We start from the raw sequence: 144,179 nt of genomic DNA, 5'->3' as shown, positions 1-144,179 counted from the left end.
ACCCTCCATGTCTCACCCCAGTGTTAGTAGCCTCTTCTCTCTGACCATTCCTAGTCTCCCTTCCCTGGTCAGGCCATATTCCCTCCTGGAACCCCCACTGGAATCCATCTCTGCTTGGAGGTTTGGTAGTCTTTGGATCCAGAAGCTGCTGTGTCAGCATTAGTGGCTCAGGGCATTAGATTTTAATAGAACAAAAGCCTCCATAAAAGCAAACAGTGATTGGGTTCAGTTTGCCAATATGCCTACATCAGCAACACCAAAGTGACCCACAGGGAAAATTTGAAAAACAAAACCCCCCAGAAAAACTTCTAGTAAATAAATGTAACATAGCATTCCTTGGTTTGTTTCTTTGTTGGAAGAAGGCCTTCAGCCTCATCATCATTCTCATCGCATTAGTCTGTTTGAACTGCCGTAAAAGAAAAATGGCTTAGACAATATTAATTTCTTTTGTCACAGTTCTGAAGGCTGGAAGTCTCAGATCAAGGTTCCAGCTGGTTTGGTTTCTGATGAGGGCTCTTTTCTTGGCTTACAGATCACCACTGTCCTATCATGTCTTCACATGGCTTCTCTGCAGTTCCCATCTGTGAAGAGAGAGACAAGAGAAAGCTCTCTTTTTTATAAGTTCACTGGTGTCTCTTTATAATTCTGTTGGGTCAGGTCTCTGCCCTTTATCTCCTTTTCTTTGGTGTGTGTGTGTGGGGGGGGATGTTTACCAGGGATTGAACTCAGCGGCACTTGACCACTGAGCCACATCCCCAGCCCTATTTTGTATTTTATTTAGAGACAGGGTCTCACTGAGTTGCTGAGGGCCTTGCTTTTGCTGAAGCTGGCTTTGAGATCCTTCTGCCTCAGCAGAAGGATCAAACATGTGCCACAACACCCAACCCTTTATTGCCTTTTTTTTTTTTTTAACCTTAATTACTTCCTCAGAGTCCCCATCTCTAAATATAGCTGCACTGGGGGTTAGGGCTTCAGCATATGAATGGAGAGGCACCAACATTCAGTCCATAATAATGGTCATTATCATTTATTTGATAACATTTATTCAACATTCAAAATACTAGGAGGTGATAGAAGGGCTGCATGTTAGGTTTTATTAAGATCTATGTTATCCTAGCTGCTGTAGCAAATTTGTTCGAACATTATTTTTAAAAAAATTCTTAACTATATTATCTCATTTGATTCTCAAGCAGCCCCCTAGAGGCAGGCAGTATATGTCACCATTTGATAGGTAGAAAATCAAGGTTTGAATAAATTTAGTAATTAGCTGATTATACAGTTTGCAAGCACGTGTAAGGACTGGAATGAGAACTGTGTTCTGTCGTGCAGCTGTGCTCTAAACCACTGCATCACAGCCTTATTGAGATAATGCTTGCATCATAGCTCTCAACAGCCCAATTTGACTAAGGCGAGTGACACAGCAAACTCCAGAGTCAGCAGGTGCAGAGTCACATGGCTAGGGTGTGAATTCAGGGAGAATGGAAGCCTGTGTCATGATCAAGCACAAGGCTGTGTTTGCTCTTATTATACTTGTGCAAAACTTGATCAGGATTTACCAAACTGTGTGGAAATATATGCTGTGTCAAGAATTTACACTTATCTCAACTCCCACTTGGGAACCTACTGCAAGTAGAGATGTAGCACCATGCTTGGCATAGACTAGATGCGCAGCAAGTGTTAAACTAATGGAATTATTAGTATGTTGGTGACCTGAGTCAGTTTCCTTGATATAACTAAGCCTTCTTGGTGTTACCTTAATCACTTATTAACAGGAGATAATAATATCTATCACTGCCATTTTCCTGAGGATTAAGTATATACTATTTATTTTTAAAAAGTAGTTGCTTCTCCTCTCCTCCCCGATTTTCACTGTGTTTCTATAAATTTGGGAAAATAGGAAATAGTTTAATTTTGGCCTGTTTCAGGCAAAGGGTTGTATTATGGGAATCCCCCTAATAAATATCTCCCACATTTTCTAATTAAAAACTGTATGATATTCAGCTAAAATTTTAGATCACCTTGAAGGCATAAGGTCATTAGCCATTTGCAGTTCATCTTGCATTGTTATAGTGCTGGGGTAGATTTCTTCTTTCTAATTCCTATAGAGAATATGTGCAAAGGGAGTTTAGAGTGAATAAAGTAGTATAACTGTGTTAATGAGGGCTCTTCGAGGAGGAACAAACCTGATTGGTACTACAGTGTGTGGGGCAGGGGAATGTGATGCACAGGAGTGAGATAGGCAGAGGGAAGAATGTGAGGACCTTCAGCAGGAAAGACAAGGACCTGCTGAGGTAGGCAGGGCATCAAAACTTAACTCTGCCCATTCCTCTCTACCTTGGAAGTTGAAGCCTGGGGATCATTTCTGATTCCTGATGCAGATATTGAGATGTATCTCATGCAAATTCCTAAATTAAAAACAATTATGTTGCATTCTACTTTTGATATTTTTCTTCCATAGAAAGAATTGCATCAGTATTAAAATTGTACATGACATATATCTGCATCCGCACTTGTACATCTATGTACACAATCTTGCTGCTGCAAAAAGACACTTTGAAAAGCCTCACTGTTATGATTTCTTTTTCTTAGTCATTCCTGTATTGCTTTTTTTTTTTAAACTGTAAAAGTGTCTGTGATTTTTCCAGTATTTATTCTCAGGAATCCTATGACAGTGTTTTAGCACAAGTGAATTGAATATATTTTTTGCAGTAGCCATTTTTTTCTTCATTGTGTCAGTTTTTGTATAGGAATGAAAAGTGTATATATAGTATGTGACATTAATACCTGGGGTCCTCCCTAAATCTTTAGCCCTCCAATGGCCATAATGTTATCTTTGCTCATTTCTGAGAAATATCATTTCTTCATTATAATAATGCATACACACACACACAAACACATTTATGTGTATAACTAAAATCTTACTTTTTCGCAACACACCAGATGTAAGGCAGACACACATCTGGCTTCTATCAGTTAGGGAGTAGCTTTAAGCACATCCTGTTAAATTGTCTGTTCCCAAAAGCAATCCCAACACATTCAGTGAATGTTATTTTTTCCCCACAGTCATGTTCTTGATTGGACCACAAATTTTTCCATAATACTCTACTTGAAAAAGAGGACATTCTAGCTCCTTATTCATAATCAGCTCTCACCCCCAGCCTTTTTTAGAAAACTCTTATAAAAAAAAAATGAGACATTAAGTGGATTGTGTTCCAGCTTTGGAAAGACACAGTGAGTATTAGTTGTACCATTTTTTAGTTGCGTTGATTAACTGGTTCTCATTCTTTGTGTCTGTGTACTTATTAGAGCTGGTGTAACTAACTCTCTGCTGTCCTTTACGTGTCTGAGATATGCTAGATTTGCTGCTGGTTTTCAATCAATTACTTATAAAGGAAAGCAAATGATTAACTTCAAATAATTTAAAATTAGTTAAAACAATTTGAAAAATTCTAGACTTTGAATGTTGCTAGTTCTATTACTGAAGGTTTGGAATATAAAAGAAAAAAATTCATCTTTTAGAGCAAGAAAATTATAAGAGGGCCCTGAATTTTCTCCAGTACACTTTATTGACAGCATGTTTCATAATTTAACCTTAACTACTAAGGTAGCCATAATCCTTATTCTGTTCTCTAGTTGTTGCATAATTCAAAATTAAGCTAGATTTTTACAGAAAATTTGATTTGCTGAAAATTTGATTTGCAGAAATTTTTTTGGAATTTTTGAAGAAAATAGTGCTGAAAGGGTGCATCTTATCAGTAATCTGGTGGAAGCCATGGTTCACGAGATACAACAGAGATATTAAAGATACAACAGTGGTAGCTTCCCTAACAGGGCAGAGGATAATCTTCCTTTAAGCTTTCAAATTGTAAGTAGAGAAATTACTCAATAACTTAAAAAGTTAAGTTTTTTCTCTTTTTAAATATGGAAGCAAATAGGAAGAGGAGGGTAAGTCATGAATTATTGTATTACCCTGTCTTTTCCCTTTAAGCATTACTCATATAAAATGCTCATAGGACTTCTCCAATATCTGCTGAATCATCTGGTAAATCAGATAATTACTAGCATTCAGTGTTCTCTGCAAAATGGATCTGAAAAGGCCACATGAAATTATTGTTTTCAAATACGTAGCACATATCTTCTAAAAATGACACAACCTGTATCTACCTCTTAGTTGTGAATATCAATGTTAGGAATATTTTTTTTTTTTAAAAAAAGAATGGGCTTTTGAAGGAAACTTTATTTAATTAAATCTTTTTGATTCTGGATGTATTTTGTTAACTAGTCTGCATTGTATTTGGCATTGATTTTGATCCAGTGCTCTATACTTGATGAACCAAAAACTCTTAAATATTCTTAAGTTAGTATCTTTCTCATCAGTTAAAAATTCCAGGACAAGGTTTTATAGGGTCTTGTGCAATAGAACCATGGCACCCACTTCCCACTTGAGAAACACATGCCGTATATTGCATATACGTAAGCAAGTGACAGCATGTGTGTACACCTCGTACCAAACTTAGGAAACACTCAACTTTTGTTTCTGAGTATGCTTCTCCCTTATTTGTATCTTGATAGAACTCTAGCTGAATGTTTTACCTGTGTAATATATCTTGTGCTTATTTCTTTTTTATAAATAATATTTTTTGGGGCTGGGGATGTGGCTCAAGCGGTAGCGCGGTTGCCTGGCATGCGTGCGGCCCGGGTTCGATCCTCAGCACCACATACCAACAAAGATGTTGTGTTCACCAAGAACTAAAATATAAATATTAAAAATTCTCTCTCTCTCTCTCTTTCTCTCTCTCTCCTCTCTCTCTTTAAAAAAATTAATAAATAATATTTATTAAGTTTTAATAAAAACATGTATAAAGAGAACAACATTTTTAATTCTCTCTAGTTATTTTTAAAGTGAGAAATAATCATTTAAAAGAATAAATCACTCATGAATCCTTCAAGAAAAAATTTTTATGTATATTCAGGATATGTGTGTGTGTGTGTCTGTGTATGTATGTGTTTTCATACTTCTTCCTTAAACAATAGCATCACTATCCTACATAGTGTCGTTATTGTTATGCCTTAATCTTTTGTAAGGACCATGAAATACCCTTTATTTTATGACTGTGTCAAAATGTACTTAGCCAATATCAATCATATTGAAGAACATTCAGGGCATTTCTGGTTTTTTACTATTAAGAACATTGTTTCAGTGAACCTTCATGGATATACAACTTATTGGTACTTTGCAAATGTATTTGTGCAATAAATTCTAGCTGGAAATTGTTGGCTCAAAAGAGCATTATTTTTAAGAGCACATGAAGCAGTAAACTAACTTACACACTGTAGGGTAATAGTTTAATAGTGTTTAAGTATATCTGAGTGGCAGAAATTGACCAAGTAGAATTATTAGACTAAAAATAAAATTGTGGTGAGTCACTGGGATGTGCTGTGGACTATGAATATGGTTGTAATAGCCTATAATTAACTGTCATCAACTTTAGGCTTTATGAGTTGGAATTTTTGTCAGAATTTCCCCCTGTCATTTCACAAGCAGTTAGTAAACATTCTGAGGGTTCATTTTAGATCAAAAGCCATTTTTTAAAAAAGGAACTAGCCACAACCTTCCTGTGCTTAACTGTCTTTAAAATCGGACACTCTAAGGAACACTGTGTTAGGAAAAAAACTTGCATTTTCAATTAATGATTGTGTTTTCCTTCCTCAGGTGGAAGAGGAGATCTCAGAAAACAAACACCACTAAGGCCTCTATTGCTCCTGTAACTTGGAACCGGAGAGGAGGCAAGATGCTGGCATAGCTGTTGAGCTGAGAACCTGCTATGCCAACATATTGCCATCTTTCCTGTCTGACAGCAGCCTGGCCTTCTGCACACCATTCTTCCTCGTCTTGCTGCAGATACATGCTCTTCTATGGATGTGGGTTTTCTTGATATCCCACCTTCTGACCGTGCTCTGGGACACTCGCCCTGTTCTGGCCATGTTGACCTTTTTGGTTATTCTTGGATTCCACTGAGGATGTTCCTGCCTCTTAGTTTTCTTTCCCTCATCATTGGAGTCTCAGCAGGGACTCATGTCTCAGAGAAGCCTTCCTTAATTACACTGTCTGTCACAGCTGTCATGTACCCCATCTTCATCCTCCCATTATGCTGTGGTATCTTCAGAATCCTAGGTCACTCACTGAATGTGTCTGTTCTGGTGCTTGCTATCCTGTTTCTTGCACAAGAATATGAATTCCTCAAGGTTAGGGTTTGTCTATTGACCCATTGTATCCCCAGCACCAGACACCTAGTAAGCCTTCAGTTTTTGAAACTCCAAAGGTATTTTATTCTACAAGAGAGGGGTCAAGTAGTTACATTTTTCATGTTACCAATGGCTTTGATGAAACTCTGGCTCACAGGTAATAAAGAAATAAAGAGATGATGTTCAGTTCTTGGCCAGCAAGCTGAGCACCTTAAAGCAGTCAAAATAAATGCTTTGTGGGATCCACAGACCCAAGGCAGTAAGCATATTATGGTGGAAAAGGCATCATTTCAAAAGAAAAATTTCTGTTCCAGTCTTCCCACTGGTGTTTTCCTGCAGGCCCTCAGACAAGTCACTTAGCCTCTGAGCCACTGTTTTATCAGTTATTAAAAGAAAATATTGATACCAACTCCACAGGATTCTTGCAAGAGATATTTTAACCAGAAGGTTTTTACCTTGCATCTAAAAGCATGTCTATAAAATTTCTGATATATCTTCACTAATAAACATCCCACAAATTTTAAGTATTTTACTATCTAGAAATTTTTTTTTCAGTTAGAAACAGATAATTTTAAGTGGAAATACTATGTCAAAACTGTAGTACATGTAGAACTCTGTGTAGACAAAGAAATCTGGAGAAACCAAGGAGTTCAGAAGGATCTCAAATTCTTCTTCTGGTTAGTTCACACTCCTCACCTTCTTTATTTCTAAAGTTACTCATTGTTGGGCTAGGGTTATAGCTCAGTGGTTGAGCGCTTGCCTCGCATGTGTGAGGCACTAGGCTTGATCCTCAGTGCTACAAAAATAAATAAATAAAACAAGATATTTTGTCCATCTATAACTTAAAAAAATATATTTGTTTAAACAGTCACTCATTGTAGACTTCTGACCTTTAAAGATTCACTTTCTTACAGAGTAAGAATACTTGGTAGGGGTTGGATGGTAGAGCACTTGCCTAGCAAGTGTGAGGCAGTGGGTTCAATTCTCAGCACCACATATAAATAAATGAATAAAATAAAGGTTCATCAACATCTAATTTTTTTAAAAAAAAGAGTATAAAACTCTGCTTTTGACAAACTAAATTTATGTTAATTTTGATGCTTTTCTAAGAAAAAAATGATCATATTTCTCAACTGATACTATTTATTGTTACTCTGGGTATTAGAACTGTAACATTCGGAAAGTGCTGGTTATATCTTTATTTCATACTTCTGAGAGTACATCAAGTGAAGTTGTTCATTTAACAAAATTATAAAGCTCAAAACTGTGACAATTTTAGTCTATAGCTTTTGTAAGTGTTCTGTGTTAGGAGTCATCCATGGGCTGTGTGTGTGAGCTATGCACATTTGAGTGTATGAGGGGACTGGTCTGGCTGACTGGGCTGTGCAACGCAAATGTGCCTTTCCTCGCACTCTGCCTGTGATCCCGCACAGCACCTGAGATGGGTGTGATTTGCCAAGGTGTCAATCAATCTGCTGACCACAGGACATCACCAAGAAAGACTCTACCTTTGAAACCCTACCCCTTGCCTGATTTGGGTGGAATCTTCTATTGAATGTCTTTTCCCCAATAAATATGGGGGTTTCGGGTGTGCTCGCTCTCTTGCCTCTTGCTCTTTCCAGCGCTGCCCAGTGTGGAGCTGAGGTCACAGAGCAAACCTTGACCCCCCAAAAAGGTATTTTTGTGTTTGTGTGGTTTTTTTTCATTGCCAGCCCAATTCATGCAGAGTGACCCTGAATCCATTGCTGTGCTGGACGTGGGTGATAGTTCTGTTTATGCAAGCATAATTACTTTAAAGACATCATTTAAAACTCACAGTGGGTGTGGTAGCGCACACCTGTAATCCCAGCGGTTTGGGAGGCTGAGGCAGGAGAATCATGAATTTAAAGATAGCCTCAGCCAATTAGCAAGGCCCTAAGCAACTCAGTGAGACTCTGTCCCTAAACAAAATACAAAATAGGGCTGGGGATGTGGCTTAGTGGTTAAGCACCCCGAGTTCAATCCCTGGAACCAAAAGACAAACAAAAAAACTCAATATGACAAAAATAAGTACCTTAAGCAATATGAAGTACTAAAGTTTTAGATTGTTTCTCTTGGTGGCTTGTGTATTCATCACCTTGTTTCATTCCTTCATTTCTTAAATTTATTCTTCGTTTCTTAAATCTATATATTCAGAAACAAATATATAGAACAACAGCCTCCAGCCCTGGAAGGCCATTGTACAAGACCAATGTTAGCCATAACTTTGAAGAACCCACTGAAAATTGACAGTCATAACAGCTTGATCATTCTTTACCCTGATAGTGAAAGTACTTTGTTGAGGGAATCAAGAGGCCAGATATTATAGCTTCTTGTTTTTTATTTACTTTTTTTAACCTATAACTTAGTTTATAAAATTTGTTTCATGAGTTTGAGTTTCTTTGCCTTCTTCAGAGTTCCATCCACATCAGTTATAGACATATCCATTGCTCCCTTGACCTCCATGCAGTTGATGAGCTGGATTCCAAGAATGGAAATGAACTTTGAACTCACTTAGATCAATCCTACACAGCTGAATATGTTTTACTGTCATCGATGAACACCTGTATCTTCCTATATTCCCCCAAGTAAGCAGTCATGAAAGGGGACAATTTGGACATAACAACATTATAGTGAAAGGATGAAACATTAATATTCTTAAGTATCCAGTATCTTCTTTATATCAGTGGGTTTTACATTTGAGTGTTATTCTGCCAATCACTTGGAGAGCTTGTTTAAAAACAGAGTCTCAAACCGTCCTCTAGGCATTAGGGTTAATAGATCTTGACTGAAATTTAAGAATCTTCATTTCTAATGAGCACCCTATTGATGTTGATTCAGTTTGAGAATGCATTATACTTCCTCTCAAGTCTTAAGTCAGAGGGCAGGTTTTCAAATTTCTTATGCGAGTCTCAATATGGAACTTAGGCCTGGTGGTAAAAGGAGTCTGCTTTCTCACTGTGCCTGGGCTTACGGAAAACTGGACCAATGTTTTGTAGCTGTGCTTTACCTCTGAGGTTTCTTACATAAACAGCCCTCATAACTACGCACAGGAGCATTGCACCAGGGGCTACCCATGTGCTTCTGCAGAGCTGTTTTTAACTGCAATCATCTTTTCTCCACTGGTTTACATTACAGTTTCCAAGATGTTGTATTTTCTTTCCTGATTGACTGGATATTGACCCAAAGTCTTTACCTCTAAATATTCTCCTTTCTGTAGGATTTCTGTCCAAATGGAAAATGATATATGAGCTCCTTGAGGCTACAGACTAGGTCTAATTATGTAGAAGGAAATTTTTCAAAATTTATAGGACTCTTACAGTGGTAAATCTTTATGTAAACAAAGGATCATATCTTAATTGATCTATTTCTGAAGTTTAGATTTTTGTGGATTCTCTTTTAAATTGGGACATCTTTCCTTTGTGAGGCAGTGTGGTATAGTAGAAAGAACTTCAGAATGAAATGCAAAAACGTTCTGGCTTCTTGTCTTGGTCCTGTCCTTTTCCAGCCCTGCATGTGACTTTGCACAGCTCATTTAATCATTTTCCTTAGTTGTAAATTGGGGGTAATAGTAGAAGACCTTATATGCTAGGAAGAAAAGAGAGAAAGGAGAAATAACAGCTGTGAAAAGTAAACCTGTGGTCATATTGGAATATAACCTACAAAAAGAATAGCTGAGGGTTTGAGTAGTAATTAATTTTAATTTTTATTCAACACTTTATTGCTTTGGGTTGTATTTGTCTAATTGAACATAAGAAAAAAATAGAGTTCCAGGTAGAAGGCAGATAACATTTTTTCTCATCCAACCTGAACCATTTATTTTCAATCTGATTCCTGTCCAAGAAAAGAAAACTAGTATTTTAGTTAGCTTCATCTTGAGGGAATGTCCTGCTTCGCTTCTGCTGTTTAAAAGCCTAAAAATATGATAATGATTCTGTGACTCACACACTTGCTTTCTCATTGGCTTAATATGTGATTCAAATCAGATAAGGTATAATAAACTGCTTTGAAAAATGGTAAGCAGCTCTGAAAAAAAGAAAGAATGAAGTTCTAAGATATTGTTTATAAATCTTTTTTCCCTTTACACCTACAAAATTTTATATTTGAAATGATTGAGATTTTAATAAAATCAAAAAATTTTCTTCTAAGCCTGACTATAATGGTTTCATATGTAGCAATCTATTTGTTTATCATTTTGTTTGTAGTAGCTAGTCTACGGGAGATTGGGGGGAAGGAGTAAGCATCTCCTTTCAGCTATGCTTGCATCCACTACAATAGATTTCATATTCCATCAACATGTATCTGTCTCAAAACCACAATAAAAGAAAGCAAAGTACTGCTTTAAGTTTTCACTATAACTTGGGTTTTTTTTTATTCCCACATGAATGTTTTGTATATTTATTTAATATTAGAAAAAACACACATTAGTTTCCTTTTCAAAGTTTTTTTAAATGTTTTGAAAGTTAATTTAAATAAAATATTAAGAAATTTATGATGTAAATACAACAAAAATTTTGTGAAGGTGTGGCTCAAACTTTAGGAGACCTAATTAGAAAGTTTAGATAAGCAAGAATCTGCTATGGAGTAGCAGAGGAAAGCTATATGATGAACATGTTAGATGTTACCTAAAGTTTCTCCAATGCATGGTTCAATTTGAGAAATCTGTATTATTCTTGGATGAAGAAAATTTTAGTTTTAAGTGAGAATTAATTAACTTTGTACATGAATTGCATATATGTTATATGTTTAGTTGTGTCAAGGATTAATAGTATTTCCTAAATATAAGGGCATTATTATACACTGTGTCTTTAAAAGCAAATGATAAGCAAGTTTGTTTATAAATGGATTATAGTCAATCTGAGTAGGCATGTGTCCTTTTTTGGAGACAAGATGATTCTCATTGCCAAACTGTAGCAATTTATGACAGAGAAGAAACATAATCTGCAGATGTGCAACAAAAGCAGAAACCCTTTCTTTAGTTTAGAAAGTTTTTAAAATCTCAGCTTGTATCAGAAAATAACACTGGGGTAATTGCCTTATAGTGCCTACATAATGCCATGAGACATGCAAATTAGAAAAAAATATCATCAAAGATAATTTGCTAACCATGGACTTCAATATCTAGATGTATAAAAAAAATGTAGCAAAGAGACTCATCAAGCATTCATGAGAAAACAAAACTGGGAGAATGATGTAGTTACTGGGAAGCAAGCCACTTTCATGGTTTGCATACTTTGAAAATATGTTCCATCTGATTGCTTAAATCTGGAGAAAAATGAGTGATTTGAATTTCTGACTCCAAATTAATCATTTGGCCATTGAAAGAATTTACAGAAGATATTCATGGAATTTGTATGACCTAGAATGATCTCACCCATCTCTCGTCTCTCCCTTCCCTTCCCTTCCCCTCCCTCCCTCCCTCCTTCTCTCCCTCTCTCCCTTCCTTCCTTCCTTCCTTCCTTCCTTCCTTCCTTCCTTCCTTCCTCCTTTCCTTCCTTCCTTTTTTTCTGGTAATGGGGATCAAGCATAGGGGTGCTTTATTACTGGGCTATATTCCCAGCCCTTTCTCTTATTATTATTATTATTATTATTATTATTATTTTAATTTTGAGGTAGGGCTTTGCTAAGTTTCTGAGGCTTGCTTTGAACTTGTAATTCTCTTGCCTCAGCCTCCTGAATAGCTGGGATTACAAGCATGTACCACCATATCTGGCTCTACTTATGTTCTCTCACCTGCTTTTCCACTTGCAAACCTTTCCTAATTCCTAAAACTTATAAGAGATACCCAGATACTGAACTTCAGTGAATTGTCATAAAAAGTTGAGTTGAATCTATTGCTGGATTGTAGGGAAATGAGAGAGAGAGAGAGAGAGAGAGAGAGAGAGAGAGAGAGAGAGAGAGAGAGAGAGAGAGAGAGAAGCTTATTTGGGGAGGAAGATACAGATCTAATTCACTTGAAAGAATAGCTCCTGAGAATAAAGAAAGAGGTTTTTTAAAAAAGAAGCAAATACATATGGTGATGAGGTCACAAACTGAAAAATAGGAGAAAGACCACATTTCAAAATTAAAATGATTAGTTGTCAGATGAATATTTACCCTCAATTTAACATTTTTAAAATAATTTTGTAATATATATATATATAACTGTTATATATTATCATATATTATGAATTGCAGAATCCTTTGCATAATTGAACTAGAAATAAATCTCTAAGTTTTTTGAGAATAAAAATTTTTATCCAACTTCCTATGTCTTGAGATGGATTTTTTTCAATTATTTATTCATCATTCAATACTAATCTATTAATTAATAACTTCTCACATACCAGGTACAGAGTAGCTTTCCACTGCTTACATTCTAAGAAAACAGATAAACAAGTCATCACAAGTTGGACTGCAATAAGGAACCACTTTTGTCTGTGGAAACATAATAAGGGAACCTGAAAAACTACTCCAAGGAGATTTTTGCTGTTGATTATTAAGGTAAAAAGTAAGGGGAAAAGTATCAGAAAGCACACGAGAAAGTTCTGAAGCTAGGAATTTTGGCACACAAAGACCTGGGATGTCTGGGATGTTGAGTGTAGCGAGGGCGAGAAGGGATTGAGGGATGCAATGAGGAGAGGGGAGCCTGATGAATGTGCAGGTTATACCTTATACAAGGCCACTGAGGAACTAAAAGTCACTGCCTCATGATGAGATTTTTTTTTTCTTGAATATTCACCTCTTCTCCACAGGTTTATTCTCTTCTTCCCTCTCACATTTCCTAAAATTTAAACTTCCCTTAATGCTGTCACTCCTCTTTGTTACTGGCCCATCCTTCTCTTTGTACACTAACTTCCAGCAAAAATAGCAAATGCTTACGGGCTCTGCTTCTTGATGAACTGTTCACTCCTTACCCTTTGCAGTCTGTCTTCTGTTCCCAGGTGGAACTGTATGAAACGGCACTTTCCAAGAGCTCCTTGACTTGATGGTCACAAGCCAGCAGCCACCCATTTTAGTGCACCCATTTCCTCAACATTCCCTTTCTGAGGTCTGTGATACCACCTTGTCTATTCATAGCATCTCTAGCAACTGTCTCTGTCTACTCACCTTCACCCTTCATCCTTCTATTTTTGGCCTATTTCCAATTGTTTCCTCTCCTTTATTTCCTCTTGATTCTCTTTTTTTCCTGGACTATCTGCCTCTACCACTTGGTTTTCAGCTCTTATGAACACTGAAGATGTCTTATCTACCTGTCCAATCTAGACTGCTGTTTTACTGGTCTCTCTCTCTCTCTCTCTCTCTCTCTCTCTCTCTCTCTCTCTCTCTCTCTCTTTCTAGTTGCCTCTTTTGCAGCTACAAATGGCTGTGCCATTGGTACCACAAACTTTTAGAAAGTCAGAAACTCACTTCACCCAGGTGACTTCTTTTCTTATCTTGGTTAAGTTTCATCACCAATCCACCCTGGGAACCTAAATATCATCTTTCATCCCTTTCTTACCTGTCCTCATACCACTTCTCCCTTGTAATCACTTGCTAAATCCTATTACTTCTACTCAGCAATGTCTCTCATGGAGTTACTTCCCATTCCAGCTGCTGCTGCCTTCATTCAGAACCAGTTCCCACTTAGCCATGGTAAAATCTTCTAATTCATCTCCCAGCCTCTGTGTGAAACTTCACCTAATCCAAATCTATTTCCCATTCCTGTTAAAGCAATCCTCCTAAAATGTACATTTGGTGATCTTAGTGTCTTGCTTGTTTACTGAATAAAGTTCTAAATCCTTAGCCTGAAAGTGAATGGGCCCTACAGGTTTGCAATAAACTATTTTTTTCTCTTTCATCTTCTTTATTTCTGTGCCCTGCCCAAAACAGACTGTTTTAAAAATCTGACGTATATTCATTCATACTTTCATTGCTTCATATTTTTCTATGCTTCTTTCTTAACTGCAAAACTGTTCATTCCACGGTGCCAATGAAAATGGTAATTCTTCAATGAAATCATCCCCTGATCCTCCCAATTAAAATTAATTGCTATATTCTACATCTTCCATGAGTATTTTGTATGTGATTCTGTCACAGAGAACATTTATCCCTTAAAATATCATTATGCACTTGTCATGTGTAAAGGACAGAATTTGTTCTTCAGCTTGTTTTACTGGAGAAAGAAAAAGAGGGTACTAAAAGTTTCTTTCTTTCTTTTTTAGGGTAGAATGCATGGTTGTTTTTTTTTTTTTTTTTTTTTTTTTACTGTCTCATGTGAAGGTATCTTCCCAATTCCTAGAAAAAAATTAAATATACAATGCATTTGGTGAATATATGGTGATTATCAGTTGTTCTGTTGATGTACAAAGTACTTCCAAAGAGTCAGCTTTTATTAAAGTATAAACACACACACACACACACACAAAACACACACACACACAAAACACACACACACACAAAACACACACACACACACACACACACACAAATGCTACAGTCCCTGTAGCCTCTTTTGCTAAACGAAAACATCTTTTCCTACCCAGGATCACCAGGAGCTCTTTCCTATAAAGTTGTTTTTATTCTTTCTGTTTAAGGATGAGAGACTTGCTCGGACCATCTTGAGGAGAAGAGGTCCAGTGTAAGAATTCATAAGGTCTGAAATTAGAAGATGTCAAGAACCAAAGCAGCTCTGCGCTATTCTCTTCTCTCCAGCTGTCATCTTCAGTGTGGTGATTGCTCATTCCCCCTCCCTTGAGAGTTGCTGCATTATCTTTTTTGTTCACTTTTCTCCTCTTACTCATCTTTATCTTCTTGTAGCCTTGGTTTGGAAGGAACCTATTGACCTACTCTTTTGGACTCTGTATCTATGTCATGGCCTTTCAGCTTCATCCCCCACCCTTTCCATATTTCCCAATTCCCAGAATCTGATGGGAGCACCTCTCCTTTTGTATCAGGCCACATCAAAGATTTCCTTCAAAACAGATCTCCCGTCCTGTAGCACCTCTGGGCCCATCACCTCTGGCCAGCTGTAGATCTTGATGGCCTAAGCCAGGAACTATGAACTGTGTACTTTCTTTTCACAAGGAGCATGAGCCCTAACTGTCCACACTCACCAAATGCGATCACCAAGTGGCATGTACTTATATTCCCATGTGTACTTAACATTTGGAATTATTTTCCTCCTATCATATATTCTAACATAACACTAAAATAATTTTATTGATTAAAAAGAAATCATAACCTCAATTTTTCTTTCTCTTCTTTTTTATAATGTGCTTTGTCCTTCAAATCACCTACTTATAAGATTTAGGATTGCTGATATTCCAAAAAGTCACAAACCTTAGAGATTCTATTTCTCCTTTTCTTCCTCACCTTTCTTCCTCACATTTCTGATGTTTGCCCTTAATTTTCTTGCTTCTGTGAATTTTTGACAGACTGTTAAGAGAAGACACAAGGCTGAAGTCTTCGTTTCCTGCTGTACTACAGGCTGTTGCTCTTTGACACTTAACCCTCGAAAGAATTTTATGCTCTGTAATTTGCTGAGTGAACAATTAGAGAGACCATGAAAAGAAAAAAAAGGAGGGACTTTTCTAGATTAAAGTTATCAGGTCTAATGTCCTGGGAAATTTCCAAGATTGTTTAACTTAGTAATTCCTAAATTACGTAATTCCTTAGTTCCATATCTTAATAAACCACATTATGCCCATAGCAAAAACAGTCTCAGTTTCTAATTTAATCTCATTTTATATTTTTCTTTATGATCTCTTAAAAATGTCCTTTTATAGCTGCAGCCAGAATCAGAGTTAAATGTTCCTTTATCTTGGCCTTCTTTAATTTTTTTAATTGACTGAGTTTTTAAAAATAGTAATCAAGTGCAAAGTCTTCTATGGCATGTCTTTTGCCTCTAGCTAATATTTGTAATTCCTTGTTACTATGTTTTGGTATGTGAGTTTTATTCCCCAGCTTCATTTAGGTCATGACAAAATTACAAGAGAATCTAAAACTAACAACTTATTCTTCATGTCAGGAAGCCCAAAAGGAGTGATAATTAAAAAAAAAAAAACAATGTAATGTAACATGAAAATCAATCTCTAAGGAATCAAATGTGGACTATCTAGATTTCTCTGTTGTCATTGGCAGGAACTCAGTACATATTCATTAAAATAACTGCCAGAACTTTTATTAAGTGAACAGTGTTTTCTAGGGTCATTTCAAACCTTCACTATCAAGATCTTAGAGGAATATGTATTTAAAAATAAAATTAATTTTGGAGGGACATTCAGAGTGATTAATGACAACACGGCCTTCCAGAAAAGTCTCAAGGTAATTGTGTGTCATGCACTAGAGTGTCATCCTTTGAAAAGGCTGCAAAAGACATTCACGTCGCCCATGTACAAGGTCCTTCTCTTCCATGAGCCACCACATCAGTGTCCTCATTTATGTATGGGGCCCTGGGTAAGAAGCATGCTTGGTTTCCTTCCTATGTATTTCACAGCCTGAAATTGCCTTTCTGCTGGAAGATCAATGGTCTTGGTCTATTGTTTTCTAACTTAACTTTAATCGAAAGAACCCTAGCAGTCATAGTGCTTTTAGCAGAACATCATGAGGATTGCTTTGATAACCTTAATTACATATTACAGACACATCTGTTGCCACCTTGAGAAGCCAAGATATATCATTGTTCATATTAATGGTTTGAGACAAATTTATGTTGGAAAGTGCTTAGAATTTTAAAAGCTATCTCCATTAACTTATTTGTGCACGAATTGGGAAATGCCTGCTATTATTTAATTTTAGCAGTAAATCATCAAACTTGATGAAACCTTGGTTCCATTAAGAACCAATGGTTTTAATGATTTACCTCCTGACAATTAAGCAGAATGATAAGCTGTCTAAAGTCTAAAGTAATATTTTGAGACTGTCAGAAAATTTATCACTGCTTTTGTAACTTAAGAAAATGTTTGTGCCTATATTTGTATCTCAGTAAGTTACAAAATGAATTGTACCTCTTGTCCCTCTTTTAGTGCTCTCAGCTTCATATTACCTATATGCACATTTTTGTTTCATATTAGTGTATGATTTTTAAAATTATTACCAAATATGTCAACTGGGAAACATGAATTAGAAAAGTTCCATTTTACTAAAATCTGAACTTAGCAGTGTGATGTTCTGGTTCATACTATTCTTAAAACAAGTATCACTGTCTGTCTTTTACCGTCTAGGATGGTCATGTGAAAGCCAAACGGATGTGATCAAGAATTATAGTTCAAAATTACACGTTTTTTTTAAAAAAAATTCATGACAACTCTCAAAGTTATGAAATACCATAATACTTTGTATCTCAGCACTCAGTTACAAAAAGCAGCTGACTAGCAACCATTTCTCAGTGTCTGTTTTGCCCCTGCTGTGATACAGATTATTTTCTTTAAAAATGCTATTTTCTGCTTTGTACCTAATATGAATGCTGACGGTTCCCTGGGGGCCTTGGAGGCTGATAGAATGAAACCACCTTGAAAGTTATCGGCACACCTTCATCCAGGAGCTGGTTTGTTTGGGGGCGATCTTAATCTTGTTCTGACCTTCAGGATGGATGAGATGAAGCAGGAAGAACCACAGTTTATGTTCCCAAGGCAAATGAATGGTGTCGTTATAGGACCCGACTGTATCTACTGCACAGCCACAGTGACAAAGAGGACATTTGTTTCTCTGTGTTAAGCTTTTGTTAAGAACTTTTATTCCTGCCCCAAACTGTCACCACACAAGATGCTCATCAAAGACACTGACAATTTTCCAGGCTGCTCTCTTTGCCTGTGCCCCAGTTGCTGCCTGCTTTGGGGTGTCTGTTACCATTTCTAAGCCAACTTCTCTTGCATTTCACGAGCCACTCTGAGCAGCAGTCTCCAGGTTCCACACTTCAGAAAAAAACTTCTCTCATCTGGATTTACACGTGACAGGAGGCAGCACTAGTTGGGTTTCCCTACTTCATATATTAGCCCAAGCGAACTGTGACACTGATATTGGGGTCAGGAGGGCTTCCCCTTAGGAAGCTGATCAAGATAAATTGTCCAATGTTTATAGGGGTAATTAAGCCGAGAAAAATATTGAACTTGAATTTGAGTAAATATGCCTGGTATTCTTTCCTCTTCAAATTCCATGCACATTTTTTTTTCAGATCTAGTATTGCACTTTTAAGTTTTTTTTTTAACTTAACTAGCCATATCTTGTCTTAGTTTCTTGTTTGTTTGTTTAGAAGAATACCTTGTTTACTTGAGACAGCCGTTCTTATCTTGACCCATAAAAGTACTTTTACCTCATATCCAGATGAACTTGTGTTTCTGGCATGGCAGGCTATAGGTCATTTGGACAGTCTCCCAGCTGGTCTTTTGATACTCTTGCACTGGTCTCAGCATTTTCTGTAACCATTTTAGGTCACAGTCTCCATACTAGTCATCCTTCATTCTGGGTCCTGACTGTGTCAAGAGTAATGTGTGACCAGGTAGTCAGACTTTGTTGCTTAGCAAATTCATTAATCTCTGGGCCAGGTCAGGCATCAGTCTTTATATCTGATCTCTAGTGGTTACACGAGGTATGCAATATTGATTTTAGACAACTTTGTCACTTGATAATTGTTTAGTGCCTTGAAAAATGTAGTCTAGATTAAGAAGGCAAAGGGCAAAGGTTCTAGCTCTTTAAAATGTTGTACTTTTCAGGTTTAGTTTTCTCTTTGCTCTATCAAGGAGTAAAAAGAGCCAACCAAGTTCTTCTTGAAGTTCTGGTTAATAAATCCTTAAAAGGACAAAACCCATGAGGTTACAGTGATTTCTCTGGTGTTTGTCTTATTTAATGTGTCTTGGAAGAACTGACAATTCTAAATTGAGGGAGTTAATATCAGAAGGCCATTGAGATGGAATCTTAGATTAGTTCCCACAAAACACAGGATTTCTTAGTATCAAGAAATAAAACAAATATGAGTTAGGGGTTGGGGAAGGTCCAAAGGTCAGGAAACAAATAAATATGAAGTTACTAATACGAAGCAATTTATAGATGTTATTTAATTCTTACAATTACTCTTCAAGGTCATTATCAGTACGCCTCTCTTATAAAAACAGCCTTACGAAAGTTAATTCTCAAGTACCAGTAGGCTAGATTTCAGACCCAGCACTATGTCAATATAAACCACAGAACCTTTTCAAAGCCTTATTTTTGTTCCAAGGAAAAAATAGAACATTCATTCCAATGTAAAGTTATGTTTCCTAAATTATGTTGGCATAACATGTGATTTCTACCTAGAATGCTTGTCAACATTTTTAGGTCAGAAGGTTAATGTTAAGACTTTGCAAACTCTTTTAAGAGAAAACATATCATTTAGATCATCTAACCCATTGACTTTTAAAGTGTCCAGAAGCTTGGTTCAAAAGCCCTTTTGGCAACGAGGAACAAACCCTCTACATACGTGCATATACACACACACACACACCACAACTTTTCCTAAGTTTGGTTGAGGCCTTCCAATCAGTGGTGATTATTCAGTTTCTTGAGCCCAAATGAGAAATTTCAGGGTTCTCCCCTACCAGCACATGCCAAGCAGGGTGACAATACTTTTTACCTGTAATATCACTTATTGTTATTGGAGGTGAGCCTTCCTTCCCAATTTTTCAAAGATTCATGCAAGTTGAGCTAGTTAATAAATTACAGAGTAGAATTGGAGCCTACATCTTGACTCTATACTCTTCTTTGTATCACTTTGTCTATTTACAGACCCTCTGCTGGGGTGAAATGTATATTTTTGTAGGTAGCTGTAGCATTTTATAGACCATCATAAAATGAGAAGCACGGTGGGAAAGTGATAAGACCTTAGAGTCACATGGAACTGGTTTTTAATACTACCCATAATCTTGACTATTTTGGTTCTGTCTTTGATGTGCTTGGCTGTTAATCCCATCAAGTGAAATTTTGAGATATTGTATTCTCAAATCTTGAATTTTTCTCTTTGGTTCTTACTTTTTTAGTTTCCACTTATCATGTGCACGCTTGTTTTCCTCTCTATTCTTGAACATACAGAGTATTTTATAATACCTGTTTTAATACCTTGTTCTGCTAATCTCATCATCTCTTGGTCAGTTTTTATTAACTAATTTTTCTTCTGATTGTAGGTCATCTTTTCTTTTTTCTCATATGCCCAATAATTTTTTACGGAATGCCCAACATTCAGTAAATTGTGATTTTCATGTTTTTGTGCACTCTGTTTTATTGCCCTTCTTTGAAGAATGTTGGGCTTGATCCTGGTAGGCTGCTACATTTGTGTGGGCTAGTTTGATTCATAAAATTCTTTTCCTAAGCTCTTTTAGGAGAGATCTAGAGTAGATATTAACTTTAGGACTAACTTATCCCCATGTTTAAGGTTTGGCCCGTTAGTGGCCTTTACTGAATGTTCTGTGTATTCAGCAAGGTCTCTCCCCTGTGGCTGTTGGGAACTGGAACAATTTCCAGCCTTGCATGTGCTCCCAGATTGTTTGGCTTGAAGTTTCCCAGGAAATTTTCTTTCTTTGGAGGTAATGCTTGAGCCCTTGAGGGGCTTTTCCTCAGCCATGTGAGGAAACTTCTCTAAGTAGCTCCCTCCTTTGGGGTGTCTGCCCTGCACATGCTAGCTGCTCTGGCCCCCTCAAGCTCTCATCAGTCCCTCAGTGCGATTGTCCACGGAGGTTTCTTCTCCCTGCTGCACAGTCTAGAAACTGCCCCCAGAAGAGCCTCACTTGTTTCTATCTCACAGGAATCACTGCAGCCCAATGGCTGAAAGTAGTTGTTTCTTATATTTTGTCCCGTTTTCTGTTTGTAGCAGGAGAGTAATTCTTGACCCTGTCAATTCCTGAAGAACAGAGGTCCCAGCTGACTGTGTTTGGAAATGTTACTTAACTGCTCTGAATCACAATTTGTATTTGTTCATTTTCAAAGAAATCATATCATCATAAGATCTGCTTCTCAATAACATTGTAAATAATAGAAATGATATTATATTTAGTAACACACATGACGATTGGATTTAGTATGTGTCTCAGGTTCCTTAATTGTATTATGGGGGTGATAGCTGTGTGGATTAAATGAGTTAATATTTGTGATTTATTTAGAGCAATGCTTAGCACATAATAAGAGGAATAAGTGTTACTTAAATAAATATTTTTTGACAGGAGTATATTGTCTACTACCAGAAAGAAAAAAAAAACTTATCATTAATCAATAGGGAGCACACCTAGTGTTAAAGAACACTCAAACTACTTTATCATGTCCTAATGAGATACTTTCTGTCCATGGAGAGTCCATATTATGTGGCTGTCTAGGGCCTCATGTTTCCCAACTCCTCCCCTTCATTCTCTCTACTTTAATCCCACTTTCCTTTCCTGTCCAATTTCCTGGTTCACTCCTGGCCACATGATACAATACCCTCAGGATCATGATGGCTGTGCTTGCCTACATCTCTTAAAAGCATTAATGTACATTTTAACATTCAGCTTTTAAAAACTTTTAATGTTTTCATATTGGAGCATCTATAGGACAAATCTTTCCCTTGATAGATAGGCCACTTCAAACATAATCTTGATGTGATATTTGGCTAACAGAGTCTGTGTAGTCTTACTAGACAGACCAAAGAATTCTGCTAAAGATTGGAGGGTAAATGAAAGGATTGGAAGGAAATTGGAAGAAGAGATTGAGACCAAACACTCAAAGGTCTTTGAGAACTGTCATATATATAGTATGTATTCAGGAAATGGTAGCTGTTGTGTTGATATTGTCATTTGAATGGATACACAAGTGATTGCTATCTAAAAAGTATTAAGATGAAATAAAAAAGGAAGTCAACTGTTAAATATTATCAAAGAGTTTTAGGAGGATTGCATTGCCTCTGAACTTAATCATACGTGTGTACAATCTAAATTAATCTGTTATAGACTCTGGGGTCTAATATTCCCACTGCTCTCCTATTAATGTAGAAATTCTTTGTTTCATGGTCATTTAGTTGAATTCCATTGATAAAGCCCCAACTCAGAATAGACCATGGTTCTTCTCCATTTCTGCTCAAATCAAGGCAAATTGATGCCACTATTACCTTAGGATCACCAATCTATATAACCAGATCTTTAAGTTTGCTTTCCTACCCTCTCTTACCCCCATATGGCTGACTATACTTTACATTCTTGCTTTCACAACTCAACATTGTTTCCCTGCACCTTTTCATTCCTTCCTCATTAACTTCCTACACAAATCCAATATTTATTAACTACCTACTCTGATCAGGGTTAGGATTATGGTGTGCTAGACTATGAGGTTGCAATGGGAGCAAAACCTAGACTTGGTTAGTGTCCCCCGAGGGAAGAGAGAGAGAGAGAGAAAAATCATCCAGTGGTCACAAATCTTATGAACACTAACTATGAAGCAAGTAATAATTGGAGCTGTGAGAGGGTGCCTAAGAGAATATCAGTGGGTCAAGTGCAGGAGGATGTGGAAACAAGCAGGGCTTTCAAGAGGAAAGAGATCATGTGCCAAGGCGTGTGTTCATCTCCTAGATGCTTTCTTCAGGTGAGGTAGATGCCCACTTCATCAAGGGAACTCTGGAAACTGTCAGTATGAAACTTGACTTTCTCTTTTACACCTATCCTTTTTCCTTCTTCCTCTTACAGAGAAAGCCAGACCTGAGTGTTCTCATTTCATTTCTCTCTTTCACTCTCTTCTCCTTTTCTTTCTTGCTCTTACTCTTCTAGTCAAGAGTTTCCATCACCTTAAAAAGAAAAGAAAACAAAAATGAAAACCTTCCAAGCTTCCACTGTAGCTCCCATTCCTGCTTCCACTTAATTTCCTCCCTCCATGTAGTGACCCAGTTTTTGCTGGCATGGCCTATGGTTGTTTTTTGTTTGTTTGTTTTTGTTTTGTTTTGTTTACAATTTTTTCTTAAGAGCAATGGAATCCAGCTTCCACTTTTACTCTACTGGAAATTCTATTCATCAGAGTCACTAATGACCATCGGGTGTGGGGGCACACACCTGTAATCCCAGCGACTGGGGAGCCTAAGAAGGCAAGAGGATCGCGAGTTCAAAGTCAGCCTCAGCAAAAGTGAGGTATTAAGCAATTTAGTGAGACCCTATCTCTAAATAAAATACAAAATAGGAGTAGGGATGTGACTCAGTGGCCAAGTGCCCCTGAGTTCAATCCCCGATACCCTCCACCCCCCAAAAAGTCACTGAAAACTTCCATGTCATTGACTCCAACATAATATTTTTTGCACTTTTTTTAGTTGTTGATGGACACATATTTATTTATTTATTTATTTATTTATTTATTTATTTATTTATGTGGTGCTGTGGATAGAACCCAATTGTCTCACGCTTGTGAGGCAAGCACTCTACCACTGAGCTACAACCCCAGCCCTCCAACATCATTTTTTAAGAACTTCCTCTTCTTATCCACTTAGCAGTGTCTGACACTGTTAGACTTTCCTTCCTTTCTGAAAACTGGGTTTTCTTCTACTCATCCAGACATTCTATTTCACTTTATGGTATCCTCTTCTACTCCTTACTTAAATACTGATGTTTCAATGGTTGATTTGGGGTTGTTTGTTCTGCATTTGTACACAGGAGTTTTATAGCCAAGAGGTCAATAACTTTACAAAGAAAAGATGCTTCCAATGGCTCTTATTCTGATATACTTGCTTACATTACATTTCTCCGCTCTTGCCCTTCCTGATATGATTAAATTCCATCAAGGGATCTTAACCTCTAGCCCACTGAATAGGCCTAGAGCAATGCTAGGAATGTAATAAGTAATTAATATAAATCTGTTGCATGTATCAGTATCGGGAGGACCAATACATGCTGAGTAAGAGGTTCTAGAATGTGCACACACTTAGTCCTTCTTTCTTTAAATGAATTTACATTGACTGAAAAAAAAATGTTGATAGAAAACTGCCTCATCTTACTTCCAACTGTAACGGATTAATAAAGTGCTGCCCACAGAGAATGTTGAAACCACTTGTTCAGAGCTCAGAGGGAAGAGTGCTGCAATCTATTGATGATGTCATATGGTTCATGTCGAATATGTTCATGTTGTTTTGTTTTCTTTTGCAGGTGTTAAAAACTCTGTGGTCACAAATGCATCAGTATTTAAGTAATGAGTAGAAGAAGACATCATAAAATGAAATAGAGTGTCTAGATGAGTAGTGGAAAACCCAGTTTTCAAGAAGGAAGGAAAGTCTTAACAGTGGATCAGAAGATAATGAAATAATAATATTTATTAAGCATGGATCATGGGTCATGCCCTGAACTAAGCATATTTGGTTATTTCATTATATTTCACAACTCCGTGAGATACTATTAGTACCTTTGTGTTTATATTAAGTAACTAAGACACAGAGCAGCAATAGCTTGCTCCAGGTCACAAAGAAAACCAGTGATAAATTTGTGATTTACACCTAGTCTGTCACAGAGTACAGTTCATATTTTTGAACATCGTGTTATATAGTCTTTTAATAATTTACTTTTCTTTCTTTCTTTCTTTTTCTTTCTTCTTTCTTTGTGTTATGGTTCAGATATATGGTATTCCCCAGTGGATTAATCCACTGAGGTGGATTAACTCACTGAGTAGTAACTATAGGCAGGTAGGATGTGGCTGAAGGAAGTAGGTCACTGGGGATGTGACTTTGGGTTGATATTTGATTCTTGGTGAGCTGAACTCTGTACTTTCTGGCCACCATGTCCCGAGCTGCTTTCTTCCACCATGCCCCTCCACTCTAAACTTCTGCCTCACCTCCGGCCCAGAGATATGATTGACCATGAACTGAACCTCTGAAACTGTGAGTTAAAATAAGCTTTTCCTCTTCTACTTGTTCTTCGTGGGTCTTTTGGTCATAGAGATGAAAAAAATGACTAAAACACTGTGGTTTTGCTATTCTTGGGCTAATAAATAGGTGAGACAGTGTGTATGTGATAATAGGTACATGTTTTAGTCAGCTCTTTTGCTACTGTGACCAAAAGATCCAGCAAGAAAAAAAAATTAAAGGAGGAAAAATTTATTTGGTGTTAGTGGTTTCTGAGGTCTTAGTTCATAATGTTGGGTTCCCAAGGTGAAGCAGAACATCATGGTGGAAGAGGATAGAGGAGGAAACAGCTCAGGACATGGCCACTAGGAGGCAGAGAGAGACAATTCCACTCTCCAGGAACAAAATATATAACCCAAAGTCATGCCCCAATGACCCATCTTCTCCAGCCACACCCTACCTGCTTACAGTTACCACACAGTTAATCCCTGTCAGGAGATTAGTGCACTGATGAGGTTAAGCTCTCATAACCCAATCACTTCACCTCTGAACTTTCTTGCATTGTCTCACATATGAGCTTTTGGGGGACAACTAATAGCTAAACCTTAGCAGTGCCAAAAGAATGTTCTGCCCCATTAGTTCTCAATTATCACATCTTAAATAAGGACTGTTTAGTTTAAAACACACACACACACACACACACACACACACACACACACACACAGAGGCATGCTTTTTTCCAGTTTGGAATGATTACAAAAGTTGCAAATATGTTAGAGAAAACCTTGTGGTTTTTTTCCCCTTTATTGGTTCTTTTTACTTATACATGACAATAGGATTCATTTTTACATAATTATAAAAGCATGGAATTTAATTTATTATAATTCAGTCCTTAGTATTTCCCCTTCCCCTCCCCTCGCCCCTCCTTTTGTTCTCTTCCCTCTACTCATCTTCCTGCTATTTAATTATAGTGTTTTTTTTTAATTAGTGTCTTGTGTATGTACATAATGGTGAGATTTGCTGTTTTTGAAACAACAGATTAAGTTACCAATCTAATGTTCTAATACTCCTGAGCATTTATAAATAAATGTATATTTCCTACCCATAGGCCCATTTCCCCCCATATAACCACAATACATTCACCACAATTCAGAAATTAATGTTGTTACATTAACACCATTTAATACTCAGTCTTCATAATTAAATTTGTCCAGTTGTTCCAATCTCTACTCGCAAATGAATCATTCCAAGTCAAGGAGTGTAGCCCCTTTTAGTCCGGGATAGTTGTTTGGTCTTTCTTTCTTTCTTTCTTTCTTTCTTTCTTTCTTTCTTTCTTTCTTTCTTTCTTTCTTTCTTTCTTTCTTTCTTTCTTTCTTTCTTTCTCTCTCTCTCTCTCTCTCTCTCTCTCTCTCTCTCTCTCTCTCTCTCTCTCTCTCTCTTTCTTTCTTTCTTTTATGGCCTTGAAAGATTATGGGGCAGTTACTCTGCAGAACATTCTTCCTCATCCCACTCAGGCTATGATTCCCCACAGGCAAACCCTCCTTGACAGGTTCTCACTTGCTGTGCTCATTCTCTGACAGCCCATGCCAGGTTCTCTCTCCACATGGACACTCACTTCACCCTGTCTGAGCTCCAGCACTGTGGGCCCCTTCCTCTTCTAGTACATTGCTTACCATTTTTTTTTTTTTTTGCCCAACTCTTGGTTTGAGGGCAGAATCTTGGAGGAAGGGAAAGGGATACAGAGATTAGATGTCATTTAAGATCACATCCACTTCCAGTGTTCTATGACAGATAAAGTAATATGGTTAAATATTGGCAAGCCCAGGCTCAGAAAATGAGGTCGAGATCATTGGAACAAATGACCATGCCTAAAGGAATCATCGAGGCTAGAGCAAAGTGAGGCTATAGCAAAGTGAGGCCCTGAGTAACTCAGTCTGGGGGTACATATGGCACACTGGGAAGTATGACTGAAAGCACAAGATCTGAGCATGAACAAAGAATTCAGGATATGCTTACCCATGGTGCCCCCCAAAAGGAAGGGGAGACGATGGTGGATGTTGCCCCGAAAGCAATAAATATTCATTAGGGTAGGTCAGGCAAGAAAGGAAAATATTTAACAATATTAATCAGCAAGAATCTTAATACACATCAGAGAGATTAGTGATCTTATGCATTGTGGGAACGATTAATCTAGCCTAAGTAATACTGTACTGATGATCACATAGTATTACTTACTGTTACAAATGCCATGAACCTGATGCCGTGAACTCACCAACTGCGAAGCCAATGCCAGCATTTATGTAATTAATGTTATGCTGCCATCCTTTGGTTGAATTTAAAATGGCTTCTCTACTAATCAAAACTATTTTGATATATTCTCAACACACAGAGGGTATCCTGACTTTAATTATAGTACTACTTTCTTAGATAAATAGTAATGATAAATAAATAATTTATGAAAATAGGAAATAAATAAAAATATACATTTATTGTTATGGTTTGGGTATGAGGTGACCCCAAAAGCTCTTGTGTAAAATCAGGAGTGTTCAGAGGTAAAATGATTGGATTGCATGAGCTCTAAACTAATCAGTCCACCCTAGTTTGAATGGACTGACTGGTAACTGTAGATAGGTATGGCATAGATGGGGGAGGTGGGTCACTGGGGACATGACCTGGAAGGGTGTGTCTTCCTTGTGGCTTCTCTTCACCTCTGCTTCCTGATCCCACCATGAACTGAGCAGCTTTCCTCTGCTAAGCCCTTCCACCATGATGTGCTGCCTCACCTTTGGCCCATAGTAATGGAGTCAGCCATCTATGGACTGAGACCTCTGAATTCCTGAGTCCCAAATACACTTTCCCTCCTTTAAGTTGTTCTTGTTGGGTATTTGAGTCACAGTGACACAAGTTGACTAATACATTTCTACATTAATTTAAAAGTCTTCAAAAACCTCAAATTTCTAGTTAAAAATAGACTGCTACCACTAGGCCTTGACTTGCTTCAAAGACTTTTCTCATGCACAGTGATACTATTTAGATCCTTTTTCGTCACTATGACACTTTTCTATTGTTTTTTTTCCTAGTTTGATATAAGCATGCAGTGAATTTCCTTATAAAATAAGCATGCTTTTATGAAAAAAATTAATATTTTAATATTTATTTTACATTAAATTTTAAAATAAAATATATTAAAATGTGTAATTTTTTAACAAAATTATATTTTATTTTTAGTCTTTTAGGTCAGGGTCCAGCGTACTTTTTTTTTTTTAAAAAAAGACCAATGGTAACTATTTTAGGTTTTGCAGACTATTTAGTTTTGTCAACTCTGCTATTGTAGCCTGAAAGTGTCATAAACAATATATTTAAAATGTGCATGGTTATATTCCAATAAAACCTAATTCACAAAAATCAGATGTGGGCCAGATTTACCCCATAGATTATAGGTTGTCATCTCCTACTTTAATTTTGACAGAACTTCCAGCCATGAGGAACGACCAGATTTATCTTCTCACTTTAAACAACTAAAAACTGAATAAAATATAAGAGAATGTTTTTTTCAGACAATAGACAACAGGAAGCATAGGATAATCATTCTTGAGGAAAAGTAAGGAATACAATGAGTCCTATAATTGTTCCAGCCTACTCTGGGAAGAGAGTTTCTTGGCTGCAGTGCAAGGAAGAGAAAAGCCAAATGGGTGAGGATTTCATGAGATGGTAAGTCAGAGGTTTGAGTTTAGGAAGCAGATAGAGATTTGAAGGACAAGATTTTGAAGAAAATATTGCCCTACAGAGAGAGACTTGGATATAAAGGGACATTCACAAAGATCTCTAGAAGTGCCTGTAGGAGTCTTTAGCTGATAGGTAATCTCTTCATGCATGTGAAAGAATTACCCATAACTGAGGAAAGAACACCCAGAAAGGAGATGTGCTGGAAATAGTCTATGTTTCCCCCTGCCCGAGAGTAAAGACTTTCTAATACAGGAAACATTGAATAGAGTCCTCACAAGAATGTATCCTTGGTGTAGGATATATTGCCCTGGACTATTAAATCTGCCTCTCCTATGCAAAGAAAGCTTAAGGGCAAATCTTAAAGGAATCAAACAGATTTCAAGTCACCACATCCTAAAATAAAGTCTGACAACATTTTAAGGTCTTAACAAGTTCAGTACCCAGTAAAATAAAATTTGTAATGTTCAGAATCCAATGAAAAGTTACCAGGCATGAAAAAAAAACCCACATGAAAATAAGACACATAAACAGTAAGAAAAATATAATTCAAAGAACCAGACCTAGAAATAACACAAATTATCAAACAAGGAAGTTAAAACACACTATAAATTACCTTATTAGTTAGTCCTAGGAAGTAAAGGAAAGCAAGAAATGATATCAAAAAGAAACAAATTCAACACCTAGAGATAAAGAATATATCTTATATGATAAATGTACTTGATCAACTGAAGAGTAGATAACATATTACAGAAGAAAATATCAATGAACTTGAAGACAGACGTAGAAAGTATGAACGATAAGATCATAAGTTCAAAGCAAGCCTGGGCAACTTAGTGAAACCTTGTCTCAAAAAATAAAGTGGAGTTGGGGTGGGAGTTGTCTGGGGATGTAGTTGAGCACCCTGGGTTCAATCCACAGTCACACACACACACACACACACACACACACACACACACACACAATAAATAAATAAATAAATAAATAAATAAATAAATAAATAAAAGATTTACCATTAAGTCTTCTCTCTGGTTGTCTATCTGTGTGTCACTCACTCTTTCTGGGGGTAAGCTGACAATTGATTCTATTTAATGATACCAGACTAAGTGATACCAACACAGAGTTGAGCTAGTATAAATGAGATTACACATGTGTTTGTTTTCAACACTTGGGGATTCACCCAACAGATTCCTGAAAAGAATTAATCAAAAAAAAAGATTTAATATCCTATATTGCTTCGTGGCAGAACATATAAATTCACTCTAAATCAACACTTATTCATGAAACATCTACTATTGTTGTATGGATAGTAAAAAGTATGAGTGTTTATTATATCTTCTTCTGAGGGTTTTAACCTTGGGAGCTTGTAAATAAAAAGGTACAAAGTGTTGTGGGAAGAGTGTAATTATAGCTCCTGGGAGAGATCTGGGCTTCAAAGGGCAAGTAGTGCTTAGTCTTTGCATAGACAAATCCTCAGTGGAGGAGGAAAACAAGGAAACGTTTCAGAGAAAATGTAATCAATGAACACAAACATACCATACACACAGCACAATATATAATATTAGGGCAATAGTGAGTCCTTTTCTCCATCTTAAGTTTGGGTTCCCTCACACTCTATTTAGAGCAATAGTGGGAAGATGGGAAAAATAGCTTGGGGGCTTATGCAGGTGGAACATAGAAGACGGAACTTGGTGTTTGTCATGCAAGAGGAATTATTGAAGCAGAGGTGTTCCCATTAGTTTACCATACCTATTGCTATCCTGGGGAATATAGATGAACTAACTATCACTAAATTTCTTCTGAGGCATATTTTATCACTTAGAATGTTTCATAACATTTCATTATATGGGGGAACAAAACTATATGTAACCATTCTCCTGTTGTGGAACCTGAAGTTTGTTTCTATGATTCTGCTACTACTGTAGTATCCTAACAGCCTTCTTTTACTATATTTTACTCTTTCACATATGCCATACACTTAGATTTTAGATATTACACTGATTGGACAAGATATAAAGCAATCTAAAATTGCTGATACATATTTTAAGATTATTTGCTCAAGCATTTATGAAAAATCAGTTATATTTAACACTTTCAATTTAGTAATCTGCATGGATTTTAATTTTTGTCTTTGAGTGCCATGTAGGTGCTTCTGAGTCTCTGATAAATATTTCCTCATGAAAGACTACAGTTTTCAAAAAAAGTTTTACTCTCAATTAAAAAAAAACTTTAATAGGGTTGACTAAATATTTAGAAAGCACATTGTGTTAAGTGAAACTTTGTATATAATAAATAATGTGGGTAACAGAAGATCATCTTGGATGACTAGTCTGTAATTGTCTCAATAAAAGCACACAGTGAGACAAGTTCTTTTGGTTACTTCCTCAAACAACCAACACAATGGGGAAAGTGGAGGAAGTGATCCATGAACAGCACAAAAAGGGAACCAGAAAACTTGACGTGTAAACTTGGAGAAATGACAACAATTAGAATCAAACCCAACAACAACAACGACAAAAAAAAAAAAAAAAACTCCAGAATAAGTAAGAAGCATGAAAAACAAACATTCCCTAGTACTGGAGTTTAACTAGGTCTGCTTAAGAGATAAGTAGCATATTTGACCTTCACCATGATTCACAAGCAGTTCCCTGGCCTTGTGTTAGTGCTACTGGTCTTCTTTGTAGAACTGAAACTAGTTCTCCTCCAACAAAGAATAAAGGAAGAGAATTTACAACTACTGAATAATTTGCAAACCTCATCGATCCAGCAGTGTCTGCCATACAGGAAGAATTTCCGGCTTCCTCAGAATTCTGTGAATTTTCACCAGTACCCAAAAGGGCATGTACTGGCCATTCTCCATGAGATGCTTCAGCAGATCTTCAACCTCTTCAAGAAAAATATTTCTCTGGGCAGTAGGGAGGAAAACCACATTCCAATATTCCTCACTGATCTTCATCAACAACTAGAATACCTGGAAACACTCTTGGGATTGGAAGCAGAACAGAAAAGTCATGCCCAAGGGAGTAAGAACCTTAGATTGCAGGTTAAAGCATACTTTCGAAGGATCCATAATTACCTGGAAAGCCAGCGACACAGCAGTTGTGCCTGGACCATTGTTCATGCAGAAATCAACCGGTGTCTGGTCTTTGTATTCAGACTCATCAGACAAGAAATAGACCCTTGACCGGTGTGGAGCAAGAGCCAACCATAGACTTTAAGTGGATAAGGTTGGTGGAAGAGCAAGAGGGCATATGTAGATCATTATTTTTGCCATAAAATGATAGCCTTGTTTTGGCTTTGTGTGTGTATATATATAACAAATTGAGTTTTAATTTTATGTATAATTGACTGTGATTGTTTTTATTTTGCCATGCCACTTTATTTTATTAAACTGTGAGTCACAATAAATTCATTAATAATTCTAATTGGTTCCTCAAATTGATATGTTGTCATAGAAGTTGGTGGGTAGATAGAATGAATATCCAAAACTTGCATGTTTGTAAAATGACTTAGATTTAATATTCACTGCAGCATTATTTATAATATCTAAATATAGGAAGCCACCTGAATTATTCTAAATAGAGATAGTTAAGCTGTATTCACATAAAGGGATATCACTCAGCTAGAGAAAAGAATGAGGAGCCTCTTTCTAGTCTAAAAAGAGTAAAGAAAAGAAAAAGAAAGGCAAGATACAGAATAGTGCATATAAAATGTTGGGTAAAATGTAAAATAAATTTAATTTACTGTGTAAAAATAAAGAAATAAATTTCAATGATTATCTGTATTTGTGAAAAAGGAGGGCAAACTGAGAGAAGAAGACAGTAAAGGAAAGATTTACACTTCATTTTTATATTTTATTTTTGAATTATGTGACTATTACAAGTTAAAATAATACTTTAGAATGTATCTAACAAGTCACAGTTATCGGAAATATGCATGAAGGAGTTTTGTTGGTGAAAGGTCAGAAGAAACAGGATGGGCCAGCCTGCCCTTGGTTGGGATAGCTGGGAGGCAGAAGGCTGGAGAGAAGTGGAGAGTTGGAGCCATGTCAAGGGAGAGAGTTCCAGCTCCCTGGAGATGCTGCTGATGAAGAAATTATAGCTCTTCTAACTAGGAGCCCTCAGAAATCATCATGGATCAAATGTGGGGCCAGATCACTGAACTTCCTTGAGACTTGGTGACTTTCCCACATTGGCCCCGTGTAGGCAACATAACCATAGTCCCAAACTTCAGAACTAGTTTCACCACTTTATGTAACATTCTGTTCAGATTTGTTGCATGATTCAAGACAAAAGTAGTTATTGAAAGTAAAAACTTGCTGAGGTACAAAACATATTCCAGTTCAGTTTAATTAGTGCAATTAAGTAGATTAACTATTGCCTGATGATTCTAGATTTAATTTGAAAGAGAAGGGTAGGAATTGACTAAAATACTAGAAATGAGACAGTTACCTATGGCAGTTAAAGGAGGCCAGGAAGCAGAGGCTGACAGTCAGAGACAGTTCCTTGCTGACTTCTCACTGAGAGGTGAGCAGGAGCGGACCTGCTTACTCCCAAGTTCACACAGAGAGAGTGACGTGGAGGGAGGAGAGATACCACCCTTGACCACAAATACAAGCCACTTTGTTTCTCATGGGCTGGAGAATTTGTTGTTGTTTTCCTTCTTTAAACCAGGAAGTTTTCAGAACCAAATCCTATATTTAACACATTATTCAATTCTATAATTAACCTTACAAAGTACTTTCTTGTTGTCATTCTCTTTTTTTTTTCTTCAGGTGAAAACAAGATTTTAAAGATAAAATAGAACATGCTCAAAGTAACACAGCAAGTCCCAGAGCCAGCAAATGCCAGAGCAGAGATTACACTCCCAAATTGGCCTGACGCAAAAGCCTACACCATGTTCTTGAAACCACAAACCTGAACAAAATTGTGCAATATTGCTGCAAAACAATTGTATCTCTAATGATAACAAGTTTCTCCTGGCTTTTTCTATTGAAGTTCACAACAAGGTCTGCATTCTTGAATTAAATAAAAGACATTTCCCCTCCTCTAGACATTTCTTCCTCAAGAACTGAAGAGAAATTAAAAGCACATAGGAAAGGGGACAAGAGGGAATAGGCATAGTTACTATCATAAAAGACTGGAATAAAACCTTTTTTGGATCTGGATATCATTCAGATCAGAGAGAGAAAGTAGCTGGGAGAGAGAAAGAGAAAAGATAAAGAGACTCAGAATAGTTCTCCTCTTGGTGAAATTTTGGAGGAGGACCATGGAAATCCTAGGTGAATCCAAAGTGGGTCTTGCTCCTGGATATTCAGGGCATTGCCTGAGATACCAGGTCATGTAGACAACGTGTATTATGCCAGCTTCCACAGGCAATTGTTATGTCCGATTCCATCGGGTGAGATGGGTGGGCACCAAAAAGTCAAAGTGCTGGGATATCTCCATTTTCTTTAACACGTAATGTTCAAGAACACTACCAATGGAAAATTGAGGAAGGAGGGTCACACATAGGAATTTATATGCATCAAGCCACACACACACACAAAAGACACATCTGACTTCTATCCATACTATCTTGACATAAGTTTATTCACATGACCCCAACTAATTTCAAGGGTTGTGGAGTTTAGCTGTTTTATCCAAAAGGAAAGTGAATGGATTTGATGAACACACAAGAGTTTGATGAACTCTTTCTAGATTGTTTATCAAATGCAGTCAACTATATTTAACATCTACTACTAATACTGGTTTACAATCTCTACTCTTAGTTACAAGCTCAGTAGGCACATAAGCTACTTTCTAAAGCAAATGATCATTTTGTACAGGCTTTGTCATTGTTTAATGGGGATATGGTTTTCCTAAATGAAACTATTCATCATGATGATATTATTCACCCCAAAATGTAATGTGCTGTGTTAGTAAGCTCTCTATCACTATAACAAATAATTGAAGTAATCAATTTATAAAGAGAGAAGGTTTATTTTGGCTCACAGTTTTGGAGATTTCAATCCATAATTGATTGGGCTTGTTGCTTTAGGTTTGTGGTGAGGCAACATGTCATGTGGGGACATGTGGAGGAACAAAATTGCTTTCCTCATCTCCAGGAAGCAAAACAGAGAATGAGAAGAAAAAAGACCACTGTCCCCAATTTCCTTCATAGGCAGGCTCCCAATGACCTAAGAATCACCCACAAAGCTTTACCTCTCAAAGGTACAACCACCTCCCAGTAGCACTACCTTGGCAACCAAGCCCTCAACACATTGACCTTTGAAGAAAATTAACCTACAAAGTATAACATGCACATAATTGAATAAGACATGACTACACACGAATTTTTATAAATTTTCATTCATTCATTCACCCTTTCTTATTTTCATTCATTACATTATATAACTCTTATATGACAAAAGAGACAAGGAGTTACTAATGGGCAACAGAAACCAAAATTCTTATTACATGTGTATTCATAGGCTTCTTTCTTAACACAGGAGTTTTCTCTAAGGAATATACTAAGTTTGTTTTGTTGTTGTTGTTTCTAGGCACTTCTTACGTGCCAAGATGAGGATGATGTATGTGCATTGAAAGGAAAATAGAACTGGAAAATTTGAATGTAAACAAGTAAATGAAGGTTTTACTTTAGAAAGAAGGGAACATTCTGGGTAGTGAGGAAGAATGGGTCTGGGAAAGCAAGAGGATACTGTGATGCTGACCTATGCCCTGGGTGGAGCAGAAGGTAGAATACCCACTCCTAGCTTGGGTCTCTTCTATGCTGATGTCAGCTAAGTGCATATTATTAACCTCAAATTCTTTCTTAAATTAAAAATTATATACTCAGTTGACTACTTGACAACTCTACTTAATGATCTAAACAGCAATTAAAAGTTAGTTTGTTCAAACTGATCTCCTTTCTTTTTCTGTCTTTAAAAAACTTTCCCAAGTTTTTTAGTAGCTGTTCTACATTTGCAGGCTCTCATGTAGTCATTCTTTACCTTTGATTTACATCTGATCTGAGTGCAATTAATATTTTTATCTCATTAAGCCTTTTTATATAGGAACTTCATATCACTCTTTATTTTGAACACAAGTGTGTTAATCAATTGAATTACAATATTAGATTTTTTTGGAACTATTCTGAAATTCCTTGGAAAAAGAATACTTAAGAATCTTTTCTGGCATTTTATTGGTAGCTATACACTCATAGTTTTCTATCTGAAGTGTTCATTACTTTGTTCCATCTTATTTCAACCTTCTTTATTCCTGAAATCTGTTTTATACTAGGCTTAAAAATTAAGTTGTAGAATTTTCTAAATTTCACTTGCTGGGTCAATAATCATGTGTAAATGTTTTGGCATGTTCTTTTCTGATATATTTTTCAATTTACCACTTATTCAAGAGACTTCATTGGAGAATATCTTTTAATTCTAAAATAATTTTGTCCAAAATATTAGGAAAACTAATTAAATAAACCAAACTGGACTCAACAGAAAGGCTCAGAGAGTCCTCCAGAAAATAATATTGGATGATTTCAATATACTTGTCTCACTGATAGGTCATTCCATCATAAAATCAACAAAGAAACTACAGAGCTAAAACACACTTTAAGTCATATGAACTAAATAGACGTCTACAGAATATTTTATCCAACAACAGCAAAGTCCACTTTTTTCAGCTGTTCAGAGAACTTTCTCCAAAATAGGCCATATTTTATGCTATGAAGCAAGCTTTAGAAAATACAAAAAAGTGAAATAGTTTCTTGCATCTTACCAGATAATAATGGAATAAAATTAGAAATCAGCAGCAAAATAAAACACACTAAGTATACAAACACACGGAAATTTAACAATATACTTTCAAATAATTACTGGATCATTAAAGAAATCAGAGGAGAATTTAAAAATTCTTAGAATAAAACAAGAATATAAACATAACACATAAAAATCGCTGGGCATAGCCAAAGTGACTCTAAGAGGAAAGTTTATAGCTATGAGTGCCTACATTAAAAAAATCAAAAAGATCTCAAATAAACAACATAATGATGCATCTAAAAGCACTAGAAAAAAACCAAAAAAAGAATGAACCATTCTCAAAACCAGTAGAAGAAATAATAAAAATCAGGGCTAAAATTAATGAATTAGAGAATAAAAGAATGACACAAAGGATCAATGAAAAAGAGTTTGTTCTTTGAAAAGATAAACAAGATTGATAAACCCTTAGCCAAACTAACAAAATTAAGGAAAAGAAGAATGAAATCAACACAAATCAATAAAATTAGAGACAAAAAAGGAGATACTACACCAGGCACCACTGAAATCCAGAGGATCATTGGGAAGTATTCTGAGAACCAGATGAGGACATTTAAGGAAAGAAAACTATAGATCAATATCCTTGACGAACATAGATGCAAAAATCCTTAATAAAACATTAGAAAATCAAATTTAAAAACACATTAAAAAGATTATATAACATAATCAAATTGGTTTCATTCCAGGGACACAAGAATGGTTCTACATAAACAAATTAATAAATATAATGCATCACATAAATAGAATCAAGGACAAAAATTACATGAACATCTCAATAGAGCCAGAAAGAGACTTCAACAAAATTCAACACCTATTTGTGAAAAAAAATAACTAGGGATAAAAGGAATGTATCTCAACAACATAAAGAGTATATGTGACAAACCCAACACCAACATCATACTGAGTGGGGAAAAACTGAAAACATATCCTCAAAATCAGAAGCCATACAAGGACGTCCACTTTCACCATTGTTAGTCAATATAGTACTTAAAACTTTAGCTGGACCAGTTAGGCCAGAGAAGGATATAAAATGTATACAAACAAGAAGGAAAGCAGTCAAAGAGTCTCTGTTTGCAGATGAGATGATCTTATACTTAGGAGATCCTAAGAATTCCATCAGAAGACTTCTAGAGCTGATGATAAACAAATTCACCAAAGGAGCAGGATACAAAACCAACATACAAATATCAATAGCCTTTCTACACACCAATAATAAATCTGCTGAGAAAGAATCAGAAAAAATTTCCATTCGTGATAACTTTAAAAATTACCTAGGAAAATATCTAACCAGAGAGGTGAAAGACTTCTACACATATAATTACAGAACATTGGGGGGGGGGGGAATAAAGAAGACACAAGAAGATGGAAGCATCTCTCATTTTCACAGATTAGTGAAATAATATTGCTAAAATGGCCATGTCACCAAGAGTGATTTATAGATTCAGAGCAATCCACATCAAAATACCAATGATATTCTTTTAAGGAACTAGAAAAAAATAATCCAAAAATTCATGCGGAAGAACAAAAGACCCAGAATATCCAAAGCAATTCTGAGCAAAAAGAGTAAAACTGGAGGCATCAAAAAACCCAACTTCAAATTACACTACTGAGTCATGGAAACAAAAACAGCTTGGTACTGGTATAAAAATAGACAAATAGACCAATGGTGCAGCAGAGAAGACACAGAAACAACCTACAAATCTCCACTCGTCTGGTCTTTGAAAAAGGTGCCAAATACTTCTGTTGGAGAAAAGATATTCTCTTCAACAAATGGTTCTGGGAAAACTGGATATCTATGTATAAAAGACTGAAACTAGATCCCTATCCTTTACCTTTCACAAAAATCAGCTCAAAATGAATCGAACACCTAGAAATTAGACCATAAACTTTGCAATTTCTAGAAGAGAAAACATTCCAACATATAGGCATAAACAGTGAGGTCTTCAACAGAACTTCTACAGCTCAGAATATAATATCAAAAGCCAACAATTATGGGAAAAATACTCAACATCTCTAGCCATCTGGGAAATGCAAATCAAAACTACACTGAAATTCCACCTCACTCCAGTGGAATGGCAATCATCAAGACGACAAATAACAATAAATTCAAGCAAGGATGCGGGGAAAAGAGAATACTTTCACACTGTTGGTAGGAATATAAATTAGTAAGTCACTATAAAAATCAGTATGGAAATTCCTCAAAAAATTAAATTATATGTTTCTATTATACCACTCCTTGGAATCTATTTACAACAATTAAAGGCAGAATATTTTAGAGTTAAATAGACAGTATTTTAGAGATATATTTCATATTTATAGCAGCACAAATCACAATAGCTGAATTATGGAATCAGCTTAGGTGTGTGTCAACAAATAAATGGGTAAAGTAAATGGAGTTTTATTCAGATACAAAGGAGAATGAAATTATGCCATTAGTAGGAAAATGGATGAACTGGAGACCATTATGTTAAGTGAAATAAGAGACTCAAAAAGACTAGTGCCGTATGTTTTCCTTCCTACATGGAAGCTAGAGAGAAACACGGAGAAAAGGTATCTCATGAAAACAGAAGGGAGATCATTATGATAGAAGCAGGGTAGAAGTGGGAGGGAGGAGCAGTAAGTAAAAGGAAGTACTGGGGGTACAATTGATCAAATTTTATTATTTGCATGTATGAATATTCCACAAAGAAACCCACTATTCTGTATAATTAATATGAATTAGTAAAGATTTTTTAAAATTCTAAAGTAATTACATAGGGTTCTGGGAATCAGTGTTTTAAAAACTTCCCAGGGAAAGTGAAGCCAAGGTGGAAATCACTGCTCTGGAGAACATATAAAGGAACCATGACACAACTAATCCCTATTGTAATCTGCAGACTTCTCTCAGGGACCTGACCCATAGAGGAATCTTTTATAATCACCCAGGAAAGATGATCAACCAAAATCGCTTCGGCTGTGTAGACCAATGATGGCACATACCCACCAGAGTTTTGAAAGAAAGCTTACTGCTCACACTGAAACTATCAAGGGAGGGATAAGGGAGAATTGAAGGGAAAGCAGTATGCATGGTTTGAAATGGAAGTAGAATGGCAGGAGGAATCCCTTCAAAAGGTTATTTGGGATATTCTTACCAGTGTAAATGGACAGAAATTGAGTGTTAACTCAGTTTTCTTATTGGTCTCAAATGTGATGGGGTAGGGAGGTGAGTGGAGTGTGACCAGAGAGCCTGCCAGTGGTAAAAAAAACTAAATATGAGTATTTCTCCTTATTATGAGAATCTCCTTATTCTCCTGTTTGCTTCCGGTTCTGTCTCCACCTGTGGATAGAATGCTGTCCACAGAAATAAGGCTTTAGAAAATGAAGGACAGATACCAGCCAATTTCCTTATGTCCTGGCCAATCACAGTTATCTGACTAACATTCTCAGGACAGAGAATAAGCTTCTTACAGATTAAAGACAGGATATACAATGTTAATGGATTGGAATTTTTCAAATTGTTAAAAATCTTGATAAAATTGAAATAAATTTTTCTTTGGAAACTGACAAAAACATTTCAAAATTTACATGGCAATACAAAAGTTCTACAGTAGCCAAACCAATTTTGAAGAAAATAACAAAGTTCAAAGAGCAATACTAACATGTTGAAAAAAAAAAACGATCTCAAAGCAACAGTCTGTTATTGGAACAAATATTGAAAAATACACCACTGGAAAAGAATAAAGAGATGACAGTGACCATGTATATGACTCCCTATTTTGTGACTGCCATGCAGTGAACACAGATGTTTTCATTGGTATTGTGGGTCCATCTTATTCCTGCTTCACAACATGCAGGGAAAGTATCTTCTCATTTAAACAGCAAAAATATTTATGGGAATCCAGAAAAAGTAAATGATGTCAAGCAAAGTTTAAAATTTCAGCTTAAAAAATGGTGATACTAGAAATGATCTGATACCAGTTTTAGGTTGCTATTAACTATTTAATCTGATCTCATTAGACCATCTGATGTAATTGTTTTTAGGGACAATTTTGGAAAAATTTTCATTCTGATTTTAATAACTTCGGTTTCTCTTTTGGTCTGTCTTTTCTGGATAGGGCATTTAAATGGCTGAGAGCTAGTTAAAAACAAAAGTTTTAACTGTGCTTATTGGGATGAATATAACCTGGCCTTGTGTTAAGTAGTCAGATGTACTAAGACACAAGAATACCTAAAGTTATTTTGTTTCCTTACCATTGGCACACTGAGCAAACTCATGAGTTAGGTTATTCTGCCTTCTACTGGTTCAAATTGGAATCCCCTGTTTAGATTCATTCAAGGCCAGGAACATAGCTAGAATCATTATAAAATTTTCTCTTAAAAATAAAGCAAGCCAAAAAAAATGAATAAAACACCACAAAAATCTTGATGTGTATACATTGTCAAATAATCAGAGCAGAAAAATTTGATCCCATGTGAGATTTCATGTTTTTTGTCAAGCCCATTGTGTCAAAAGCTTTCAAAACTGAAACATTTCCACCCAGTTTTAAGCTTTCACAACCAATAGTTTGATTTCATTAGTAGTTTTCCTGTAATTTTCTAAGAAGGGAGCCTTGTTTGCAAGCCTTAAGAACAATATTTTCCAAAGGCAGACAGAATACAACACATTCTGACAAAAATCAAGTTGACAAATACTTAATATTCTTAGTGCTTTTTATATATTCCTGAGTTGGCATGGGATTTCTGCTGCTGCAGCCCCATAGCTTTCCCCTTGCTCAATACCCTGCCATCAAACACACACAAGTCTATCTGAACATTCAAGCACCCAGGGACAAATGATTCATCATGGCTTCTGGACCGGCTAACTCAAATTCTCCCTGTCCTCACACTTATTTCACCCAAGGTCGTTTGTTGACCACTGAGCAGTCATTGACTACCTTCCCTACTCTCCAGCCCTTTCTCTCTAACTCAATGCTCTATACTGAACTTCTATCCACTTAGGATGGATGTAGCTATAAACACATGCTATTTGATGGTGCCTCCTAACTGGAACTATCCTGCACATATTTACAGGTTTCTTTTATAGAGATCACCAAAGAACTAAGTTTAGATAACAGACAATATTAGAATATAATTGATGTGCTGTGGATGAAATCTCCCCAGGTCTATAACTTGAGCTCTGGTGTTTTCTATGCACACATTCTCCCTTCCCAGTGCTCACCTATAAAAGCATGTCCACCTCTTCAATGGTCCATGTTCCCCAACCTGCTAGCATAAAAGCAGGGACTTACCATTTGGGGATTTACTGCAGGCAAAATCCAGCCAATAGGTTTAGGCATTTGAGTAAGGAAACTGGAGTTGTATGTTATAATTACAAATAACTCATCTCCTTTATCTTGTTAAGTAGGTATAGTTTAATACTCAGAAGTTAAAATATTCTTTAAGTCATAATTTCATGATCAGGAAGAAATTTCCTTCAATTCATTGTGAATATTATTTTTTTTACTTATATTTTGATTTTTGGTACCAGGGATTGAATTCAGTGTGTTTAACACTGAGCCATCCTCAGCCCTTTTTATTTTTTATTTTGAGACAGGGTCTCATTAAGTTGTGTAGGACCTCACTAAGTTGCTAAGGCTGGTATCAAACTTGTGATTCTCCTGCTTTAGCCTCCATATTCGCTGGGATATAAGGCATGCACCACCACACCTGTGAATATTATTTTTTAAAAACCCCAAAAGAATATATATTTCACAATCCACACAAACATAACTTCTTGATACTAGGCTTAAAGTTTACTCCATGTTTTCAGTCATTCCCTCTTCCCACATGACCATATCTTGTAGATAATTATTAAAGCTATATTTTATATTTTGAATGAATTAAGACTAATATAAAGAGGTCACTTTACTTGGATTCTAGGAAAAAGGAAGATGGTTCTTTGCTCTTGGGGACTGAGTATTCTGTCCAAGATATAGGTATGCAAAAGCACACATAACTTTTAAGAAATCACATCTGTTTTTTAAAAATAAAATTATTATAAATGTATTGAGAACATTTTTTTTAATAAGATCTAAATACCAGGACTAACATAAACACACAAGAACAAAGTTAAATCTGTCAGGCTGATCACTGACCAAAATTCATGTTTCACTGCTTTTAAGGTCATCATTGTTAATTTCAGCCTTCAATTTTTAGTTGTAGCAGCAACTTCCAAAATGCATGAATACTTTAATACATGAATCATATTGTTACCATTTTGTGAAACTCTAGTTCTCTCCTTTTTTCCTTAAACACTTTTTAGTGAACTTGTTAACAAAGAGAAAGCACCTGCTGACTTCCCCTATGGTATTTTCTTAATGTAGTATCTATATCCTTCCTCCATTAGGAAAACATCCTTTCTGGAAAGCAATTTTTGTATCCAATATTCAAATCTCTGTTCTGCAACATGCTTTCAAATCTCTCTCTTGATTTAAATTCATCCTCAGCTACTAACGATGTTCAATGAAGAATTTCTCCAAGAGGGTCTCATCCCTGACATCCTGGGACCTTCGTGCTGAAGAAGTTGCAGAGGTAGTACAGAGAAGACAGCTGTGTTGTGGGCTCACTGGAGCTGGCCCAATCCTCCAGCATCTCAGGAAAACTGAAGTCAGGTTCTCTAGGAGTAACAGATGGAATCACTCGTTTTAGTTGGAGAAACATTGAGATGTGCTTCTTATCCAGACTACAAGTCACATCACAACCCAGATAAAATTTGGGTTTGAAGAATTGAAGTTCTTTAAATTCTTTCATTTTTTTTCTGTAAATATTTTCAGTTAGATTTGACAGATTTGTGTGTACAGACATTTTATCAAAGAATATATGTTAATTTCATATGAAGATGTGAAAAAATGCTCAACATTGTTAGTCATTAGGGAAATGCAAATTAAGAGCACTGTTAAATACCATTTCCTGTTTCTGGACATGGCCAAACTTAAAAAAATTATCCATAACTTGTATTGGAGAGAGGTGACATTAGCTGGGACTCTTCTCTATTGAAGGTTGGGATGTAAAATGGTACAAGCAGTTGGGAAAACAGTTTGACAGCTTCCTAAGATGCAAAACATATACTTTTCACAGATTTAGACATTCCACTCCTACATATTTACCTAAAAGAAATAAAAAACATACATCCTCACAAAGACTGACACACATAAATGGTCAGAGCAGCTTTATTTGCATTCAGAACCCTGAAAAAAATCCTAACTGCCAATCAACAAGTGAAATAGTAAACTATGGCAGAATAATGGATGTTAGTTACACATAGAATTAACAAAATTATTAAATTATTCTCAAGTGTCAATAATGTGATTTCTCTTTATTATTTGCTGAATAATATTCTACTATAAGAATATACCACAGTTTACCACAATTAACTATCCTTTCATTCAGACTACCATATACTCTAGCTTAGGGCAGATAACCATAATATAGGAGCCTATCATGGTCTCTACACCATAGTTTAGGCAAACAACAAAATGTAAAGAAATTGCTCCTAACCTGGTTTGCCCAAAACGCAGGAGTGAAGGAAAGGAAGACCAAAAAAAAAAAAAAAAATCCTATTAAAATATTACTAAGATCTTCTCCACCTAGTTTGTAGAGAAGCAAACTGAAGTCTTGGATAGATCGTCTGAGGCAAATATCCAAGGAACATTCTCCCAAATTGATGTTCCTTCCCCTGCCTGAGTGATGCATGCGTGCACACACACACACACACACACACACAATTCTACACAAAAGTGGTTACAGTAACATCTCCCAATTCTCCCAATATCCATTACGTTTCAATGAAAAGGACTCGCTGGCTGTCTTTGGCAAGATTAGGATTTTTAACTGTTTCTAAAATACACCCGAACCCTCCATTTGACTCATGTAAGTGTTGTAAATATTACTATTCACGGTAACAATAGGTGGACTTTCATAGTTAAACGAAAGTCAGACAGACTATGATATTTGGAGTAAACTGCGAAGCAAAATTTACTCTTAACACACCAGCAGATATAAGGTTTCCGTCTACTTACCTCTGCAGTTCCACACAAATTTGTCCAGCTCACCCGGAGAGTGGATAAGGGACAGTGATCAGGAGTTTTGAGAAGTGTGCAGAAGGCTGGAGGCAGAAAGCACATCCTAAACCCCTTTTCTCTCCAGAGAGGCCCATTGACCAGAGGCCGCGCCCTGCCTGAGCCGGAAATTATTTGTTCTTGTAACTATATACGCTAAAAGAACAGTTCTATTCTAGTACTGGGCCAATATTTGCGACTTCTTTCTGGGGCGAATCCAAGGAAGGAACAGGATTTGGCGCATGAAAGAGAAACCTGCGCTCTACAGACGTGTTCTGGGCCCTGGCCACTTGTGGCCAGCAGGGGGCACGCTTCCCGCGCGAGCATTCTGCGAGTCCACTCCATCAATGAACTTGATGCAGGGGTTTCCTTTTACTTTCAATTTGTATTACATCATTGTAAGGGGGCATTCCCTCGGGCCTCCCAAATGTTCCTCAGGACACACACAGATACAAACCTGCTTACAGCCGTTTTGAAAAATGGCTCTCATTTACTTTCTTCTTGTGGCTTTCCACTCTTCAAAGAGATCTTGAAATCAGAAACCACAGCAGAAAAGAGGAACCACAGTAGAACCAGAAACAGCTGCGTGAATAGGCGGGCAGCTAGGGACTAAGTGATTGTGATCAGGAACCAGTGGATTCAGTGCAGCAGGTATAGGGGTTCATGGGAAGAAGAGTACAGGGACCAGGACCTGTGTCTTGTCCCTGGCTCTCTGGGAGAGGACTCTCTCATTCAGATATTCGCACTCAGCACTGTTTGCTGACTGGACATAAATCCATCACTGCTCTGATAAGAAGGGCTGACTGTTTTCCCATTAATTCTTCCAGAACTGGAATCCCATCTTTGAGAAGTCATTTTCTAACAAGTTTTTGCAGAACAGTTTCATGGAATCTAATAGGAAAATACGATTCTAAGCTAGATCTATGAATAAATATGAAGATGGCTACCATATATTAAGAACTCATTCACTGGAAGGCACACTGCTAAGTTTTCAAAAACATATGTGTTGGTTTAATATAATAGTGCTGTGAATATTTCCACTCCACCTTACATTTGAGAAACTAAGACCCACAGAAGCCAGGTGAGTTGCCCAGCATCACACATGTGAACTGGCAGGCTGGAGATTCCATGCAAAATCCTATACTGGAGATTTAAATGATTTCTAAATTTTATTTATTCATTTTTTATACCTTTATTTTATTTATTTACTTTTATGTGGTGCTGAGAATCGAACCCAGCGTCTCACATGTGCTAGGCAAGTGCTCTGCCACTGAGCCACCATGCCACCCCCTAAATTTTATTTTATGAATTTGTGATAACAATTGTTTTAAGTCTTTGTTTACATGGTTATGAAGTTATTTCTCCCCAGTCATTCTTATTTTGGTGACTATTGTACATCTTGTACAATTAATTTGAAATTAATATTATTGCTCTGTGGTTAATAATTGTTCCTGGCTCTAAGTTCTGAGAAAGTTTTGCTGATCCTGCTTTTTTTCAGTAGTTTTTATCATGTATCCCAATCCTTGATGCACTTTAAAACCATTTTGGAAGATACAGTGGTCATTATTTTCATGAGACTATGGTTATTTAGCTTAGATCAATGATAAAGTGAAATGATGTAAGCAATAATATTTAAAAAGTAGAAATGGATTTGGGGCCTCTCCCGGTTTAATCAAAGGAATTAAACATTTTAAATGATCACCAATAAAAAGAAGTATAGCAGAGTGGAAACTTAACTACTCATGCTAATAAAATGAATAATCTAAAAAAAATCTTTGTATTTTCAGTAGTAATTATATTTATGGTAAAGATATATCAGATGTTAATAGGAAATGAAAGAACATGTCAACAAAAAACTCCAGGAATTCCCTGACATTCTAAAAGAAAGCGATTTAGATCATTATCTCATACTGTGGAATGAAAAAAACTTGATGGAATACAGAATTGAATGAAAAAAAAGATTTAAAGAGAGAGAATAGAATATATTTCAAGGCAAAATAGGAATGTGATTAGGAAAAGGCCTGGTTCTCTGACCTAGATCGCCCATGATTTAAATAAAAAAGTAACTGTCCAGCTCTTTGTATACATGTGAAGTTAAAAATAAGCATCACCAGCAAGACAAAGTGTCATAGGCCTGCTATCCCAGTGACTATGGAGGCTTCGACAGGAGGATCACAAATTCAAAGCCAAAGGAACTTAGTGAGACCCTATGCAGCTTAGTGACTTAGTGAGAGTCTGTTTCAAAAACAAAACACAAACAAAGAAGGAAAGAAAAAAGTGGGTGCTGGAGATGTGGCTCACTGGTAAAAGTACCTCCAGGTTGAATACTTGATACCAAAAAAAAAAAAAAAATGGAGAGAGAAATTATAGCAAGAGTTAACACATTATAAAATTACAAATGTAATTACAAATACAACATAAATTACCAACACAAAAACTGGGAATATTTTCCCTAAGATAAATACACCAAATAAAGGGGCTCATTCCCTACTGGGGTCAGCTCTTTTAGCTCCGAGAAAACAAACAAACAAATAAATAATAAGCACAGTGGCAGGAATCGGACTTGGGCATAAACATCTAGAGACTTGATGTGCCACCATCTTCATCCGTCTTCATCCATGGTGGCCAGGAGGTGGCGCTGGGGCCCGAGAAATCTTGAAACAAGCCCAGAGTGTCCCGGATCTTGCTTTGCGTTTCCTTTTCCCTACAGTTACTGTGACGTCATTGTAACAGGGAAATCCCTCATTTCCAAAAATATGCATAAGGGGGTGGGGGAGGGGAGTAACACAAATACAGAAGTTTCTGACAAGCCGAAAACTTTCACTCAATTTTTGCTTTCAGTTAGTGGGTTGATACTTTTGAGGGGGATATCATTGTCTAAAAGTAGTCTCCGGAAAATGAAGAGAAATCCCCACGCAGTGCAAGGACTTCTGCATATGTCAGAAACCTGTCCGCCACCGCCACCCTCATCTTGGTTCTTGTACTTCCCTGAAAGAGTTTCCCTTAGTCTGCAAGCACTGGCCGCTGCTTTCTGTTTCCTTTGGGCACAGCTACTATGACATCACATGCAACGGAAATTAAGGAGAGCTCTCCTGCAGATGTCTCTGCAAAACCTAGACGTTTTAGGGGAACTTTTGCTTTCTACTTTTGCTGCACTGCTCTTCAGGGAAACCTTTAAGCTGAAACCACAACACATCAGAAAGCAGCCCTGTGTGAATGGGCAGGCAGGTGAAGGGAGAGAATGACAAGGGTGACCTGGGATTCTACCAGGGAGAGGAAGGAAACTGTGGTGTCCTGGAATGCTGAGGGGGGGGAGAGAGGGTGTGCCTGGGACCAGAATCACCAGGAAACATTCTTGTGTCTTCTGCACTTCCATGAAGACGTTCATTCCCACCGTCAAGTATTAATGCAAGCCACCATTACCTGAGTGCATGTACATGACACTTATTCAACATGAGGAGGAACAATTTTTCATCCTTTCTCAAACTCATGACAGACTTTTGAATTTTGGGTTGACTCCTTTGGAGGTCAGGGAATGAAGGGGGAGGGGCACAGTTCCAAAAATGTTATATGGAGACAAATAATGTTCTTCTAGGCAGTGAAGAAAATAAGAAAAATACTACCATATTTCAAAAATGTAGTCTGTGAAAGATATCAACCCAAATGTTTTTAAAGGCAAGTGTTTGCTTACTGTTTATAAAAACTCAGTATTTTGAACTTATTTTATTTCTAAGAAATCGGTGCTCTCTGTGGCTCAAAGAGTTTCACTGGGTTGTTCAACATCACACATCCAAACAGAATGGACTTTTCAACATAAAATTCTTCATCCCAATTTATGACTGATTTTGTAAGTTTTATATTTTATATTTCACTTACAGTTGTTAAATTCCTTTTATTCTGGAAACATGCACAATTCTCTATTCTGTTCCAGATGCACATGATTTTTGTTATATTTTCAACCTTTTTTTTTATTATTGAGTAATGGATTCACTAATCCAGTTTCCTACTTTCATTTTAGAAAGGAAGTATGTCAGTCTTTATCTCTATGGTAAGTATGTTATTTTTTGTTGTAATTGTTGGGCTTTTTTTGGGAGAGGGTATGCCTGGGGCCAGAATCACTACGAAACACTAAGTGTCTTCTGCACTTCCATGAACTTTTTTTTTGGGGGGGGGGTATCCACACAAGTTTGTGATATTTATAAAACCAAGAAAATTACCAGGAATAATACAAAAGAGTTCTTAACACATGTAACTACACCCCAAAATGAAGTGTGTTAAAAAGCTGTTGATGTAAACCAGTGTGACATGCGGTAAGTTGAATAGCTTAATAAGAAGCCAGTATTTCCAGGAATCCTTATGTGAGCACTAATAATGAGAAATTTTGAGGAAGGACTAAATTAGATATCTATTTCTCCCTAACAAATTAACAAGAACCAAGTGCTTGCTGGTGTTCAAAATAGAATTCATTAAAGCAACAATAAATTATTATTTTAAGTAGCTATGTTCTTACTTAAACATATTAAGCATATTAATATGATTTTCAATATATTAATTGCATAAAATTTTTCTGGAGAAAAACCTTACAAAGAAGAGAACACTATGTAGAAAAAATAACCACCCGTAATCTTTCCAGATCTCATGATTTTTCTTTTTCTACTGCAGAGTCACTGTCTCCTCCTTTTATCTACACCCCTCCTGTCCCTGGGGTGATGAAATTTCAGTTGAGCTTCTTGGTTTACTCTTCCGCTCACAGAGGAGACACGTGGCAGTGAGACCCAGCAAATTATGCTAAATAAAATTAGCCTGATGTTTTTGTTTGTTTATGAACTGTTTTTGGAGTCTTTCAAGATTTATGCATTCTTTTTTATTTAATATCTTTCTGAACAAGGATTATCTTGCTGCTTCTGAACTGCTTTCTTTTTTTTTCTTGAAGTTAGAAGCAAAATAGCCAAGAAAAAAATGAAGACAAAAGGGCATGAACCATTATTCTCAATAATTTTTGATGCATTATTTTTCTTTCTCTGGTCATTATTTCTAGGAAGCTGTTATTGCATTTGAAAACAATGGAGTAAAAGGAAAAGATGTAAGTCTGAATGAGTTGAAGGTTAAACTGACTGATAGCTCAGGTGACATAACACATGGGAGACCATCTCTTCTCTTATTTAACTCCCACATACTTCAGGGTCATTTCCAACCCAATAATTCTAGGATCCATTTCTAATGCTCACCAGTTCCATCAATTTTCCCATTTCAGTGATGGTTTCAATCCACAGAAGAGCAGACTGACATTTAACATGATACCAATCAAATGAGAATAAGTGATCATTGTAATAAAATATATCATGATTTTAAATTAATACAATATAAGATATTGACAATATCTTAAATCCACGATATCCAACTGAACAAAATGTTTCAAAAAGTGAAAACCATGCCCAGAACAAAATAATCTTTTTCAGATCACACCCTATTTTTATCCATGCCTCAGAAGATAATCTCTCATTAGTGTTTTCTCTATTTCTCACTAACTTTTTTTCATTTATTCATCTTTTACCCCATCCAGTATGGTTTCTGTTGATCACTTCTACCCAACCTGCTCTCTTTGGAATCACACTTGCCTAATAGTGAGAAATTAAATCCACATCTTCAGTAAATCCATGGATACCTCTTCTAGGCAAATTAATTTTCTTATACACTTTATCTCTACCATTCTCCCTTATTATCCTTCTAATATCAGTGTCTTCAATCTCTATCACCTTCTTGGATCTTCTCTCCCTTCCCTTTACTAAAAGTCAAAAAGTTCTCAGTTTGTCTTTTTCTGTCTCTACACTCTCTCCCCACAAGACCGTCTTCTCGGCTAGAATTACAGTCACCAATCATGACAGGTAGAGTTGCCATCAGACATTGTGTTTCTTGATAGACATCAAAGTGCAAATACCCAATGAATGTACAAACTTGCAATTTAGAAAAGATTTCTCTGCATTCACCTTTATGGGCTAACATGCTGCATGTACCTTCCACTGAGAGAATTTCACTGGTTTCCTCATACTTCTCATTGTAGCATTTAACATAATGGACATTCAGTATGATCAACTTGTTTAGGTTTCTTTCCCTGTAAATATCAGAGGGTTGGAGTTGTAGCTCAGTGGTAGAGTGCTTGCCTAGCGCACATGAGGCTGAATTTTATCCTCAGCATGACATAAAAATAAAATAAACATATTGTGTCCATCTACAACTAAAACAAAACAAAACAAAAATCAGATAGATGAGAGTAGGAACTGTATGTCATGTTCACCTCCATACCCTCAGAACAACTTGCAACTGATTTACACGATGTAAATTTTTAAGTATAGCCTAAATGTAACATTAGTGGGTAAATCAATTATACCGTTGATTTTTTGATCAAGTCACAAAATGAAATGTGATGAATTCTTTCAAGAATAAGTGCAAACTTTCATAATAAAAATTTAATAAAAGAAACAAAATAAAAGAGTAACAGTAAACTAAGACGAATGGGGGGAGAGAAAGGAAGAGAGAAGGGAAAACATATGGAAATGGTAGGAGACCTTCAGTGATACACAAAATTATAAGAGGTTATGAGGGGCAAGGGGGTGGGGGGAAAAAAGGGGAGAGAATTGAACAACAGCAGAGGAGGTAGAGAGGGAAGATGGGAGGGGAGGGGAGGGGAGGGGGGATAGTAGGGGATAGGAAAGGTAGCAGAATACAACAGTCACTAATATGCCATTATGTAAAAATGTGAGTATGTAACAGAAGTGAGTCTGTATTATGTATTTGGGGAGTTCAAAACCCAATTGAGTCGAATGTATGAAAGATGATATGTCTTGAGCTCTGTAATGTTTTGAACAATCAATAAAAAAAAAAGAAAAAAAATAAATAAATATGTAATATAAATTTAAAAAAAAAAAGAAACAAAATAAAAAGTTGACTAAACATGAAGTATATATTTTATTTTATCAGACACAATTTAAAGGCACACCTGAGATTATATAAACAAATATCATTAAGATTTAATAAATAGTACAAAATTAAATATTTCAATAAATACATAAATAGATACATCATAAGGGTCCTGGGTAAGGAATGTGATATTTTATAATAGTCCTGAAAATATCTAAAAAATTATTGAGTTCATGTCATGATAACAGCAGGAAAGAGTCTTTGAAATGGCAGAACTTGTGGGAGTGTGGTAAGGTGTGCTCATCAGTGAGAAGCATTTCCCTGCTGGACCAGGTCTCATTCCATGCTCCTTAGTCTTGCATACAAGTTGGCTGATGAAGAGAAGGATTTCATGATTTCTGCTCTGACCACCTCCCAGGCACAAGGCAGGTATTTCTTCTCCTTCAGGTAGACAGTGATCCTGTGGAAGTATTTCCTCACAGCCCTCAGGGGAGCCTCTTCCACCCCCACCTGCTGGGTCCCACAGGCTTTCAGGTCATCCAGCTGCTGATGGAGGCCAGTGAGGAAGGTGTCCAGGAGGGTCTTGTTCCAAGCAGCAAAGGCTTCGTGGGTGCTGAGGAGGTTGAAGACCTGCTGGGTCATCTCGTGGAGGACAGCAACAGCTTGAGCCTTCTGCACCTGCTCACCCTCCAACTGCTCCTGGGGGAAGGCAAAGTCCTTTCTGTAGTTCAGGCAGGAGAAAGTGGGAATTCTCCTCATTTTTTCCAGGAGGGTCCAGGTCCCCTCCTCATTCCTGTCAGGAGTTTCAAGACCCAGGTTGTGAATCTGAGGCAGGTCACAGCCCAGACAGCAGGTGGCCTTGCAGTTGAATACCACCAGGGCCAGCAGGAAAGCCAAGGGCAAGGCCATTGGGGATCTTGAAGATGCTGCTGTGCTGCTTGAGATGGATGATCTTGAATCTTTGCCTCTAGGTTCTCTGAAGCCCTTTACATGTTCCTATGTCTTATATAGAAACCATTATACTTTCAAGTTTCTGAATGTCACCCCTGGAACTTTCTACTTCTGTTTTTGCTTTCCTTTATGCATTCACTACATGTGCTTAGAGCACTGTTTCCCAACCAACCATTTTTTCAATATTGATTTTCTGTCCCCTGCCCTGAGACCCCCCTTTTAGAATTATTTTCCCAACTGAAACTCCTATTACTTTTTTTTTCCTACTGGGTCATATCCTCTTCCTTTTTATTTTTATTTTTTATTTTGAGACAGGGTCTCACTAATTTGTTTAGGGACTTGCTTAGTTGCTGAAGCTGGCCTCCTTCTCTTTCAGCTTCTGCAGTCACTGGGATAGCAGGTGTGTGCCATCTTTCCTGGCGTCAATGCGGTGGGAGGGGTGTACTAGGAGAGAATAGAGTTACTTTGGATTAAGTAGAGGGGAGTAAATGGAGGGTAGGAAATATGAGGATAAGAAGGATAGTTGAATGAAACAGACATTATTACCTTATGTACATATATGACTGCATGACCAATGTGATTCTATAACATGTACAATGAGAAAATTAGAAATTATACCCCATTTATGTATGATATATCAAAGTGCATAAATGCATTCTACTACTATGTATAACTAAAACAAAAAAATTAAGCTAAAAGTTAATCAGGAAAGCTTTTGGTATTGAATTTAACTTTCTAATTAAGTTTACTCTGTGGCTTTAATGTAACTAACTTACTTATAGAAATCATTGTATCATAGTCATGTGCCAATAAGCTCTTAATAAAAGCATAATAATTTTAATGTAATAAAATATTTAAAATCATTTAAATGCTATAAACTATGAAAAATTATTTTCTTCACATCTATTGTTAGTTTACTTTGCTTTAATTCCACAAAATTTTTTACTTCATTATTTGCTACATGTTTTTCAAAGAGTTGATATTTTCTTCTCTTCAGTACAGAACGTAATAATTGACAAGTTGAATAACATTAGTAGAATCCAATAGTAAGATACAAAATTTTTATATTTAATGTTCAAAGCCCAAAACACACTCATAAGCACTGTTTTGAACTTAAGAAAAATTTACATTGAAGATAATGACAGTCCATCTCTATATGGAGGCCACCTCTCAGGATGTAATTTGGAGATTCAGCAACCCAGGAAAGTCCTCCAATCCCAGCCATCTATTTGCCACAGGTTTGGAACACTGATCTTGCGTACACTTTACTTATCTCCATGAACTCAGCACATGTGCTTTCCATGTCATACAAAGGAAAGCCAAATGACTTCTTTTTTTTTTTTTTTCAGTGCTGGGGATCAAATCCAGGACTCTGTTGAGGCTACGCAAGCACTCCACCAGGTAGCTACATCCCCAGCCTAGAAAACCCAATGAGAAATGATACTAAGGTCTAAATTTTTTTAAAATTTATTTATTTTTTTATTTTTAATTTTTATATTTTTTATTGGTTGTTCAAAACATTACAAAGCTCATGATATATCATCTTTCATACATTTGACTCAATTGGGTTATGAACTCCCATTTTTACCCCAAATACAAATTTAAGGTATAAATTTTTGTCAGATAGGGTTAGCTTTGAGTACCTCAAAGGAGTAATTTTCACACTTTGGGAACCAATATCATGATAATGAGAAAACAAAATTGAGAAAATGCTCTCACTTTTATTTTTTTTAATTTAATTTCAAACTTTCTAAAGAAATTGCAGAAGTCTAATCCTAATTGACTCTTATCAACACAAGCAAATCATCTTTTTCCGAAATACCAATACTGAGATCTAAAGATATTAAGGTTAGTCGCCTGTGCAACTGTTCCACGTAGCACATAAGACACTAGATATTTTTCTTTCTCATTTTCTTCTTCATAGAAAGCAAAAGTTGTCACTTTTTATATCCCAATGATTGGAGACAAAAATAACACAAATACATGTCAAAATGTGATAAAAACATAAAGAAAACAATATCCTTCTAGAAAACAAAAGAGACAAAAAATAACTTAGCTACGTTCAGCCCAGCAAAGCAAATTACTAGATAGGATAGAAAAGAGGCAGTTGGGTAAGGAATGTAAAGGAAAGTAGCAAGCAGATGTGGGCTCAAGGAAGAGTCATTAATTCCTGGTCCAGGGCTTGTTTCCAGTTTTGCAAATCCAGGCTTCACATAGTGTGAGGGAAGACACACCAACCAACACATAAGTTCATGTGCAAGAAAGGCTAATTTGTGAGATCTCAGTATTTTATCTGGATAATGGAAAAGTGTTAGATATATTGAATTTTCCCTGATGAAGAAAAAAACCTCAAAGATCAGTATTCTTCCTGTAATTTTTCTCTGTCAAGAAACACAGAATTGATGCTTTCAAAATATATTTTCCCAAAGCTAGTAGAGATAAATAATATAAATCATGTTAATGAAAGAATGAAATATTTAAGTTGTATAAAGTTTTTACAGTCAATGAGACATTGCCCTTAGAATTTCTAAAATAATAATAATAATAATAGCAATATTCATGTTTCTATATATATTTACCATGTACCATTGCTCAGTCTATTGAATTTCCAGAGACCATAGCAGACAATGCTATTGCCCACATTTACCACAAAAAAAGGAAGTACAGGTGTCTCATGAATAGCGGAGTCAATGTTGGAACCCAATGCACCCTTTTCTCACTCCCCAGTCTCGCTTGGTTTCTGGGGACATTTCTGGCCAAAAGAACCAGAACTGATTTCTAGATTGATCAATATTTTCCTGTACAGCCCTTCTTCAGCCATGACAGTCTTTCAATTCAGCTCCCATTCCTCCCCTTCTCTTTGTCAGGCAATGTTACATAATAGCAAAATTGGCCTCCATACACTTACCAATGTTGTATCCTAGGCTGCCTTCTTTCAAATGTATCCACAAGAACTTAAATGTGTTGTTAAACAGTGTGTGCACCTCAGCACATATTTATGAACACCTCTTAGAAATCTTACATATTTCTATTCTTGCATTCAAGTATCTATAAAGCTCTCTACTGTATTCACCACAGCCCAAGGTTGTGGGTCATGATCAAGCCAGAGGCTTGAGACAAATTACAACTAAACCAAAGAACTAAGGCTCAGAGCTCACATCTGATAAGGCTCACAGAGGCAACTAAAGGTGTAGAAAGGAGAGCCTTTCTGGAGAAGGGAGAGTCCAGGGTACTTAAGATGGAGGACTGAGATGACAAAAGGCTCTGGGTCAACTGCCTTGCTAGTTGCTTCATGTCTCCTGTTTATAGCCTGGAAAAGTTTACATACTTTATATAAAGAGATATGAAAAATTGTGTTCTATATGTGTAATAAGAATTGCAATGCATTCCACTGCTGTCGTGTATTTAAAAAAATAAATAAATAAAAGATTAGAAAAAAAAGAAAAGTTTGCTGCTGGGTTTATTTTATAGACTTATTTGGAGAAGTGGGCTCAATAAATTGAAAATGTCGGGATAAAACAAAAGAAAAGATGTTGGAGGAAAAGAACATATTTGCAGTGGTAGAAAGTGATTGGACAAAATGAGCATAGAAATAGAGGAAACTCTGTCTTAGACTTTCCATATTTTCAGGTGGATATTTATGGTTGTAAAAACTACTGACCTTTATTCTTCCATTCTTTCAGGTCTAACACACACACACACACACACACACACACACACACACACACACACTGTAAATGAGCATTTCCTTCCTTTATCTCCATTTATTTCTATGGGATAATGGACTCCATTCCAGTTTGACTACCAGATTTTGCATGCAATAATTAGAATAGTACTTTAGATTAAAAAGCACTGGATTTTGAGTCCTTAGTTCAAGGTTTTCCCTGCCAAGATTCTCATTCTTCTTTTTGTATGACTATATTCTCTCTTCTTGCTACCAGGGATGAAGCCTTTAATGACTTTGCATTTTGCTCCTCAGGGGATTAATCTCCAGAATATATAATGAAGTAAAAAGATGAATACCAAAAACACAAATAACCCAATTAATAAATGGGCAAAATAACTAAAGAGAAACTACTCAAAAGAAGAAACACAAATGATCAACCAATAAAAAAAATGTTCAATATCTCATCATCTCTAGCAATCAGGGAATTGCAAATCCAAACTACCTTGACATATCATCTCACTTTAATTAGAAAGGCAATTGTCAAGAATACAAATAGTAATAAATGCTGGCAAAAATGTGAGGGAATAGTACACTTGTTCATTTTTGGTGGGACTGCATAGTAGTACAATCACTGTGGAAAACAGTATACAGATTCCTCAAAAAACTAGGAATGCAACAACCACATGATCCAGTAATCCCCTCTTGGGTGTATATCCAAAACATCTAAAATCAGCATGCTCTAGGGAAGGAGCAACATCAAATTCATAGTAGCACAATTCATAATAGCCAAGCATTAAAACCAGCCTATGTGCCCATCAACAGAAGAAAGGATAAAGAAATGTGAGATAGACACACACACACACACACAATAGAGTTATTCAAACATATAGAATAATGAAATTATGGCATTTTCTAGTAAATGGATGAAACTGGAGAATATGATGCTAAGTGAAATAAACCAAAAGTCAAAGACTGGATGTTTTATCTCATATGCAGAACCTAAAGCAAAAAAATAAACAAACAAATCAATAACCAAGAAAAGAAAAGAAAAATGGGGTGGGGAATCCAAAGGGAGATGAGGAGATGAGTGTGGTGTAGAGAAAGGAGATTGAGAATGAGTGATATAGAGAAAGGGGATTGAGAAGAAAGGAAGAGGGACGACTGGAAAAGGGAAGAACTGAGGAGTGAACTAACCAAACTTTCCTATCTACATACATGAAGGTAGCACAGTGAATTTAACCTATATTTATAATCATAACACAATAAACTCAAACTATAAATAAAAGGAAGAAATATCAGTAGTGTAGAAGAAAGAAAATGGGGGGAGAAGGAAGGGGCAGGGAAATTATCAGGGATTGAACTGGTGCAAACTGCGTACCATGCTTGCACAATTATGTCAAGATGAACATAAACATGATGTATATCAATGATAAACTAATTTTATAAGGTCTAAAATTTTAAAGGCTTTGAAATAAGTAAAAATGAAAAGGCAGATTAATTTTATTTAGCACCATTTGCTGGGTCCCACTGCCTCACATTTTCTCTGTGAGATGGAGAAGGAAGAACCAAGAAGCTCAATTGAGATGCCATCATTCCAGGGAGAGGAGGGGTGTGGATAAGAGAGAAGTTAGTGACTCTGATGTGGGGGAAGAAAAAACAGTAGAACTGGAAAGATTGTAGATTACTTTCTTGTGTGCATAGTTGGCTATTGTTTTCAATGTACTTTTGATAGATTTTATGTAATTGATGTAGTGAAAATCATATTAATATGCTTAATATAGTTTTAAAGTTTAGAGAGGAAGGATTCCCCAAACAGTTTTCAAGACTTGGTTCCCAGTGCAGCAATGTTGAGAGGTTGAGCTCTTGGGAAGTGATTGGATCATGTGGATTTTACCTCATCAATTGATTAACCAACTGATATCTGAATGGCCTATGGGGGGCTGTGAGGAAACTGTAGGAGGAAGGACCTACAGGAGGAAGTGGGTCTCTGGGGGCCTGCCCTGGAAGGGAAGGGTTTATCTTGAACCTGGATGCTTCCTTGTTCTTTCTCTGCTCCTAGGATGCAATGACCTGAGCAGCTTGGCCCCACCGCCATGATGTTCTGCCTTGCCTCAGGCCCAGAGCAATGGAGTTAGTTGACTATGGAGTGAAGCCTCTTACTACAAAATACTTAATACTTGTTTATGTCAGGAGTTTTGTCCACAGTGACAAAAGCCCACTAACACATATGTTTATTTTAAATTATGACATAGTTATTTACAAAAACAATTGATAATTGTTTCAATTAATGACTCTTTGATTACCAGTAAGCTACTTGTGTTTTGTTGAATTGTTGAGCAGGAATAGAAAATTATTCAATTTCCATCAGAATATTTATTATTACTGATGAGAAAATGACTCCTAAAATTGTTGGCTTTGTTAACTTATTTAATTTACATAATTGTTACTACACCCATGTTCAAATACATTTCATTTTCTGATATTGTTGTATTTGATAAGAATTCTTTTATATTACTTCTTATAATTTTCCTAGTATTGGACATATTAAAATTTCTGTGGGTACACATAATCAATTCAACATTGACATGAAGACTGACACATTTCCTTTATAAACTGAAAGTAGGGAAATGCATCAGGGAATCTATTACCCAAAACTGAAAAAAAAAATTGATCAAAACCAGTTGAAAATGCAACATGAATCATGGAAATCTAAAGTGCGAATGTGTTGTGTATAATTCCAAAGAAAATTTGAGTTAACCATTATAACAGGAATCAAAACTATTTACAATATCAGTTGTCAACCAGAATAAAGAACTGGCATTGAATTTCCATTCTGCTAGGTATATGTGTGATATAGCACAACCCACTTAAACTCCAAACTACAGTTTTCTTATACATAAAATTTATGTTCAAAATATGTTGCAAACACTAAAAAAATACTTGCATTTCAAAGACCTTAGCATAGTATCATCCATAGACAGGATTTTAAATTATGTAGGCATTCTATTATTTTTCTTTCCTGTCTAGGAGGATACCACTTGTTTTTGCAGAGAATTCTTACAACTTTCCCCCCTAAAGAGGCACTAACTGACCTTTAAAGAAGGCAACCTGAAAGCCTATAATTCTGTCATGAGTTCTATAAAGACTGAAGAATGACTCAGGAAATTGTGGCTCATGTTAATACCTTACAGTGGGAATGAACATTTTCATGGAAGAGCAGAAGACTCATAGTGTTTCATTTTGATTCTGGTCCTAGGCACACACCAACACCACTACCACCCTTGCCCTCAGCATCCCAGGACTCATTCCCATAGCACCCCAGGTTTCTTCCTCTCTCAGGTAGAATTCCCAGGACACCCTTGTCATTCTCTCCCTTCACCTGCCTGCCCATTCACATAGGGCTGCTTTCTGAAGTGTTGTGGTTTCAGCTTAAAGCTTTCCCTGAAGAGCAAGCAGTGCAGAAAAAGTAGAAAGCAGAAGTTCCCCTAAAACATCTAGGTTTTGCAGAGACATCTGCTGGAGAGCTCTCCTTTTTCCGTTGCATGTGATGTCATAGTAGCTGTACCCAAAGGAAACAGAAAGCAGCATTCAGTGCATGCAGGCTAAGGGAAACTCTTTTCAGGGAAGAGTTCACTCTGGTGTGACAAGAGCAGCGACAAGTTTGGGGGCAGGTTTCTGATCTATGCAGAAGTCCAACCACTGCATGGGTTTTTCCTCATAATGCAGAAAGTACTTTTGGGTAATGATAATGGTTCCCATCTATGTAAGGATCTGTATCAGAGTAGTGATACCTCACCTCTCTCAATAACTACCTTCAAAAGCATGATATTTTTAAAAAAGAAAGAAAATCTGGGAAGAGTTCTAGCAAAGACTGAAGAATAGTTACTCTTCACATGGAAGATAAGTCTTATTTGTAGGTTGAGTCAGAACATGACAGCTTGTAGGCCATTCTGGATACGATAGGCTCTGAAACTGACTGGTAATAGGTATGTTACTCTCCGGGCTTATTCTGATGGCTGGCACATTCCTCCCTATTACTCTAGCTCACTTTTTTTTTCCATTAGGAAATCACAATAATCATTTTCCCTTCCTCTAGAATTCCCCACTTGGGGTCTTCCTTCACTCCTCATTAGCCTGCTCTGCATATTCACACAGCTGTTTTCTCCTCCCTTGTGGTTTCTTTCCATCAATTTCCCTTTTGTAATACAGATACCACATTTGACAGAAAAAGTTGAGTGAAAGTTCTCGGTTTGTCAGAAACTCCTATGTGAGTGGTTTTTGTTCATGCATTATGAATGTTTTTGGAAAGGAGGGGATGTCCCTGTTACAATGATGTCATAGAAGGAAACAGCAAGCTCCACTGTACTCTAAGGTTATGTCAAAGTCACAGAGGAGGATCACCATCTGCTGGCCACAAGAGATGAGGATATCAGCAAATCTGTGGAGAGCTGACATTGTTGGGTTTAAGCAGTGTTGATCTCCGATGATATAGTTTATTTCTCCAGAGGGAAAAAAAGGCACAAGTCTTTTACCTAGGAGGGAAAAGCCTTTATCTTTAATATTGGAATAAACTACTTTCCTTGGCATTTTAATCTTAGGGAAAATTCATCAAGTTTCAGGCAGGTCCTATCCTCTGAGAAAAGGACAGGTCTGTGCAGACAAAGGATCAGAATGCAACTTGCTCTGTGGTGATCACTACCTCCAGTTTCTCAGGACACAGAGCATGGCAGGGGAGCTGCCTATCCGCTGTGAAGCTCAAAAGATAGCCAGAAAAATCTGCTGAATTGTGTGTTAGCTCTTTATTAAGTGCGGTTTGTCCCTACAAATTCCTTCCTACAATCAGATTCCATCCTTTTAATTTCTACCAGCAGGAAGACCTTAATGTCCCTCTGTGTAGGTCATGAGCTTGTATTATTTCTGTCTGGACTTGGTCATCAGGGCACAGAGGAGAGTAAAGGACTTCAGAGGACACAGTAGCCAGCTGACACTGTGGACGCTGTTTGGGTAGGACTGGGAGGGATTCAAGCAATCTGCACAGCACTGAGATTGATAAGTGGATCAGGAAGCGATTGTGAAGTTCAGGGGGAAGGAAGGGGCTTTGCTTTTACTGGGATCTCTCCATTGCTTCCCTCCCTTTGGTGGGCTAGAGAGCCTCAGTTTATGTGTGAAGTAATTTTGGTCCCTTTCCTTTTTTTCCTTGTCCACCCCTTGTGAGGTAACTAGTTTAGGAAAAAATCTATGTGGAATTTTTTTTTTATGAACTTGGCTGTCTTTGAATGCTGACATCTTTCAATCATTATAACCTCTTCCACTCTTCACTTGCTACTTACTTACACTTGATGTAATATTTCATTATATTCATATTATTTTTTGTTTATATAACTTGGAAAAATTGTATGGCTAACTTCATAATATAACCTTCCTCTGAAAATCTGTGTAGCCACATACTGCTTCAAATCCTAGTTTTATTAGCTTATGAATTCAACAGAACAGGGAGCCTGGAGGCATGGTGGAGTATGGGGTACGGGTGGGCTAGGGAGAGAGAGAATCAACACTGAGGTGTCAAGTGTTCCTCTCTGCAGACACAGGCTGTGCTTCACCCAACCTCATTTACAGCTTGGCACATTCAGCCCACCTAAGAGCAGGCACCGAAAAACAGGAGGAATGTCCAAATGCTCCTGGGATCACAACACAGCACAACCTGGAGACAATCACGTTTTTCAAACTGCATGACCAGGAATGTGAACATGGCCATGTTTGACTCTTCCTGTCTACTAAAGCCTAAGTTTTGAAGGTCAATGCCCATTGATGTTCAGCCTGGCACAGAATCAGTAAGCAGAAGGGGACCTGCCCACTCTTCTTTTCCCAGTGAACTGCCAAAGAATCCAGCAGCTTAACTGTGCTCCTGTTTAGAAAGTTCCATGTCCTGATTCCACCAGCAAGTGACTATACCCAAAACACAACTCTTACATGTTCACAACATCAGAGCTCATGTCTAAAAATAGGAAGAAGTTGCAGGAGCCAGTATGATCCATGGAAGGATAAGATAGATCCTCTAAGCGTCCACTGAAACAAGGGCTGATCCTCAGGAAATGAAGCAACATCAATTGAGTTTGTTTTTCCTGCAGATTATAAGGTCTGATTTCAGGATTTAGAATCATTCCACTTGTTTCCTCTAACACAGAGAGGTGACTGAAGTGGAGGCTGGAGTAGAATCTTCCCCCAGAGATAAGGACAACATCAGTGTCCCCAGCATGAGTGACAGAGCACAGCAGCCTGCAGAGCACTGATAGGGTGGAAGGTTGCTCCAGTGAGGCCTGCAGGGGGAGATTATCCATGAGGCCAGTGCCACCCATGGAATCCCTCAGTCCTAGTCATAATGCAGCTCCTTTAAAAAACAAGCAATATGTGAACAGCACTTGAACTATGGGTTCACAATCAGGCGTTTGAGAACATTCAACAACAATTAGGGCACCACATTTCTTTTTTATCATTATGCATTTATTTTCAGTCTTTTGCACTGGTGCATTCTAATTATACACGATAGTGGGATTTATAGTGATACATTCATATGTGCTCATAACTTAACGTTCCCTCTTTCCTCATATTAATTCTCATTTGCACTCCTGTGGTCTCCCTTATATTTTCATTATAATTATTCCCCTCCCCTCCTTTTTCTTTTCTCTCTCTAGCTTCCACATTTGAGTGAAACCATACAAACCATGACTTTTTGAGTCTGGCTGATTTTTCTTAACAATGTTGTCCAGATCTATCCCTGTAACTGAAAATGCCATAAATTTTCTTTTTCTTTATGGCTACATAAAACTCTATTGTATATGCATACCGCATTTTCCTTATCCATTTACTTCTTATCCATTTATTTATCCATTTATTTCCTAGACTGGTTTCATAACTTGACTAATGTGAACTTGAAATTCATTATCGTAACTCCCTCATCTACTTCATCCATGCTGTGTCTTCTCCTTGGTTCACAATTTCCACGTGCATCCCTGTTCTCCTTCTTCTTCTTCTTCTTTTTTTTTTTTAATGAGTCCTTTAGACATACTTGTCTCAACTCTCCCTGGAGTATTGACATTAGATCTTTGGTTAAGTACTCCAGATTTATATTTCTTTCCAGTAGATTCTATAAACCAGGGTTACTGAGAGGACTGAGTTAATATTTGCAAGGCTCTAAGAACAGTGACTGTTCTTCGGTTCTTTTACAGCTTTCTGAAAGTGGTCATTCAATGTTTGAGTAGATCATTATCTTAGTGATCATTATCACTCAGGGGAGGATAATATCCACTGACCTGCCAGACAAAGTGAGTGCTATAGTGATTGTCATCAGTGGTCAGCCTTCTGGGAGTTGGTTTTTGTGACTCTTCCTTTTTCTCCTCAGAGCTGATCACATGTGGATTAAATGTAAGCTGAGAGCAGTATAAAACTGATAGTAGGAAAAACAAACAATAAAAGCATGGTGTTATTGTTTTGTTAAAAAAGGATACACAGACCATGGAATACAATAGAAAAACCAGAAATTATTCTACAAAAACAGCCAAGTAAACTTCAACAAAGAGCAATAGCATACATTAGAGAAAAAAAATTCTCTTCAATAAATAGTGGTAGGCAAACAGGGTATACATATGAACAACTATGAAACCAGACTCCTATTTCTCACCATTTATAAAAATCAATTCAAAATGCACCAACAACCTAAAAGAAAGACTCTAAACTATGAAGTAGTAGATGAACATATAGGGGGAAAACTATGGAAGTATTCAAAAATATTTTGATAAGATTTTTGATATACAGGCAACAAAAGTAATGTAGACAGATGAAATTATAAAAAACTAAGAAGATTCTGCACAGAAAAGTAGACATTCAACTGACTTAAGAGATAATCTAGAGAATGGGATGGAGAAATATTTGACAATGATTCATCTGACAATGGGTTAATATTCATTCAATTTTTTAAATGGACATAATATCCGGATTGACATTTCCTGAAAGAAGACACAAAACAGGCAGCATGAAAAATTTTCAGTATCACTAATAATCAGGATAATAGAAATCTAAACCACAATGAGATAACATTTTAATCTAGTTAAAGTGACTATTATAAAAAAGATAAAAAGTAATAAATCCAGGTGATGATGCATATAAGGCAAAATCTTACATATCATTAATGGGAATGTACATCAATATAACCATTATAGAAAACAATTTGGAGATGTCTCAGAAAACTGAAAATAGGACTCCCATATGATCCCACTAAGGAATATATAGTCAAAGGGAATAAACTCATTGTGTAATAGAAACACCTGCAAAGCTGTGTTTATTGCCACACTATTTTCAATAGCCAAGATATAAAACCAACTGTGACATCTGTCAATGGATAAATGAATACAAAGAGTTAAAAAAATTAAGGGATGCAAAATAAGTTGATAAAATATAAAGACAATGTTTTGTTTTATTAATCATACTATAAAGATATACATAATATTTTATGAAAAAAATTTATAAATAGTTAAATGAATATTTAAATAGACAGATAGGAACATCTATAGGGTTGGAAGAGATTAGTGCCTGCAGATTTGAGTGCAATGTTGCTTAACTCTTGAAAATGTCTCAAAACTGGCTTGAATTCTTGTCATAATTCCAGCAGGAAGGAGAGTCTTTGAAATGGCAGAACTTGTGGGAGTGTGGTAAGGTGTGTTCATCAGTGAGAAGCATTTCCCTGCTGGACCAGGTCCCATTCCATGCTCCTTAGTCTTCCATACAAATTCACTGATGAAGAGAAGGATTTCATGATTTCTGCTCTGACCACCTCCCAGGCACAAGGCAGGTATTTCTTCTCCTTCAGGTAGACAGTGATCCTGTGGAAGTATTTCCTCACAGCCCTCAGGGGAGCCTCTTCCACCCCCACCTGCTGGGTCCCACAGGCTTTCAGGTCATCCAGATGCTGATAAAGGCCAGTGAGGAAGGTGTCCAGGAGGGTCTTGTTCCAAGCAGCAAAGGCCTCCTGGGTGCTGAAGAGGTTGAAGTCTTGCTGGTCACCTGGTGGAGAACAGCAACAGCTTGAGCCTTCTGCACCTGCTCACCCTCCAACTGCTCCTGGGGGAAGGCAAAGTCCTTTCTGTAGTTCAGGCAGGAGAAAGTGGGAATTCTCCTCATTTTTTCCAGGAGGGTCCAGGTCCCCTTCTCATTCCTGTCAGGAGTTTCAAGAGCCAGGTTGTGAATCTGAGGCAGGTCACAGCCCAGAGAGCAGGTGGACTTACAGCTGAGCACCACCAGGGCCAGCAGGAAAGCCAAGGGCAAGGCCATTGGGGATCTTGCAGATGCTGCTGGGCTGCTTGAGATGGGTGGTCTTGCACCTTTGCCTCTAGGTTCTCTGAAGCCCTTGATATGTTAAGGTCTATTTATGTCTTAAATATAAATGATTATGCTTTCAATTTTCTGAATGTCACCCCCAGGACTTTCTACTTCTGTTTTTGCTTTCCATTATGCATTTATATGTGTTTACAGCAGTGTTTCCAAAACATTTTCCATCATTGATTCTCCTCTCCTGCCCCCAGACTCCCTTTTAGAGAGTCCAACTGACACTCCTGTTTTATTTTTTTGGTACTGGGTATTAAACCCAGAAGTGCTTTTCCACTGAACCAAAACCCTCTCCCTTTTAATTTTTATTTTGGGACTGGATCTTACTATGTTGCTGTGGCCTTAATTAGTTGCTGTGGTCAGCCTCAAACTTGAGATCCTCTTATCTCCAAGTTACTGGGGTACAGATGTGTACCACCACACCCTGTCTATTATATGTTAATAATAGATATACTGTATACATATTTATATAACCAATGAATATATCTACTTTGAAAGTCAATTTGTTAAATTTAAACTTTGTATTCAATACAGAGTTAAAAATGTCAATATAAAAAATTCAGTTAAAAACTAATCTGAAAATGTATTGACATTGAACTTAACTTTCTAAATAAATTTTACTTGATTGACTTTTATGTAACTAATTTACATATATAAATCACAATGTATCAAATTTATATGCAAATAAAATTTTACAAAAATATAATAATTGCAATGCAACAAAATACTTAAAATCATTTAAAAGCTACAACCTACAGAAAATAGTTTTCTTAACATTTATATTTTGTGCACTTTGCTTCACCTTCAATTAGAAAATTTTTGTATTCACTCTTTGCTAGATATATTTCAGATAATTGTTATTTCCTTCTCTTCAGTACAGGACAAACTTATGGGTTAGTTGAATAGCAACATTAGAATTAAATAATAGGATACACATCTTTGTATTTAATTCTCAAACCCAACAACATATTTATAAGTACTGAGGGTCTAACATAAAAAACATCCACTCAGAAGACAATAACAGCCCATCCCTACAGGGATGTAACTTGGAGATCCAGCCACCCAGGAATGTCCTCCAGTGCCAGCCATCTATTTACCACAGGTTTGAATCACTAATTTTGCATACAATTTTCTTATTCCATGAACTCAGCATTCATTTTTTTCCATATCATACAAAGGAAAGCCTCATGACTTCTTTTTCCCAATGCTGGGGATCAAGGTTAGGCAAGCACTCCATCAGGGATACACATCTCCAGCCTAGAAAACCAATGAGAAATTATATTAAGTTATGTTTTTGTCAGCTAGGGTAGAGCTTTTAGCACCACAACCATTACAATAAATAAGATGTAGTCAGACCTCAAAGGACAAATTTTCACACTTTGGGGACAAGTATCATGATAATGAGAAGAGAAAATGTCATCACTTTTTAAAAAATTTATTTTCAAACTTTCTAAAGAAAATGCAGAGGTCCAATCATAATTACGATTCTTATCAAACAAAATCAAATTATATTTTTCCTAAATACCAATACTGGAATCTAAAGATATTAAGGTTAATGGCCTGTGCAATTGTTCCACATAGCACATAAGAGACTAGATATTTTTTCTTTCTCATTTTCTTCTTCATAGAAAGCAGAAGTTGTCACTTTTTGCTTCCCAATAACTGGGGACAAAAAGAACACAAATGCTTGTCAAAATGTGATAAAAATGTAAAGAAAACTATGTCACTGGAAAAGAACAAATAAAAAGGTGAAAAATAACTACATGCATCGCAGGAAAGATGCAAATTACTGAATGGGATAAAGAATAGACAGTTGGGTAAAAAATGTAAAGGAAAGTAGCAAGCAGTTGTGGGCTCAAGGAAGAGACATTAATCCCTGGTCCAGGGCTTGTTTCCAGTTTTGCAGAATCCAGGCTTCACATAGCATCAGGGAAGACCCATCCACCAACTCACAAGTTTATATGCAAGAAAGGCTAATTTGTGAAATCTCAGTATTTTCTCTGGATAATGGACAAATGTTAGTTGCATCATGTTCTCCCCTAAAGAAGAAAAAACCCAGTGATCAATATTCTTCCTGTCATTTTTTTTTTGCTCAAGAAGCAAAGAATTGATACTTTCAAAATATATTTTCCCCAAGCTAATATGGAGTTCAATAATAATGATTATGAAGAGATACCACCATGGCAGACAACTGACGTCATCAGACTGCGGCGGAGGAGATTACTTCATTGAAACCTGCGGCTACAGGTGTGTAATTCCCTAGCCTTCCCTCTCCACACATCGGGGAAACCTTAAGGGCCAATCTCAGCTCTCCTGTAAGGGCCCCTCCCAACTCTCCCGTGAGCACGGTAGCCAGACCGAGGGAATTAGAGGTGGCGCGGGACCCACGGCGCGGGACTACCGCTCCAACCAGTGCTGACAGCTGAGGTCTCTTGCACCAGCTACCCGGGGTGTGGCTACCGGAGGGGCAGTAAAATTCGCTGAGGATTCTCAGCCCCAAGCTCTACAAACATAGGGTCTGAGGGATTGGCAAACTGGAAGAGTGTGCCCAGTCATTCATGACAACAGGGCTCCCGGGAGCAGCAGACCTGGCGTGTACCCAGTATTGTGGTGAGCGGCACCCGTGAGAGGGGCCTGGCTAGAGGAAAAGTGGGGAAGTGACTAGACACAAGAGGACGCCCTAGGCACCCAGGATTGGAGACTCGCCCAGTCTGGGAGGAGGAGCTGCTGCACAGTGATTGGTTTCCGCGTATTGATAGGAGAAACTTGGCCTGGTGGTCACAGCGCCACCTACTGGAAGAGAAGTTAATCAAACTCTAAGACTGCATTTATTAGTTTTTTGGTTTTTTTTCTTTTTTTCTTTTTTTTTTTTTTTAATTTTGATTTCGGGTTTTTTTCATTTTCATTTTTCTTTCTTGTTTTATTAAATTTTTTTTACATTTTTTTTCGTCCAAATTTAATTTTAATTTTTTTCTTATTATTTAAATTTTTTTTTATTTCCTATTTTTTTCTTCTTTTGTCTTTTCATTTCTTTTCAATTATCTTACCCCCCCTTCCTTGAATTCTACCTGCTTACTCTCATTCTATTTAGTGACTTTTTCCCTTCCCTTCTAATACCTTTCCTCCCAAGCATCAAATAAATTTATAGGAGTAAACAGTAACTCAGCAGTCAAACAGAAGAAGAAGTAACATGAGCAGCTTCAAAAAGCAAGGAAGAAAAGGAGTACAAACAATGCAGGACAGCCTAAATATTCAGGAGGACCTAGAGTCATCAGAAAAATGGTCATATAAAGAACTCAAGGAACACCTTAGACAGATGGAATGGAACCTTAAAGAGGATACGAGACAGCAAATTCAAGCAGCGAAAGAACACATTGAGAATGTATTACACAAACAGATAAAAGAAGAAGTTAAGCACCTTTATCAGGAGATAGAGATTATAAAAAAGAATCAAAACATAATCTTAGAAATGAAGGAAACCATAAACCAAATTAAAAACTCAATTGAGAGTATCACTAACAGAGTGGAGCAAGTAGAAGCCAGAACGTCAGATAATGAAGACAAAATATTTCATCTTGAAAAGAGTCTAGCCAACTCAGAAAGGCTGGTAAAAAATCATGAGAAAAACATCCAAGAGTTATGGGATAACATAAAAAAACCAAACTTACGAGTCATTGGGATAGAAGAAGGTACAGAGATTCAAACCAAGGGAATGAGTAACCTGCTGAATGAAATAATTACAGAAAACTTTCCAGAAATAAAAGAGGAAACAGATATACAAATTGAAGATGCATACAGGACACCGAGCACACAAAATCACAGTAGACCAACGCCAAGACACATTGTTATGAAGATATCCAATATACAGAACAAAGAGAAAATATTAAAAGCTACAAGAGAAAGGAGACAGATTACATTCAGGGGTAAACCAATAAGGTTAACAACGGATTTTTCATCACAGACACTGAAAGCAAGAAGGTCATGGAACAATGTATTTCAAACACTGAAAGACAATGGATGCCAACCAAGAATTCTGTATCCAGCAAAATTAAGCTTCAGGTATGACAACGAAATAAAAATCTTTCATGATAAACAAAAGTTAAAAGAATTTGCAGCCAGAAAACCAGCATTGCAAAGCATTTTGAGCAAAACACTACACGAGGAAGAAATGAAAAACAATAACCAAAACCATCAGAGGGAAGTGCCTCGGTAAAGACAGAGGGCGAGGGGAAAAATAATCATGGAGAAACAAACTAAATTTTTTTTTAAAAAAGAGGATAATTAATCAAACATGGATGGAAGTACAAACCATATATCAATAGTAACTCTGAATGTTAATGGCTTAAACTCTCCAATAAAGCGACATAGGCTGATATCATGGATTAAAAAAACAAATCCGACAATATGCTGCATCCAGGAGACACATCTGATTGGAAAAGACATACACAGGCTGAAGGTGAAAGGATGGGAAAAAATATACCACGCACACGGTCCTCGTAAGCAAGCAGGGGTGGCCATCCTCATATCGAATAAAATCGACTTCAAGACTAAGTTAATCAAAAGGGATAAAGAAGGACATTATATACTGTTGAAAGGAACCATTCACCAACAAGACATAACAATTATCAATATTTATGCACCAAATAATGGCGCTGCGACATTCATAAAACAAATTCTCCTCAAGTTCAAGAATCAAATAGACCACAACACAATAATTATGGGTGACTTCAACACACCTCTCTCACCATTGGACAGATCCTCCAAACAAAAGTTGAATAAGGAAACTATAGAACTCAATACCACAATCAATAACCTAGACTTAACTGACATATATAGAATATATCAACCATCATCAAATGGATATACTTTTTTCTCAGCAGCACATGGATCCTTCTCAAAAATAGACCATATATTATGCCACAGGGCAACCCTCAGTAAATATAAAGGGGTGGAGATAATACCATGCATTTTATCTGATCATAATGGAATGAAACTGGAAATCAATGATAAAAGAAGGAAGGAAAAATCCTACATCACATGGAAAATGAACAATATGTTACTGAATGATCAATGGGTTACAGAAGACATAAAGGAGGAAATCAAAAAATTCTTAGAGATAAATGAGAATACAGACACAACATATCAGAATCTATGGGACACAATGAAAGCAGTTTTAAGAGGAAAATTCATCGCCTGGTGGTCATTCCTCAAAAAAAGAAAAAACCAACAAATAAATGAGCTCACACTTCATCTCAAAGCCCTAGAAAAGGAAGAGCAAAACAACAGCAAATGTAGCAGAAGGCAAGAAATAATTAAAATCAGAGCGGAAATTAATGAAATTGAAACAAAAGAAACTATTGAAAAAATTAACAAAACTAAAAGTTGGTTCTTTGAAAAAATAAATAAGATCGACAGACCTTTAGCCATGCTAACAAAGAGAAGAAGAGCGAGAACTCAAATTACTAACATACGGGATGAAAAAGGCAACATCACAACAGATGCTACAGAAATACAGAAGACAATTAGAAATTATTTTGAAAACCTATATTCCAATAAAATAGAAGATAGTGAAGACATCGATAAATTTCTTAAGTCATATGATTTGCCCAGACTGAGTCAGGAGGATACACACAATTTGAACAGACCAATATCAATGGATGAAATTGAAGAAGCCATCAAAAGACTACCAACCAAGAAAAGCCCAGGACCGGATGGGTATACAGCAGAGTTTTACAAAACCTTTAAAGAAGAATTAATACCAATACTTTTCAAGTTATTTCAGGAAATAGAAAAAGAGGGAGCTCTTCCAAATTCATTCTATGAGGCCAACATCACCCTGATTCCGAAAACAGACAAAGACACCTCAAAGAAAGAAAACTACAGACCAATATCTCTAATGAACCTGGATGCAAAAATCCTCAATAAAATTCTGGCGAATCGAATACAAAAACACATCAAAAAAATTGTGCACCATGATCAAGTAGGATTCATCCCTGGTATGCAAGGCTGGTTCAATATACGGAAATCAATAAATGTTATTCACCACATCAATAGACTTAAAGATAAGAACCATATGATCATCTCAATAGACGCAGAGAAAGCATTCGACAAAGTACAGCATCCCTTTATGTTCAAAACACTTGAAAAACTAGGGATAACAGGAACATACCTTGACATTGTAAAAGCTATCTATGCTAAGCCCCAGGCTAGCATCATTCTGAATGGACAAAAGTTGAAGGCATTCCCTCTAAAATCTGGAACAAGACAGGGATGCCCTCTATCACCACTTCTATTCAATATAGTTCTCGAAACACTGGCCAGAGCAATTAGACAGACGAAAGAAATTAAAGGCATAAAAATAGGAAAAGAAGAACTTAAATTATCACTATTTGCAGATGACATGATTCTATACTTAGAAGACCCAAAAGGGTCTACAAAGAAACTATTAGAACTAATAAATGAATTCAGCAAAGTGGCAGGATATAAAATCAACACGCATAAATCAAAGGCATTTCTGTATATCAGCGACAAAACTTCTGAAACGGAAATGAGGAAAAACACTCCATTCACAATATCCTCCAAAAAAATAAAATACTTGGGAATCAACCTAACAAAAGAGGTGAAAGATTTATACAATGAAAACTACAGAACCCTAAAAAGAGAAGTAGAAGAAGATCTTAGAAGATGGAAAAATATACCCTGTTCATGGATAGGCAGAACTAACATTATCAAAATGGCGATATTACCAAAAGTTCTCTATAGGTTTAATGCAATGCCAATCAAAATCCCAATGGCATTTCTTGTAGAAATAGATAAAGCAATCATGAAATTCATATGGAAAAATAAAAGACCCAGAATAGCAAAAGCAATTTTAAGCAGGAAGTGTGAATCAGGCGGTATAGCGATACCAGATTTCAAACTATATTACAGAGCAATAGTGACAAAAACAGCATGGTACTGGTACCAAAACAGGCGAGTGGACAAATGGTATAGAATAGAGGACACAGAGACTAATCCACAAAGTTACAACTATCTTATATTTGATAAAGGGGCTAAAAGCATGCAATGGAGGAAGGATAGCATCTTCAACAAATGGTGTTGGGAAAACTGGAAATCCATATGCAAAAAAATGAAACTGAATCCCTTCCTCTCGCCATGCACAAAAGTTAACTCTAAATGGATCAAGGAGCTTGATATCAAATCAGAGACTCTGCGTCTGATAGAAGAAAAAGTTGGCTCCGATCTACATATTGTGGGATCGGGCTCCAAATTCCTTAATAGGACACCCATAGCACAAGAGTTAATAACAAGAATCAACAAATGGGACTTACTTAAACTAAAAAGTTTTTTCTCAGCAAGAGAAACAATAAGAGAGGTAAATAGGGAGCCTACATCCTGGGAACAAATTTTTACTCCTCACACTTCAGATAGAGCCCTAATATCCAGAGTATACAAAGAACTCAAAAAATTAGACAATAAGATAACAAATAACCCAATCAACAAGTGGGCCAAGGATCTGAACAGACACTTCTCAGAGGAGGACATACAATCAATCAACAAGTACATGAAAAAATGCTCACCATCTCTAGCAGTCAGAGAAATGCAAATCAAAACCACCCTAAGATACCATCTCACTCCAGTAAGATTGGCAGCCACTATGAAGTCAAACAACAACAAGTGCTGGCGAGGATGTGGAGAAAAGGGTACTCTTGTACATTGCTGGTGGGACTGCAAATTGGTGCAGCCAATTTGGAAAGCAGTTTGGAGATTCCTGGGAAAGCTGGGAATGGAACCACCATTTGACCCTGCTATTGCCCTTCTCGGGCTATTCCCTGAAGACCTTAAAAGAGCATGCTACAGGGATGCTGCCACATCGATGTTCATAGCAGCACAATTCACAATAGCTAGACTGTGGAACCAACCCAGATGCCCTTCAATAGATGAATGGATAAAAAAAATGTGGCATCTATACACAATGGAGTACTATGCAGCAATAAAAAATGACAAAATCATAGAATTTGCAGGGAAATGGATGGCACTAGAGCAGATTATGCTTAGTGAAGCTAGTCAATCCCTAAAAAACAAATACCAAATGTCTTCTTTGATATAATGAGAGCAACTATGAACAGAGCAAGGAGGAAGAGCAGGAAGAAGAGACTAACATTAAACAGAGTCATGAGATGGGAGGGAAAGGAAGAGTAAAGGGAAATTGCATGGTAATGAAGGGAGACCCTCATTGCTATACAAAATTACATATAAGAGGTTGTGAGGGGAATGGGAAAATAAACAAGGAGAGAAATGAATTACAGTAGATGGGGTAGAGAGAGAAGTTGGGAGGGGAGGGGAGGGGGGATAGTAGGGGATAGGAAAGGTAGCAGAATACAACAATTACTAATTGGGCATTATGTAAAATTGTGGATGTGTAACCGACGTGATTCTGCAATCTGCATTTGGGGTAAAATTGGGAGTTCATAACCCACTTCAATCTAATGTATGAAATATGATATGTCAAGAGCTTTGTAATGTTGTGAACAACCAATAAAAAAATAAAAAATTAAAAAAAAATAATAATGATTATATTAATAAAAAGAAATATCTAAGCTGTGTAAACCATTTGTTGAGTTAGACACTACTCTGAGAACTTGCAAAATTGACCCTTATCTTAATAGTAGGAATACTTTTGTTTTCCATACATATCAAACATGTACCTTACACTCAGCCCATTGAGTCACTAGAGACATGGGTGACCAAAGCAGACAGTGAAAGCTTCTACTGTTGTTCTAATTTACAAAAGAAAATTGGAAGGGCAGGTGGCTCATAAATACTGAACCCACTGCTAGAACCCAGTGTGCCCATTTCTAGGTCTCCAGTTCTCACTTGGTCTCTGGAGACATTTCTGGCCATAAGAACCAGAACTGATTTTTAGACTAATCAATATTTTCCAGTAGAGCCTTGCCTCAGTCATGGCAGTCTTTCAGTTCAGCTCCCATTCCTCCCCTTCACTTTTGCCAGGCATGTTACATAATAGCAAAATTGGCCTCCGTATACTTACCAATGTTATATCCTACCCTGTCTTCTTTCAAATGTATCCTCAAGAACTTAAATGTGTTGTTAAACAGTGTGTGCACCTCAGCACATATTTATGAACACCTCTTAGAAATCTTACATATTTCTATTCTTGCATTCAAGTATCTATAAAGCTCTCTACTGTATTCACCACAGCCCAAGGTTGTGGGTCATGATCAAGCCAGAGGCTTGAGACAAATTACAACTAAACCAAAGAACTAAGGCTCAGAGCTCACATCTGATAAGGCTCACAGAGGCAACTAAAGGTGTAGAAAGGAGAGCCTTTCTGGAGAAGGGAGAGACCAGGGTACTTGAGGTGGAGGACTGAGATGACAAAAGGCTCTGGGTCAACTGCCTTGCTAGTTGCTTCATGTCTCCTGTTTATACACTGGAAAAGTTTGATGCTGGGTTCATTTTATAGACTTATTTGTAGAAGTGGGCCCAATAAATTGAAAATGTTGAGATAAAACAAAAGAAAAGATGTTGGAGGAAAAGAACAAATTTGCAGTGATAGAAAGTGATTGGACAAAATTAGCACAGAAATGGAGGAAACTCTGTCTTAGACTTTCCATATTTTCAGGTGGATCTTTCCATATTTTCAGGTGGATCTTTGTGATTGTAAAAACTACTGACCTTTATTCTTCCATTCTTTCAGGTCTAAACACACACACACACACACACACACACACACACACATACACACACACGGTAAATGAGCATTTCCTTCCTTTATCTCCATTTATTTCTATGGGATAATGGACTCCAATTCAGTTTGATTTTCAGATTTTGAATGCATTAATTAGAATACTATTTAGGTTAAAAAAGCAATATATTTCAAGTCCTTGCTTCTCCTACATTTTTTCAAGTCAAGATTATCATTTTTCTTTTTTCCTAACTATCTTCTCCCTTCTGGTTACTAGGGATTGAGCCTTTAATGGCTTGACCTATTTTTCCTCGGAATACCACCCCAGGAATTCAGAAAGTATTTCTGAGCTGAGAAATCTTCCAATGCTGTCTTGAGTCCTAGGCATTTTATCCAATCAATATCAATTCAGGAGCTCACTCTATATTGATGAAGGAAATAATTGTTTAATAATAGTAGAAAAAATATGCCATTGCATACATGATATATGATTTGAAAAGTCTATAGACCTAAATTCCTTTTCAATTCTTCATTGTTTTGAAGAGAAGCTATAATTGGGGATTGTGAGGCATATTTGAATAAAAGGACCACCATTTCATTGAAGGGATATTTTCTCAAGTTTGTCATCTTAATATTCAGAACATCTGGATGATTAATAGTAACCTGTTTACAAATGGGAAATTAAATGTCCCCTTTTGTTTCAGTGATCACCAAGGATCTGCAAGGAACAACCTGATCATACATTCTTCTCTCCACGGGTAATAAGGGCACAGTGTGAACTTTATATGTGCTCCAAGTATTTTGTCCCATACCTTTGGTCAGTTTGAATATTAATCTAGGACTTTGAGAAGCAACTTAAGTGACTGTTTCACAAAGTCAACTATGATAGGATCCTTAATGAATGACATCTTTTCTCATGACATTCAACTTTTGTGGAATGAGACTTCAAGAAAATAGGTTATTTTGCCTGCTGAAAATAGCATTATTACATATAGTGTATAAATGAAGACTGGTCCTTAAAAGAACTTGTCTTTTCTTTCAACAAGTCATCAGCTGGAATGCCTTCCCCACTTTCTTTGCATCTGTGTATCACATATGCATAAATTCTCACCTGGTACATATTGATGGATGTGATCTTTTCCTGTATAGTCTCAGCCCTCAAAATCATCCCCATGTGATTCAGCACATTTTTGCCCTTTGCAACACTGTAGAACAAATTCCAGACCCCAGTCATAGTTAGAGTTACATGTTGGAGATGAGCAAAGCCACCAAAGAGGTGGCACTCAAGTCCTTGAATCATTGTTGGGAGGATGGCTAACCTATGAGTCATCTGACAGGAATTCCTCTACTCAGATCTTATATGAAAGCAAGATAACTTTGTGTTATGATTAGTTACTGATAATTTTTATCTTTTGCAGAAACTGGCATTAACTGTTCAATGTTATTAAAAAATGCTGTCTTGATGAGGACGTGATCTTTTCTTATATGATCTCAGCCCATGAAACCATCCCCATGTGATTCACCACACTTTTCCCCCTTTGCAACACACTAGAATAGATTCCAGCACCCCTGCCACACTTGGAGTTACATGTTGAAGATGAACAAAACCACCAAAGAGATGGTACTCAGGTACTTAAATCACTGTTGTAAGGATGGCCTACCAAGGAGTCATCTGACAGGAATTCCTACACTCAGATCTGATAGGAAAGCAAGATAATTTTGTATTATGATCTAGTTACTGATAATTTTTATCTGTTGCAGAAACTAGCATTAACTGATGAATGGCATTCAAAAATACTCTCTTGATGAATTTTTCCTATGAATAAACTAAATTTTAGGCTTGAAATTGAAAATTCCCTTCAAGAATTTCAACAGAAATGCACATATTATAAATCATAACATTATTTAATAAACCATGTTATTGTTTCTAAACATTATTTTGTCAATTTTAAATGCCTCATGTACACCGATTTTTAAAAATAATGTCACGATTTTGGTTCCAGATATTTTTCAACTGAAACAAAACTCTGAGGTGAGATTTTTTTTGGAGATTCGGGAAACAAGAATGTAATTGGTTAGAGAGAAAGTATAACTTTCTTCTTGTGGATTTTTCTTTTCATTGTTGCTAATGAATGAAAAGGTCACTTCAGCTTCTCCTCTGACAAACTCCTAGGCACAGGAGTTGATTTCTTTCCCTTCAGATAGCAGGTGATTCTCTGGAAATACTTTCAGAGTGTAAACCTAAATGGGAACTCAATGTTTTTTCTACGACTGTCAGCTTCAGTTAATCCAGACTGAGATGAAGTCTGGAGAGTAGTTGATCCAGGAGGACCTTACCACTGGTGGCTCTGTTGTCCATCATGCTGACGGGATAGAACATCTGCTGACACATCAGATGGTAGAGACAGGTGACTTCTATCTTCTGGATTTGGGTGTTCTTTTCTGTTTTTCAAAGAAAATGAAAGTCGACTCTGTCATTCAGGCATTTCTGGTTGGGGATGCTTTCCAGCTGTCTTAGTAGCAGAAAAAATTCTTTGTTTTCTGGGTCATGGTTGCAGAACCTGACTTTCACTCATATTGCTTTAAAGGAAAATGAGCAGGATTGTGTGTAAGCAGGTACCTTTAATTCCAGTGACTCTGGATGCTGAGATAGGAGGGTCACAAGTTCCAGGTCAGCCTCAGGAAATAAGTGAGGCTCTAAGTAACCTAATGAGACCTTCTATCAAAATTAAATAAAAGAGCTAGGGGTGTGGCTAACTGGTAAAGCTCCTCTGGGTTATATCCCCAGTAACTCCCCACACCAAAATTAAGAAATTAATAGAAATTTCAGTTCAGAATATAATACTAAAATGTGGTCTGAGAGCACTGGATGGGTAAGCAATAATGAAAAAAGGATTGGAAACACTCCTCTAAACACATGTTGCAAAAGCATAATGAAAAGCAAAAACAGAAGTAGAAAGTTCTGGGGATGACATTCAGAAAACGGAAATCATATTGGTTCCTATTTAAGACATAGGAACAAGTCAAGGGCTTCAGAGAACCTAGAGGCAAAGGTGCAAGACCACCCATCTCAAGCAGCCCAGCAGCATCTGCAAGATCCCCAATGGCCTTGCCCTTGGCTTTCCTGCTGGCCCTGGTGGTGCTCAGCTGCAAGAACACTTGCTCTCTGGGCTGTGACCTGCCTCAAATACACAACCTGGCTCTTGAAACTTCTGAGGAAAATGAGGAGGGAGCCCTGACACTCCTGCAAAAAATGAGGAGAATTCCCATTTACTCCTGCCTGAACTACAGAAAGGACTTTTCCTTCCCCCAGGAGCAGTTGGAGGGTGAACAGGTGCAGAAGGCTCAAGCTGTTGCTGTCCTCCATGAGATGACCCAGCAGATCTTCAACCTCTTCAGCACCCAGGAGGCCTTTGCTGCTTGGAACAAGACTCTCCTGGACACCTTCCTCACTGGCCTCCATCAGCATCTGGATGACCTGAAAGCCTGTGGGTCCCACCAAGTGGGGGTGGAAGAGGCTCCCCTGAGGGCTGTGAGGAAGTACTTCCACAGGATCACTGTCTACCTGAAGGAGAAGAAATACCTGCCTTGTGCCTGGGAGGTGGTCAGAGCAGAAATCATGAAATCCTTCTCTTCATCAGCCAACTTGTATGCAAGACTAAGGAGCATGGAATGAGACCTGGACCAGCAGGGAAATGCTTCTCACTGATGAACACAACTTATCACACTCCCACAAGTTCTGCCATTTCAAAGACTGTTATTTGTTGCAGTAATTCAGAGAAGAATTCAACCAATTTGTCAAATCTAGAGGCACTAAACCCTTACATATTTGCAGATGTTATCTATTTATATATTTAAATATTATTTTTTAACTATTTATGAAATTTTATTTATTTAATCTATATAATACTATGTATACCTTTAAAATATGATTAATAAAACCAATCATTTCTTTATATTTAATCAATTGATATTTGTTCTTCATTAATTCCTTCTGTTTTTTAAATTCTTTTAATCTTGCAGGAGAATGGGAGGTTAGGTAAATATTTCTTTTCATTCTCTCCCATTTCTGTGTTAAGCAGCAAAATAGAAATTTTAGTTCTAAATGCTGATTTCTATGTTGTGCTCATTTCATGCACATCATTATATTTGCATTTTCCCATCAACTTATTTGTGATACTTTCTGACAAGTTGAGATTTTAAAAAATCAAGAAAATCTGGATATTATAAAATCTTACCCCATATGAGGGGAAAGATAATGGAATTTCTCTTACTCTTCTCTCCTCCAACTCCCATGGGGTTCCCAATTAAATATTCTTCATCCCTCACTAATTATGCCAATTCCATCTATTTTCCTCTGCAGTGATGCTTTCAATACACAAAACAGCTGACATATAAGGGGCTGGAAGGTGGTGCATATTAGTGGGGTACCGTATTATGTTTGGTGCAAAGTTTAAATCAAGTTAAACACGCTCATCTCCTCGAATATTTATCATGTCTCTGTTGTCAACATCTCAAGATCCCTCCCTCCAGCTTTTTCAAAATCACAGGAGGGTTTGTGCTCTGAACAGTCACCACAGTCTGCAATTGCCCACCAGCTTCTTGCCTCTTTCCACCTGTATTGAGGAATCATTGATCAGCCTTTCCCATCTTTCCACCTTCTGCTCTCTGTGGCCTCTGGTAAGCGCCATTCCACTCTCAGCTCCTATAAGATAAGCTTCTCCCTATTTTACACATGAGTGAGATTCTGTGGCACTTGTCTTCCTGTCCAGCTCATTTCACTTTACAGGATGATCTCCAGTTCCATGGATGCTGCAGATCACAGGTTTTCATTCTTGTGTGTGCGTGTGTGTGTGCATGCACATGCACATATGTGTCTATGAATAATATATTATATACTATGTAATATATAATTTAAAATATTAGCATAATATACATGTATATATACATGTGTTTGAAACACTTCATTTGTGATTGCTGTGGCACTCCTCCTTGCTCCATACTTCCATGGATCCTGTCATGTCACTCCCAAACCACAATAGTTTCCTCCCTCTCTGGTTCAGAAATCTCCTTTGTGCCTTGAGTGGTGGTGTGTGCCTGTAGTCCCAGAGGCTCTCCAGGCTAGACAGGAGGTTGGCAAGTTAAAAGCTTGGTGTCAGCAACCTAGCTAGGCCTTAACCAACGTAGGGAAACATTGCCTCAAAATCAAAGAGTAAAAAGATCCTGGATGTGACTCAGTGTTTAAGTAGCCCCGGGTTCAATCTTGGGTACCAAAACAAACAAACAAACAAACAAACCAGAATGAAACATACAAACAAACAAACAAAAAAAAAAACGACTGTGATGTCCTCCTTCATCTCTCATTAACCTGCCTGTGTAGACATCTTTCTATTAGGGTTTCCAGCTATAAACTTTCTCTGAAATTGTATGCAGCCACCAACTGAAAGCAATGGTTGAATGAAAGTTCTAGGTTTTCCAGAAACCTCCAAGAGAAGTTTTAGTTCCTCCTAGTTAATATTTTTGGAAACAAAAGCCTGTAGTTATTACAGTGATGTAAGAGTAGTTGTGACACAAATAAACAAAGAGAAAGCATGATTTGTTTTACTCTGGAAGCAATTAAAATATTGACAGAAGAAGACAGAAGCCTACAGGCCAAGATGGGCAGAGAAAGAGTCCAAGTCTGGCAATTAAGCTTCTGTTGTATGCATAATTCTGCGTACTGGCAAGAGCCTTTTTACAAAGAGCTAAAATAGGCTGTTCTCCTGGGAGGAAGTGACCCAATATTGGAAGAGTCCATTTCCTTAACTTTTCATCTCAGAGAAGGAAAAGACTCCTAGCCCCAGGCAGGTAGTGTCCTCTTTGGGCAAAGGACAGGTGTGTGGGAGAAAGGGTCAGAATGTTTCACTTCTCTCCAGCCTGATCAGCCTTCCAGAGTCTCCTGGCCTTTCAGTTTCTCTGTATCCTATGTGATTCTAGGAGCCAGGAGAGCATGCCTATTGTATATAGGAGGCAGGACAGCACACCTGAAGGGAAATCAGGAAAAATCTAAGTGGCTAGTTTTACAATTTTCCTCCTAGTACATCACCCAGCATGACTTTATAGTACAGAGAAAATTCTTTTTTTTTTTTTTGGAAGGAGGGATTGAAATCAGGACACTTTACCACTGAGCCACAAACACTTCCCTTTGTATTTTGAAACAATGTAAAACTTGCCAAGTTGCTTAGGGCTTCATTAAGTTGCAGAAGCTGGCCTTGAACTTGCCATTTCCTCCTTCCTTAATTTCCTGAACCAGTGGGATTTCAGTGTGCATTAATGCCAGATAAAATTCTGTCTCTTTGAATAATGACTTGGAAGTCTTACTCCACCTTGATTCAGGACTAAGACACAGCGAGGGCAAATTAAAGAGTTTTTAGGGAATGCAGAAATAGCCAGGTGACAGCCTGTGGAAGAATACATTGGGAAAGACTCTGGGAAGTTTGAAGAAGTCTGAATAATGTTGTTGCTTAAGAGGATGATCAGAAATTGCCTGTAAATTGCTGAGCTAGCAGAAAAAGACTTGGAGGGAGGGAGGGATCACTCAAACCTTAGCTCAGATCACAGACCCAAACTTTAGAGTTCTTCTCTCCAGATGAGAGGAGGGAGGCTGGGATACTCAAAGTTATATTCATCTTGTGGGCTTCCTTTCCCCCTGCCCGTCCCCTCCCTCCCCAGCACCCCTTCCCCGCCATGGAGAAGACTGCCAGTGTTTCATTCGAGGGTTTTGCTGCCCAGAGGAATCCATGCCACCCTAAATAGCCACCCTAAGTCTCACCATCTCAAATAATTAATCCACCCTAAATCTTAATATCTCAAATAATTAACAAAAAATAAAACACAAACACTCAGAAATATATTTATAAAAGTGAAGCCTCTGATAGATCTCGTCCACTGCTGAGGGCCATTGCCAAGGAGGAATGACGCATCGAAATTTCCTTGCCAGTGCACCCCATGTTAAATGGACTTGCCTTGGACATTGCATGTGTCTTTGAGAAAGGTGACCCTGCTCAAGGACCAGGGTGGATCCAGGATTAAAATGTATCCTGCAGGTTTTAGGAAGCATCCAGGTTTAAGACAATTTGGGTTTAGGGCTTTCCCTGTTTAAGACAATAGGGGTTTTAGGGAAGTTGGAGGTTGAAGATTATTGCTGCTGGGATTAGGGTGTTCCTGCTGCTTGTTCCCGTTGAGTTCTCGTGAGATTCAAATGGGATTTGGAAAAAAAGCCTCGTGGAGTAGGTGAATTGGGCTGGGAGATTTTGGATTTCCCCTGAATGTGTTTGTAGAGGCTGGTGTGAGTTCGGAAATAAAGAATTGCTGTTTGAATCTACAAAGCTGTGAGTGGCTCGTGATTCAGTGCCAAGCCGAGACATTGGCAGTCCACATGGGTTCTTGAACTAGACAAAATGACTCCCATAGTTTATTTATGGGGGTACATCAAAGGTAGGGGTAAGGTTTCAAGGGCAGAGTCTTGCTTTGTGATGTCTTGCATCCAGCAGGTTGATTGACATCTTGGCAGATCACACCCTTCTCAGGTGCTGTGTGGGATCTTAGGCGAGTTTGAGGGGGAAGTTCACCTGCATCAGGCAGTCAATCCCTGTGGGGAGTGCCCCAGGGAGTTTCCAGTGCCAGACTTAGCCTCAGGAGGCTACTATGCTCAACAGTCCATACACAGTCCACAGAGGGCTTGTGACAAAATCAATCTCTCTCTCTCTCTCTCTCTCTCTCTCTCTCTCTCTCTCTCTCTCTCTTTCTTTCTCTCCCCTCTTCTCTGTCTCTCATTGCTCAAAAACTTTCAACATTATTGCCCTGTCCATCCTTTGATTAATTTTTAATGTTGTTTACTTCTTTAATGTCATTTTACTTCTAATACTTTCACATGTCATGCTCCCATGCAGAAAATTGCACAATTCGTCTCTGTATTCTCAACTCACACTGAAAAATCTTCAGAACCATTTTTCTGACATATTCAGATGTCAATTTATTATATAGTGAAAAGTGTTGGAAACCAGATAAGAAAGTGGTGAAGCTGGCAGCAGGGGCTCTATCTCAGCCTGGGAAACAAGACTAGAGGACACAGGGAGACTGCTTGGTCCTGTCCTTGGTGCCTTGAGCAGTGGCAGGTCATGGTAAAGCATGAGCTGGAGAAAGCTTGTGTGTATAAGAAGTAAGAGGGAGAAGATGGCTGTACCCCAACCCTCCCTGCCTGCCAAGCCTCACACTGCACAGGGCAAGGTGGGCCTTCTGAGCCCAGAAAGATAGTCCACAGCAAAAACCAGATGCCAGATCCTTTGGCATCTCAATGTCTCTGCTGTATGGAGTTGATGTCACACTTGACTTGGTTCAGAAATCAAGTCCATTTCTGTTCTTTCAGTCCTTAATAGGACCTTCCAGACAAGCCATTACCTCAACTACCCCTGAGGTGCTAACCTTGGATCATTGGTGAGTTTGGAATAGTTCATCTCTCCAGATTTATTTTTATCTCCAAGGAGCTCTCTAGATGACCTAACACAAATAGTGTTAATGGGAAGTATGAGTCAATACTTTCAGAGATCTTAGTCTATAGTCAGGCTACAATAAATTTTGATGGTAAGATTGAAGACTAGAACTAAAAGTTTTGAGACCTGAGGGCTTCCTTTTTTCAATTCTAGGTTTCTCAGGGCAGACTTTTCATTGTCTTAGTAGATTATGACCAAGTTGGAATGTACAGCCAAGGTCAACATCCACAGTCCTACCGGATTCGGTGAGTGTGTTAGTACTGGAGCCTGTGGCCAAGCTGCTGTTGATTGGGTGACTCTCCTCTCTTCTCCTAAGGGCTGATAACATCTGGATTAAATGAGAGAACAGTCAGGCAGTCCATTGACTGGTCTTTGAGCCTCTATCAGAAGCAGGCATTTCCCTGCCTTGGGCACATTAGCATTGGCCCTCAGTCTTCCCCTCTGCCATGACCTTGGGGCTCAATTTGGCTGCATTGCATGTGACTAAGTTACACTCTACCACTGGTCAAGGGAGAGTAATTTCCTTCTTTCACTTTTATGAAATTATGACATCCTTTTTTCCCCATTTTACCCACAAACTGTCCAATTTTGCTTTTTAGGAAAGTTGAAATGAGAAATGAAATGTGATACAGAAAAGCAATGCAGCCTTTCATCTTTCTTCTACTTTCCATTATTTGTCTGACTTCATTATAAGAGCCTAATGCATGAGCAGCAACACAAAGTTTTCCTGGTAAACCATTATTTAAAAGAATGTACAAAAAGTTAAGGTGACAAATCAAAAGGAGAAGGAGAGGAAAGAGGGCTTTTTCTTCCTAACATAACAGTCTGAGTCTCACCACCCTGTGTTTTTAGAGTGAGACAGAGACCAAGGAGCAATGACCCTAATGGAACCACACTAACTATTATCAACTGAAAGCCATATGTTCGTGTATGATAGCTTCACATGAGTGACAGAGTCACCCATGAGTGCCCTTGCCCAGCTCAGAAAATCTGATGAAGACAAGAATTCTAAAAAGTGGAAGAATTAAACAATAAAAATATAATTAGCAAAGTAAATCTTACTTGGCTATTGAAGGTAAAATGATTCTCATAGTCCTCTAGCTACCTACACATAACAAACTTTTAATCTCAGGATCAGAAAACTATTGATACTTTTGATACCCAGATACATGTATCAGGAGAGAAGTCACTACTGAGCACTAGGGTCTTTGTGACAAGAACTCTAGTGACAGGGGCAAGAATCATGGAGAGTTTATCCTTTTGTCAACAAAGGAATAGGTCCCTTCTCAGTAATGGAGTCCTCATATGGAATCCTCAGGTGGTGCACCTGCTCTCTGAATGAGTTTGATGAGTGTGGATTGAAGACACTTTGCCATTTGAGAGCAGAACTTGTTACTAGTTGTGACAATCACCTTGAGAGTCTGGTGATTTGGGGGAAATATTATCATCTTGAAATTAGTATCGCCATATTCATAAGAAGCTGAAAAAGTCCTGGATTTCTCCCAGTATTATTGGCAGACTGAAGAGCAATGTAGACCTCAGTGGACAGAAAAGACAGTGTCTACATTAACTCTGATCCCTTTGGCTTAGTGAAGCATAAGCATACAGAACTGCTGGAATATATTCTAAAAAGAGAGGAATAGAGAGAAACTCATTTGTCAGTAATCATCAGCTTTTGCTGTGAATAAATCAAAAAGCAATCTGATACAGGTAGAACTTTATTGCTAAAGATAATCTGGTAAAACATGGAATAAATACAGGGACTCATAGGTCTGAGGGAGCAGACTTTCTATATCAAAGAAGGAGGGAAAATGAATGTTAGGATCAGGGCTAAAAGTTTGTTTCTAGAACAGAGAATATTTATAGATATTTATAATATTTATAGATAAAAGTGTGTGTGTGTGTATGTGTGTGATTGATAGAGAGATTGGAATAATAGTCCTGTATGGCAACTGACAACTGTATAATCACTAGTTTTTGTAACATGGGTTCTAAAGGAGGACAGTGTCATCAATGAATTCCATTCTTTACAGAGTAGTTTCAGCAGATAAAGATCTTCTCCATTGCTTCTCAAGGAATGCTACTGGGATCACAATCAAGTGCAAATGGAATCAGATCATGTGGTAACTGCTTAATCTGTAGCACAGAAGAAAGTTCAGAAGCTGGTTTCTAGGGAATAGGCAGTTGGCATGGACCCTACCTGATCACTTGATGGATAAGACAAGGACTTTGTTCAGTAGGGCTGGCACTGGTACAAGACTTGCTTTAGGATCCACAGTTGAGTCTGCAAAAGGTGGACCTGTTATCAGTTAAATAGATGGAAATACTTTCCAATTAGTCTTTCGAAGGACTTCTCCCAGTCCCTAGGCAGGTTATTGCATGGCCTGAGAGGTCCCAGATTATAGAGAGCAGTATTCTTCAGGATATGTACCTGGACTGAGGTTGGTGAACTTGCCTTCAGAGGAATGTAAGAGCCTGCCTCCTGCCAGTTCTCTGGGTAGATAGGATTTCTCCTGTACAACAGCTGGGAGACGGTTGATCCACATCATAGGGCTATTTCAGGATCCACAGTCAGACCACAGTTGGTGAGTTTGCCTCCATAGGTCAGATGGGTTTGAACTTGTAGCGGTGGAGTGAGGGGGCTTGGCATCTCTACCACCTTGTCAAGCAATCACTGGATGCTGTCAGCCCCAGGAAGTATCTGAACAGATTTAAGACATTTGAGATAGATAGATAGATAGATAGATAGGGGATTTATTATAGGAATTAGCTCACATGATTTTGTGGTTAAGGAATAACAGGACAGGCTATCTGTAACTGGAGATACCGGGATGCCAGTGGCATGACTCCACCCAATTTTGGCAGACTCAGAATCAGGGAAGCTGATGTTGTAATTCTCTCTGAGGCCAAAGACCTGAAAATCCAGTGTGGCTGCGGGTATAAATTTTGGAGTCCATAAAGCCAGGGAACATGAAGTTCTGAAGTCCAAAGGCAGGAAAAATAATTATGGTAGTTTTAGGCAAGGCAGAGATAGAGGGAGACAGATAGAGAAAGAGAAAATTTCCCTTTACCTTCTGCTGTGTTTGAGACTCCAGGTGACCACATTGATCTTCCCACTCAGTTCACTGAATCATTCACCAATTTCCTCTAGTCACACTTTCACAGATAGACCCCCCCCCCAAAATGCTTTATCAGTTTTTAAGTATTACTTCATCTAGTCAAGGTGACAGCTAAATTTAACCATCACAATCAAGAGGGATTATGAGAATTAAATATGGCACAGAGAACTGCCTGGAATCTCAAAAGAAAAGTAAATCCATGCTTGGGCAAACAATATCTGTATCTGAGAGGGCTCCTTTGGAGTTTCTAGAAGCAGGGCTCTGATGGCACATGTTGGAAATTCTGGTTGGGCAGCTCTTGTCTGCCCCAGGCCACTGAACCACCAATGGGAGTCTTCCAATGTGGCAGGGGGTACAGACTGGATAGTCTTCTGATAATAGAAAGGCGGAAGAAAATAAGTCTTTTTCTAAGCAGTTGTGAAATTCAAGGCTAATGTTCCTGTAATAAAAGATAGATCAACAAGAAAAAAGCAAGACATGCTTTTTCTGCGTCTATCAAGATGATCTTATGGTTCTTATCTTTGAGTCTATTGATGTGGTGAATAACATTTATCGATTTCCGTATATTGAATCATCCTTGCATCCCAGGGATGAATCCTACTTGATCATGGTGCACAATTTTTTTTGATGTGTTTTTGTATTTGATTATCCAGAATTTTATTGAGGATTTTTGCATCTAGGTTCATTAGAGATATTGGTCTGTCGTTTTCTTTCTTTGAGGTGTCTTTGTCTGGTTTCGGAATCAGGGTGATGTTGGCCTCATAGAATGAATTTGGAAGGGCTCCCTCTTTTTCTATTTCCTGAAATAACTTGAAAAGTATTGGTTTTAATTCTTCTTTAAAGGTTTTGTAAAACTCTGCTGTATACCCATTCGGTCCTGGGCTTTTCTTGGTTGATATTCCTTTGATTGCTTCTTCTATTTCATCCATTGATATTGGTCTGTTCAAATTGTGTGTATCCTCCTGATTCAATCTGGGCAAATCATATGACTTAAGAAATTTATCGATGTCTTCACTGTCTTCTATTTTATTGGAATATAGGTTTTCAAAATAATTTCTAATTGTCTTCTGTATTTCTGTAGCATCTGTTGTGATATTTCCTTTTTCATCTCATATGATAGTAATTTGAGTTCTCTTCTTCTCTTTGTTAGCATGGCTAAGGGTCTGTCAATCTTATTTATTTTTTCAAAGAACCAACTTTTAGTTTTCTCAATTTTTTCAATAGTTTCTTTTGTTTCAATTTCGTTTTCAATTTTTGTTTCAATTTTTGTTTCAATTCCTCTCTGATTTTAATTATTTCTTGCATTCTGATATATTTGCTGTTGTTTTGTTCTTCCTTTTCTAGGGCTTTGAGATGAACTGTGAGCTCATTTATTTGTTAGTTTTTTCTTTTTTTGAGGATTGACCTCCAGGCAATGAATTTCCCTCTTAAAACTGCTTTCATTGTGTCCCATAGATTCCAATATGTTATGTTGTGTCTGTATTTTCATTTGTCTCTAAGAATTTTTTGATTTCCTCCTTTATGTCTTCTGTAACCCATTGACCATTCAGTAACATATTGTTCATTTTCCATGAGATGTAGGATTTTTTCTTCCTTCTTTTATCGTTGATTTCCAGTTTCATTCCATTATGATCAGATAAAATGCATGGTATTACTTCCACCCCTTTATATTTACTGAGGGTTGCCCTATGGCATAATATATGGTCTATTTTTGAGAAGGATCCATGTGCTGCTGAGAAAAAAGTATATCCATCTGATGATGGTTGATATATTCTATATATGTCAGTTAAGTCTAGGTTATTGATTGTGGTATTGAGTTCTATTGTTTCTTTATTCAACTTTTGTTTGGAGGATCTGTCCAATGGTGATTAGAAGACCCAGGGAAACTGCCTTTCAGGCTTAGAAAAGATTGAAAGAGCACAGCCCTGTGGCAGGATCATTGTCCTAAAGGGGATTTGACAAATTGTACCATTTGACAAATGGTAACAAATTGGGGGACTCTGCAAGGTCTATTTGCTCAGATTTTTCTGAGAGTCTCTGGGTTTCATGCCTGTTCCCTGGGCATAGGGCAGGATGCTCATTGCATGTGATATGACCCACTTTAAGGGAGAAATTTCAGAGAATATTTTATGGCCAGAGCATACTCACAAAAAGAGAATGACTTTCTTACTTCTGTAGTTTTCTCAGTTTCCAAGGGGTCACTTATGGGGGTATCATTTTCAAAATCCCAACTTTAGCAAGAGTTGGGCACAGACCCCAGCACAGTGGCCTATTGACATCTGGATCTGGTGGTGAGTAGAACTGAAACTGAAGAAGCAGTTTGGCTAAAGGCCTGTGACAAGACATGCAGAATGTGGGAAAGGACAGAGGAACAGGAAGTATCTGACCCAGTGGCACTCCCCTCCTCTCACAGCTCAGATGGAGAATTCTCTGCCCCTGTAACTGTTGCTGTGGTTACCAAAAACCCACAACCTGGGCAGGAGCAGCTTGGTGACCCAGTGAGTGAGGCAGCAGGTGGGAGACAGGAAGACAGGCTCTTCTCCCTTTCTCTGAACATAAGCTTTTCGTGTGGTTCCCAAGTTTCACAGAAACTCTATGGCTGAGCCAGCTTCTCCAGTGAGATGAAGAGTTTTGGTGAGATTCTCACTCTCTGTGTTCAGGTGGATGATGTTGTCTTCAACCAGGCTCTTCCTACATTTTGCATCCTCCTCCCTTCCATCCCCCACTATTTTTATAGACTGGGCTCTAAGTGGAATCTGGAATCAAGGTCATTACATCTGGTCAGAAAAATGTCACATTTGACTAGGCAAACCCAAAAATAAAGATATTGATATTATAAGCCCTTAATAATCACCCCCAATTAGCCATGCAAAAGGCACTTGTAAATATTATCAACATAAACACTGCTCAAGTGTTTTGTTTTTAGGATCCACTGATGAATTTTGGAAACTATGGAGACCTCCAAAGAGATTGTGCTTCTCTGTTTCTATATATTGACATTTGCCATATAAAAATGTAAAATGAGAAAGTCTTAAATTTTTCTTCATTAAAAATACAGCACATATGTAAATAAAGTTTAGTTATTCCCTTTCAAAATTAGAAAATTTAATAAAATTTAATTTTCTTCTTAACCACAACAATAATAAAATATACAATACAATGTTTTCAAAAACATGTCAGAAAATTAATAATAAAATACGTTGGAATAAACCTCAGAAGGAATACAGAAGATATATAATTAAGCTAACATTAAAACTTTATTGAAGATATTCTTCAGGGTTACCATTTGTCTTTACACTTACTATATATTACAAAATATAACAAAAGCACTTTTCTTTATGTGGTGCTTAATAAACATTCATTAATATGTCAATTATGAATAGGCATGTATTCAATATATTAATTGTATTTTGCCAGTGGGAGAAACAAGAGCCTTACCTGCCTTGCAGCCTACTCTGCAGAGTCTGATTTCCTTCCTCCCTAGGCTTCCTATGCACCATATGCTAAAATGTACATCATTCACTTAAGAAGATAACAGGTGGAACAACTTGCTTAACCCTCATTGAATAAACAAGGTGAAAAAATCAATCTCAGTTTAAGAAGAAAGGCTATATAACTTCTTTATATTATATAAATACTTTGTATTGGTTTTGGCCATCATAATTAAATTAAAATTTCATTTAAGTCTGTTCTGCTTGTAAGGAGTTTGGATATGTCTACCCTGGCTTGAAAACCAGTAAAATTCTGAACAGAGTGAAAGATAAGCGCGTGTGAAATGCATTAGAGGTGAGAACAATGAGCCAACTGCTCTCCAATCTTCTTATCTCTGCAAGATTTGAGAGGCAGGAATACCTGAAGTCCAGCTTGTTGGAGCAGGGAAACAAGTGGGAAACTGCAGTATGATCTGGTGTTTAAGTAAGAAAATGTGACCACTAATTGATACATTGCTGATGATTTAGGGTGGACAATCAAGAGTGAAAACTTTAGAGGACCCAGTCTTAGGAAGGACTCCACATTGCATGAGATGAACTTGTTCTCATAGTAAATATCACAGTAGAGTCCTCTAGCACTTCCAGCTGGGAGAGAGAAATAAACCATTTGGTCCTACTCCTTTCTTTGGAAAAGATTTGCCATCAGGAGAAAATAATTAGTCAGAGCCCAAGCTGCTGGGTTGTTTGAGAGCTTACTGAAGAGCTGGGAGGGAAATACTCAACCTGAGCCCTTTGCAGCATTTCATATGAAAAAAGAAATACCAACTCCAGCTCATTCCAGTTTTCCAAAAATGTGGGAGAAGGAAAATACTCATCTCCAGTCCAGTGTAATACTGTTGTCCCACTTAATGGGCAGGGGAAAAACCATGAATAAAACACAGATGTAAATCTCACAACCCTGAGCATAGGTTCCATAAACACTGAGAACTGATTAGAGGACAGTATCATAGGAATATGATAGAACACCTCCCCAATTAATTTTTAAAGGTTTAACTGTAATAATAAATTATGAGGCACACCTGAAACAAAACACATTGCAATTTCAAAAAAATATATAGGAAGCATCAGATATAGCAGCAATGTTGGAATATCAGACCAGGAATTTCAAACAATGGTGATTAATATGCCTCCACATTTAATGGGTAAAATGCACAAACTGGAAGAACAGGTGGGCATTGTAACCAGGGAGAGGAAAATCTGTGAAGAAACCCAAAAGTAATTATGGAGATCAAAAACAGGGTATGGAAAATGAAGAATACCTTTCTTGAGCTATTAATATACTGGATGGGGCAGAGGAAAGACTCTCTGACCTTGAGGTTAAGTCAACAGAAACTTCTAAGAATGAAATGCAAGGAGAATGAGGACTGAGTATTGGGTTTGGAGGTGAGGTTTTGCTCCAAAGCCTCTGTGTTAATGCAGGAATATTCAGAGGTAAAGACACAGAATTAACCAATTCAGTCTATCCTAGTGGACTGGACAAACTGGGCGGAAACTAGAGTCAGGAGGGGCATGGCTAGCGATGGGTCACTGGGGCTGTGGCCTAGAAGAGATCCTCTTCCCTGTGGCTGGTACCCCTTTCCCTTTGCTCCCCAGCTACCCTGTCCTGAGATGTTTTCCTCCACCAGCCCTTTCCACCATGATGTTTGCCTCACCTGGGCTCAGAGCAATGGAGTCAGCCCACCATGAAGTGAATCTATGAAACCATGAGTCAAAATAAAATTTTCTTTTCTAAATTTTCCTTGACAAGTATTTTTGTCCCAGCAATGTAAAGTTGACTAACAGACTACAAGGTTCGGGACAGACCTGAATATCCAAGAACTGAGGGAAAATTTCAAAAGATATAACATACAGGCACTGGAATTCCCAGGAGGAGAAAAAAGAAAGGAACACAAGAAACAATGATGACATAATTTCCTCAAATTAATGTGAAACATTTATCTTCAGATGCATAATATCAAGTACAAGCAGGTTTAATGCCAGAAAAAGCTACACCTTTCCACATTGTTTTCAAACTTCAGAAAGTCAAAGGTGAAGGGAAAGAATTCTGAAAGAAGCCAGAGAAAAATCAACATCTTCCTTATGGAGGTTCAAAGAGAAGAATATCTAGCTATCTTCTCCCCAGAAGCTGTGCAACCAAGAACAGAGAAAATTGAAAGGTCAAGCACTGGGAGAAAAACCCACTAACGTAGAACACTCTACCTGGTGAAATCATTCTCAAAAAAAAAAAAAAAAAAAGGAAAATAACGACTTTCTCAAATAAACATTAAAAGAATACCAGTAGGCTTGCTTTGCAAAAAAAAAAAAAAATGTTAAAAAAATTTAAAGAGAAGGAAAACAGTATCTATGTCAGAAACTCATATTTGAATTTTTCAAAAAGGAAGAATACTAAAGAAGAAATAAGTGAAGGTAAAATACTTTTTTATTCTTAATTGATGTAACATAAAATTTATTCAAAATAATAAGAGCAAGATGACTTTAGTCAATATTGCATGTTTGTGCCTACATTTTACAGAATGTTTAGACTATGATGATTTTGCAGTATGAGTAGACTGATCTTTATTCCTCTTGTCAAGATTGTTGGGGAAATATTTTTCTTTTTTCTTCTTTGCTGGGTTTTCATTGGAATGTTAGGAATATTGTTTCAGTTCTGTAAAAAAAATGCCAGGGATATTTTGATAGAAATTGTACAGAATGTATAGATGACTGTGGATCGTTTGAATATTTTAACATTATTAGTTCTTTCATTCCACTAATGTAAGATCTCTTTCTATTAATTTATCTCCTCTGCCAATTCTGTCATCAGTATTTTCTAGTTTTTGATGTACAAAGCCTTTGCTTCCTCAGTTAAATTTGTTCTTTTGATTTCACTGTTAGCATGTAGAAATGCTCCTGATTTTTGTATGCTGATTTCATATCCTACGACTTCTTCAAGCAGTGTTCTGATGGGAAATTTAGAGTTTTCAATACTCTGTATAATCATGTCATTTACACATCTATTCCACTTCTTTGTTTCTTATTTGGATGGCTTTTCATTTTTCTTGCCTAATGGCTCTGGTTAGGAATTCCACTCGAATATTGAATAGAAGTGGCCAAAGTGGGCATCCTTGTCTTCTTCCTGATCTTCAGGAAAAGATTTTACTTTGCACTATTAAGTATGATAGCCATGTCATTGATGGCCTTTGTTATGTTGAAGTACATTCCTTCTATACCTCATGTGTTGATAGTTTTCTGTTGCAGTTCTTTTGTTGCATTGTTTGTTTGTTCTTCTTTGTTTTCAGTAGTGGGTCTCACACCCAGGGCCTTGTACATTCTAGGCAAGTGCTCTACCACTGAACTGTATCTCTAGTCCTTGTTGGCAGTTTTTGTCATGAATGAATGTTGAATTTTATCAAATAGTTTTTCTGCATTTATTGGAATGGTTGTATCATTTTTAATCCTTTGTTCTCTTAATGTGGTATCATATTTATTGATTGGTACATATATGTTTTATCATCCTTGCAGGCCCAGAGGGAATTTTATTTGATTGTTTTTAGGATCTCATTAGTGTGCTGGTGAATTTGGTTTGCTAGGTTTTCATTGAGGATTTTTTTTACCTATGCTCATTGGGGGATATTAGCCAATAATTTTTTATTTTACTATCTTGTAGGGTTTTCATCTCAGGGTAATATTGGTCTCATAAAATGAATTTGGAAGCATTTCCTCCTCTTCACTATTTGGGAAAATTTAAGTAGGGTTGGTGTATTCGTAGGTTTCTCTAGAGGAACAGAACCAACAGGAGGTATGATTATAAAAAGAGGAATTTGTAAGATTGGCTTACACAACCAGAAACTGAATAATCCAACATGGATGGTTGCAAGCTGGAGATATGGAGAAACCAGTAGCTATAGAGTTCAAGTTGCAAAGACCCAGAACTAGAGGGATCAGTGATGCTAACCAAGTCTGAAAAGGCTTCTGGAAACTCCCTGGAGAATCACTGGCAGACACTGCTTTGGAAGAGTCAAAGAAAGCAAGTATGACAATTGCAGCAGCAATCAAGAACCTGTGCAAGAAGGGCTTGCATCTGCATTTGCTTCCTTCTTCTTCCAACTTTTATTCCAGTCAAGCTTCCAATCTATTGGTTGGTGCTGCCCACACTTAGGTAGGGTCTCCACTTCAGTTCAATATCCCACATGCCAATCATTCCTAGACATTTTCCTCACTGACACAGACAGAAGCTTCTTAATCTTCAGCATCTCTTAGTCCTGTCATTGACATCAATTTGAATTTGACAATTCAAGTTAACCATTACAGTTGGTATTCATTCTTCTTTTTTGAAATGTGTTCTTTGTTCCTTGTAGTTATACATGATAGTGCAATGTATTTTGAGATAAACTCATGGAGTATAACTTCCCATTTTTGTGGTTATACATAATGTTGAGTTACATTGTCGTATATTCATGTAAAAATCTAGGAAAGTGATGTTTGGTTCATTCTACTGTCTTTCCTATTCTTGTCCCCCTCCCTTCTCTTCATTCTCTTTGTTTGATCAAATGAACTTCTATTCTTCCCCACATCCCCACTTATTGTAAGTTTGCATCTGCATATCAGAAAGAACATTCAGCCATTGATTTGGGGGGATTGGCTTATTTCACTTAGCACGATATTCTCCAGTTGCATCTATTTATTGGCAAAAATGCCATAATTTCATTATTCTTTATTCCACTGTGTATATACACCAAATTTTCTTTATCCATTCATATGCTGAAGGGCATGTAGGTTGGCTCCATTGCTTAGCTATTATGAGCTGAGCTGTTATATACAATGTTGTAGTTGAGTCACTGAAGTATGCTGATTTTAAGTCCCTTAGGGATATATGGAGGAGTAGGATAACTAAGTCAATTGGGGGTTCCATTCCAACTTTTCTGAGGAATCTCCATACTGCTTTGCAAAGTGTTTTCACCAATATGAAGTCCCAGCAGGAAATGTATGAATGGACCTTTTTTCTCACATCCTCGCCAACATCTATTGTTACTTTTATTCTTGATAATGGCTATTCTGACTGGAGTGAGATGGAATCTCAGTGTAGTTTTAATTTCCATTTCCCTACTTGCTAGAGTTGTTGAACATTTTTTCATAGATTTGTTAACAGGTTGTATTTTTCCTTCTGTCATTCTTGTTAATTGTTGGTAGCATTTACAAGTGAATCTCTCGGAGTCCTGGACTTTTTGTTGTTCTGTGATTTTTGATTATTGAGTAGAATCCCCCTTTTCATTATTTGTTCAAATTTTCTATTGTTCATGATTTATTCGTCACAGTTAATGTATTAATAGTCATGTATCCATTTCTTTTTGAGTTTCAATTTTTATGCTCTTGTTCATAGTAGTCTCTAATGCTCCTTTGCATTTCCGTGGTATCAGTTGTAACCTATCCTCATTTATTCCGGATTTTATTTATATTGAATCTTCTTAGTTACTGTAAACAAAGGTTTTTCCACTTTGAGCTGATCTTTCCTATTGTTTTTGTAGTTTATTTTTAATTTATTTCTGCTTTTATCTCATTGTCTCTCTTCCTCTACTCACTGTGGGGGCTTCCTTTGCCTTCCAGTTACTAGTTTACTGAGGTTAAAAGGTGGTTTGATCATTTGAGGTCTTTCTTTTGTCCCTTATGTAGGCATTTATCCCATCAGCATCACTCTTAGAACTGGTTTTGCTGCATTCCATGTTTGGTATGTTCCATTCCCATTTTTGTTTGCTTTCAGATACTTTCTAATTTCCCCTTTGATTTATTTTTGACTCACTACCTATTCAGGAGGGAGTCACTTAATTTCCACTTATTTTTTCTGGTCTTATATCACTGATTTTGGAAATAATACTGATATGATATGATTGTAATCTTAAATTTGTTCAGACTTGTTTTGTAGCCCACCATATCTATTCTAGAGTAAGTTGTATATTCAGTTGGGAAGAATGGGTTTCTGGTGTAGGGTGGGAAGTTCTCTTAATGTATGTTAAGATCATTTAGTCTGAAGTGTAGCTCCACTCCAATATTGCCTCATTTTCTGTCTGAATGATTTATCCATTGTCCAAAGTAGTACAGAAATTGCTATTAATATTGAATTGCAGCTTGTTTATCTCCTCAGATTCATTAATATTTTCTTTGTATATTTTGATGTTCTGATGTTGGATGTATATGTTTTTTGTGATTGTTAACATTGTGTAAGGACCTTCCTTGTGTTGTGATACTGTTTCTGATGTAAGTAAAACTACCTATGTTCTCTTTTGGTCAGTGTCTGTGTGGAATAGCTTTTTTCATCCCTTTGCATTCATTCCTTAAGTGTCCTTAAAGCTGAAGTCTCTTGCAGACAGCATATTGTTGGGCATTTTAAAAGAATCTGTCAGACACTCTCTATTTTTGATTGGAATGTTTAGTGCATTGGCAATTATACTAATGATTGGTAGGTAAGGGCTCACTATTGCCATTGTGTTAATTTATTTCTGATTGTTTGATAGTTTCTTCATTCCCTTCTTCCTGTATTATTATGTCCTTTAGTGATTTGATGATTTTTAAGTTGTATGTTTTCATTCCTTTCTCTTGATATTTCTATACAGAAAATAAGTGTTTGCTTTGTAGTAACCATGAAGCTTACACAGAATGTCTTATACTTGCAGTAGTCTGTTGTAAGGTAATGACTTGATTCAAATGTGATAAGAAACAGTATATGTTTAATCCTCCTGTTACAGTCTATGTTTCGATATTACATTTTTCAAATTGAGTATCCATAAACAAATTGGGTATCCATAAACAAATATTTGTAGCTGCCTCTTACATTTTATTGTTTGCATGGGAGTTCATAAAAGTGGCTTAGCTATTTCCTAAGTTCTAGGAAAAAGTACACTCTAAAATAATGAGGTTTTTAAAAAAGAAAGTCATCTTGCAGCTGTTTCACTTATGAATGTCTTGTTATGTCAGTGACTGAGAAATTCCTTGGGGAAACTCCGTTTTGAAAACCATCTTAGGATAAGTCTGGAATCATCCATGGCTCACAACACAAAGACCAATGCAAGGTGTTTCAGAGATCAATCCTTTCTACTAAGAGGAATCCAGGGAATCTGGTGATTAGGATCTGCCAGTTCAGGGTGACTTTTGAGCTCATTTAGAGTTGACCTCTCCTGGTGCAGCAGTGGGCCCACAGAAGAGGCAGAATTTCCTTGACACTTGTGGTTGATTGTTCCTCTTTTGTGTAGATTGGTCTATTACAAGAGAACATATGTGTGGCAGTGGAAAATTGGAAAACCACACAAAGAAAAAAGGGGAAAATTAGTCTTTTGTGTCAAATCAAACAAAATAAATGAGTTTTATGAATTTGCTATACTTCTTTTTATATATTTTCTTTCTTCATTATTATATATATGTTTCTCATAGCATTTTATGTTTTTTATGATAAAAACAAATATTTGGGCTTTTTATTGACACAGGCATGATAATTGTAAGCATTTATATTGTACAGTGGGATAATCGTTATACATGTTTATAATGTGTAATGATTTAAACAGGGAAATTAGCATTTTTACCATTTTTAGTCAGTATTCTGTTATCATAACAAATACCCTAGATAATTAACGTTTAAAAGAGATAATTAACTTTTAAGGGTGGTTGCGGTCCATGATTAATTGGCCCATTGTTTTGGGTGTCTGGAGTGCAGGGTGTCACCACAGGAGAGCTTCCTAGGCCAAACCCAACCACCTTCTGTCCAGGGAGTTAAAGGGAGTGAGGAGTGGGCCAGGGTCCCAAAATGCCCTTCAAGGATCCACCAGCAGTGACCTTCAAACCTCCCACTAGAGGACACCTCCAAAAGACTCCACCACCTCTCTTTGGCAGCTCCCTAGAGACCAAGCTTTAATATGTGGCTTGCAGGGGACATTTAACAGACAGAATATGCCACCATCTCCTGAAACAGTGTCATGTTTTTGAGTTGGGAATCTTCAAACTCTTCTCTTTCAGTTCTTTTAAAATATCTAATAAGTTGTTATGAGCCAGAGTCACCTCCTGTAAGTGCTATAGACACTAGGACTTACTCCTCCTCTATAACTGTGTTTCCTAATGACACCAATAATGTGTATTTGTTATAGAAAAAAAATTAAATGTAAATAAAATAAGAGATATATTAAACAGAGGAAAGGTTTTTAACTTTCCTCAAAGTGTAATGAATGATTAGGATTCCTCATGTCTCTTCTTATCCTGGCAAAAACTCATATGTGACTGGGATCAGGAGAGGCAGGAGGGAAGAAAAGGGAAGGCCCTGGTGAGTGAGTTGCATCCAGTTATGTTGTATGCATGTTATCAAGTATGGTATAATGAATTCCACTATTATGCATAATATAATACATCAATAAAAAATTGTACACTAAAATATCACCATATTTCTAAAGTTACAATGTGAAAAAAGAAAAAAAATTTTTTTCAAGCCACATTCTCACCCCTGTCAGCATTGTCACTGCAAGTGACTACTAATAATATTTGAGTGAATGTACCTGGTGAAAAAGATAATATGCATGTGTCAGCATAGGTATTCATGTAAATTTAGTGTTTGTGTGTGTCTTTCAGTAAATTTATACAACAAATAATATTACCATTTTCATTATTTTATAGATAACCTATTATATATAATATACAATCATTATGATACTTATTATACTATATGATATGTATTACATTTTACTGATATTATATGTTTCATATATCTATTTTATGTTATGTATTAATGAGTATAATATTATATATTTCATATATTATATTCATTTCATTAAACATATTTTTAACAGGTTTATATCAACTGTTTCCATTTTAATGATGCAATAATAATCCATATTGTCTGTACTATGATATTACTTAGCCACTTCTCCCTGATGGATATTTGTATTTTAGATTATGATGTTGCTGCAATGGGCATTTACAGATATTGTGTGTGTTATACACTCACACACACTTCTGCAGGGACAGCCATAGGTAAATTTCTAGTCATAATATTGCAAATTAAAGGGATTCCATTGCTGAAACATTTAAATTACCTTGCCAAGTTCCACCTGGCCTCCCCTGAGCTAGTTTGGGCTTTCCTACAGCACAGTAGTCTCAGGGCAGTCAGACCCCTCACAAGGTGGCTAACAACTTCAAGAGCAAGGATGTAAGCCAGCAAAATGGAAGACATGCCACTATTTCAGACACAGTTGGTTTGAAACTTTCTCTTCCCTGCACTATTCCAAGGTCTCTCAGAACTCCCCCAGACCCTCTCACATGAACCTACTATTGCAATAGGCAAACCCCCCAATCCAGCTGCTGTTCTATGAGTGGCTTTTCAGTTAATGACTCTTAGCTTATTGGGGGCTTCTTTGTTTCCTCTCAAGTCCCTTTTCCCCCCTTTCTTGAGAAACTACTGAAACTATACAATATTAGAAATTCTCACAGTTTGTATTTATTTTCCCTAATATACATTATATAGAGTAATCAGGAGTTTAAATAAAAAGAGTTTTAGAAACTCTTAAGAATGCAATAAGAAGAAAATGACACAGTAAAAATGAAAGGGAGAACTGAAAGTGGGAAATTCCTCTGAAACAGAGAGGACCATCCCATATAAATAGCCCATAACCATGGAGCCAGGACATTCACATTGCAGACCTTTACAGTCTGTTCAACCTTGCATAGATTGTAGGCTGTGCTGTTCTGGTTGTCATCATGAACAACAGGTGCATCCTCCAGCTGGCTCTCCTGTTGTGCTTCTCCACCACAGCTCTTTCCCTAAGTTACAACCTGCTTCGACTCCAACAGCTCAACAGCAGTGTGGAATGTCAGAAGCTGCTAGAGCAGTTGAATGGAAGGCCTGCAGACTGCCTCAGTGACAGGATGGACTTCAAGATCCCCAAGGAGATCAAACATCCACAGCAGTTCCAGAAGGAGCACGCTGCCTTTGTCATCTATGAGATGCTCAAGGACATCTTTCATGTTTTCAAAAAAGGCTACTCTAATCCTGACTGGAATAACACCATTGTCACAGACCTCCTTAGTGAACTCCATCAGCAGATGGACCTCCTGAACACAACAGTGGTAGAGAAACTGGGGGAGGAAAACAAAAAACAGGCATACTCCATGATTATCCTGCGCCTGAAGAGCTACTATGTGAGGATCCGGATGTACCTGGAGGCCAAGTTGTACAGCAGCTGTGCCTGGACAGTAGTCAGAGATGAACTCTACTGGAACTTCTCCTTCATTAACAGACTTACAGACAAATTTCAAAACTGAAGATGGCCCAGTAGGCACCACGTCTGGACCAGACAATGAGATCAGGCATTCTTCAACCAGCAGAGGCTCATTCAGTGACAGACAGCAAATGGGGTGCCTCTGAAAAGACAATAGACGTTTTTAACTTTTTAAATTGATTTATGAATTAAGTTATTTTTATTCTTTATTTAAATATTTATGTTGGAAAATAAATTATTTATGATGCAAAAATCCATGTGGCAGTTTCAATTTTAACTTGATTTATAAAACCCCTATGTTCACATATTCAGAGCCCCTCTTAGATGCTCTTTGTAAAATGTAAAGTAGTAGAGTTTCTGGCTTATGCCAGAATTTAAAATCCTGACACTTAAATTCCCCTGAAAAATTTATATTCCAAAGAAGCACATGTAATACACTAGGTACTACATAATAAGGAGATCTGAATCTTTTAGGGCAATAAATGTGCGGTTGAAGCATTTGGATTGGAGGGGAGTGGGTATGCAAAGGATCTGGGAGTGGTACCTGGGGTGCCCACTGCTTCTTCTCTGTTTTCCAGGGTCTATGGTCATGAAGTAGAATTTAGCACTCAGGTGAACCAAAGGAATATGCTAGCTCCTGTAGTCAACCTGAGCCCTTCCTTGTCTGGGGGAGGCTCTGCCCCTGTGTGCCCTCAAGATTGAGGGTGAGTTACTTCCAGGACACTTGTGAAGTACCTTGATTTTGGTCCTCATACTAGTCAAAAATTATGGAATCTGAGGGTTTCTGTCAGTTTCCAAGGAAAGGGAATAGAAGGAGGGGGACCTTCTTTCTACTCTAGCCATCTGTCTAGTTTTGTTTCCATGTTTCTCAAAAACCAAGTCTGCTCCTGGCCTCCCAGCTTGGTCAGACAGAATTCTGGGAATATCTTATGTAGTTTTCCTGGTTCTCTGTATCTCTGAAGCCGCACACTCCCCAAAGCAACAATCCACGACAGGTGCACAAGATTAAATCCAATTGTTAAGCCAGGCTAAAAGGCAGGAATCATAGGTGAAAAGAAATTCAAAGGACTGAAGGCACCAATTTCCCAGTGCTTGCACTGGGATAATGAAACTTTCCAAGGAATTCCGGGTTACCTGACCAGCATATGCTCACTGGCTAGTTTTTGGTCTTCAGACTGACTTCATGGAACTTGGGCTATTTTAGCTATTACTGTCATTTGCAGCTGCCATTTACTCAGAGATTCTAATGAAACAGGCACTAGGCTGAGCACCTATGTACATATTTCAATTTGATCCTCTTCACATACCCCCTTATATAAGCAGTTTGCCTACATAGTAGATACCTATTTGTTCTGAGAGCAGCATGAAGATCAGATTCTTGAAAAGAGTAAGACTTCAGGGACAAAAAATGTGCCTATCTGGTGGGCCTACAGCCATTAACTCAAACTAGTCTGGTCCTCTGTGAAAAAGTCAACCTTCCCCCTTCTTCCAACTTCCAACATCAGCTTTTTCGAAAGCCTGGGTGAAGCAGGGTTATCTTCTGCTATGGTACAGATACAAGAGCACCATGTAGAAATACAAAGTCTCTGCTGTGTCTAGAGCAGTCAGGAGGAAGCTGAGGAAGTCACTGCAGTGGGACTCGGCAGCCCACTACCTTCTCTGGCCATGTAGGTACCCTGGACCAGAAACTGGTTGGTTTATGAAAAGCCTGTTCTTCCTGTGTGCATTGACTAAAAGGACAAGGAAGATTTCTGCAAAATTTAAGTACGGTGTCAAATTTGAGGCGCCAGATCACCCACCTAGATCTCTGGCATAGGATAAATGATGCCTTAACTTAATTCCAGCAAGAATGGGGAAGAGGATCCCTAAGGTAACATTTACATATGTTATAAGGTAAGTATGGATGAGGGCTAACCCTCCTCCTTTCTGCTTTCCTCCCTGGGTGAAAGTATGATCTCATCCTGACCAGAATCTGAGACAGTGCACCTGTCTGATCTGCTACTTTACAGCTTCCAGAACTATGAGCCAATGTAAGATCCTTTTCTGTATTAATTGTGGTACATAGTTGTAGCTAGAGAAAATAGACCAAGAGAGCATGGTTTTGAGTATTGGCTTGTTCTGAGGAGAAAGAGAAAGAGAGTCCCTGGATGATCTGGAACTGCAATACTCCTCAGATTAAGGCAGTGGTGACTCCCTGTTGGGAATGAAGAAGGGCTTTTCAGAACAGGTTGTCTCTTGAACAACTTGAAATTGTGTGCACTGATGTGATGAAATTTCTTCCATCTTCTCAAAACCTCAGTGAAGAAAAGTTTGTTTTTTTTTTTTTGTACTAGGGATTGAATCTAGGATTGCTTTGCCATGAGTAACATCCCATATTCAATTTTTATTTTGAGACAGTGTTTTACTTAAGGTCTCACTGAGTTGCACAACATGTGATACCCCTGCCTCAGTGGTTGGGATTATAGGTGTGTACCACACTCCTGACAGGTAAATCCTCATGTGTGTAGCATTTTTGTGCAGGAATCAGAGCAAGTGTCCTGGTCCATGATTTAAAGAGTATGTGGAATCAACTGCATGGTGGCCAGACCTTTATGATGAGCCAAACTTTCAGGACCAGACAGCAGAGCAATGACAACAGAGCTGCCTTCCCCTTCTTACTTTGTACCTCAGGACTTCACAGAAATCATACAGAAAGGTGAAAGCAGGCACGTCTTCTATAATTCGACTGCTAGACAACCAAGTTCAAATGCCCATTGGATAAATGAGTTTTCAATTTACAAGAAATAAATGTCTGATGGGTCATAACTGTCAACTGGAAGTCCAGCAATGGAGGTGGTCTTATGGAGAGAGAGTGTAGAGGAGGAAAAGGATTAAAGCTTAACCCTGAGGACCTTCAACATTTAAAAGGACCAGAGAGAAAAGCAAGGAAGGAGACAGGGTTGAAAGATGCTGACATTAGAAGGAGAAGAGGAGGGAATGGCAGTAAAACAGTGTCTTTAGGAAATCAACTTGCTTAGAAGAAGAGCAATTAATAGATTTATGGAAGATATGGATTGAAACACATTGGGAAAGTAGAGGGCAGGGAAATCTTAGTGATCGAGAAGAATGGATCAGTAGAAACCATGTTAGCCAAGGTAGTAACGAATAAGAGAAGAGTAATTAGGGCGCAGATTTTTTAAAAAACAAATTTAAAAAAGAATGAGAGGTTGTAATCTGAGGCAGAGGAGAAAAGTGGGTTATGATCTGAAAAATAGTGTAGGGGTTTCTTTTTCTATACAGTTTTCACCTCTGAAATATATTTATGTTCAAACAGATTTCATATATTGACAAGTCATATTAGTAATTTTTTGTTGTATTAGTGTTAAATCATGATATCCTTAATTACAATGGTCGTTTTTCCTGTATTAGTAAGTACTATGTTAAATGTCAGTAAGTAGCTCTGTGGGTTGAAACCCGTCACCGCACTGGGAAATTAGATAGAACTAATGACCTTGTGAGAGGTGGATCTTAGAATTAGTGAGTGGAAATGACACTGGAGAAGGTGGCAGGTGAGTAAGAGTAGAGAAGAACTCCCCTGCAGCATGTCACCTGAGGAGCCAGTCATTTGAATTTCCCTCCAATTCAGACTTACTTTGGTCTTCCTTTGGCTTCTGGTGCAATCATAGCTTTCTAGGAATATCACCACAGAAGTAAAAATGGTGTGTTGAAAATTTTTGGAAATACTGGCTCAATGTTGTTGCATTTTTATTTTTCTGTTTGTCTTCTAACTTCAAGATGAAAATGAAAGTAATTGAAAAACATCAGGACAACTCTTTGCTCAGGAAAACATTGAATGAATAAGAATGTGTAGGTACAAGTAGGCGGTGACCCCCATCAGCACAGAAAGAGGCAGTGAGGGTACAGCTGACTGCAGAGCTGACCCAGAAATTTTGTAAGACTGAATATTTGACAGTCTGAGACCTGGAGGGACTTTATTCTGATTAGCAAAGCAGAGTTCCCTAACCTGAAGCCAGACCAGGGTGGTGTGAGCAGGGAGGAGAATAGAGAGAGAAAGAGGGACAGGAAGATCATGTAGGCTCACTCCTTTACCCACAGCTGGGAAAAAAAAAAGACCAAATTAAAATGCAGGAGGAACAACAAGGTCAGTGAAGGAGATCAAGCAGTTTAGCCCAAATTGTGGGTCAAAGTCCTGCTGAGAGTCGCCTTCACTTTGTGGAGTCCACAGCTGGCCTGTTGCCCTAGAATAAATTAAATCAACATGGCATCTCCTCACCTCCAGGTAGCAACAGATAAAACCAGAGAGACTGTTCCTGCAGAGGGATGTCACTATAATCTGTGCAGAAGGACCTTGTGCATGAGTCCCTCCTAGCCAAAAGTTGCTGAAACCCCCTACCCCTCAGCAACCACCAGGGGAGCAGACTGCCCTGGAAGTGCTAGCCTAACTCCACATGGCCTTTGTGGCAGGCTAGATAGAGAAGGCACAGAAGCCCCCAGTAGCAGGAAATGAAAGTGCAGAACCCGGCAGGAAAGCAGTCTGTGTCCCAGCAGCAGATGGGGATAGTCTCTGGAAGTTAGAGCTGCAGCAGGTCGGAGATTGGACATGGGTGGGATGGCTGTCTCACTCCCAGGCAGCAGAGGGGGACAGCCCCCATGATCCCTGGCTGCAGCCAGCAGGAGCTTGGACCATGTCTGTGTCTGTCCCAGTCAGTGGAGGGGAGCAGCTCTAGTGGTTTGTGACTATGGGCAGTGGGATCTGGAAGCCAAGCAAACTTGCTAAGCCTCTTTCTCAGTATCAGAAAAAGTGTCCCAGTGATCTGAGTAGGTCAGGGGGGACACTTTTGCACCACTCCCCACCCATGGAGAACCCACAATGACAGGCCCAATGGTTGCAGAGAGACACCAGGCTCTGTGTCACTTTGAAAAGGATCCTAGGAAGGAGAGTGGGAGGGGTGGTGACCCAGGACACTCAGAGAGACTGTCCAGATCTAGGCATCCTGAGTTCCTGCACACAAGATAAACAGTCAACAGACAGCGTGCCACACTCTTGGAATATCCAGCTTTAGGCCATTGGGCTGATAAATGAGAACATGCTGGTGGGGAGGCCCACAGCAACTCAAGCATTGGCTCTTGGGCCTCAGCACCTCTCAGGGTGACCTACAGTTGAGAGAGATGGACATATTTTAAAGGTTCCAAATCCTGACAAAATCCAAAGAGCATGCAATAAGAATGTTCTTCACCTTGGCATGTTTAAGTATAAATAGCTCAGCCGTCAACTTTGACAACATATGTATTACTCTTCACTTTGATTTCGTATTTGTGACTATAGTATTTGATATTGTTCCTCAAACAGGTTTCACTGTATTTCTTCTAATGTTTTAAAGCATTTATTGAAATTATTCTCTTTGTTTTGAGCTCAGATTTATATTTTCTTCCTTATTCCCTCTTTTTTCTCTTAGATTACCTGCTGTCAATTGTCCCCATACATTTTTTCTTCTTCTTGCCTTGATGTGCGTTTTAGTTTTCTATGATATCTTCTTTCATTCTTGTTTTCTCTTTTCTTTTGTCCAAATTTTCTTTCCTCTCCTTTTCTGTATCTATATAATGTTATAGCGATATTGGTATATTTAATTGATAATAATGAAAATAATATTTTTTTCAGTCTATACCTGAACTGTACTACAAGTTTATACCTGGATCAGAAAAACTATGGAAACAAATGCCAAATGTCATCTTTGATATAAAGAGAGCCACTAAGAACAGAACAGGAAGGAAGAGCATGAGGAAAAGACTAACAGTAAACAAAGACGAATGGGGGGAGAGAAAGGGAGAGAGAAGGGAAAGCATATGGAAATGGTAGGAGACCTTCAATGATACCCAAAATTATAAGAGGTTATGAGGGGCAAGGGGGAGGGGGGAAAAAGGGAGAGAATTGAACAACAGCAGAGGAGGTAGAGAGGGAAGATGGGAGGGGAGGGGAGGGGAGAGGGGATAGTAGGGGATAGGAAAGGTAGCAGAATACAACAGTCACTAATATGCCATTATGTAAAAATATGAGTATGTAACAGATGTGATTCTGCAGTTGGTATTTGGGGTAAAAATGGGAGTTCAAAACCCAATTGAGTCAAATATATGAAAGATGATATATCATGAGCTCTGTAATGTTTTGAACAATCAATAAAAAAAAAAAAGAAAAACTGGAGAAAAGTTCCAACACGTTTTTGGCGTTTTCCTAAGGTTGAATAGTATGTGTATTTGCTATAAAGTGATTGTACTAAACAGGGATCACTAGCTACTCTCAAAGTGATGATAATATTTATCTTAAAGTGATAATGAACTGCAGGTGACATACATTCAGTGAAAGTATTAACGGAGGTGTATTTGCCAAGCCTGTGGCTCTGAGGGGAAAGAAGATCATTAAATAGTCCCTTACATAAATAAAACAATAATCATTGTAATAGATGATTGGATATATACTAACAATATAAAAAAGGAGGGGAACAAACCACACCAAAGAAACCAGAACAATTGATCTCATATCTACCATATTGGAAGAAATGACATTAAAAATATTTAGAAAGTTCATAGTGAAAATCTTTAACAAGCTAAAAGAAGATACGTAATGAACTTAGAATAAGTGAGAGATAATTTCAATAAAGATGTAGAGATTCTGAAAAATACAAAACAGAAGTACTAGAAATGAAACTCAATAAACTAAATTATGTTTTCAGCAGAAAGCTTCACTAATAGATAAAATCACTTTGAAGAGAGATTTTGAGGAATATGATACATTATGATTTATACAAATAGTTATACTAAAGTCATTGAATAAGTTTATTTAGAAAGTTATGTTGATACTAATAGCTTTTCAGATTTATTTTTGACTGAATGTTTAAATTTAGACATTTTTAATTCAGTATTGAATACAAATATTAAATTTAACAATTTTACTTATTTATATATTTACTTATAATTTTTTCAATTATGATAATGGCATATTCATTGGGTATATAAATACATACTCATGAATATTAAAGCTTAATAGGCTGGACGTGGTTGTGAGCACCTTTAATCCCAGTGATTCCAGAGGCTGAGACAGAAGGATCACACGTTTGAGGTCAGCCTGAGGAAGTAAGGGAGGACATGGTACCTTAGCAAGACCCTGTGTCAAGATAAGAATGAAAAGGGTTGGGGACGTGGCTCAGTCATAAAACGCTTCTGGGTTCAATACCTAGTAAGCTCGTCCCCCATAAAAAATTAATAGGGGTTTCAGTTGGGAAAATAATTCTAAAAGCATGATCTGGGGGCAGGGGGAATATATAATGAAAATATGGTTTGGAAACACTACTCTAAACACATGTAGTGAAAGCATAAAGGAAAGCAAAAACAGAAAGTACTGAGGTGACATTCAGAAAATTGAGAGCATATTGGTTCCTATTTAAGACACAGGAACAAGTCAAGGGCTTCAGAGAACCTAGAGGCAAAGGTGCAAGACCACCCATCTCAAGCAGCCCAGCAGCATCTGCAAGATCCCCAATGGCCTTGCCCTTGGCTTTCCTGCTGGCCCTGGTGGTGCTCAGCTGCAAGAACACCTGCTCTCTGGGCTGTGACCTGCCTCAGATTCACAACCTGGATCTTGCAACTCCTGAAAGGAATGAGAAGGGGACCTGGATGTTCCTGGAAAAAATGAGGAGAATTCCCACTTTCTCCTGCCTGAACTACAGAAAGGACTTTGCCTTCCCCCAGGAGCAGTTGGAGGGTGAGCAGGTGCAGAAGGCTCAAGCTGTTACTGTCCTCCATGAGATGACCCAGCAGGTCTTCAATCTCTTCAGCACCCAGGAGGCCTTTGCTGCTTGGAACAAGACCCTCCTGGACACCTTCCTCACTGGCCTCTATCAGCAGCTGGATGACCTGAAAGCCTGTGGGACCCAGCAGGTGGGGGTGGAAGAGGCTCCCCTGAGGGCTGTGAGGAAATACTTCCACAGGATCACTGTCTACCTGAAGGAGAAGAAATACCTGCCTTGTGCCTGGGAGGTGGTCAGAGCAGAAATCATGAAATCCTTCTCTTCATCAGCCAACTTGTATGCAAGACTAAGGAGCATGGAATGAGACCTGGTCCAGCAGGGAAATGCTTCTCACTGACGAACACACCTTACCACACTCCCACAAGTTCTGCCATTTCAAAGACTCTCCTTCCTGCTGGAATTGTGACATGAATTCAATTTTTCAGATGTGTTCAGGCCTTTGCCCAACATTGCTTTCAAATCTATAGGCACTAGACCCTTACATCCCTGCAGATGTGTCTATTTATCTATTTAAATATTTATTTAACTATTTATATAACTTTATTTATTTTGTCTATATGATATTATGTATATGTTTGCAATATGATTAATAAAGCTGAACATTTTCTTTATATTTAAGAAGTTGATATTTTTGTTCTTCATTACTTTTTAAATTTCTTTAACTCTTTACATTCTTGCAGGGAATGAGGGATTGGATTCATTTTTCTTTTAATTCTTTTCCATTTTATTTTAAATTGCAACCAGAAGTTTAGTTCCAAATGCTGATTTGTAGGTTGAATTTACTTCATGGCCATCATTATTTTTGCCTGTAGAAAAAGTGAGATTAATAGAAAATCAATAAACTCTAGATATGATGAAGGAAAACCATAAAAATTACCCCTCAGAAGAAGAAAAAAATAACGGGACTTCTCTGACTCATCTTTTCTGCTTAATCCACTGGGGTTTGTGCTTAGATACTCTTCATGTCTCACTCATTATCCCAATTTCATCTATTTTCCCTCTATAGTGATGGTTTCAATGCACACAACTGCTTTCTGATATTCTTGTTTAACTTTTTTAACATATGTCAAAACACAAAAGTTGTACACATTAGTGCAGTGCCATGTTGAAGTCTCTGTTGTGAACCTCTCAAAATCCCTTCCTCCAGCTTTTTCAAATGCACAGGAGGTTCGTGCTCTGAACAGTCACGACATTCTGGAATCGCTCACCAGCTCCTTGTTCCTTTCCAGGTGTATTGGGGAACCATTGATCACCCTTTCCCAAATTTGCTCACCTTCTGCTCTCTGTGGCCTCTGGTAAGCACCATCCCACTCTCAGCTCCTATGAGATTAACTTCTCTCTAGTTCCCATGTGAGTGAGATCTGGTGGCACTTGTCCTCCTGTCCTGGTTCATATCACTTTACATGTGATCTCCGGTTCCATGCATGCTGCATATCACAGCTTTTTGTGCTAGTGTACACGTGTGTGTCTGTATAATATATCCTACAGTATATAATATACAATAATTTTAAAATATTATAATTATATATATATATATGTATATACACACACACACACACATATACATACATGTGTATACTAACATTTCATTTGCGGGTTGTGATTCCTGTGACACTCCTCCTTGTTCCCTAATTCCATGAATCCTATCATGCCACTGCCTTATCACAGTTGTTTCCTCCCTCTCTGATTCAGAAACTTCCAGTGTGCCTGGCATGGTGGTGCATGCCTGTGATCCCAGAGGTTCTCCAGGCTGAGGCAGGAGGATGGCAAATTCAAAGCCATACTCAGCAAACTATCCAGGCCCTCAGCAATGTAGGGTAGAATATAGTTCAGGGGTTATGTGTCCTTGGGTTCAATCCCTGGTACCAAGCAAGCAAACAAACAAAACACAAAACCAGAAAGAAAAACAACAAAAACAGAATCAACCAAGTGTGATTTCCTCCTTTATTTCTCATTAACCTGCTCATGCATTTCTGCTTCCTGTTCTATTATGGTTTCCACCTATAAATTTTCTCTAGAATTGTATCCAGTCACCAACTGAAAGCCATAAATGAATGAGAGTTCTATGTTTGTCAGAAACCTCCAAGAGAAGTTTAGTTCCTACTGGATAATATTTTTGGAAATAAAAGCATGTTGTTATTACAGTGATATAACAGTAGCGTGACAAACAAACAAAGAGAAAGCATGATTCATTTCACTCTAGAAGCCATTAACATATTGACAAAAGAAGACAGCAGCCTACTGGCCCAAGTAGACAGGGAAAGAGTCCAAATCTGGCAATCAAGTTTCTGTTCTATGCACAATTTCTATGTCCTGGGAAGAGACATTTTTCTCTTTGGAAATGACCCCAATACTAGAAGAGTCCAACTTCTCAACTTTCCATCCCAGAAAGAGCAATGACTCTCAGGCCCAGGCAGGTAGTGTCCTCTTTGGGAGAAAGGGTCAGAATGCTCCCACCCTCCCCTTCAGCCTGCTCAGCCTTCCAGTCTCCTGGCCCTCCAGTCTCTCTGCATAGTGTATGATGCTAGAAGGCAGGAGAGCATGTCTATTGTATATAGGAGGCAGGACAGTATACCTGGAGGAAAATGAGGAAACATCTAAGTGTCTACTTTTACAATTTTACTCTTAGTAAATTTCCCAGCATGCCTTTATAGTGAAGAGAAAATTCTGTTTTGAGAAGGAAGGATTGAACCCAGGGTGCTTTATCACTTTGTCATAAACACAGCCCTTTTAATTTTTTTTAAAGTTTTTAACATTTATTTTTTGGTTGTAGGTGGACACAATACCTTTGTTTTATTTTTATGTGGTGCTGAGGATCGAACCCAGTGAGTGCCTCACGCATGCTAGGTGAGTGCTCTTCCTCTGAGCCACAACCCCAGACCAAACTAAGCCCTTTTATTTTTTATTTTGAGACAACTTGTAACTTGCTAGGTTGTGTAGGGCCTCACTAAGTTGCAGAGGCTGGCCCTGAACTTGCCATCTCTTCCTTCTTTAGCCTCTGGAGCAAGGTGTGCACCACTATGCCGAGAGAAAATTCTGTCTCTTTGAATAATGACTTGGAAGGTTTGCTCCACCTTGATTCAGGAGTAAGACTCAGCAAGGGCAAATGTAAAGGGATTTCAGAGGGTGCAGAAATAGCCACCTGACAGCCTGTGAAAGAATCCATTGGGGAAGACACTGGGAAGTTTAAAGAAGTTTGAATAATGTGGTTACTTATGAGGGTGATCAGGAATTGCCTGTGAATTTCTGAGCTAGCTGAAAGGGGCTTGGAGTGAGGGAATCACTCAAACCTTAGCTCAGATCACAGACCCAACCTTTTCTGCAGATGAGAGGAAGGGTGAATTTGAGACACTCAAAGTTACACTTAATTTTTTTTTATTTGTCTTCTTTCTTCCTGTAAAGCTTGCGGGATTCTCAATTTACAAGAAGGCAAAAAACACTGCAATTTCTGTACCTTGTGGGTTTCCTTTTTCCTCATTTCTCTGTCTCTGTCTTTCCCTTTCTTGTTGCTTAACATCTTTCAACATTATTGCCCTGTCCGTTCTTTATTTTTTAGTGTTGTTTACTTCTTTAATGTAGTTTTACTTTTAATTCTTTATCATGTTATGCTCCCTGTGCAAAAATCACAAAATTTGGCTCTTTATTCTCAATTCACACTGAAACATCTCTGGAACCATCTTCTGATCATATCAGATGGTAATTTATTATACAGTGGAAAGTGTTGAAAACCAAGTTGAGAAAGTAGTGAGGCTGACAGCAAGGGGCTCTGGCTCAGCCTGGAAACAGGACGAGAGAAGGACTCAAGTCTGCCCTGGGTGCCTTGGTAAGCACCAGCTGGAGGAAGCGTGGCTCTGAGTATGGAAGAAGCAGGAGGGTGAAGGTGGCCACACCTCAGCCTTCCCTGCCTGCCAAGCCTCACACCGCACAGGGCAAGGTAGGCTTTCTGAGCCCAGAAAGACAGAACATAGACAAAAACCAGATGCCAGATCCTCTGGCATCTCCATGTATGGATTTGATATCACACTTTACTTGGTTCAGAAGTTCAAGTCCATTTCTATTCTTTCAGTTCTTAATAGGATCTTCCTGACAAACCATATGTCAACTATCCCTTAGGTGCTGACCTTGGATCATTGGTGAGTTTGGAATAGTTCATCTCTCCAGATTCATGTTTGTCTCCAAGGAGCTCTCCAAATGACCTAACAGTGTTAATGGGAAGTATGAGATACTACTTTCAAAGATCTTGAAATGATGGTTTTCTATAGTCAGCCTATAAATCATTTTGATGGTATTATTTTTAATATCATTATTAGGAGTTTAGGAGTATTTTCCAGACTAAGACTTAAATTTTTGAGATTTTCACACTGTTTTCAACTCTTGGGTTCCCAGGGTAGACTTTTCTTTGAGTAGATTATGACCAAGTTGGAATGCACAGTCAAGGTCAATATCCATGTCCTCCAGACTCGGTGAGTATGCTAGTTCTGGAGCCTAGTGGGAAGGCTGCTGTTGGTTGGTGTGACTCCCCTCTCTTCTCCTAAGGGCTGATCACATCTGGATTAAATGGGAGAACAGTCAGGCAATCCATTGACTGGTCTTTGAGCCTCTGTCAAAAGCAGGCATTTCCCTGCCTTGGGCACCTGAACATTGGCCCTCAGTCTTCCCCTCTGCCTTGGCCCTGGGGCTCAATTTGGCTGCATTGCACAAGACTAAGTTACACTCTGTTAACAGTCAAGGAAGAGTCACTTCCTTCTTTCACTTTCATGAAAATTATGACATCCGTTTCTTTTCCCTTTTACCCACCAACTGTGTGATTTTGCTTTTTAGGAAAGTTGAAATAAGAAATGAAATCTGATACAGAAAAGCAGTGCAGCCTTTCACCTTTCTTATACTTTCCATTATTTGTCTGACTTCATTATAAGAGCCTAATGCATGAGCAGAAACACAAAGTTTTCCTGGTGAACCGCTATTAAAAAGATTGTACAAAAAATTAAGGTGACAAAACCACAAAGAGAAGGAGAGGAAAGAAGTCTCTTTCTCCCTGGCACGATAGCCTGGATCTCACCACCCTTCACTGTCAGAGTGAGACATAGACCAAGGAGTGATGATTCTCAATGGAACCACACTGTTTATGACCAGCTGAAGGCCATGTGTTTCTGTAAGATTAGTTTTACATGAAGGACAGTATCATCCATGAGTTCCCTGTGCCCAGCTCAGAAAATCTGAGGAAGACAAGAATTCTAAAAAGTAGAAGAATAAAACAATAAAACTGTAACTAGCAAATAATCTTCTCTGGCTATTGAAGGTAAATGATTTTTATTAGATAAGTCCTCTAGGTATCTACTCATAACAAACCTTTAGTCTCAGAATCACAAGAGTTTGATACCTGGGTACCTGTATCAGGAGAGGAGAAGTCACTACTGAGCACTAGGGTCCATGGGATAAGATCTCTAGAGACAGGACAAAAATCATGGAGAGTGTATTATTTTGTCAATAAAGAAATGAGTCTCAGTAACAGAGTCCTCCCCTCATGAAGAGGTGGTGCTCCTGCTTTCTAGATGAGTCTGGTGAGTGTGGACTGAGGACACTTTGACATGTGAGAGCAGAACTTGTAACTAGTTGTGAAAACCACCTAGAAAGCCAGGTGGTGCTGGGAAATATTATTATTTTTAAATTAGTATCAACATACTTATAAGAAACTGAAAAATACCTGGATTTCTCCCTGTATTATTGACAGACGGAGGAGCAATGTAGACCTCAGTAAGAAGATGGTGGACAGAAAAGACAGTATCTACATTATCTCTGATCCTGTGGCTCAGTGAAGCATAAGCACATAGAACTGCTGGAATATCTCCTAAAAGGAGAGGAAAAAGAGAAGCTCATCCACCAGTAATCAGCAGCTTCTGCTGTGAATGAATCAAAGAGCAATCCTATTCAGGAAGAACTTTATTGTCAGAGATGATCTGGTAAAACATGGAAGAAATACAGGGAGGGATTCATAGGTTGAGGGAAAAAGAAGGAAAGAAAAATGAATGTTAGGGTCAGGGCTCAAAGTTTTTTCCTAGAACAGAAAAGAGTGATATTTATTTATTTATTTATTTTTTTAAGAAAGAGTGATAAAGAGAGAGAGAGAATTTTAATATTTATTTTTTAGTATTTGGCAGACACAACATCTTTGTCTGTATGTGGTGCAGAGGATCGAACCCGGGCTGCATGCATGCCAGGCAAGCGCGCTACCGCTTAAGCCACATCCCCAGCCCAAGAGTAATATTTAGAGATGAAAATGTGTGTGTGAGTGAGTGTGTGTGTGTGTGTGTGTGTGTGTGTGTGTGTATGTATGTTAGAGAGATTGGAATTATAGTCCTGTATGGCAAGTGGATGTCACAATTTTTTGTAAAATTGGGTTCTAATGGAGGAAAATGTCATTAATGAATCCTCTGTGCCCAGCTCAGAAATTTAAAAGATAAAATTCAGAGGTTTAAGGAGATAAACTGGAAATAAAATAATTCTGAACAAACTTAAAATTATTTGTATACTGAAATTGAAATGACAGTTACCAGCCCCTAGCTATACAAACAGAACCAACCTTTGCTATCAGTGTCTGGTTCTACAGACACTTCTGTCTTTAGGTCAAAGACACTTCCCATTGGACAGGCACATCTGCTATTTACTTGTAAAACTACCTTCTTGGGTAAAATCAAAACATTAGGTTGATATCATCTTGTTTGATCACCTAAAGATGGTCTCACAAATGCCTTAAAGATAGAGCTGACATCCACTTTTTCTGAAAAACTGGGAAGATCATCCAAATGCAGAAGACAGAGGCTACCTATCTCTCCCATCTGATGATCTAGCAGATGTTCAATTTCTTCAGCACAGTGGGCATCCATGATGATGGCAATGAGTTCCTCCTTCAGCAACAATGCTCTAGACTTCCATTAAGTCTGGATCAACTGAAGCCATCACATATAGAAAAAGTGTATCTCACTTGGAATTGTCTCCCCAGACATATTTCCAGATAATCATCTGCTATCTTAAGGAATAGGAATACATCTCCTGTGCCTGGGAGATTGTCAGAGGGGAACTTGAATTGTCCTTTTTTGACATTAGCAATTGTCAAAGAAAAGTTAGCAAAGAAAGAAGAAACTCATGCTCATGACTTCCTCTAGCAAATTATATGATTTTCTTTCCTGAACCCACAAACACAATCTCATCTATGAGTTTTGCACCAGAAGAAAAATATCTCAAACCTAACCATGAGAGTATTTTAAATAAATGTTATACATCATGCATTTTAAATTGACTATAAATATATAGAAAAATAGTATGGTTTATTTTTTAAAGAAAAATTATTATTATTTATAATTTTAATTTTTTTTCAATAAACGTCTGGAAGGCAATTTGCAGTTTCCAGAAGTTTGAAATTTAGTTTTCTCATGGAAAAGGTTCATCAAGAGTGAATTTTTGAGAGATATTTGATAGTAAATATTGATGCTAGGTTCTGTTACAGATAATAAAAACATAAGTAACTGGATCTTAATACAAATCTGTCTTTTTTTGAACTCTGTTTTTTAATTTATTTAGAATGACCCCTTGGTTGTCCGTCTCCCAATAGTTATTCTAAGACCTGAATGGGAGACTTCAGAAATGAAGATGAGAAGACCCAGGGAAACTACCTTTCACACTTAGGATAGAAGAAGAGGGTACAGCCCTGTGATAGGATGATTGCCCAAATGGGAGTCTTGTTGAATGGTAAAACCTGGGGGTGTCACCAAGGCCTATTTGCTCAGATTCTTCTGGGAGTCTTTCGATTTCACACCTGTTCTCTGGGCATAGGGCAGCATGCCCACTATATGCATTAAGACTCACTTTAGGGGAGGAATTTCAGAGAATACTTTATGGCCAGAGTACACACACAAAAGAGAATGACTTTCTTACTTCTGTGGTTTTTTGTTTCCAAGGGGTCACATTTGGGAGTAAACATATTCTGAACCTGACAATAGCTAGAGTTGGGCACAGTCCCCAGAACAGTGGCATATTAACATCTGGATCTGGTGATGTGTAAGATTGAAACTGAAGAAGCAGTTTGGCTAAAGACCTGTGACAAGACATGTAGAATGTGGGAAAGGACAAAGGAACAGAAAGTGTCTGAACCCAGTGGCACACAGATCTAGGCTGTGCACTCCCCCTCCTCACACAGCTCAGATGGAGAATTCTCTGCCCTTCCAGCTGTTCCAGGGGTTGCCGAGAACCCACAGCCTGGTCAGGAGCAGCTTGGTCACTCAGTGAGTGGGGTGAGTGAGGCAGTAGGGGGAAACAGGAAGACAGGCTCTTCTCCCTTTCCTTATACATAAGCTTTTCATGTGGTTCCCAAGTTTCATAGAAACTCTATGGATGAGCAAGAATCTCCAGGAAGATGACGAATTTTGGTGAGATTCTCACTCCCTGTGTTCAGGTGGAGTGTTTTAGCTTCCAACCAGTCTCTTCCTACTCTTCTGTACCTTCCTTACCTCCCATCCCCAACTGCTTCCCTTGGATTTGTCTCTAAATGGAATCTGGAGCTGCCCCATGGGTCACTACTTTTGGTCAGAAAAATGCCATATTCATCTTTGTGGGATTTGAAAATGACAATCAATTGAAAATAGATTAATATCATAATCCCCTATTAATCATCACAAGTTAACCATAACTTGCAAATAGACACTTGTAAATATTATCAACATCAACTGTGTTCAGATGTTTTGTTTTTAGGACCCACTGATGCATCTTGAAAATTATGAAGACACCCAAATAGGTTGTGCTTCTGTGTTTCTATGTGTTGATATTTGTCATAAGAAAATTTTAAATGGCAAATTTTTAAATATTTTTTTCATTAAAATAAAGCATGCATGTAAATGAAATGAAGTTAAAACTTTCAAAATTAGAAAATGTAATAAAATATAATTTTATTCATAGCTATAGCAACAACAAAGTAAAAAATACAATATTTCCAAAAAACACATTGTAAAGTAAATAATGAAATACATTGGAATAAACCAGAGAAAGAATGCAAAAGATCTATAACTAAGTCAACACTATTCTGCAAGGTCATGCCTTACTCTAGTGCTCAAAGTTTTGTTCAGAGGTAAAGTGATGAAATTATGAGAACTCTAAACAATTCAGTCTATCCTAGTTGGAATGGAAAAACTGGGCGGAAACTATAGTCAGGAGGGGCATGGCTAGAGAAGGGTCATTGGGTCTGTGGCCTAGAAGAGATTCTCTCCCTGTGGCTGGTACCCTTTTCCCTTTGCTTCCTAGCTACCCTGTCTTGAGATGTTTTCCTCCACCAGCCCTTTCCACCATGATGTTTGCCTCACCTCAGCTCAGAGCAATGTAGTCAGTGAATCTATGAAACCATGAGTCAAAATAAAATTTTCTTCTCTAAATTTTCCTTGTTAAGTATTTTTGTCACAGCAACATAAAGTTGACTAACAGACTACACGGTTTGGGACAGACCAGAATATCCAAGAACTGAGGGAAAACTTCAAAAGATATAACATACAGGCACTGGAATGCTCAGAGGAGAAAAAAGAAAGGAACACAAGAAACAATGATGACATAATTTCCTCAAATTGATGTGAGACATTAATCTTCAGATGCACAATATCAAGTACAAGCAGGTTTAATGCCAGAAAAAGCTACATCTTTCCATGTTGTTTTCAAACTTCAAAAAGTCAAAGGTGAAGGGAAAATTATGAAAGACAGAGAAAAATCAACATCTTCCTTATGGAGGTTCAAAGAGAAGAACATTCAACTATCTTCTCCCCAAAAGCTGTGCAATCAAGAACAGAGAGAATTGAAAGGTCAAGCACTGGGAGAAAAACCCACTAACTTAGAACACTCTACCTGGTGAAATCATTCTCTAAAAAGAAAAGGGAAAATAGTGACTTTCTCAGATAAACATTGAAAGAATGTGATACCAGTAGACCTGCTTTGCAAAAAAATGTTAAAAAAATTTAAAGAGAAGGAAAATAGTATCTATGTCAGAAACTCATATTTGAATTTTTCAAAAAGGAAGAATACTAAAGAAGGAATGAGGGAGGGTAAAATATTTTTTATTTTTAATTGATGTAAAATACAATTTACTCGAAATAATAATAGCAAGAGGACTTTAGTCAATATTACATATTTGTGTCTACATTTTACAGAATGTTTAGACTATGATAACTTTGCAGTATGAGTACACTGATGCAGCATCTTTTTCCTCTTGGCAAGATTGCTGGGGAAATGTTTTTCTTTTTTCGTCTTTGCTGGGTTTTCATTGGAATGTTAGGAATATTGTTTTAGTTCTGTAAAAAATGCTAGGGATATTTTGATAGAAATCGTACAAAATGTATAGATGACTGTGGATAGTTTGAATATTTTAACATTTATATCCTCTGCCAATTCTTTCATCAGTATTTTCTAGTTTTTAATGTACAGAGCCTTTGCTTCCTTTGCTTCTCATAAATTGGTTCTTTTGATTTCACTGTTAGCATGTAGAAATGCTCCTGATTTTTGTATGCTGAGTTCATATCCTACTTCTTTACTGCATTAGTTTGTTTGTTCAAGCAGTGTTCTGTGGGAAGTTTAGAGTTTTCAGTACTCTATAGGATCATGTCATTTACACGTTATTCCACTTCTTCGTTTCTTATTTGGATGGCTTTTCATTTTTCTTGCCTAATGGCTCTGGTTAGGAATTCCACTCGAATATTGAATAGATGTGGCCCAAGTGGATGGACATCCTTGTCTTCTTCCTGATCTTCAGGAAAATATTTTACTTTGCACTATTAAGTATAATAGCCATGTCATCGATGGCCTTTGTTATGTTGAACTACATTCCTTCTATACCTCATGTGTTGATAGTTTTCTGTTGTAGTTCTTTTGTTGCATTGTTTGTTTGTTCGTTTTGGTTTTCCGTAGTGGGGATCATACCCAAGGCCTTGCACATGCTAGGCAAGTGCTCTACCATTGAACTGTATCTCTAGTTCTTGTTGGCAGTTTTTGTCATGAATGAATGTTGAATTTTATCAAATGTTTTTTGTGCATTTATTGGAATGTTCATATCATTTTTAATCCTTTGTTTTCTTAATGTGGTATCATATTTATTGATTGGTACATATATATTTTATCATCCTTGCATGCCCAAGGGGAATTTTTTTTGATTGTTTTTAGGATCCCGTTAGTATGCTGGTGAATTTGGTTTGCTAGGTTTTCATTGAAGATTTTTTTTACCCATGCTCATTGGGGGATATTAGCCAATAAGTTTCTATTTTACTATCTTGTAGGGTTTTCATCTAAGGGTAATATTGGTCTCATAAAATGAATTTGAAAGTATTTCCTCCTCTTCACTATTTGGAAAAATGTAAGTAGGATTGGTGTATTAGTCAGGTTTCTCTAGAGGAACAGAACCAACAGGAGGTATGACTATAAAAGGGGATTTATTAGATTGGCTTACACAACCATAAGCTGCATAGTCCACAATGGTTGCAGGCTTGAGAGCTGGAGAAACCAGTAGGTGCTCAGTCCAAGATGCCAAGCCTCAGAACTAGAGGGATCAATGATGTTATCCTAATCTGAGGCCCAAGGTTCTGGAAACTCGCTGGAGAATCACTGGCAGACACTGCTTTGGAAGAGTGAAAGAAAGTGAGTATGGCAATCACAGCTGCAATCAAGAACCTGTGCAAGAAGGGCTTGCATCTGCTTTTGCTTCCTTCTTCTTTCAACTTTTATTTCATCCAAACCTCCAATCTATTGGTTGGTGCTGCCCACGCTTAGGAAGGGTCTCCACTTAGGTTCGCTATCCCACATGCCAATCATTCCTAGACATTCCCTCACTGGCACACTCAGAAGCTTCTTAATCTTCAGGATCGCTTAGTCCTATCACATTGACAATTCAAAGTAACCATTATAGTTGATCTTTATTCTTCTTTTTAAAAATTTTTTAATTTGTTCCTTCTAGTTATACATGATAGTGCAATATATTTTGACATATCATACACACATGGAGTATAACTTTCCATTTTTGTGGTTGTACATAATGTGGAGTTACATTAGTCATGTATTCATATAAGAACATAAGAAAGTGATGTTTGATTCATTTTACTGTCTTTCCTATTCTTTTTTAATTATTTTTTTTTGGGGGGGCGGTTATTGGTTGTTCAAAACATTACAAAGCTCATGACATATCATCTTTCATACATTTGATTCAAGTGAGTTATGAACTCCCATTTTTACCCCAAATATAAATTGCAGAATCACATCAGTTACACATTCACAATTTTTACATAATGCCATATTAGTGACTGTTGTATTCTGCTGCCTTTCCTATCCCCTACTATCCCCCCTCCCCTCCCCTCCCATCTTCCCTCTCTACCTCATCTGCTGTTGTTCAATTCTCTCCCTTGTTTCCCCCCTTTCCCCTCACAACCTCTTATATGTAATTTTGTGTTACATTGAGGGTCTCCTACCATTTCCATATGCTTTCCCTTCTCTCTCCCTTTCTCTCCCCCCACTCATCTCTGTTTAATGTTAATCTTTTCCTCATGCTCTTCCTCCCTGTTCTGTTCTTAGTTGCTCTCTTTATATCAAAGAAGACATTTGGCATTTGTTTTTTAAGGATTGGCTAGCATCACTTAGCATAATCTATTCTAATGACATCCATTTCTCTGCAAATTCTATGATTTTGTCATTTTTTAGTTCTGCGTAATACTCCATGGTGTATAGATGCCACATTTTTTTTTATCCATTCATCTATTGAAGGGCCTCTAGGTTGGTTCCACAGTCTATCTATTGTGAATTGTGCTGCTATGATCACTGATGTGGCAGTATCCCTATAGTACTCTCTTTTAAGATCCTCAGGGAATAGTCCGAGAAGGGCAATAGCTGGGTCAAATGGTGGATCCATTCCCAGCTTTCCCAGGAATCTCCATACTGCTTTCCAAATTGGCCTCACCAATTTGCAGTCCCACCAGCAGTGTACAAGTGTATCCTTTTCCCCACATCCTCGCCAACACTTATTGTTGTTTGACTTCATAATGGCTGCCACTCTTACTGGAGTGAGACGGTATCTTAGGGTGGTTTTAATTTGCATTTCTCTGATTGCTAGAGATGGTGAGCATTTTTTCATGTACTTGTTGATTGATTGTATGTCCTCCTCTGTGAAGTGTCTGTTCAGGTCCTTGGCCCTTTTGTTGATTGGGTTATTTGTTATCTTATTGTTTAATTTTTTGAGTTCTTTGTATATTCTGGATATTAGGGCTCTATCTGAAGTGTGAGGGGTAAAAGTTTGTTCCTAGGATGTAGGCTTTCTATTGTTTCTCTTGCTGAGGAAAAACTTTTTAGTTTAAGTAAGTCCCATTTGTTTATTCTTGTATTTAACTCTTGGGCTATGGGCGTCCTATTAAGGAATTTGGAGCCCGACCCCACAGTATGTAGATCGGATCCAACTTTTTCTTCTATCAGACGCAGTGTCTCTGATTTGATATCTAGCTCCTTGATCCATTTTGAGTTAACTTTTGTGCATGGCGAGAGAAAGGGATTCAGTTTCATTTTGTTGCATATGGATTTCCAATTTTCCCAGCACCATTTGTTGAAGATGCTATCCTTCCTCCATTGCATGCTTTTAGCCCCTTTATCAAATATAAGAAAGTTGTACTTTTGTGGATTGGTTTCTGTGTCCTCTATTCTGTACCATTGGTCCACTTGCCTGTTTTGGTATCAGTACTACGCTGTTTTTGTTACTATAGCTTTGTAGTACAGTTTGAACTCTGGTATCGCTATACTGCCTGATTCACACTTCCTGCTTAGAGTTGTTTTTGCTATTCTGGGTCTTTTGTTTTTCCATATGAATTTCATGATAGCTTTATCTATTTCTACAAGAAATGCCGTTGGGATTTTGATTGGCATCGCATTAAACCTGTAGAGAACTTTGGGTAATATCGCCATTTTGATGATGTTAGTTCTGCCTATTCATGAATAGGGTACATGTTTTCATCTTCTAAGATCTTCTTCTATCTCTCTTTAGGGTTCTGTAGTTTTCATTGTATAAATCTTTCACCTCTTTTGTTAGGTTGATTCCCAAGTATCTTATTTTCTTTGAGGATATTGTAAATGGAGTGGTTTTCCTCATTTCCATTTCAGAAGTTTTGTTGCTGATATACAGGAATGCATTTGATTTATGCGTGTTGATTTTATATCCTGCCACTTTGCTGAATTCATTTATTAACTCTAGCAGTTTCTTTGTAGACCCTTTTAGATCTGTTAAATATATTATCATGTCATCCGCAAATAGCGATAATTTGATTCATTCTACTGTCTTTCCTATTCTTGTCCCCATTCCTTCTCTTCATTTGCTTTGTCTAATTAAATGAGCTTCTATTCTTCCCAACAGCCCCACTTATTGTGAGTTGGCATATGTATATTAGACAAAACATTCAGCCATTGATTTGGGGGGATTGGCTTATTTCACTTAGCATGTTATTCTCCAGTTGCATCCATTTACTGGCAAATGTCATAAATTCATTCTTCTTTATGACTGAGTAACATTCCACTGTGTATATATACCACATTTTCTTGATCTATTCATCTGCTGAAGGACACACAGGTTAGTTTCATAGCTTAGCTATTGTGAGCTGAGCTAATATAGACATTGAAGTGGCTGAGTCACTGAAGTATGCTGATTTTAAGTCCTTTAGGTATATATTGAGGAGTAGGATACCTGGGACAAATGGTAGTTCCATTGAAAGATTTCTGAAGAATCTCCATACTGCTTTGCTGAGTTGTTTCAGCAATTTGAAGTCCCATCAGCAATGTGTGAGTGAACATTTTTCTCATATACTGACCAACATTTATTTTTACTTTTATTATTTACTTATTTATTTATTCATTTATTTATTTTAATCAGGTATATATGAAAGCAAAATGCATTTTGATTCCTTGTACACAATTGCAGCACAGCTTTTCATTTCTCTGATGGTATATACTTAAGGGTACTATTCTTGCAATCTCATTCTACCATGTTTCCTGCCCCCTTTCCCTATCCCCACCCCACCCTCCACTTTGCCGAATCAAGTTTTCTCCATTTTTCCCATGCCCCCTCCATTATGAATCAGCATACACTTTTCAGAGAGAGCATTTAGCCTTTGGTCTTTGGGTATTGGCTTACTTTGCTTAATATGATATTCTCCAACTCCATCCATTTTCCTGCAAATGCCATAATTTTATTCTCTTTTAATACTGAGTAATATTGCATTGTGTATATAAACCACAGTTTCTTTATCCATTAATCTATTGAATGGCATCCAGGTTGCTTCTACAGTTTAGCTATTGTGAATTGAGCTGCTATAAACTTTGATGTGGCTGAGTTACTATAGTATATTGATTTTAAGTCCTTGAGGTATAGATAAAGGAATGGGATTGCTGGGTCAAATGGTGGTTCCATTTCAAGTTTTCCAAGGAATTTTCATATTGCTTTCCAAAGTGGTTGCACCAATTGCAGTTCCACCAGCAATGTATGAGTGTGCCTTTTCCCCACATCCTCTCCAACACTATTGTTGTATGGATTCTTGATAACTGCCATTCTGACTGGTGTGAGATGAAATTTTAGAGTAGTTTTGATTTTCATGCCTCTAATTACTAGAGGTGTTGAACATTTTTTCATATATTTGTTGACCAATTGTATATCTTCTTCTGAGAAATGTCTGTTCCCCTCCTTAGCCCATTTATTGATTGGGTTGTTTGTTTTATTGGTGCAGAGTTTTTTGAGTTCTTTATATGACCTGGAGATTAGTGCTCTATCCAATGTGCATGTGGCAAAAATTTGCTCCCAAAATGTAGGCTCTATTCACCTCATTGATTGTCTTTTGCTGAGAAGAAGCTTATTAGTTTGAATCCATCCCATTTATTAGTTCTTGATTTTATTTCTTGCATTTTAGGAGTTTTGTTAAGGAATCAGGGCCTAATCTGATGTGATGTAGATTTGGGCCTACTTTTTCATCTATTAGGTACAGGGTCTCTGGTCTAATTCCTAGGTCCTTGATCCACTTTGAGTTGAGTTTTGTGCATATTGAGAGACAGGGATTTAGTTTCACTTTTCTGCACATGGATTTTTAGTTCTCTCAGGACCATTTGTTGAAGAGGCTTTCTTTTCACCAATGTATGTTTTTGATGCCTTTGTCTAGTATGAGATAACTGTATTTATGTGGGTTTTTCTCTGTGTCTTCTATTATGTACCATTGGTCTACATGTCTATTTTGGTGTGACTATTAAGCCATTTTTGTTACTATGGCTTTGTAGTATTGTTTAAGGTCAGTATTGTGATGCCTCCTGCTTTATTCTTCTTGCTAAGGATTGCTTTGGCTATTCTGGGTCTTTTATTTTTTCAAATGAATTTCATGATTGCTTTTCCTATTTCTATAAGGAGTGATGTTAGGATTTTAATTGGAACTGCATTGAGTCTGTATAGCACTTTGGGTACTATAGCCATTTTGACAATATTGATTTTGCCTATCTACCAGCATGGGAGATCTTTTTATCTTCTAAGGTCTTTTCTATTTCTTTCTTTAGTGTTCTTTAGTGTTCATTGTATAGGTCTTTCATCTCTTTTGTTGATTCCCAAGTATTTTGTTTGTTTGAGGCTATTGTGAATGGGGCAGTTTTCCTAAGTTCTCTTTCAGAAGATTCATCACTTATGTATAGAAATGCATTTGATTTATGGTTATTGATTTTATATCCTGCTATTTTGCTGAATTCATTTATTAATTCTAGAAGTATTGATGGAATTTTTGGATCCCTTTAGTATCTTGTCATCAACAAATAATGATAGTTTGAATTCTTGTTTTCCTATTTGCATCCCTTTCATTTGTCAAGTTTCTATGGATAGAGTTTCAAGTACTGTTGAATAGAAGTTTTGAAAGAAGGCATGCCTATCTTATAACAGTTTTTAGAGGAAACTCTTTCATTTTTTTCTTCATTTAGAATGATATTGGCCTTTGGTTTAGCATATATACCTTTTACAATGTTGAGATATGTTCCTACTATCCCTAATTTTTTTTAGTGTTTTGAAAATGAAAGGGTGCTATATTTTGTCAAATACTTTCTCTGCATCAATTGATATAATCATATGATTCTTATCTTTAAGTATATTGATGTGATAATTTATATTTATTGATTTCTGTATGTTGAACCATATGTTTGTGTATGCAATTTGCCAGAATGTTCATCAAGGATATTGGTCTAAAGTTGTATGTATGCTTGTGTATATATATACATACACATACATAGTGGAATGCATTATAATTCTTATTATATAGAGAAAGCACAATTTTTCATATCTCTGGTGGTATACATACTATATTCACACCAATTCATGTCCTTATACATGTACCTTTGATAATAATGATCATCACATTCAACCATCATTAATTACCCCATGCCCCCACTCTACCCCTCCCACCCCTCTGCCTATCTAGAGTTTGTCTATTTATCCCATACTCCCTCTCCCTATCCCACTATGAATCAGCCTCCTTATATGAAAAAAAATTCAGCATTTGGTTTATTGGGATTGGCTAACTTCATTTAGCATTATCTTCTCTAATTCCATCCATTTATCTGCAAATGCTATGATTTTATTCTCTTTTATTGCTGAGTAATATTTCATTGTGTATATATGCCACATTTTTTAAATCTATTCATCTATTGATTGGTTGCACAATAGGTCGGTTCCACAGTTTAGCTATTGTGAATTGTGCTGCTATAAACATTGATGTGGCTGTGTCCCTGTAGTATGCTGGTTTTAAGTCCTTTGGCTATAGGCCAAGGAGAGGGTTGGCTGGGTCAAATGGTGGTTCCAATTTTCCAAGAAATCTCCACACTGCTTTCCATATTGGCTGCACTAATTTGCAGTCCCACCAGCAGTCTATGAATGTACCTTTTCCCCCACATCCTCAAAAACACTTATTGTTGTTTGTATGCATAAAAGCTGCCATTTTGACTGAAGTGAGATGAAATCTTAGAGTGGTTTTGATTTGAATTTCTCTTATTGCTAGTGATGATGAACATTTTTTCATATAGTTGTTGATAGATTGCATATCCTCTTCTGAGAAGGTCTCTTCAGGTCCTTGGCCTATTTATTGATTGGGTTATTTGGTTTTTTTTTTTCTGGTGTTTAGCTTTTTGAGTTCTTTATATACCCTAGAGATTAGTGCTCTATCTGGTGTGTGAGGGGTAAAGATTTGCTCCCAAGATGTAGGCTCTCTGTTCACCTCACAGATTGTTTCTTTTGCTGAGAAGAAGACTTTTAGTTTGAGTCCATCCCATTTATTAATTCTTGATTTTAATTCTTGTGCCAGAGGATTCTTATTAAGGAAGTTGGGGCCTAATCCCACATGATGGAGATTAGGGCCTATTTTTTCTTCTGTTAGATGCAAAGTCTCTGGTTTAATACCTAGATCCTTGATCCACTTTGAGTTGAGTTTTGTGCAAGGTGAGAGATAGGGTTTTAATTTCATTTTGTTGCATATGGATTTGCAGTTTTCCCAGCACCATTTATTGAAGAGGCTATCTTTTCTCCAATGCATGTTCTTGGCACCTTTGTCTAATATAAGATAATTGTAGTTTTGTGGGTTAGTCTCTGTGTCCTCTATTTTGTACCATGAGTCTACCAGTCTATTTTGGTGCCAATACCATGCTGTTTTTGTTGCTATTGCTCTGTAGTATAGTTTAAGTGTCAGGTATTGTGATGCCACCTGCTTCAACTCTTCTTGCTAAGGATTGCTTTAGCTATTTGGGGTCTCTTATTTTTCCAGATAAATTTCATGATTGCTTTTTCTATTTCTATGCTATTGAAATTTTGATTGGAATTGCATTAAATCTGTATAGTGCTTTGGAAGTATGGTCATTTTGATAATATTAATTCTGTCTATCCAAGAGCAGAGCACATCTTTCCATCTTCTAAGGTCTTCTTTGATTTATTTCTTTAGGGTTCTGTAGTTTTCATTGTATAGATATTTCACCTCTTCCATTAAGTTGATTCCCAAGTATTTTATTTATTTATATATTTTTTGAGGCTATTGAGAATGGAGTAGTTTTCCTCATTTCCCTTTCTGAAGATTTGTAACTAATATACAGAAATGCCATTGATTTATGGGTGTTGATTTTATACCCTGCTACTTTGCTGAATTCATTTACTAGTTCTAGAAGTTTTCTGGTGGAACTTTTAGGGTCTTCCAGGTATAGAATCATATCATCAGTAAATAATGCCAATTTGAGTTCTTCTTTTCCTATACATATCCCTTTAATTTCTTTTGTCTGTCTAATTGCTCTGGCTAGTATTTCAATAACTATGTTAATAGAAGAGGTGAAAGAGGGCATCCCTGTTCCATTTTTTATAAGGAATGCCTTCAATTTTTCTCCATTTAGAATGTTGTTGGCCTGGGACTTAGCATACATGGCCTTTATGATGTTGAGACATGTTCCTTTTATCCCTAGTTTTCTAGTGTTTTAAACATAAAGGGATGCTGTATTTTGTCAAATGCTTTCTCTACATCTATTGAAATGATCATATGATTACTATCTTTAAGTCTATTGATGTGATGAATTACATTGAATTCCATATGTTGAACCAAACTTGCCTCCCTGGGATGAATCCCACTTGGTCATGGTGCACAATCTTTTTGATATGTTTTTGTATTCGATTTGCCAGAATTTAATTGAGAATTTTTGCATCTATATTCTTAGAGATATTGGTCTGAAGTTTTCTTTCTTTTATGTGTCTTTGCCTGGTTTTGGAATCAGAGTGATATTGGCCTCATAGAATGAGTTTGGAAGTGTTGCCTCTTTTTCTATTTCTTGAAATAAATTGTAGAGTATTGGTATTAGTTCTTCTTTAAAAGTCTTGTAGAACTTGACTGTGTATCTGTCCATTCCTGGGCTTTTCTTGGTTTTGATGGTGACTGCTATTTCATCACTTGAAATTGATCTGTTTAAATTGTGTATATCATCCTAATTCAATCTGGGCAAATTATATGACTCTAGAAATTTGTCAGTGCCTTCAATATTTTCTATTTTATTGAAGTACAGGTTTTCAAAATAATTTTCAATTATCTTATTTATTTCTGTAATGTCTTTTGTGGTATTTCCTTTTTCATCCTATATGTTAGTGATTTGAGTTTTCTCTCTCCTTCTCTTCATCAGCATAGCTAAGGGACTGTCAATTTTATTTGTTTTTTCAAAGAACTAACTTTTCATTCTGTCAATTTTTCAATTTTTTGTTTCAATTTCATTGATTTCACCTCTGATTTTAATTACTTCTTGTCTTCTGCTGCTTTTGGTGTTGATTTGCACTTCTTTTTCTAGGATTTTGAGATATAGTGTTAAGTCATTTATTTGTTGACTTTTTCTTCTTTTAAGGAATGAACTCCATGCAATAAACTTTCCGCTTAGAAGTGCTTTTATAGTGTCCCAGAGATTTCAGTATGTTTTATCTGTGTTCTCATTCACCTCTAAAAACTTTTTAATCTCCTTGATGTCTTCTGTAAACCATTGTTCACTCAGTAGCATATTATTTAGTCTCCAGGCATTGGAACGGATTTTATTTCTTCTTTTATTTATTTATTTATTTATTTATTTTATTTCTAATTTCATTCCATAATGGTCTGACAGAATGCAGGGTAGAATCTCTACTTTTTTATATTTGCTAATAGTTACTTTGTGGCATAATATATGGTATATTTTAGAGAAGGATTCATGTGCTGCTGAGAAGAAATTATATTCTCTCATTGAAGGTTGGAATATTCTATATTTGTCAGTTAAGTCTAAGTTATTGATTGTATTATTGAGTTCTATAGTTTCTTTATTCAGCTTTTGTTTGGAAGATCTATCTAGTGATGAAAGAGGTGTGTTAAAGTCACCCAGAATTATTGTGTTGTGGTCTATTTGACTCTTGAACTTGAGAAGGTTTTGTTTGATGAACATAGCTGCTCTGTTGTTTGGGGCATATATATTTATAATTGTTAAGTCTTGTTGGTGTATGGTTCCCTTGGGCAGTATGTCGTGTCCTTCTTATCCTTTTTGATTGAGTTTAGTTTAAAGTCTACTTCACTTGATATAAGGATGGAAACCCTGCTTGCTTCTGCAGACCATGTGAGTAGTATGATTTTTCCCAACACTTCACCTTCAGTCTTTGAATGTCTTTTTCTGAGATGAGTCTCTTGGAGACAGCATATTATTGAATCTTTTTGTTAAATCCAATCTGCTAGTCTATGTCTTTTGATTGGTGAGTTTAGGCCATTAATATTCAGGGTTATTATTGAGACATGATTTGTATTCCCAGCCATTTTTGTTTATTTTTTGTATTTAACATGACTTGGTTTCTCTTTTGGTTAGATTTTTCCTTTAGTGTAATTCCTCCCTCTGCTGATTTTCATCATTGTTTTTTATTTCCTCTTCTTAGAATACTTTGCTGAGGATGTTCTGTAGTGCAGGCTTTCTAGTTGTAAATTCTTTTAACTTTTGTTTATCATGGAAGGGTTTTATTCATCATCAAATCTAAAACTTAGTTTTACTGGATTAAGATTCTTGGTTGTCATCCTTTTTCTTTCAGAACTTAGTATATGTTGTTCCACGATCTCCTGGATTTGAGGGTCTGGGTTGAAAACTCTGTTGAGATACGAATTGGTCTCCCCCTATATGTGATCTGATTCCTCTCTCTTGTGGCTTTTATGATTCTATCCATACTTGTATACTAGGCATTTTCATTATATTGTGCCTCAGTGTAGATCTGTTGTAATTTAGTGTCCTGTGAGCCTCTTGTGTTTGGTCTAAATTATTGTTTGTATTTGGGGTTCTATAGTTTCTTTGTTTAATTTTTGTTTGAAAGATATACCCAGTGTTGAGAGAGGTGTATTAAAGTTTCTCAGTATTATTGTGTTGTGGTCTATTTGGCTGTTGTGTTTGAGAAGAGTTTGTTTGGTATACATAGATGCCCCATTGTTTGAGACATAGATATTTATGATTGTTATGTCTTGTTCATGTATGAAACACTTAAACAGTATGAAATGTCCTTCTTTATTTCTTTTCAGTAACTTTGGTTTGAAGTCCACTTTATCTGATATGAGGAAGGAAACCCTGCTTATTTATATAGACTATGTGAGTTGTACATTTTTTCCTACTATTTAACCTTCAGTCTGTGGATGTATTTTCCTGAGGGATGAATCTCTTTAAAGGCAACATATATTTGGTTCCTTATTTTTAATCCAATTATGTCTTTTAATTGATGAGTTTAGGCCATTCACATTTAGGTTTATTATTGAAATAAGATTTGTATTCCCAGTCATTTTGGTTTAGGTTTTCTTTTTATTATTATTAGTTGTTCAAAACATTACATAGCTCTTGACATATCATGTTTCATACATTTGATTCAAGTGGGTTATGAACTCACATTTTTACCCTGTATACAGATTGCAGAATTGTTAGAGTCTGTAAACAAGTCAAGTTGGCGCCTGGCATTTTGCAGAGGGAGTGGTTTGTGAAGTAACGCCAGCGAGCCATTAAGTGTGGAGATTCCTTATTGGTTTATTGTTGTATCTAGTTTATGTTAATTAAGATAAGCTGTGTGTAATGTATATATACCCCTTCAGTCCTACAATAAACGGCTCCCATTCCTGCTGTATCAATGTACACAAGTTGCTCGTCACCCCCCCTCACCCCCTGCCCCCCGTTATTTTGCTGCAGTCGGACTGCGGCACAGAATCACATCGGTTATACATCCACATTTTTACATACTGCCATACTAGTGTCTGTTGCATTCTGCTGCCTTTCCTATCCTCTACTATCCCCCTTCTCTCCTCTCCCATCTTCTCTCTCTATCCCATCTACTATAGTTTATTTCTCTCCCTTGTTTTTTTCCCCTTTCCCCTCACTTCCTCTTATATGTACTTTTGTATAACGATAGGTGTCTCCTTCCATTTCTATGCAAATTCCCTTTTCTCTCCCTTTCCCTCCCACCTCTCATCCCTGTTTAATGTTAATCTTCTTCTCATGCTCTTCCTCCCTACTCTGTTCTTAGTTGCTCTCCTTATATCAAAGAAGACATTTGGCATTTGTTTTTTAGAGATTGTCTAGCTTCACTTAGCATAATCTTCTCAAGTGCCATCCATTTCCCTGCAAATGCCATGATTTTGTCATTTTTTAGTGCTGAGTAATACTACATTGTGTATAAATGCCACATTTTTTTTATCCATTCATCTATTGAAGGGCATCTAGGTTGGTTCCACAGTCTTGCTATTGTGAATTGTGCTGCTATGAACATCGATGTAGCAGTATCCCAATAGTATGCTCTTTTAAGGTCTTTAGGGAATAGTTCGAGAAGGGGAATAGCTGGATCAAATGGTGATTCCAAAGTTTTGGTTTTTAACTTGACTTTTTCTCCTCTTATTTGCCTTTCTTTTAGTATAGTTCCTCCCTTTCCTGATTTTTATTACTGTTTTTCATTTCCTCCTTTTGTAATATTTTGCAGGCTGTAGTGCAAGCTGTCTCGCTGTAAATTCTTTTGACTTTTGTTTATAATGAAAGGTTTTTATTTTGTCATTCAATCTGAAGCTTAATTTTGCTGGATAGAAGATTCTTCGTTGGCATTTATTTTCTTTCAGAACTTGGTATATGTCGTACCAGGATCTCCTGGCTTTGAGGGTCTGGGTTGAAAAATCTGCATATATGAATTGTTCTCCCCCTATATGTGAGCGGATTCCTCTCCCTTACATTTTTTAAGATTCTATCCTTATTGTGTATGCTAGGCATTTTCATTATAATGTGCCTTGGTGGAGATCTGTTGTAATTTTGTACATTTGCTGTCCTGTAAGCCTCTTGTATTTAATTTTCCAATTAATTCTTCATTTGGGGGAAATTTTCTGACATTATTTCATTGAAGAGATTGTATATTATTTTGGTTTGAATCTCTGTGTCTTCCTCTATCCCTATGAATCTTATATTTGGTCTTTTGATACTTTCCCACAATTCTTGGATGTTCTGTTCATGATTTCTTACTATGTGCACTATGTGTTCAACTTTCTTTTCAATATTGTATATTTTGTCTTCATTATCTGATGTTTTGTATTCCAAGTGATCTAGTCTTTGGTGATGCTTCCTATTGAGTTTTTCATTTCATCTATTATTTCCTTCATTTCAAGGATTTCTGATTGATTTTTTTTCCAGAATCTCTATCTCTTTCTTGAAATAATCTTTTGCTTTCTGTATTTGCTCCCTTATCTCTTTGTTGCTGTGATTGTTGGTTGTCTATATTTGCTCTCTTATCTCTTTGTTGGAGTATTCAATGTTTGCCTGTATTTGCTCATGTAGATCATTATTTAATTCAGATATCATTTTAATTGTGTTCATTCTTAACTCCTTCTCTGACATTTTATCATCTGCACTGTCAATGGATTCTATTATTATGTTTCTTGGTTTGTTTCACGCATTTCCCCACCACCACGCTGCTTTTTTTTTTTTCATGTTGTCTTTGTGTCATCTTTTCTTGCAGTTCAGATCTGTGGTATTAGAGTTTCTACCCTGTAATTTTGTAGTGTCCCTGCATATTACCTGTACCTCACTTTGGTGTTGGGCTTCTACTGCTCTCCAGTGTCCCATGAAAATGCTACTTCAACTAAATGTGATGGTGGAAAGAATGGAGGTAACTCAAGGTAGCCTTGGTGGTGTCCTAAGATGGCCACAACCACTTTCAGAGATGGGGATGAAAAGGTAGGTTGCCTGTACAGAGATTCAGCTGCCTCCAGGCCCTATCTGTTGGCCCAAGGTGGAAGCTACCTGTGTGGGGAAGGGTATGGTGGTGGCTATAATGTTTCAAGTTGGCCAGTCCTGGCCTCTAGCATGGGTCTGCTGGTTGGCAGTGGAGTATTAATTTCATTCTTGATAACTGCCATTATGACTGGAGTGAGACTGAATCTCAATTTTAATTTTCATTTCCCTACTTTTTAGAGATGTTAAACATATTTTGATAGATTTGATAACAGGTTATATTTCTTCTTCTGTCATTCTTGTTAATTGTTGGTAACATTTACAAGTGAATCCCTCAAGTCCTAGACTTTTTGTTAATCTGTGATTTTTGATTATTGATCAGAATTCCCCTTTTAATTATTTGTCTGTTCAAATTTTCTATTGTCTATGATTTATTGTTCATAGTTTATGTACTAATAGTCATGTATCCATTTCTTTTTGACTATTCAATTTATTATGCTCTTGTTCATAGTAGTCTCTAATGCTCCTTTGCATTTCTGTGGTATCAGTTGTAGCCTATCCTCATTTATTCTGGATTTTATTTATTTTGAATCTTCTTAATTACTGTAAACAAAGGTTTGTCCATTTTGTGCTGATCTTTCCTATTGTTTTTGTAGTTTCTTTTAAATTTATTTCTGCTCTTATCTTCATTGTCTCTCTTCCTCTACTCACTGTGGGGGCTTCCTTTGCCTTTCTGTTACTAGTTTATGGAAGTTAAAAGGTGGTTTTATCATTTGAGATCTTTCTTTTTTCCCTTATGTAGTCATTGATCCCATCAGCATCACTCTTAGAACTGGCTTTGCTGCATTCCATGTTTTGGTATGTTCCATTCCCAATTTTGTTTGCTTTCAGGTACTTTCTAATTTCCCCTTTGATTTAATTTTCACTCACTACTTATTCAGGAGGGATTCGTTTAATTTCCAATTTTTTTTTCTGGTTGTATATCATTGATTTTGGAAATAATACTGATAGGATATGATTCTAATCTTAAATTTATTCAGACTTGTTTTGTAGCCTATCTATTCTATGTATCCATACTCTATTCTAGAGTATGTTGTTAAGTTGGGAAGAATGGGTTTCTGCTATAGAGTAGAAAGTTCTGTTAATGTATGTTAGTTAAGATCATTTAGTCTGAAGTGTAGCTCTACTCCAATATTGCCTCATTTTTTATCTGAATGATTGTCCACAATGGTACAGAAATTGCTATAAATATTGCATTATAACCTCTTTATCTTTTCAGATTCATTCATACTTTCTTTGTATATTTTGGTGTTTTGATGTTGGATGTATATGTTTTTGTGATGGTTAAACACTCTTAATGAATTTACCCCCTTAACATTGTGTAAGGACCGTCCTTGTGTTATGATACTATTTCTGATGTAAGTACAACTACCTATGTTCTCTTTTGGTTAGTGTCTGTGTGGAATAGCTTTTTCTATCCCTTTGCCTTCATTCCTTATGTGTCTGTGAAGCTGAAGTCTTTCGCTGACAGCGTACTGTTGGGCATTTTAGAAGAATCTGTTCAGACACTCTCTATTTTTGATTTAAATGTTTAGTCCATTGGCATTTATACTAATGATTGGTAGGTAAGGGCTCACTATTGCCATTGTGTTAACTTATTTCTGATTGTTTGTTAGTTTCTTAAATTCCTTTCTTCCTATATTATTATGTCCTTTAGTGATTTGATGGTTTTTAAGTAGTGTGCTTTCATTCCTTTCTCTTGATATTTTGTATAAAGAAAACAATTGTTTGCTCTGTGGTAACCATAAATCTTACATAGAATATCTTATACTTGCAGTAGTCTATTAGAAACTGACAACTTGATTCAATTGCATATAGAAGCAGTATATGCTTAATCGTCCTGTTATAATATATGTTTTCAATGTTATACTCTTTATATTGGGTATCCATATGCCGCAGTCTGGCTGGGCACAAAATAACCGAGCCACCACACACCTTGTAGATTCAAACAGCAATTCTTTATTCTCGAACTGTCACCGGCACTCTACATGTACATTCTGGGGGAAAATACACCATCACTCTACATGCACATTCTGGGAAAATACACACCTCCACCGGGTTCTGCATCCCAAATACTCTCTGAATCCCGAGAGAACTTAAAGGGAACTCAAGGAGGGGCACCTGAGACAGCAGGATATGCCCTATTCCCAGCAGGATCCACCTTAAACCTGGAACTGCCCTATTCCCAGCAGGATCCACACCCTAAATCTGGAACGGCCCTAAACCCGGATCAACCCTGGTCCTTGAGCAGGGTCACCTTTCTCAAACATTCATGCAATGTGACTGCAAATTACCTGAGTCCAAGGCAAGCCCATTTCCACAATGGAGAGTCCTCCCTCTAAGCACCATGGGGTAGGCTAACAAGGAAATTGCCATGCATCATTCCTACTTGGCTATGGCTCTCAGCATCCATAAACAAATATTGGTAGCTGTAGTTACTTTAAGTTATTAAAACTTTAAAATTTTCCTCTTTATACCAGAGTAACAAGTGACTTACACACACAGTGACATTATTAAGTTATCCTGAATCATACTATATTTGACCTTTAGAGTGAGTTGGTCAAATCAATGGAGCTGCCCAATCTTGGACTTTAAACCTCTAGAATTGCCAGCTAAATAGAACTTTTTTCTTTTAAAAGTAGCCTACCTCAAGAATTTCTTTGACAGTAATAAAAATGGACTAATGTATCACACAAATGTTTACTATGAAGATTATTCAGAGAACAGTGTAGAGTAAGTATTCAAGAATGAGTAATAATACTGCAACTACTACTACTAGAACTTTCACTTCTGTGGCTTTTATCTTACCATAGGATGAACTCTGATGGCCATTTCAGCATAGGAGGATTGGAGACCACTAGATGTGGCCCAAGGAGGAGGCCCAAGGCTGCACCAGGAGAGATCAACTCTAAATGAGCTCACAAGTTGTCCTGAATGGGCAGCTCCTAATCACCAGACTACCTGGATTGTTCTCCTCTTAGTAGAAAGGATTGAGCTCTGAAATTCTTGCATTGGGCTTTGTGTTGTGAGCCATGGATGATTCCAGATTTATCCTAAGATGCTCTTCAAAATGGAGTTTCCCCCAAGAAATTACTCAGTCATTGACATAAAAAGACATTAATAAGTGAAACAGCTGCAAGATCATTTTCTTTTTTAAAAACTCATTATTTTAGAATCTACTTTTTCCTAGAACTTAGGAAATAGCTAAGCAACTTTCATGAGCTCACATGCAAACTCCAAAATGTGAGAATAAAACCCACAGAAGAGGCAGAATGGCCTTGACACTTGGTGGTTGATTGTTCCTCTTTTGTGTAGATTGGTCTATTACAAGAGAACACATGTTTGGCAGTGGAAAACTGGAAAACCACACAAAGAAAAAAGGGGGAAATCAGTCTTTTGTGTTAAATCAAACAAAATAAATGACTATTATGATGTTGCTATATTTCTTTTTATAAATTTCTCTCTTCATTATTATATACCTGTTTCTCATAGCATCTTACATCCTTTATGATTAAAAACAAATATTTGGGCTATTTATTGACATAGACATGATAATTGTAAGCATTTATATTGTACAGTGGGGTAATCATTATACGTGTTTATAATGTGTAATGATTTAAACAGGGTAACTAGCATTTTCACCATTATTAGTTTTCTTTTACCATAACAAATACCCTAGATAATTAACTTTTAAAAGAGATAACTAACTTTTAATGTTCTGATGGATGCATTCCATGATTAATTGGCCTATTGCTTCCTTCCTGACAAGTGCAGGGTGTCACCACAGGAGGACAAACACTACCACCTGATTCCAGGGAGTAAGATGGAATGAAGAGAAGGTCAGGGTCCCAAAATGCCCTTCAAGGACCCACCAGCTGTGACCTTCAAACCTCCCACTAGAGGACACCTCCAAAGGACTCCACCACCTCCCTTTGACAGCTCCCTGGGGATCAAGATTTAACACATGGCCTGGAGGGGACATTTAACAGCCCGACTATGCCACCATCTCCTTAAACAGTGCCATGTTTTTGATTTGGGTATTGTTAAACTCTTCTCTTTTAAAATTTCTAATAAGTTGTAATGAGCCAGAGTCACCTCCTGTATGTGCTGTAGACACTAGGACTTACTCCTCCTCTATAACTATATTTTCTAATGATACCAATAATGTATGTTTGTTATAGAAAAAAATTAAATGTGAATAAAATAAGGGATATATTAAACAGAGTAAGGCTTTTTAACTTTCCTCAAACAAAGTATACTGAATGATGAAGATGCCTCATAGCTCTTCTTATATGTGATTGTGATCAGGGGAGCCAGGAGAGAAAGAAAGGGAAGGCCCCGGTGAGGAGTTGCATCCAGTTTTGTTGTGTGCATGTATAGATATAGCATAATGAATCCCACTACTATACATAGTTATAATGCATCAATAAGAAATTGCACACTAAAAAATTGTCAATATTTCTAAATTTACATTGTGAAAATGAAAAAATTTTTCTTTCAAGCCACATTCTCACCCCTGCCAGCATTGTCACTGCAAGTGACTACTATTAATATTTGAGTGAATGTACCTGGTAAAAAAAGATAATATGCATGTGTCAGCATATATGTATTCATGTAAATTTGTGTTTGTGTGTGTCTTTCATTAATCTATAAAACAAACAATATTACCATATCCATTATTTTATAGTTAATCTATTATATATAATATACAATCTTATGATATTTATTAATTATATGATATATATTACATTTTACTGATATTATATATTTTATATTTATTTATTTTATATTATAATTAATGAATATAATATTATATATTTTCTATATTATATTCATTTCATTAAAGAAATTTGTGACATAGGTTTATATCAACTGTTTCTATTTTAATGATGCAATAATATTCCATTTTGTCTGTACTGTGGTATTACTTAGCCATTTCTCTCCTGATAGATATTTGTATTTTTTATTATGACATTGCTGCTAGGGCATTTACAGATATTGTGTGCGTGTGTTATACACTCACACACACTTCTGCAGGGACAGTCATAGGTAATTTTCATAATATTGCAAGTTAAAGGGATTCCATTGCTGAAACATTTAAATTATCTTGCCAAGTTCCACCTGCCCTCCCCTGAGCTAGTTTGGGCTTCCCTACAGTACAGTAGTCTCAGGGCAGTCAGACCTCTCATAAGGTGGCTAACAACTTCAAGAACAAGGATGTAAGCCAACAAAATGGAAGACATGTCACTATTTCAGACACAGTTAGTTTGAAACTTTCTCTTCCCTGCAATATTCCAAGGTCTCTCAGAACTCCCACAGACCCTCGCACATGAACCTACCATTGCAATAGGCAAAACCCCCAATCCAGCTGCAGTTCTGTGAGTGACTTTTCAGTTAATGACTCTTAGCTATTTGGGGCTTCTCTTGTTTCCTCTAAAGTCCCTTTCTCCCTTTTTGTTTTAGAAATTACTGAAACTTTATACAATATTAGGAATTCTCACAGTTTGTATATATTTTCCCTAATATACATTATATAGAGTAATCAGGAGTTTAAATAAAAAGGGTTTTAGAAACTCTTAAGAATGCAATAAGAAGAAAATGACATAGTAAAAATGAAAGGGAGAACTGAAACTGGGAAATTCCTCTGAAACAGAGAGGACCATCCCATATAAATAGCCCATCCCCATGGAGCCAGGACATTCACATTGCAGACCTTTGCAGTCTGTGCAACCTTGCATAGATTGTAGGCAGTGCTGTTCTGGTTGTCATCATGAACAACAGGTGCCTCCTCCAACTGGCTCTCCTGTTGTGCTTCTCCACCACAGCTCTTTCCCTAAGTTACAACCTGCTTCGACTCCAACAGTTCAACAGCAGTGTGGAATGTCAGAAGCTGCTAGAGCAGTTGAATGGAAGGCCTGCAGACTGCCTCAGTGACAGGATGGATTTCAAGATCCCCAAGGAGATCAAACATCCACAGCAGTTCCAGAAGGAGCACTCTGCCTTTGTCATCTATGAGATGCTCAAGGACATCTTTCATGTTTTCAAAAAAGGCTACTCTAATCCTGACTGGAATAACACCATTGTCACAGACCTCCTTCACAAACTCCATCAGCAGACGGACCTCCTGAACACAATGGTGGTAGAGAAACTGGGGGAAGAAAACAAAAAACAGGCATACTCCATGATTATCCTGCGCCTGAAGAGTTACTATGTGAGGATCCGGATGTACCTGGAGGCCAAGGAATACAGCAGCTGTGCCTGGAGAGTAGTCAGAGATGAACTCTACTGGAACTTCTCCTTCATTAACAGACTTACAGACAAATTTCAAAACTGAAGATGGCCCAGTAGGCACCACGTCTGGACCAGACAATGAGTTCAGGCATTCTTCAACCAGCAGAGGCTCATTCAGTGACAGAGAGCAAATGGGGTGCCTTGACAATAGATGTTTTTAACTTTTTAAATTAATTTATGAATTAAGTTATTTCATTATTTATTTAAATATTTACATTGGAAAATAAATTATTTATGATGCAAAAATCCATGTGGCAGTTTCAATTTCAACTTGATTTATAAAACCCCTATGTTCACATACTCAGAACCCCTCTTAGATGCTCTTTGTAAATTTGCCTGTAAAGTAGTAGAGTTTCTAGCCCATGACATAATTTAAAATCCTGACACTTAAATTCCCCTGAGAAATTTATATTCCAAGGAAGCCACATGTAATACACAAGGTACTACATAATAAGGGGATCTGAACCTTTTAGGGCAATAAATTGCAGTGAATTCTGTGAGATTGGAGGGTAATTGGTGAGAAAGTGTCTTGGGGCTAGAATCTGGGGTGCCCACTGCTTCTGCTCTGTGCTCCAGGGTCTATGGTCGTGAACTTAGAATTTAGCTCTCAGGTGAGCCAAAGGAATATACTAGCTCTTGTAAGTCCACCTAAGCCCTTCCTTGTCTTCAGGCCTTGGATGCTGTTTTCTCTTTCTTTTAGGTATAGCCACTATGACATCACAATGAAAATTAAGGAGAGCTCTCCAGTGGATGTCTTTGCAGAATCCAGACATTTTATGGAACTTCTCCTTTCTACACATGCAGCACTGCTCTTCAGGGAAACCATTAAGCTGAAATCACAACACATCAGAAAACAGTCCTGTGTAAATGAGCAGGCAGATGAAGGGAGAGAATGATAAGGGTGACCCAGGAATTCTATCTGAGAGAAAAAGAAAATTGTGGTGATGAGGGAATGAGTCCTGGGATGCTTAGGGTAAGGGAATGGGTGAGCCAGGAGCCAGAATCACAACTAAATCCCATGAATCCTGTGCATTTCCATGTGTAAGGGTCTGGCGAAATGTCGGAGTAAGAGACCACAAGAGACTATCTTATGCAACAGCAGAAGGGTGGGTTTATTTGGAGACCAGCATGCTAGGGCTCCCTCTATAGCAAAGAGAGAGAGAGCCCTGAGAACAGCTTGAGCAGAGCTTATATACTTTCCATGGAGAGGGCAGCGAGAGAAGTTACATTTTGTAGTTTGGCAGTTGGGGACAGCTCATTCTGGGAACAAGATTAGCAGACAGTCCACAGTTAGGGATAGCACATTCTGAGAACAAGATTAGCAAACAGTTCTTAAGATTTCAACAGTGTTTTGTTAAGCATATAGAGAAAGGGAGTGACAAGTACCTATTTTATTAACCTTTCACATGGAGACATTCATTCCCAATGTCAGGTATTAGCAAAAGCCACCATTTCCTCAGTGCATGAAAATGCCACTTCTTTAAAATGTAAAGAGCCATTCTTCAGGCTCTTTAGAACTCAGGACAGAAATATGGACTTCTCTCACTAACTTCTCTCTTATCCACACCCCTCTTCTCTCTGTAGTAATGACATTACAGTTGAGCTTCTTGGTTCTTCCTTCTCCATCTCACAGAGAAAATGTGAGGCAGTGAGACCCAGAAAATGGTGCTAAATAAAATTAATTTTCCATTTTATCTTTTCTCCTTTCCACTTAAACTGTAGCCTACAGTTTTATTATGAAAAAATGGGTTCAAAATATAGTCTGGAAACACTAAAAACGTACTTGCATTTCAAAGATCTTAGCACAGTATCTTACATAGATTGAGGATTTAAAATTATGTAGGAATGGAAGGACAGAAGAATAAAATAGACATTATTATTGCTGTGGGTATATACGTGACTGCATGACCAATGTAATTCTGCAACCTGTACACTCAGAAAAATGAGAAATTATATCCCATCTGATTCAAATGTAAGATATGTCAAGATCATTGTACTGTCATGTGTAACTAATTAAAACAAGTAAAAAAACTAGAAAAGATATAAAAATAAAAAGAAAGCATTTTAGACAATTCAGATATTTTATAACTAAGTACACCAAACATTTGCATTTAGTTTATCTGGATATTAACAGCACAAGGGGAAAAAAACAATAGTCCAATGAAATTGAAGTAATCACTTTCATCAAGTAGGTATTATTTCCTTTCCTTTCATCTCTCTCAATAAACATGCAAAACATATTTTAAATAAATAAATAAATAAAATTATGTAGGTATTTTTAAATTTTTCTTTGCTCTCTAGGCAGATGCCACTTGTTTTTCTAGAGAATTCTTACAACTTTTTCTCATAAAGAGGTCAGTAACTGACCTTTAAAGGAAGCATTCTGAAAGCCCATAATTCTCTTTTTCTCTCCCTTCACCTGCTTGCCCATTCACACAGGGCTGCTTTCTATTGTGTTGTGGTTTCAGCTTAATGGTTTCCTTGAAGAACAGTGCAGCATGTGTAGAAAGCAGAAGTTCCATAAAATGTCTAGGTTTTGCAAAGACATCTGCTGGAGAGCTCTCCTTACTTTCCATTGTATGTGATGTCATAGTAGCTGTACCCAAAGGAAACAGAAAGCAGCATCCAGTGCATGCAGACTAAGGGAAACTCAGAGAAGAACTCTCCCTGGTGGCTCAGTGTGATAAGGGCAGCGACAGGTTTGGGGTCAGGTTTCTGATCTATGCAGAAGTTCAATGGCTTCATGGGTTTCTCCTCATAATGCAGACTACTTTGGGGCAGTGGTAATGGTTACCATGTACCTCTCTCAGTAACTAACTTCAAAGACATAATTTTTTTAAAAAAGAAAAAAATGCTGTGAAGAGTTCTGGAGAAGAATGAAAAACAGTTACTCTTCACATGGAAGATGTCTTATTTGTAGGTTGAGTCAGAACATGACAGGTTGTAGGCCATTCTGGATAAGTTAGTCTCTGAAACTGATAGGAAATAGGTATGCTACTCCCCTAGATGTTTCTGATAGCTGGCACATTCCTCCCTACTGCTCTGGCCCACATTTTTTCCATTGAGAAATCTTGATAATCATTTTCCCCTTCCTCCAGAATTCCCCACTTGGGGTCTTCCTTTACTCATCATTAACCTGATCTGTGTTTTCATACAGCTGTTTTCCCTTGTGGTTTCTTTCCATCAATTTCTCTTTAGTAGTACAGATACCACACTTGACAGCAAATGTTGAGTAAGTTCTCTGTTTGTCAGAAATTCTATGTGAGTAGCTCTTGTTCACACACTATAAATATTTTTAGAAAGGAGGTAATGTCCCTCTAAAAATGATATCACAGTAGCTATAGGTATATAGCCTTTCTCCTTAAACTGAGATTAATTTTTTTCATATTGTTCACCAATGAGGCTTAAGCAAGTTGTTCCACATGTTATCTTCTCAAGTGAGTGATGCACATTTTAGCATGTGGTGAGTGGGAAGCCTAGTGAAGAGGAAAATCAGACTCTGCAGAGCAGGCTGCAAGGCAGGGCAAGGCTCTGGTTTCTTTCACTAGAGAAATACAATTAATATATTGAATACATACCTATTCTTTATTGTCATATTAATATTTGCTGAGCACTCAATAAAGAAAAAGTTTTTGTTTATTGAATATTTTCTAATATATATTAAGTGTAAAGAAAAATGGTGACTCTGGTTCCAAATCATTGAAGAATACTCAATAAAGTTTTAATGTTAGCTTAATTATACATCTTCTGTATTCCTTCTGAGGTTTATTCCAACGTATTTTATTATTAATTTTCCAATATGTTTTTGAAAACATCTTGTTTTATACTTTACTATTGTTACAGTTATGAATAAAATTAAATTTTATTACATTTTCTAATTTTAAAAGAGAATAGCTTCAATGTATATAAATGTGTGCTTTATTTTTAATGAAAAAAAAATATTTAAAACTTCCTCATTTTAAATTTTCTTATGGCAAATGTCAATACATAGAAATGGAGAAGCACTGGATCCTAAAAACAAAACATTTGAGCAGTGTTGCTGTTGATAATATTTATAAGTGCCTTTTGCATGGTTAATTGGAGATGATTATTAAGGGCTTATAATATCAATCTCTTTATTTTTTGGTTTGCCTATTCAAATCAAAGAAAGACAAATGTGACATTTTTCTGACCAGATGTAATGACCTTGATTCCAGGTTCCACTTAGAGCCCAGTCCATGAAAAGCAATTAGGGATGGGAGGAAGGAGGATGCAAAATGTAGGAAGAGCCTGGTTGAAGACAACATCATCCACCTGAACACAGAGAGTGAGAACCTCACCAAAAATCTTCATCTCACTGGAGAAGCTGGCTCAGCCATAGAGTTTCTGTGAAACTTGGGAACCACTCGAAAAGCTTATGTTCAGGGAAAGGGAGAAGAGCCTGTCTTCCTGTCTCCCACCTGCTGCCTCACTCACTGAGTGACCAAGCTGCTCCTGCCCAGGCTGTGGGTTCTCGGCAACCCCAGGAGCAGCTGGTAGGGCAGAGTATTCTCCATCTGAGCTGTGTGAGGAGGGGGAGTGCCAGCCTAGATCTGTGTGCCACTGGGTTCAGACACTTTCTGTTCCTCTGTCCTTTTCCACATTCTGCATGTCTTGTCACAGG

The 144,179-nt window shown here is 37.3% G+C and overlaps 6 protein-coding genes and 1 pseudogene across 6 annotated transcripts; 5 read left to right on the top strand and 2 right to left on the bottom strand.

The window, feature by feature from the left end:
- Positions 1–31,379: 31,379 nt before the first annotated feature.
- Ifne (interferon epsilon) lies at positions 31,380–32,095 on the top strand. The gene has a single exon (XM_005335926.3). The coding sequence runs from the start codon at positions 31,380–31,382 to the stop codon at positions 31,932–31,934; it is 555 nt and encodes a 184-aa protein (XP_005335983.1). The 3' UTR covers positions 31,935–32,095.
- A 19,788-nt stretch (positions 32,096–51,883) lies between these two features.
- LOC101976283 (interferon alpha-5) lies at positions 51,884–52,456 on the bottom strand. The gene has a single exon (XM_005335925.2). The coding sequence runs from the start codon at positions 52,454–52,456 to the stop codon at positions 51,884–51,886; it is 573 nt and encodes a 190-aa protein (XP_005335982.2).
- A 12,428-nt stretch (positions 52,457–64,884) lies between these two features.
- On the bottom strand, positions 64,885–65,489 carry LOC144376902 (interferon alpha-5-like; annotated as a pseudogene).
- Positions 65,490–78,355: 12,866 nt separating this feature from the next.
- On the top strand, positions 78,356–78,928 carry LOC144376901 (interferon alpha-2-like). Its single transcript, XM_078045158.1, has one exon. It carries the CDS (start codon positions 78,356–78,358, stop codon positions 78,926–78,928), a length of 573 nt encoding a protein of 190 aa, XP_077901284.1.
- A 21,173-nt stretch (positions 78,929–100,101) lies between these two features.
- Positions 100,102–100,665, top strand: LOC101971846 (interferon beta). The gene has a single exon (XM_005335915.2). It carries the CDS (start codon positions 100,102–100,104, stop codon positions 100,663–100,665), a length of 564 nt encoding a protein of 187 aa, XP_005335972.2.
- A 7,490-nt stretch (positions 100,666–108,155) lies between these two features.
- LOC144376900 (interferon alpha-5-like) lies at positions 108,156–108,728 on the top strand. The gene has a single exon (XM_078045156.1). It carries the CDS (start codon positions 108,156–108,158, stop codon positions 108,726–108,728), a length of 573 nt encoding a protein of 190 aa, XP_077901282.1.
- Positions 108,729–139,016: 30,288 nt separating this feature from the next.
- On the top strand, positions 139,017–139,580 carry LOC101975998 (interferon beta). Its single transcript, XM_005335924.2, has one exon. The coding sequence runs from the start codon at positions 139,017–139,019 to the stop codon at positions 139,578–139,580; it is 564 nt and encodes a 187-aa protein (XP_005335981.1).
- The last annotated feature ends 4,599 nt before the right edge of the window (positions 139,581–144,179 follow it).

Source organism: Ictidomys tridecemlineatus, chromosome 4 (assembly GCF_052094955.1).
Source record: "Ictidomys tridecemlineatus isolate mIctTri1 chromosome 4, mIctTri1.hap1, whole genome shotgun sequence".
NCBI classification, from domain to species: Eukaryota; Metazoa; Chordata; class Mammalia; order Rodentia; family Sciuridae; genus Ictidomys; species Ictidomys tridecemlineatus.
The sequence above is the reverse complement of the archived record's forward strand: the minus strand, read 5'-3'. Positions and strand labels throughout refer to the sequence as shown.

Bases quoted from the DNA above. Each gene is read 5' to 3' on its own strand.
- Ifne (XM_005335926.3), top strand. From the start codon at position 31,380: ATGATTCACAAGCAGTTCCCTGGCCTTGTGTTAGTGCTACTGGTCTTC.
- LOC101976283 (XM_005335925.2), bottom strand. From the start codon at position 52,456: ATGGCCTTGCCCTTGGCTTTCCTGCTGGCCCTGGTGGTATTCAACTGC.
- LOC144376901 (XM_078045158.1), top strand. From the start codon at position 78,356: ATGGCCTTGCCCTTGGCTTTCCTGCTGGCCCTGGTGGTGCTCAGCTGC.
- LOC101971846 (XM_005335915.2), top strand. From the start codon at position 100,102: ATGAACAACAGGTGCATCCTCCAGCTGGCTCTCCTGTTGTGCTTCTCC.
- LOC144376900 (XM_078045156.1), top strand. From the start codon at position 108,156: ATGGCCTTGCCCTTGGCTTTCCTGCTGGCCCTGGTGGTGCTCAGCTGC.
- LOC101975998 (XM_005335924.2), top strand. From the start codon at position 139,017: ATGAACAACAGGTGCCTCCTCCAACTGGCTCTCCTGTTGTGCTTCTCC.